Raw genomic sequence first — 144,179 nt, 5'->3', positions numbered from 1 at the left:
ACGACACGTAATTAATACTCAACAAAAGTTTTAAATTGAAATTACTATTAGTGCTATTGATAGAACATCTCAATATAATATAATATAATATAATATACATTTTACTTAGGTTTGAATATATAAAAGAATTATAAATAATATAATATAATATAGTTGGTCCAGGGTTGGACCGACCCAAAACTCTTAGGACCGAAGACCAACCCGCACAGTGTTGGTCCTGGAATTTCAGGACTAAGGACCGACCCAGTCCCCTTGGGAACCGAACCAGGACCGACAGGGTTGGGCCGGTCCAGGGTCGGTCCAGGTCGACCCTAGACCACTGCTCACCCCTAGTTTTAAGAGTCCACATCCCGATCTTCCTTGAGCTAATTTAAGAGTAAGGGTTAGTATGATTCAGATTGAATCGGTTCAACACATAATCTATGATACCAATCAACACAATGTTGATCAATAATTTTGGGATTGTGGACCATACCTTATTGAGTCTAGAATCAAAGATTGGACCAATCCTTTGGGTCCGATTAAATTCCATGGTTAACCTAGAATTAGCCGATTATTTTTTTTGCTGTTTCATTTTTTATATTCCTTAAAAGGACATATATATATATATATCTATCTATCTATCAATAATGTAATAATATTGCCAAACAGTACCAAGTAGTACATAAATAGTGCTAAATAGTGCTAAAAAGTGTTTTGGGTTTACATCAGCTCTAAGGTTGTAGAAGAGTTTGATCATTTCTCAATAATGGTTGTCGAGATGCCTTTTTTTGGAGAGAGCATCATTTTGAAATACTCTCCTTTTGATAAGTGGTAGATTAAAATAATAGCTTGACCAAAATCAGTCAAAAGTAGAAGTTGCATTTGATCTTGTTTTGAGACTAATTGCCACCAATGTTTGAGGCTTCCTGTAAACCTCGTGACAAATAAAAAAACTGACATCATATTTGTTTTGATTTGTGAGAGCTTGAGTGTTTAGCCAATAATGAAATTCTTCAAATCTTTATGGCCATTGGAATAGGTAATATCATTGAGAGTAAAGAGCTGTTTAGAGAGTAGGAATCTGTGATGGATTATTTGGTTGAATAACCTCTTATTCAGAGGGATTTGATTCCATATCTTGATCAAGTGGGTCGGCTATGAATATCGAAAAAGTAGCTAGTACAATAGAAAATGATTTAACAGTAGTAATTGAAAAGGAGGAGGAGAATGATGACAGAGAGACTGACTTTGGTTCTAATCTTGAGTTTGAATAGATGGAACAATCGATCTAGAGGAGGCTGATCATGGTCTTTTAAGACAACATAATCAAGTTGCATGTCCTCTTGATTGCTCAGATCTCTCAGGAATGATTCCAATGGATTAGATAACAGCATCATTTGGTTTGGCTTCTCCTTCGTAGAAGTCAAGGATTCCTTAGGAATATTTTCTTTCCCCTTTTCATTCCTTAGCCGATTTATCTCTTTGAGGCACTTTTGCATTTCTACCACATCAATGCCATTTCGTTCGGAAGAGGTTTCTACAATCGTAGCAAAGATTGAAGTATTTGGGGTGGAAGATAATAGTCAGTTCTTAGCAAAGTAGAAAATGGATCAGAAGGTTTGAATCTTCATTCTTCAAGGAGTTGGATTTGCCTCTTGAGTTTCTCTATTTCAATTTTTGGGCTTTCGAGATGATGATATCTCAAATGTTGTCTAGATTTCAGGGTGTGAAGCCTTTTTGGAAGTTTGAAAGCATTTTCTTGGTGATTTCATCGTATCTCTCGGGATCTTTTTGTACTTTAGTGATTTTGAAGTCAATTATTTTGAAATTTTATTGTGTGTCAATAGAGTTTCTGATTGCCAATTCAAAATAGTTTTAGTAATAGGAGTTTTCTTTTGCCTTTCATGATCGTCCACATCAGTTAGAGCAGGGATTTTTGGGATATGACGATATCTCCCCTGAGGATCAATAAATTCTTTAACAACTTGAAATGAAAGCTTAGAGCTCTCTCGCACAAAAGAAGGAAAATCTGTATCATGAAACATGGAAATTGAAAGGCTAGCCTTTTTCTAAGTTTCTTGGCTTTGTGGTGTTTCACTTGGAAATTCAAATGAGTATGAACTCTTTTTTGCCCACTTAAGGATTGGCTTATAAAATGGGGAAACAACTGGTTTTTTATGAGGAGGTGAAGAAGGAGGTGTGGGTGATGAGGCTAGAGGTAATGATGCATATACAGGTGGTGGAGATGGGGCATAACAAACCACGAACAGGAACTTATTGCATTCACCAAGGGTATCAATAGAGGGATCTACATTCAAATACTTTTAGTACAAGCCATCTTTAGCCTTTTGGGATTTTCTCTTGGGCTTTGTAGCAGGATCTACTTCATCAGGAGGATGTGCACATGAAGAGCATTGGTAAAAAGGATCACAAAAACAATGACCATAAGGGTCTTTGTAGTGATGGACACTATATCCATTACTCTAGAAGTATTTGACAAGCTTTCGGGTTTTGTTCAGGGATCAGATCGTGAATGCAAGGTTGGATCATAAACAGGGTTTGGAAGATTGAAGAACTTTTGTCATTTTCTTTGCCAAACTTGATTGCAACGGTGCCATCTTTTTCTTACAAACTCATAATCCGAAGATTGGAGAGGCTTATTGTTTTGTTGCAACTTTTCATAGTTGGTGATCCAAGTCTTTGGGAGAAGCTTGGCCAACTTTTCCTTAGGCATTTGTTTGGGGACGTGGACGTAGGAGGCCTGATCATTTTGCATGGAGATGAACAAAACATCTTCATTTCCATTCTGTAAATTAAGATCAAAGACACGATTCTGTACTCGATAGACCATTTGATAATGGAGAGTTGCTGCAATGGAATTGGCACTCTAGAGTACTCCAGTAAGCTAAATTTGGACCTTCAAGAAAGAAAGTAATTGAGGATCTGAAATGGTAACATTCAAGTTGGGATATAAGGTTATAAAAACCGTCTCAACATTAAAAGTAGTTTGGATAGTGCCAATGTAAGCGTGCTAGTATTCTAAGAACCGATTCTCCAACAAGGCCATTATGGCCGTAGTAGGTAAGCCTTTTTGGCCATGAAAAGTGAATGCAAAACACATAAATCCGTAATGGATATGAGAATATTCTTGTTGGGTCCACTTTTTAGGAAATTCTAGGGCAATCTGAAAAGTAATAAAGTACTCATTTTCAGTGGCTAGAATAGGATGTTGGTCAAACTCGAAAGACTGCACATACTCTTTTACTTTTTTGGAGTTTGACAAATAAGATGTTGTATTGAATGGATGGGGGAAAATGATGAAGAAAGTTTAGCAAAAATAGAGTAGGGGTTCATGGGTTTCAAAACCTTTATATCATCACTAAGAGACTTCATAAAGATAATCAATGTTGGAGGCATTTGACATACGAAATTACGAAAGGGAAGATGAGGATGGAGATGAAGTTATAGTAACAAGAATATTGAGAGTTTCACGATCATTCATGATGAGGAGAAAATCTTCTTAGTACTGGATTTACCATCTAAGTGCATGGAATAGACTAAATTACAAATGAAACTATAGCTCTAATACCATGACGGGATCTATACTTAAAACTATAGATGACTAGGTCAATTGTAGTAGTATGCTATCCCATAATTAGTGAACCTCTATTCAAGCCATTTAGGGACTACTTTTTAGCTATGAATTACCCAGAGATTTGGTTCAGAGTATAGAAATGCTCAAAGATGCAAGAATAGTACCATTTCTAGCTTAGCTGAGCTGCATTTCTTAGAGGATTCTATAGGCTGGAGAAGAAGAAATGTTTTAGAAAGACATGAAGAGAATTGTCACAAGTACACACTCTACTTCAAGGGACTTTGTTGGAGAAAACTCATTTAATGTTTTGAAGTTGACAAAACTTATCCTTAGTTTATTTTGAAGATTTTCAGACTTCTGTGTCAAAGTCTGAAGACGACCAGACTTTAGTGTCAAAGTCTGAATACTACCAGACTTTAGTGTTAAAGTTTGTTTGACATCAAAAGTCTGCCCACATTGACAAATTCCAGACTGAACGCTACTAAAAAAATAAGACTTATCTAGATGCAAGATTTTGTTTATCTCTTCAAGAGTTCGATTCGTATGGTTTATGGATGGTTTTCTAGTTGGATATATTACATATGGGATTGATTATCTTTATTGGAATCAATTTAGATAAATCAAATATTTTCAGATTACAAGTAAATATGGAAAGAATCTACTTATGGAAACTAATATTCTAATTGTATGAGCGAACATAATTGGCGTGCTTTCATCACAATCTTCAAACGGGTCGAGATCTCCTTGATTGATTCTGTCTAACAGGTAGACTGAAAGAATTCCTTTGGAAAGTGCCAACGGTCAAAAAGGCATGAAGGAGTATTTAAAGTGGACTCTTTAATTGTTCGATAGAGTGTGCGAAAGAGAAATTTCAAAGTCTGAAGCTTTCAATTTCCTTATTACCCCAAATACTAAGCTCAAAGTTGTATACAAAAGAGAAAAACTCATAGTGATACTTCGTGAGAGAGCAGTAGAGACTCTTTATTGTGAAGTCAAGATCCCAAGGTTGTAAATTCTCTTTTGATTCTTAGTGGAATCCAGCCAGTAGGTTGTCAGCGTAGAGAGTGGACGTAGGCTTGATCTAAGCCAAACCATTATAATTATTGTGTTCTTATTCTCTTCATTGAACTTCTTTATTTTGTTCATAGTTCTATTTAACTACTAAATCTGAACTCACTCAAAGTCTGTTATTTTTCAGACTTAGTTTTAGAACCTAGAATATATCTATTGTTCCTTGCAAAAAATTGTCTTCACACTTATTCGCTCCCTCTAGGTGTTCATACTATCATTTTCAGACTTTACCCAAAACATTACATCATCTTTACCTTTTACACGCTCCAAGAAGTTACACAAAACAAAGACCATGCTCATGAGTCTTGAAACAACACAGGCTCTGAGAATCCCAATGATGAATTATTCTAGGCGATATGAATAGTGACTGTGAACAATGATTTTTCTAGCCTATCACTATATTATTTTGCTATAGTAACATGTGCTACGTGTTGATACTTGATTTTTATTTGACGCATCATTAAAAGGTAAAAAATCAAGATTTGGGTTTCGATCGCAACGAAACCCATCTTTCGATCAAAAAGTGTCGTTTTTCATTTCTTTATTTTGCATTGTCATTTTTAAGCAATTTCTAGCTCATTTAAAATCCAAAAGTCAAACGGTTGACTTTCAAATTGACTTTTTGGTCAACCTTTTGATCAAAAGTCAACCCCAACTCAAAAGATTGACTTTTTACCCCAAAAATTCCATTTAACTTTAATTTCACTTTTGTCAAATCAATTTCTTGAAAATTAAAAAAATTTAACAAAAAAATCAACATTTTAGGTAAAGTCAACTAAATGGTTGACTTTTGACCAAAAAATAAAAAAACTAAAAAATGCACAAATATATTTCTTTTAATGTAAATTTGACTTTGCGTAAAATTTTTACAAAATTCGATTAAGAACCTTGATTTATGAATTTTTCAATTTTAGGTTTTAAATCGACCAAAAATAAAATTACTTTTATTCTAGTCATAATTAGGAGTAGTTTCTTCTTTGATATTTGGTTTAGGGACTATCTGAAATCTAGTTGAGTATTCAATTTTGCGATTTATCAAGTCAAAATATGAATTGCCGTTTTGAGCCCTAATTGTGTGACTAAAATCAATCATTTATAGCTTGCAAACGGACGATTGTTTCTCACTAATTTCCCTAAGATAAGTACAAATTCAAAATCAATTTTATGAAATTCACACCAAAACTCATCAATTTGAAGAATTTTATCCTTCTAGGCATTAGAAAATCAAGCAATTAAGCTTCAATCAACAAAATTCGAATTGACCCATTCATGGCTATGGTTTAATTTCATGAATTTAGGTCCAATTTTAATATTAGGCTTAGATCTATTTTTGACCTAAGCTCAAGCGTTTCAATTCAAGGTTAATTTGAATATGATAAGTGATTTTACATATGGGTAGCTCATTAAATAGGGCAATTATGATACTAAGTGAGTTCAATTTTAGTTAATTTGTATTTTTGCCAATTAAATTGCAAAATTTATCATTTTAGCCCTTTATGCCCAATTCAAAGCACCCATAGTTTTGACTTTTTTTTTTTTTTTACAATAATCATTCAATTAGGTCAATAAAAGACCCATAGATCACCTTCATAAGTTTTGATTACCTTAATTGTATCTTAATTGACCAATTTCTTCTTAAAAAGGATAAAATTCATTTTCAATTCAATCATTTAAGGACCAAATTGCATAAATTTTAGACCCACAGGGATCCCAAGTGAACAAAGTAACCAGATCGGATCAAATTGGTTAAGAGCCGATCAAAATTCGGCTGAACCGGACCAAACCGTTCTCACTGGTTTGATCGGCTGTTGGCGGGACTGGCTGGTTTAGGCCCTTGCCGATCAGTTCTTGGCCTCCAACAACCGGTTATGAAATTCTCTCAATGCCAATTTCACTTCTACACCTTACAAATTGATCGTCGAATTTCGTCAAATTGCAAATTAACCTATAATTGGGCATTTTGACGCAATTCCCGATTTTGGCTTGGTTATTTTACAAATCAAACCCACTAGATCAATTACCCGATACCTCAAGATCATCATGGAGCCTTCGAAATTGATTTTTTTACCATTAGATCAAAATTTTGATCGTCGGATGGAACCGACGACCGAAATATCTTAATGTAGGGAGTATATAAATGAAATGTTTATTCATTTTCAAGGGGGTTTCATTTGCATGAAATTCATCTTCTCTCTCTAAATCTCTCTTTCTTTCATCTTTGTTTTTTGGAGCCAAGAAACTTGTTTCTCTCTCTCTTTTTGGTCCGGTCGGTTTCCTCTTCTAGCGATTGGATCATCATTAGTTCAACCCCCACCGACAACAATCCATCTTCATCAATGATCATCTCCCCCTATTATCCAAATCTAGTACTTGCTGGTTCGTGGAGGTTGGATTGAAGTTACGCGAAAATTTTGATCTATTTCGATCAAAATCCACAAAACACACGACAAAGGTAACGATTCAAAACTCGAATTGATGAAGCAAGATCGAGTTAGTCGATCGGGGTTAGGATTCAAAATTATAAATTTTTACATGCTTAAGATCAATGATTATGAATGCTGCAATGATTTGTTGTTGATTTGAGTGATGATTGTCTTTGAGTTTATTCTGGATTTTCCTATGTTTGTACTCGGGTTATTGTTTTGACCAAAACAAGATCCGAAACGATCTTGTTTCAACTTGAGTTCTCTTAGAATTAGATAATAAACATCACAAACTTCGAAATGGTGGGTGGCACACCCTAATCAAGCATCGTTTGACCCTAAAAAAATACGTCCAAAGATGAACGATTTTGCAGTAGTTTAGTTTTTTTTTTTTTCAATTCTGTTTCTCGTTTAGCCTTCGGCTTTGCTATTTTGTGCCAACTTTTGTGATCATTTTTGATAAAATTTTCTTCATGAGTTTGTTCCAAATCATCTCATGCATCTTATGTAATTTTTCATGATTTGGATGTCCCTAACTAGGTCAGATCTACTTAGATTTAAGCCTAGGTCAATCTATTCTGTATTGATCTCTGATTTTTCTATTTTCGTACTGATTTTTATGTTTTGTTTTAAAATAACTTTTATTCATAAAAGTTACTCATATAAGTGTTGTGCATATTTTATATGTTTTTTTTTTTGAAGTTTTTAGACATATTTAGCTAGGTCAAAATTACTTAGATCTGAACATAGGACAGTCTGTTCTACATTGATTCGTAATTTGTTTTGATGAAATTGAGTCCACAAATGCATCTATTTGATCTCAAATCTTCCCTGATAGTTGAAATACATGATACATATGTTCAATTGATACATGTTTTGCAAGGCCTTTATGTTGGCAAAGTGAGTCAATTGCATAAATTAAAGTAAAAGGCATTGCAGCAACATGAGCTGGGCATATAGTTTGTCGGCTTTTGCTATTTTTGCCATGACTCATATGATCTTAATTGAGTTTCAAACTCTTACTGAAAAATCTTCATCATCGTATGCTCTGTATGTGAGATTTTTAGTAGGATTTATGAATGTCTTGAGGATGGCCGAAATCATGCTTGTTCTATAAATTTAATGCTAAAATGAAACCTTGTCATATGTGTACTTTTCCAGTTTGAGTCATTTAGGGATCAAATTTTACGATGATGCCTTCTTGACGATTGAACCGCATGTTGCAAGGTTTGCATATATGTTTAGGTCATGTCATTTGAGTATCATCTTGCACATTAAATTTGTCTCACAAAAGTGGTCATCACACTTAGGATTCCCAAGCATACAATTAGAAATCGTGAATCATTTCATAATGTCATTTAAATTGTATGACATTTTGTATGCCGACTTAGGATTAGATGACTATCCAAACTTTCTTTCGCATCTAATCATAAGTCCCATGTGATTTCTTCATGCCGTTTGTGCATTCTTTGAATGATTTTGAGGTTTTATAATGAATGCTTGTGTTTTGTTTCCTTAATTACTAAGGCGCACACTTTTAGAGATCTCGATTTTAGGACACCGAATTGACCTAGTTTAGACTCAAGCTCTTCTAGGAAGACATAAGGCACACTTAGAAGTTTTCAATGCCACTGATTTCACATAGATCGCTCATCGTTTAGACCACTTTTCCATTTTTTTTCAAAATTAGATCAGAATTTGGACAAGTGATCCAATTTGGACCCCTGTTCTAATCCCTGTTTGGACAGACCTTTTATATTTTTATTCAATTTTTTTTATTTGGAATCTGCACTCGGCCTCTTAATGAAACTTTCGTTTCATCATGCTGGCTATGTTGTGTGTAAATTTGATGATTTTTAGACATGATTTGATAGGACAATTCCTTGTGACATTAGTTGAATGTCCTATTGTTTTGGCAAATTTATGATGTGCTGTTGCTTGTTGTATGATTTTAGTAAATTCATATGTAGCTCGTTTAAGAAAAATTTATCATGAAAGTTGTTCATTTTCATGTTGTACATATTAGGAAATTTTTTCATAATTAGATTGTCAATGGGCATTACCCAAATTTGTTGTCGTTACATGATTGTTCTAAAATTTGCTAATATAAACATGATTGCGATTGTTTAGTTTTTTTTTTAGGCTAGTTTGTATATGAAATTGGGCCATACCATTTTCATGGAAATTGTTCTAAATGCTTTGATCTTTATTGTTAAACAATTGGCCTTTTCAAAACCGCATCTTTCAAAAAATACTTTGGTACATGTGATATTTCTCAAAAACAATTTCTAAAAAAGTTCTTCTTCAAAACTCGATTTGGCTTAAGGAAAAATTATGATTTGGACTATATTCAAAATGCGTACGACGCTTGTAGTGCATTTATGCGAGCCCCGAGCTAGCCTTGGCAATTGAATATGTTCCATAGCTTAGATATTTCTTAATCCTAAATATTTTCAAATCTTTTCAAAATCCTAATTTGACGTCGTGAAAGTCACAGTTTGAATTGTATTTTAAATGTTTGTGATGCTTGTGAGTGCATTTATGTGAGCTCCAGGCTAATTTTGACAATTGAATGCCTTTCATAGCTAAGATATCACTTTGTCTCAAAACTTTTCATGAATGATTTTGAAATATGTTTTTGAAATATCACATGTATCTTTCATACATATAATCCCATATTGCATTAGGAATTCTATGTTTGTGATTGGCACATGCCCTTGGTAATAAGTGACTTGTCGATGATTCACTTTCTTGCTTGATTGGTTGAAAAAGTAGGTTCAAAAGACCTGTATGCATATTTAAATTTTTGCAATGCATGTGACTTTTAGATGAATGGTAAGGTCAACGCATGATATCGAGGGAAAATCCTGGGATCGCATAGATCACTTAGTTAGGAGACTTATAAATGTTATTGGTCATGTGAAAATATAATTGGCCAACAATTGCTATAAGTCATAAAATTGATTCGGTAAGTGTCTAAGTGGGACCCTCGCATGAAAGACAAAGGTTGATCCCAAGACCCTAAAATTTGACTTTCATATTGAACTTTTTTTAAATGATTGATCTTAACATAATGTCTTGTTTTTTTATTGTTTTAATGTGTATGCTCGTTTCTTCTCATTGTATGCACCTAGTTATAGGTTTTTAGACTAGGTTTAGATTAGGACCCCGAAGATGGAGAAAGCACGAAGATGGTGTAGGTCGATGTCCATTCCGACCATTATCATGTATTATTCATTCTCCTGACATATGTATCAAGTTCCATTTGTTGTATAAAACTCTACGAGTTGAGGGTTTTCTCTTTTTCCTCTCATCTTTTTCAATTGTGTTTCTTTTTTATATTTTCTAAGATTGTATGGTAGATTTACTTCTTTCCTTGATTGTTTACTTACTGTCTCGTAATTTCAATTCCATTGATTGCTTTCTTTTCTTGTCTTTCTAGAAATAGAATAGTATGAAAATGACTAACCATGCATGATCGCTTAGGTTATAATTAATGATCCTGAAAATGTAAGAAGAAACGCATGGATATGTTAAGAAAATACAACATACTATTTAGGTACCGAAAGTGTGCAAATAGAAATATTAGCGTAACTCAAGTTCTTGAACCTAAATATTTGGTTGCGTAGGAATTGAGGAAACACTCCTAACCCTCGATTGAGTTTTCTAGCCGACCCTCGAAATGAGGCTAGTGGCGACTCCTATCTTATCTTTTAGGTTGTCATAAACAACTATATCACATAAATATACCCGTCACGCATGGTACGGGTTTCAATAAAACTCACCATGGTTTAGCATACTTGATGTGGCAAAGTACTACCTCAAATGACGAAGTGAGAGTGCTATCGAGAGAGCTACCATGGTAAATGTACCCTTAAATCCAATATTCATATCTGACCTCCTCTTTTGAGGTGTGTCATCTATGTGGGTACGGGTCACAACACTTCGCTGTCACACAAGGTACAAGTTTAGGAGAACTCACGATCTTGTGGAGGGAACTCACGAGAGGCTTGATCCAAAAGGCAAGGTGATGACGTCTTTTAGAACGCAAACCGTGAGGGAACTCTCATGATCAAGTACCATTAACTCCGACCTTTCCCCCTTTTCTCTCCATGTGATGGTGAGAGATTCGAGGGCGGTGAGATCGGGTCGCGACACTACAGTAGCCTTACTATAGGCCTATCTACCATCTCGGGAGTTGTAGTCATAGTCTAAATCATCAAAGCTATGCATTGCGAGCTATTCTTCTATGTGACGTTGCTCAAGATCTCCAAGTTCAATGTCAGAAGGACTATTAGTGTTGTTGATGAATTCCCTTTGTGATATCATGGCATTCCCCATGCTTATTCCACTTGAGGAAGATCTTTGTTCAAGAGTCCTAGAGGGTCCTAGAGTGTCGGCAGACATGACTAGCTGGTGCTAGTTTAATGTTTGAGCATAATGGGAGATGGTGTTGGGGTCCAATCCGAGGGATAAGGACAAAGGTCATTGATCATAGGGGTATTGAGAGAAAAGGTCTCCCCATTGGACATAGGATGCTTGCACATAAGATTCTTGATAGGACTATGTATGATCGTTCGTGTATGCAATTTCTTGCTCTTATGATGGAGTTATCCTTGCTTGGTTCTATGATTGATTGAATTCCTAGAGTGCTTGTCTAGCTAAAGGTGTAAGTCCATAGTGGTCCCACGGGACATGTGTTAAATAGTTCCATATTTCTTCAGGGATACTTTTATTTTCTTGGCATAGAACGAGTTCTTTATAGTTGTATTCAACGGATTTGACGAAATTAGGGAATGATCTGTAAATATGAGTTACCTTAAGATGTGGTTAAGATTTGTAGATTGTTGTTCCTATTCCCTCTGGTGCACTGATAAGGGCACCATTATCCCACACAAAAGTCCACGGTACATATAAAAACACAATGGTGTGTGTCTCTAGTTATGCTTGGGCAATTTTTAGTTCTTGTTGGAAGAGATGCTTCCAATAAATAGGAAGATAAAACCAATTGGGTACGGCTAGAAGTTCCTATCCCTTTCATTTTCAATGTTACAACCAAGCACAAACAGCCTAATTAACTTGGCAATGAACCTTCTGGTGGGAAATTCAATGGCTATTAAATGCTTATTGGTTAAGTACCGTAATGGCAATTGAAGTTTGTCAAGGGAAATCATCTTTCTTCCAGATTAAAAGATGTATGAATGGATGCATGGAGTTTAATCCAAAAGGATCAAGAATTGAGCCTCTATGGAGTCTGAATAAATTTGTGTGGCATTGCCACATTAGATTGTCGAGATATTCAATGAGGTTGTTATTTTAGATTTGTTCAATGATCTCCTAGAGGTATTCCAGACTTGACCAATTTTGCATTCTTTCAATCTCGTATTTTTCTTGTTGGGAAAAAGCATATCTCAAAATGTACATATTAATCTCTACCGGTGCCTTTGGTCTGGAAAGAAAATCAGCAAGCACATTCTTCTTTTTTGCAATATGTTTGGTCTTGAAAGAGTATTTCGAAAACCATTCAACCTATCGAAGTAGCTGAGAATGAGGAATTTGTTTATGCTTAAATTTGGTCATTTGAGGAAAATATGTCATATCTAATTCTACCAGAAAATGATGGTCAATAAGATGGAATTCAATTTTTTTTTTCATTCCATTCTTTACTGTCAATATCTCATTGAAAGTAGAATGATAATACATTTTAGCTTGGAAAAACTTTTCACTTTTGTAAGCGTAAACATGTCGTTTACTATCCATTTCTTCAAATAGTATGACTGTCCAATATTCATCACTCGAATCAATCTAAAAGACTCTCTTCCCATTAGATGGTATTTGCAACAAGGTAAAAGTCTGCACAACTTCTTTTAGCTCTGAAACTATTTTGTTTTGAGCTCTATTCCAAGGTGGAGGGTTCTCCTTTAGCGTTAATTGTAACGAAAGTAGTAATATATTACTCTAAAATTGAATGTAGCACCCCCGAAACGGCCCTCGATCCGTTAGGGTACAGTTTGCTTACCTTTCTCTTGATCTAATAATATATTACTCTAAAATTGAATGTGGCACCCCCGAAACGGCCCTCGATCCGTTAGGGTTGCCACAATTTGCTTACCTTTCTCTTGACCTAATAATATATTACTCCGATACCATAGAATTATAATGGGTCCATAAGTTCTGGGGGTTTATATCATTTAAATCGGTCCTAGCGTAGTTCATATAGTGGAAGCATATTCAAAATCTCCCTATCCCATACTCAAACAAGATAATGCAATGCACACCAACTACACATTATATATATATATATATATATATATATATATATATATATATAGATATAGATATAAGTTAGAGCCGAACACTTTTATTTACATAACTTGATGGACATCATGAGTCGGTACATCAAAAGGCCAAGGCTTTTCTAAGCTTAGTTATAACCAAAAAGTACCCGACTCCACAGCAGTCATGTACATTGGTCCATCATCCAGTGTCGGCGGTCCAAAAAGCTTCATTTTCCATCCATCACACTCAGTCACACCCAACTCGGTCCGTCAGCCGGCGGCAGCGGCAGCATCCCCAGCATAATCCCGATGCGGCGGACATGCACAGACAAAAACTGCGAATGACGGGGCCGGCGGGTGATCCAATGTCGTACAAAACCAGAACCCGCACACAAACAAAACTAACCCCGTATCTCGAGGTGATGATGCTCCGAACACTCGCACTCGACATTGGTCGGTATGCCATAGAAAGTACCGGGGTGACCCGCGGCGACAGACATATCTCCTAGTCTGAAATGTTAATCCCCAAAAGGGGTGAGTACAACCACTCAGCAATAAAAGATCCATCAAACTACACAATGCAACAAGCAATACAACCAAGATTTCATGTGAAATGCACATATCATCTATGCAATCATGCATATATCTCCATAAGATCCATTCAATGCCTTAATGACCACATTTTCAATGCTAAATAGTACCAACTCAAATTCATAGACAATTTATGTACCGTGCCATATGCACACACATGTGCATGTTTCATTTCCCACTTTGATATTCAAAAGGATCTCATTTTCCCCGGGGACCAGTATTTGCATCCCTCCAGGCTCTTGCACCCAACCTGGCATCGTGAGACCTCCAGCACACACCTCCAGGCATCTTGAAACTCCCGAGGACATCCGGCACACACCTCCGGGCATCCCGACACTCCCGGGGCATCGTCGACTTAGCCGTCCAACGGTATCATCAACATCACAATATATACATATATGTCTCACTTTGAAAATAACATTTGATGCAATACAATCATAAGTTTCAATGAGTTTACAAAGCCTCATCAATTTCATTTTTGATGTCATATGATATGCTAAATGTCACCACATCCGTTGTATAAATGACGACCCAAGGCATCACAACTCATAGAGCAATTCAATTGTTCTTGAAATAAAACAGTTTATATTTTATTTTTTATAGATAAATCAGAATGTACTCCTTTAATTGGAATTCGGGAAAAATTAGTAAATGATCTTAATAAATTCTAAAAATTTAACATGTTATCAATGAGATCTAGAGAAAAAGGTTTTATGAAGAGCACCAAGTCAAGAAAACTTCGTATGAATCGCAATGGTCCATGCATCACAGCCATAAAACTTCAAACATCACTATTGTACAGTTTTAATAATAAATTCGGTATAACCCCTAAATGAACTCAGAAAATTATGAAATTTTTATATGTTATAGATAAAACCTAGAGGTAAAAGTTTTATGAAGAACTCAAAGTCGGATTCATGATATATCAAGAGATATAATCACTATAACTCTCCCTAACCCTTGGTAACAGTTTCCAGATTTATCACTTTCAAAGAAAAATCGTTTCACCGACCAATACTTGTCCGTTTCTTCTCAAATTAGTATGTTACTCCTCAAAATGTCATCTACAACTTTCATCAATGACACAAAGTCAAATTGCAACTAGATAATTGCATAAAATTTACGGAGTCGCGAAAGGTCAAGCTGTTTTTCCATGAAACAGTTTACTACTCCTAAGGAACTACTTCTATCCTTTCGAATTTCCAACATCCAGCATCTCCAAAATCTATTACACTTCACACACAACCACAGCAAGCATAGTGTAGATCAATGGACTTCACTTGCCTAAGTCCGGCGCAACCACAGCAAGCAAAACAGCGACTTGAGGACTTCGGGCGCGGCTCAATCGATGGCGAAGCTAGGCTGCGTCGACGGCAGCAGTAGGCGCATGCACGGCGGGGCTGGTCTCCTTCTTCCCCTTGCCAATGCACCCTCACAACTCTCTCTTTCTCTCGGACTTTCTCTCTCTTTCTCTCAGTCACTCTCCCTTTTCTCTCGATCACTCTCTCCCTCGGTTGCTTCCTCGTTCAATCCGCCCCTTTCTTTTTCTTTTATTTTCTTAATTAGCTGGTAACCATGAGGTTTTGCATGGGAAACCTCCGTTGAAGCAAGGGGCGGCGACACCTCATGTAGTCCCTCTTGCCACTTGTTGATTTCCTTGCATGGAGGTGGCCTCATTCGGCCAGGCCTTGGTCGACCAAATGAAGACGAAATGTGGGCCGGTTTGGGTGGTTTTGGGCCTTAAGTATTCAGCCCACATCTACTCCTAATATCTCACTTTAATCTCCACTTATAATTACATAATCACAAATATTCGCATGGCCATAAATATTACAACAATACACAAGGATAGTTCAATTCATAGGGTACATGGCCAAAAATTTCTTATCAATCCATCTTATAGTACAACCTTGGTCTCACATGAGCATATGATACATTTCCAACAAAACAATAGTCCATTCAATGCTCGGCCCTTGTTGAATTCTAATCCATTGGTCTAATGACTATAATATAGTCCGATGGCGCTTCCATCACCTATTCATGGGCCGTAGTGTATGTAGGGATCGTTATGAAATTTTAGGATGCCACATTGAAGAACTGACACTAATTTCTATAAGAACAATGACCGTGATTGGCTTAACAAACTTTGAAGTGAATATTTTAATAGGGAAATGAGGATAACGAACTTGACTGGAATATGTATTCGGGTCTTGTTTTGCAGAGGTGAGGGATATGTCAGAAGATCTTTAGAATCCAAATCAGAGTCAGTTTCACTAGGAGTTTGGTAACAGGGAATAACACAAAATGCATGTTCAAATGGATCTTCATTGATAGAGAATAATGATTCAACATAAAACCCGTTTTAGGTTTGTATAAGCTCCAAGGCACCAAATAGTACCCAATTGCAAACACTGATACAAATCATATAGAAGTCTAAGATAAGGCAATAACAAAATTTTCCACTTATCAAAAGTAACAAACCATAGAAGAAGAACATGTGAAAAAAAAATTAAACAATTAAAAGTTCAAAATGCGTAATATAAATCATGAATTATACAACTTCATTTCTTGTTCATTCTTATAAGATAACTTCAAATTATTTACACTATAACAAACCAAACAACAAATTGAAATTACTATTAGTGAAATTGATAGGACATCTCATTACTTATATAATTTGTGTGAGTTGAATTAAGAATTCACAATGCCACATGATTAGATCCACAAATTTATCATCTTTGTTTCTGGCATGAGAAGGGAGATTATGATATTACAGATTTTGACGGGGACCCTAGTTACAAGCCCCGTTTTGTTTTTTATTTTTTATTTTTTCAAATGGTTAGATGTTTGTTCAAGTTAACGGTATTTATGTTGAAGCATCAAACATTAACAAAAAGAAATTATTACTGTGATTGTCGAAGAAGATGCAAGATGAATGTGGCCATTAAAGTTGAGATTCTTGGCCTCTATTTCTCTTAGAACAGAGCATGAAGGGACTTACTTTTGAGATGTAGATGTTGACTGCAAATGATGATCAATCTAAATTGTTGAGATCCTGGAGTCTTCGCCGCTGATAATTGACATTGATGAAGAATAAATGAGTAGGGAGAGTCATTGCTAAAGCGAGAGAGAGAGAGATCGATCCATGGAGAGTTCAAGAAGAATATGAGAATAAGGGAGAGACCATGAGATTGAGGGAGAGAGTGAGAGTGATATTTTGAGAGAGGGAGAGGTAAAGGACAAAAGAAGAGGATGGGATGCGCACTTTAGTTTCTATACCTAGCATTTTAAAAAAATAAAATTATAGGAGTGATTCAGGTTGATCGACCCTAAAGCCTGAGCATTAAGGACGAACTTGCACAGTACAAGTTTTAAGGACCTTAGAACTAGCCCAGTCCCCTTGGGAATTGACTAGGACTAGTAAGATTGGGTTGTCCAGGGTCAGTCTTGGATCAATCCTGGATCAATGCTCATCCCTATTTGAGAGCATATGAACAATCTCTTAATAAATGTGAATATATGCTTAAAATTCTTAGAATGATGATATTAAATCCTAACTCTCTAATTTTCGATTTCCTTCTCACTCTAATAATCTAATGAGTGTCATACATTTAGCACAAATGAGGTCAAAAGTTGAGAAACTTTATAAAAGGGCTAATTCCCTAAAAACCACAAACTTTAGTCTAATTTCACTTATGCAATGAACCTTTTTTGTCTAAAAAAATCTTATACTTTCCATTTAGTCTCGAATTTGTCCATGCGTCCCAAAATCGCCACTAGTTTCTTCAAGATTATTAATATCAAAAGACTGTTATTGTTTTATACAAATATGAGGGTATTAATGAAGATGCGGGTTTTGATATTACTCCTAGTGTTGGTAATTTTGAAGAAATTAGTGAAGATTTTTGAACTTGTGGATAGATTTGGAATTAGAGTGGAAGTTGAGAGTTTCTTTTTAGTTAAAAAAATTCAAGGTAAAATTTAGATTGGACCTAAAGTTAGGGCTTTTTAGGAAATTAGGCCCTTAATAGAGATCCTTCATAATACAAGGAAGCCCAATTTCCTCGATGGATTTTGGGTTCCATGAATGGTCGAGCTATTCTTATAAACAACGGTCAATCTCATTGCAATTATCTTTCTTCATTTTTTTTTCATAAATTACTCCCAAATATAATTTTAAGTATGTTTGAATTGATCGGTTGCTGAAAGATAACTTGGTGGCTAAAAAGAAATTAAAAAGACAATGCAAGTTCTTTATTTTATTTTGTCACATGAGGTATAACTTGCATGGATTGCTCAAGATCAAAATTAAGCTTTTTAATATATTAAGTAAAAGATAAATATTGATATAGTAACTAGTTTTAACTGTTTTCAAAGAAAAATAATCATAAAAGGAATTAATTCACCAACCGAAAAGTGATTGTTGAAGATGAATGAGTTTCCCACAATGGAAAAAAGTTGAAGACAACTCATGATGCATTTTGATTGAATCTCTATTTTGTCCTATATTTTATATCAATTTATTATACTGATATTCATGGACATATTTTTTTAATAATATGAAATTAGTAACATTCAAGGCAATTGGCTAAATCTATCATTGCTTGCGGTGATTCCATATTATGATGCGTTCACTAACTATTTAAATATCACACACGATAGTTTTTCAATGGGGTTCCTTATGAGTAATATTTCCTTCTATGTACAAAAATAATCAAGTTATTGATGAGTAATGACTACATGAGATTAAAAAAAAAACAAAAACTTTAAGCATGAAACCATTGAAGATTCCCTCTAAGATCTAGTAGTCCTATGAAATTGATCATATGTGCATGATATGATGTGACATCGTCATTCCGACCTGATTTTCAGAATGGAATTATATTGGCAAGCAATCGTCGAACAGGATTATCTTGAGGGTTGATAAACCATGAAGGCATCGGAAATGCCACTTTGAGGCAAAAACTCAATTTTAATCAGTGAGACTTAAAAGTTCATAAAGGAGGAAACGGGCCATGAATGAGGACCCAAGTGGGCTCGAGTCCAAGGGTGTGGCCCAAGGCCTACATGCCCAAGGGGTGGGCAGCCAATGGGAGGCCCATGGGCCCTTTAAGCCCATCAAGCTTTCTTTTGACAAGATCTTGGCATTAAGTGCATGAAACAATGTGAATAGTGTGCAAGATCTCAGTGAAATGACCGAAATGGCCTTCCATTTAACCTAAGGACAAAAGAGCAAAGATAGAAATTGGCTAAGGAGGGTCGACACAAGCATGCATTGGGTGGCAATTTGGAGGGTTGAAGCCACCTAGCCGAGTCACTTGAGTGCAAATTTATCTTCCATTAATGCAAGGATTTTGCTTATTAAGTTACCTTAATTGACATGAGCCCAAGGGATTTGATATGCATTTATGAGCAAGATTTCTTCTTGTCTCTCCTCCCTCTCCCCCTAAAGCTGTCGGCCACCCATCTCCCCTTCACTTTCACCTTTTTCCTTTTCAAGATGTCACTTCCTCAATAAATGGAACCCTAAATTTGAGGGATTTGGAAGACTTGGAATGCAATGCATTAATTGGACAAGACTTCTCTCTCTCTCCTTCCTCTCCTCCTTCACCGTCGGCCTCTTGCCCTCTCTCACTCTCACTTTCATTTTCTCACTTGAATGCTCTCAAACTCACCCTCTCTCTCCCCTTGACATTACTGAAGCCACCACCTCTGTTTTCATTTCCATTTCAAGCTTGTTTCTTCATTTTTTTTCTTCTTGTTCTTCCTTTATCGACGACCATCCTTCGAACCTTGACACCGGACCGCCATTTGCGCTGCCATTCAAAGCCAACCAACTAGCCTCCTCAAGGGTTGTTCGGTATTGTCCAGCCCTCACAGCAGCTCCCTCTTGCTTGTTTTTTCTTCGCTTTAGTCCCTCGCGAAGCTCGGAGGCTGTGCCGATGCTTAACCATCGCCGGACCGCCATCGAGCCACCACTGGAGCCGCGACCAGCCACAGCCTAGCTCACCTGCGCACTGTACACGTGTGACCAGCCACTGTCCCGCTTTGTCTTACCTCCCTTGTCATTTTACAAAGCTCGGATTAGTTTGTGAGTGGCTTTCTAGCCTTTGATTAGGGCTTTCGTTGCATTTATGGAGTAGTTTAGGACTTGTTTATGGTTAAATGATGAGTTATTAATGTGATAAGTGCATGTTGCATGCTAAGCGATCAATGGACTTAGATAGGCAATCGAACGTTTACTGATAGGTTATTGGGTTTTAAAGTGATAAGTTATTGAGCCTAGGATGATTAGTTCTCACATTTAGGTTGATGAGTTATCGGATTGAGTTATATAAAGTGGATATGTTGTTGTATGTGCCATAATAGGATAGTAGGTTATTATATACTATACGTGTTATGGGGGGTATATACTATGAGATTAGATGCTATATATGGATTATGTGTTATGTGCTCAATGCGTGATATGGGTTATGTGATATAGGAATTATTGGTTAGATGTATTATGTGTGTTATGTATTATATGGATTATGTGTTAGATGTTTTATTTGGGGTATGTATTATATGAATTATAAGTTATATGTGTTATATGAGTTACATGTTAGGTGTTCTATGTGTCACGTGTGTTCGAGATGACATGACGTTGTGTTATGGCATATTATTAGGGTACGTTATGGTAGGGTGATATGTTATATAAATAAAAAAAGGATTATATGATGAATTTGATGACACGTAATAATGATGTGAACGTATTGTGGATTATGATGACTTTATCTTATGTTGATAAGTAGTCTATATGCCATGGATTTGTGAACTAAATGATGCATTATATAATGTAATATGATGCAAGTGTGTAACATAGTGGCATTTGATGAGTGATATGGCATATCTCATGAGTATCACATGGGTTAAATGAGAAAGATAAGAAATGGATTATGTAATGGTATGCCTGTGTGATTACCTAAGACCCTGATGCATTTTATGTGGGGTGTGAACCCGTCCTGATGCATTTTACATAGGACGATACTCGATTCAGTTCGAATGCTCCCAAGTCAATGGGATGTCGTTCATGGATTCATTTCAGAATGAAGCTCCTTATAGGTATGACAATCCTGATGCATATTACACAGGATGATGTCATGCTCGATGGGGCGAGATGATGTCCGGTTACGCCGGATGATTGCGAACCTTCGGATTGGCCTTAGGTCCTAAGTGGCTGTAATAATTTGGACATATTGGTATGAAAGTGCATGAGATTCGTATGTGTTCAAGTCTAGATTATTGCATGACTTGAACCATAATATGAATTCGTATGTTTGGCTCGAGAGCATGGAATATATGTTATGGAATTGCCTATGCGTCTATATTGATGGCTTTGTCTAATAGATTTGTTATTATGAGAATAGTAAGAGTAAAGTGAGAAGAGCGTTGCCATGTTTTGCCATCGATAGATAATTGCTTGTTTAGGGCGCTTCCGAGGTTAATGACTTCCCTATGTGAGGTCTATGAAATTCACTCATTGAGTTTATCTCATATTTGTTTGTTGAAATGTTTACAGGCTTTAAGAATGGCTGAGTTGTTCCATCATATACATTTTGGCCTCCTCATTGAGCATAGTAAGGAGGTGATTGAGTACCCTGTAGCGGGAGGGGCTGACGCACACTACATGTGTCACATCATGACCGTCTGAGTTAACGAGGGTCCTAGCCTCGAGCCACACCAATCGTGGCTTGGTACTTTTGGGTGGGCAACGAGAGCCATGGTCCTATCCGTGGCTTTGACGGTTCGTCGGGTGTCGGAGGCTCAAAGGGAGGCATTAGCTGGGATGCCAAGGATGGGGACATTCCCAATGGGGAGGTGTTCAACCTCGAGATCAAACCCCGAGCTGATCGCTGAGTCGGAGGCATGGATCTCGGAGGCCATTAAGGTTTAGGTAATAGTGGGGTTACTAGCACTTTTTAGACCACCCTCATAGTATAAGAGGCGTAAGTGTACCCTGGGCCATTTTGTAGGAGGTCATGGCAATGCGGTTAGGTGTGTCGGATGTGATGAAGCTAGTTGTTTAACTTTTGAACTTGTTGTGTATGAGATGTTGACTCATGATGCTTATATATATGATTATGTTTTTTTATTATCCCTATTGAATGATGGGTGGAGATTTGTTTACGTTTTCGCTTGTGCATTTTATCGTTATCGCAAATTGGGTCGGCAATGCCTTCTGAGACATTGCAATCGAACGACCATAGTATGGAAGCGAGGGTTGCCACGCACTCGAAGCAGGTCAGGGCGTGACATATGATATCACTTACACTATTAGGAACATAGTTGAATTGTCGAATCTTAACAATACATTTGTCAACAAGTTCTAAATCTTATATTAGGATTGCAATCAAGTCTCAAATTTTTGAGTTGGTTCAATCAAGTCTAAAAAGGTACTAAGTCTTAAAATATTCATTTGGTTGAATTAGTTCCTAAAAATATATTAAAAATATAATCAGGTCCTAAAACTTATATTGAAAAGTGAAATTTAAGGATGTCATATAGGTTATTTTGGGATAAATGCACTAGAAATCCTAAAACTTGTCACGGAAGTGTAATTGAGTCTTAAATTTTCAAAAAGTGTAATCATGTCCTAAAACTTATTTTGAAAGTGTGATAAAGTCTTTAAACTTTTAAAAAGTGCAATCAACAGAATAACTTTGATTAGAGCAACTTGATTAGTTTGAGAATTTGATTATATTTTTAAAAATTTTAGGACTCAATTGCACTTTTGACAAGATTTATGATTTAATTGTATTTTTTGAAAATTTTAGAACTCAATTACATTTCTATGACCAATTTTAGGGCTTCCAATATACTTATCCGTCATTTCTTAGTGACATGTAGGCAATTTCATGTGATTATTCATCGAAAGATTTTGATCGTACTTTTTAAAGAAAAAGGTCCAAGACTTAATTGAATAAATTAAAGAGTTAATACTATAAAAAAAAAACCTCCAAATTAGCACACCTATGATAATTTTACTTCAAACTAATTCTTTATATTACAAAAATTCATAAAATGGTATATTTGTGACAAATTTATCTTTTGTCAGTTTCCATTAAGTTTAACCATCAAATTGCTAAATTGGATGGCACGTGACAATTAATGAGTACACCATTTTGGGATTTTATTTTCCGTTTGTCATAATTATACTGGTTTGTGGGTTTTTGTGGTATTAATCCAAATGGAGGATAAATTTATTACAAATGTATCAATTTGAAGTTTTTGGTAGATTTGTAGTAAATTTGTCATAAGTGTATTAGTCTTGGATTTTTTTTTTATGGTAAAAAAATTAGTTTTTGGTGAATTTATCATATGTATACTAGTTTTGGATTTTTCGTGATATTAACCCTAAATTAAAATGTTTTGGATTTAGGACTTTTGGTGCATTATCCCACAACACAATCTAAAGGGTCAAAATCCAACATGCAGCCATGGTGGCAATCCCTAACACGACGCAAGAAAATAATATGAACATAGAACAAATTTAGAAAGTGAAATCGAAACTCGATAAGGCAGACTTAACTTAAAACTCAAACGAATTGATTCGCTCGCCAAAGCAGTTGTACCGAAATATTCTTGTGATGACATTGTAATCAATACGACTGCAATGCAAAAACAAGCATTGTCCGGCCCAAGTCGCTAGCGAGTAGCGGGTTCCTGTTCCTTTTCTCTCCTTCCATGTGCTCTATCAAATCCTTGCCTTCTTCCCAGAACCCTCAAAATCTCGTCGCGATGTGGTGAGTGCCCGTTCCTTTTCTCCTCGGCCCACTTTTGACTTTGGAATAGCAATTCTTCCTTGTTTCTTTCCTTTTTTTTTTCTTTTTTCCTGTTCTCTTCTAAGAAATCACTAACCACAAAACGATCCTCCAAGCAAAGACTAGAACAAAATGGATGGCCGTGGACTTCTTGCATCAGCACTCACGCACCGCCCCTCCCATCCCCCACGGCACGTAATGATGCCTTTGATCAAGCGAAATGGTCGGATGATGATCTTGAAGGACCACACGCCTTCGACAACACGCCTTCGACCCATTCAACCGGCCTCGGAGCAAAATGGAGGATCCAACAAATTTCATTGGTTTCTTGCAAGAGAAGTGGGCTATAGTGCATATTCTGTCTTAACCATATGGTGCATCCTGCTGCGATACTAAAAAGGCATTGAATACTTTATGCTTATGGCATAGCTTTATAGGGTGTGCTAGCCTCATTTAATGCAAGAGGTCCACCACCACGTATGATGAGTGAAAGGTTCAGGCAAGGTCTGGTGCATGCAAGCCCAATTCAAATGCACCGTTAGATGAGGTGAATTGCACATGAGTTTCATATGATCTGACAGTCCTTGTGCTCTAGGTCATATATGCCGAGCTCATGCAATAACAATCCATGATCCTCATCCTTTATCCTCATATGCAGTTTTTTCTCCTTTCTTTTTCTATTTTTCTAAATTATAGACTTGAAAACCACTTGGGTACTTGATTCTTGAGAGATTTCCAATGGGGTGTTGAGAGATTTTCGATGGAGGAATTGGAGGAAACTTAAACTGTGTGTAAACTATTCTAAATCAAGGTACTTGCATAGGTTCAAAGTTTGGAGTCAATAGTTTGATGAGCCCTGTAGGCATGGAGTTCTAGGTAGTAGGGAGTCACACTTGTGTTTTGGATTAAAAAAGAGAAAGAAGATATTCCATGATTTACAAAACATCGGGCTATATATCATCTGACATATTAATCATGCGAGTTCCATCTTGGAGCTCATGTCATCAACGGTCCAAATGATCTAATCTCCATAGTCTTAAGACCAAATGCAATATTCTTTATCTTAGCGTGTAGAGTGAGTTTTTGCATAATAGACATCAATCACGGATCTCCACTCAAATGGGTCAAGTCAACACAAAACCATTATTCTAACCCTGAAGACTTTTAGTCTATAAATGTGTTGGCCCTCCCTCTCGTTTAATGTCACAGCAAAGAAGCGAGCCAGAAATGGCGCCCTGTTATCACCATTCATTCCTGCTCCTTTTTCTCTCTGGGTGTTCTGTCCCTTGATCCTCGCCCAGACCGTGGAGTTCAACTTGCCCCTCAAGGCTGTGAACCTCGAAATTGGCTTGTCACCGAGGGGTGGATGATGCCTTCTCGGTTCGATGGACTCAAAGGACAGCTCTTGGTAAGCTTTTAAAGATAAACAGAGCGTATCGGGTAATGCTCCAAAGATTGTTATTATATTTTCTCTAGCATGCTTTTTTATCATAGTTTCGTGATTAGTATTGTCGGATGATCGCAAAGTTTCTTCTCAGGTCCAATATAACATATGCCTGCGCTAGATACAGTTTAATGTTTAAGATATTTGAGAATGATACAGTTACAAAACGATCTTGTTTGGCATATGTCTATATGTACTAGCACATGATTTTAACACGAGAGGTGTAAACTTTTATCAAATTAAGATGCCAAATGTCAACAGAACTTGTTTCTAACGAAACATTTCTTTCCATCATTTTGCCAGATTTCTGACATACAAATATGAACTTGGTTCGACCTGTATATATGAACTCTGTTCCCCCCACCCAGTGTGTGCATATACACTGTTATTTGTTTGGTCTATACAAATATCACTTCACTCTTTCAATGAGATGAACCAAATCCCATTTTCCTGCTTATGTTTCAATGGTAGGATGGGACTCAAGTGCAGTTCAAGTCGACAAAGCTCGGGAAATTCCTGTGTGCTGAAAACGGCGGCGGAGCCACCCTTGTCGCCAATCGCGATCAGCCCTCTGACTGGGAAACTTTCAGGGTGTGGCTTTCGGTCTCACCAAATTGACAATCGTCATTAGACAAGCTCAAAAGATTCACATGCCATCCAACATAATTTTCGCTCACTTCCTATGGTGCAGCTGTGGAGGATTTCCGACAAAAAATTCAACCTCAGAGTTTTCAACAGGCAATTTGTGGGATTGCAAGGCCAAGGAACAACGGTTGTCGCTGTTTCTGGTAACCCGAGCGCCTCAGAGACTTTCGACATTATCAGGAAACCGGACAATCCCAATCGAGTTCGATTTCAAGCATCTAATGGGATGTTTCTCCAGGTAATTCCCCTGTTCCAGCTTCTATGACTTCTGCAGTTACTATGGTATTATGGTGTACATGACTGATCTTCGGTGTCATAGAGGGTTTCACGACTATTTCGTTCTAACCCATACAGTGGTTGACAGTGAGTGGTTTTCGATTTGACGGTCTGTCGGTGGTGATTTGTCATCAAATCGTTGACAATAATCTCTTCACTCTGACCGTCCAAATTTCGCAGGACTACGTTGTTGTGCAGAATAGCGCAGCACCATAGAAAGTTCTTGTCTGCATTGCCAGTTACACGGCAGAAATTAGACGAAGCTATCTGTTGTTAATTTATTGCACCCATCACGTTAATATAAGATCAAGACCCAAGTAGACTTTGATAAAAATAAGAAACTGTCATGCATTAGTCCAATGGTGTTTGTATGAAACGCGGCATGGCACTCGTGTTGAGATCTACTGTTCTGTGACGTCGCATGGCACTCGCGTTGAGATCTACTGTTCTGTGACGTCTTACATGGGCGCTTTCCGCACTTTCTTGACGCTGAGAGGACGTGATGAGCACCCCTAGTTTGCTTGAAAAACAACAGCGACACTCCACGCAATACGACGAGTAAACTTACGTCCTCTATAAACCATAAACACATTTTTGCAACGGCAAGGCCTCATAAAATGAAAGAAACAGTCATATCCGCAACGACATTACTTTACTCTTAATCGAAAGAAACTGTTTGATTACAAAAGCATTTCCATTCCATCATCCAAAATTCCTGATCAAAGATAATCGATAGAGTCCCCATATTCCCCGGTTATTAATTGGATACAATCACATTGATTTATGTGATTTTCTCTAATATAGTATGGATGATCAGGCAAAGTCGCTGACGGAAGTGACGGCAGATTATACTGGAGGCTCGAGTTGGGATGACAATGACCCATCGATCTTTGAAATGAACATTGTCGGCGGTTTACAAGGTGAATACCAAATAACAAATGGATATGGCCCCAGTGCTGCCCCAAAACACCTACGGGTAATCCTTAATTAATTAGTGGCAAAGTAAGCACGAAATGGTAATACATTGACTAAGTAGATCAGTAATCTCTGAACAAATTTGCTCTGCAGGATCATTGGAACAGTTACATTACTGAGCAGGACTTTGAATTTATGGCGGCCAATAGTCTAACTGCCGTGAGGATTCCAGTAGGATGGTGGATTGCGTATGATCCGGCGCCGCCAGTGCCTTTGTGGGAGGCTCGCTGAATGCACTGGACAACGCATTTACATGGGCAGCGTACGCAACTTTCGCTACTTTTACATCTTAGTTGAATAACTCCAACAGAAAGTGTGCAGTGGAGGATCTTTATAGGAAGCCAGTCTTTGCTTAAGTCGGTCCATCGAAGTTACAAGATTCTTGTGAGTCTAACCTTGAATAATTGAATTTTTCTTTTTTTGCAGGAAGCATGGTATGAAGGTAATAGTTGATCTCCACGCTGCTCCGGGATCTCAAAACGGCCAATTTCATAGCGCATCGAGAGATGGATTTCTGGAATGGGGTGACTCTCACATTGAGGAGACCGTGAAAGTTATAGACTTCCTAGCAGCAAGGTCTGGCAGATGAGTTCTCAATTTAAACAAATCCCTCATGACAAATATCTCTTTAGTATTGCTGATGAATCGCAACCATTGGTATTAATATTTAGTATGCTAGATCTTATAATCAGATGTTTCATAGCATTCTCCTTATGATTGTCAAGTAGATATGGCAACCACCCGGCATTGGTTGCGATCGAGCTGATGAACGAGCCTCTAGCTCCAGGTGTCACGTACGAGGATCTTACTAAATACTACCAGTTAGGTTACGAGGCCGTGAGGAGTCACACTTCGAATGCTTATGTCATCATGTCCAACCGGTTGGGACCAGCCGACTCGCAAGAGCTCCTTCAGTTCGTGAGAGGCTTGAGCCGAGTCGTCATCGACCTGCATTACTACAACCTCTTTGATCCGATGTTTCAACAGTGGAGTCTGCAGCAGAACATTGACTACATCTATAACGAAAGAGCTTCCGATCTGAGCAACGTAACCCCGGCAAACGGCTCCTTGAGCTTTGTTGGTGAGTCCTACCATGTGGTTAGAAAGCAACAGGAGCATGTTTAATATAGAGCATACAGGTACACATGACGCGTGCGCTAGAGTACATACATGTCATGACATTTTGCGAGCTAAATTGGCTTTTTGCAGGGGAATGGACCTCGACATTGGACGGGAAAACAAAGGAGGATTCGGGAAAGTTTGCCAAGGCTCAGCAAGATGTTTACGGGCGTGCCACTTTTGGGTGGGCGTATTGGTCTTATAGGTGCAAGGACGATACCTGGAATCTCAAGCGGATGATTCAAGACGGTCTCATAAAGATCTAGTTTGATTTTCATCCTCATCAAGCGGATTATGTCATCATGAATACCAAGAACAGATCGGTAATCTTTTTACAGAATCATGTATTATCAAAGTTGCCTTTCCAGTGACTTTATTTGAATAAAATAAGATTGAGCTTGAGCATGCTTCCACCACATCCTTCTTTTGGCATTCCAGAAAGATTGAAAGTGACTGATTAGTCCTATTGTGCTTTTCTGGTGAAAAAAAAAGAATATTCACCGACAGAAAGTTCGATTTTCTCTCTCAATGGTGATGTCGGTTTGTCGGAGGAAAGATAAGGCCATGACTTTTTCCTTCTTCTTTTTCACAATTTTGTTAGTGAGGATAATCAAACAGTAGTCCTCTATATTTTTTTCACAGAAAATCGTAATTGCCATTTTTATCTTTTTTTTATGGTCATAATATATTTCAAACTGAATTAAAAGATCATTGCCGGATGTGAATCCATCGATGCGTCATCGAATCCCCAACTTAAGATTTGTAGATTTTCAAACACCAATTTCCTTATCACATACATTTAGATGTCCAATTGACATAATCCAAATCAATTAGTAGTAACTCCAATTTAGTGTTTTAAGTTTATGATCGTGTTTGTATATTGTGGATTACCTAAACCTAGGATTTCAAGGTGCTATATAGCGAATTGTAGTTCATAAAATTTGAGGTGTTATAGAGTAGTTCAAACAACTCTTTTGGTTAAATCTTTGCATCTACATTACCGTCCAACTATTAAGAAATTTTGGATAAATTTGGAATTAGAGTAAAAGTTGGAAATTTCTTTTTAGTAAACAAAAATTTGAGAAATAATTGAGATTGGACCTAAAGTTAGGGCTTTTTTTCAAATTTGGTCCTTTATAGGAATACTCAATAGAGATCCTTCATAATATAGGAAGCCCAATTTCCTCAATGGATTTTGGGCTCCTTGAATGGCCGACAACTTTTATAAACAATGACTAATCCCGTTGCAATTATCTCTCTTCATTATCTTTTTGTAAAATACTCCCAAATATAATTTTAAGTATGTTTGAAGTGACCAGTTGCTAAAAGATAACTTGATGGCTAAAAAGAAAAGACAATGCAACTTCTTTTTTTCTGATAACTTATAGCATGATGTATAATTTGCATGAAGTGCTCAAGATCAAAATTTTTATAAATATTACGTAAAAGATAGATATCGAGAGAGTAACTAGTTTTAGCTGTTTTTGAAGAAAATAATCACAAAAGGAATTAAAATGATTCACTAGCTGAGAAGCGATTGTTGAAGATGGATGAGTTTCCCGCAATGGTGGAAAAAGGTCGAAGACAACTCATGATGCATTTTGATTGAATCTCCATTTTGTCCTATATTTGATATCAATTTATTATACTGATTTTCTTTGCCCTTTTTAAAAAAAAAAATGAAAAGTAGTATCATACAAGTCAATCGGCTAAATCTATCACCGCCTTCAGTGATTCCGTGATATAACATGTTCACTAACTATTTAAATATTGTACATAATAGTTTTTCAAATGGGTTCCTTATGAGTGATATTTCTACCTGTGTATAAAAATAATCAAGTTATAATGAGTAACGATTACACGAGATCAAAGGTAATATTTGGGTGTGAAATTGTAGAAGATTCCCTCTAAGATCTAGTAGTTATATCAAATTGATCATATATGCAAAATATGATATGACTTACACAAATAGGAACATAGTTGAATGGTAAGATCATAACAATACAATAGTCAACAAGTCCCAAATCTTATGTACAAATTACAATCAAGTCTCAGATTTTGAAGTTAGTTCAATCAAGTCCTTATCATTTAATAAAAGTCTATTATGATTGAAGACAATTCATGACGCATTTTGATTGAATCTCTATTTGTCTTATATTAAATATCAAGTTATTATACCGATATTCTACGATGTATTTTTTTTAATAATATAAAAATTAGTAACATTCAAGCTGCCTACGATGACTCCATGATATGACATGTTCACTAACTATTTAAATATCTTACGTAGTAGTTTTTCAAATGAGTTCCTTATGAGTGATATTTCTATCTGTGTATCAAAATAATCAAGTTATTCATGAACAACAACAACACGAGATCAAAAAGTAATAACTTGAGTGTGCAACCGTAGAAGATTCCTGTAAGATCGAGTAGGTCTATCAAATTGATCATATATGCGAAATATGATATGGCTTACAAAAATAAGAACATAGTTGAATGGTAGGATCGTAAAGGTACAGTTGTCAACAAGTCCTAAATCTTATGCAGGATTCCAATCAAGTCTCAAATTTTTTAGTTAGTTCAATCAAGTCCTTATCATTTGATAAAAGTTTATTTGAGTCCTAAAATATTCATTCGGTTCAATTAAAAATGAAATTATGTTTTAAAACTTACGTTGAAAAGTGCAATTTAAGGATCCTATGTAGATTTTTTTTATAAGAGTATTAGATGTCCTAAAATTTGTCACAAAAGTGCAATTGAATTCTAATACTTTCAAAAATTGTAATCAAGTCCTAAAACTTATTTTGAAAATGCAATCAAGCCTAAAAACTTTCAAAAAGTACAATCAACGGAATAACTTAGATTTGACTAATCTAACAAATTTTAGGACTTGATTGTACTTTTTAAAATTTTTAGGGCTCAACTGCATTTCCGTAATAAGTTTTAGGACTTAATTGCACTTTTTGAAAGTTTTATAACTCAATTGTACTTCCATTTTTAAAACTTCCAACATACTTATCCTATTATTTCTTAGTGACACATTGGCAGTTTCATATGAAAATTCATTGAAAGGGTTTTATTGTATTTTTTTTTTTTTTTTTTGGAAAAAAAGGTCCAAGATAAAATTGAATAAATTAAGGGGTTATGACTAACCAAAATTTGTACAACTATGATAAATTAAACCTAAATTAATTATTTTTATTACAATAAATCCTAAACTTATACATTCGTGACAAATTTACCATTTGTTAGTTTTATTAAATTTTATTGTCAAATGTTGAGTTGAATGGCATGTGGCATTTCACAAATATATCAATTTTGGGTTTTATTCTCCATTTATCATAATTGTGAATTACTCTAATTTTTTTTTTTTTAAAAAGGAGGGTAAACTTATTACAAATTTACTAATTTAGGATTTTTGATGTTCAAAAATTAGTTTTGAGTAAATTTATTGCGGAGTGTATTAATTGGTCACAAAATTAGTTTATAGTGTGACAGTCTCCTCTCTTGTCCCACATCGCTTAGGGAGGGAGGTCTTGGTTAACTTATAAGGCTTGGGTCCCTCTAACCTGTGTAACACATTTTAAAGCTGTGAGGGAAAAGACTGTGGCTGGGATGGCGATTCGTCCGCGTCAGGGCGGGTGACCCAAAGCGAACAATATTACACAGTGGGGCCCGGGATGTTACAAGTGGTATCAAAACCGACTCCCGACCGAGTGTGGGACCACAGCTCGAATGATGTTCTGAGTTATTCTGACGCCCGTGGGGCCAGACCGCGCGTGGGACCACAGCTCTCGAATGCTGTTCTGAGCCCGGGATGTTACAAGTGATATCGGAGCCGACTCCCGATTGCGTGTGGGACCACAGCTCGAATGATGTTCTGAGCTATTCTGACGCCCGTGGGGCCAAACCGCGTGTGGGACCACAGCTCTCGAATGCTGTTCTGAGCTGTTCTGACGCCCGTGGGGACGCTGTTCTATTAAGAGGTGGAGAGTGTGACAGCCTCTTCTCTTGTCCCACATTGCTTAGGGAGGGAGGTCTTGGTTAGCTTATAAGGCTTGGGTCCCTCTATCCTGTATAACGTGTTTTAAAGCCGTGAGGAAAAAGACCGTGGCTGGGATGGTGGTTTGTCCGCGCTAGGGCGGGTGACCCAAAGCGGACAATATTACACAATGGGGCCCGGGATGTTACATATAGTAAAGTCACTTTGGGATTTTTTGTGATATTAGACTAAATTAGAATGATTTGGATTTAGGATTTTCGGTGCATTATTCCGCAACAAAATTTAATGTGTTAAAATCTGACGTGCAAGAAAAAAAAAAAGAAGAAAAAAATCCGACGTGCAACCAAGGTGGTAATCCTCGATGCGACGCAAGAACACAATATGACCATGGCATGAATTTATAGAGTAAAATTAAAACTCGATAAAGTAGACCTAATTCGAAACTCAAACGAATTGATACGTTCGCCAAAATAACATCTTGCGGTTGTGCCAAAATATTATTGTAATGACATAGTAATCGACGCGAGCGCAGTGTAAAAACATGAATCGTCGGTCCTGATTGGAATGGGACCTAGTACCCTAGGTATCCCATATGGGCACACGACACTAGCGAGTATGGGGTACCGGTTCCTTTTCTCCCCTTCCAAGTGCTCTGTCAAATCCTCGCCTATTTCCCAAAACCCTTGGAATCTGGTCGCTTGGGGTAGGTGCCTGTTCCTTTTGTCCTCACGCTACTTTTGACTTCGGAAAAGCAATTCTTCCCAGATTTTCTGTTCTCTTTTGAGAAATCACTAACCACAAAACGATCCTCCAAGCAAAGACAAGAACAAAACGGAAGGCTGTTGGCTCCATGCATCGGCACTCACGCACCGACCGTACATCCCCCATCGCACGGAATGATGCCTTTGACCAAGGGGAATGGTCGAATACCATGGATCCATTTCAGCCGGCCTCGGAGCATTAGCGTTTTTAACAAGTTTCGTTGGTTCCTTACAAGAGGAAAGGGCAACAGTGCATATTCTGTCTTAAACATATGATGCATCCAGATGCGATATTAAAAGGACAGTGGACCGTTTAATGTCACAGCAAAGAAGACCAAATGCAATATTTTTTTTATCTTAATGCGCATATTCTATCTTTAACCATATAATGCGTCCTGCTGCAATATTAAAAGGACAGCGGATTGTTTAATCTCCATAGTCTTAAGACCAAATGTAATATTATTTATCTTAGGCTTTGTTCGTTTCGTGAAATATAATTTTCGAAAAAACGTTTTTGGATTTTCTAGCGTTCGTTTCACAGAAAATGAATTTCTTAGGAAAATGTTTTCTATGAAAGGAAAAAGTTTTATAAATTAGGGGAAAATATTTCCCATTTTTGAAAAGTGGAAAATATTTTCCTCACTTAATTTATTTTATTTCACACTTCTACAAATCCTCGCTTCCTTTTCCCCTTTCTTCTTTTCTTTTCTTTTTTATTCGAATTATATTTTAATTTTCTTTTTCTATTTTAATTCAAATTATTTTTAATTTCTTTTTCCTTTTCTATTTCTTTTCATTTTCTTTTCAGTTTTTCATTTTTTTCATTTTCTTTTCTTTGTTTCCCATCTTCTTCTTTTTGGGCTAGTTGCTAGATGAATCTCGAGCTCATCGATCTCAAGCTTGAATACCATCTCCTTTTTTGTGCTCTTTGCGGTGCTCTCTCCATCATCATCTTCATCCTCACTTTTACTATTGTACTCAACAAATATTTTTACCTCTTCACCATGAAGATAATAGTATAGAACATCCCTAAGACCATTATCATCTTTTAAGCATCTCAAACCATCTCTTAAGTCTTTCCCAGAAATACAATACATCAACTTCTAAACTTTACAAGGCAAATAAGTCTTTATATTCCTAAGAAATCCTATATAAGATGCATTCTTTATATCCACAAAGATAGTGCCCTCATTTCCACCCTCATACTCCCACTCATCCTCCCTAATCACAAATTCCCCATCGTAGCAAACTATGACGGCAACATAATCCCTGTCATGAGCCATTCCTGCACCAAGAACAAGAAAAATAATCATTAGTTTTTGGGACCACTAAACAATTGCACATGGGAGTCCCCACTCTCATGGACTTTAGTAAATAGAGGTCCCCACACTAACAATATCTTTTCACGACAGCCAAAAAAGAGTCGGCACTTTAATTATTTAACTTCCCTTCCTTTAAAATATTAACAAAAAACAGAGGTCCCCACAATAAGTGCAGGTCCTCACAACAATCACAGCCCAAGCAATTTTGTCTACTGCACTAAACTTGCAATGTGAGAGAATGTACATCAACTTAAGCAAATCAAAGCATACTCTGACATCAACTTAATCAAATCACAGCCGCTGACTCCTACAAATTCCTTTAGAATTTTAAACTAAAATTAGAACAACTAAACTTGGAAGCATTTTATGTCGCTAAAGTTAAAGAAAAACAAAGAGAAAATGAAGCACGGACAGATCACTCCAAAGTCTTAGACTATCCTAACCCATAACAAATTTGGACAAGCAGGCAATACCTTTCTCAAAGAAGACGACGCAAGCTGCAGAGCCAATTCCAGAAATAGCTTCACAAAAACATGCTTTAATACCCTTTCAAGTTCTTATTCTTCATGCTTGAAACTTTTTCTTAGTTTGTAACTTTACCAATAAAATTCTACCTACGGTTGTTATGTTCTCATTCAGGATTTTGGATTGATAAACATACCTAGACGACTTCACAAGCGGGTGGTTCAAGGACATACCCTATACACCTCACAAGCGGGGGTGGTTCAAGGACTTAATTTTCTTCTCGGAGATGCATTAGTCACCTGCTTTATTAGGATGCTCTTAAAGAGATACATAGCTAGTGACTCAACAATCAAAGCATACTCGACATTGACTTGAAAGAAAAATTCATGAAAATAATGAGAAATCTGGTCTCTATGTGTGATGTCAGCAAGTTTCAGTTGAAGTGTATCAACACAAATTCCATTGAAGCTGTAATAAAATAATCAAGCCCTAATAAAATAATCGAGCGAGCCCTAATTAAATAATCGAGCCTTAATTTCATTACAAGGGAGGGGGAGAAAGGGTCGAACTTGGACAAGTGACGATGGTGAGTGGTGATGATGACCAACAATGGTGAGCGGTGAGCGGCGACGGCGACCAACAATGGCGACTAACGACGGCGACCGATGACCAGCTCTGGGCATGAACGACGACGGAGAGAAGGGCTGAGATCTACTGTGAACGCGAACGGGGAGGAACGGCGTTTAGGTCGGTGCACAATGACCTAACGATGTCGTTCGGTCGCGCACTCAATGTGGATGGACGATGTCGTTTTTGTTGTCCATGTTGGCTTTTTTTTTTTATAAAAAAAAAAAAAAAACATTTGCCACATCAGTAAAAAAGTCGCCAGAAATCGCCGAAAAATGCCACGTAAGCAATTTGGCCGGATTGACACTCAAGTAATCAATTTTGCTCCGATTTTGGCACTTAAGTGTACCTTTCGTAAGTTATGGCACTTAAATGTCCCTTGTGCAAAGTTGTGGCACTCAGGAGTCCACATGTCCTTTTAAAGTGGTTGCTAGAAGCCCCCTCATTACAGTTCATCGCTCTTCAGTTCAATGAATTCCATGGTCAAATCGATCCTTTATTTGCTCCATTTGTTCCCTCCATGCTTTATTATTTTTCCATATCTAATAATAATTTAGGGGGTCAATGGCTTGAAGAATATTTTCTCCATCGATTGAATCTGGTGACGCTTGATCTATCCAACAACAGATTTGAAGGTTCTCTTCCAATTCCACCACCCACCACTCGATTCTATTTTAGTGCAAACAACAAGATTGGTGGAAAGGTTTCCCCTTTGATATGCAATGCCACTAAGCTCAGAGTCCTTGACTTGTCCAATAATAGTTTGATGGGCACCTTGCCAGAGTGCTTGATGAACCTTATAAAAAATCTCTCGATCCTTAACCTCCGCATGAACATGATTCACGGTGTGATCCCTAGAAAATTTGCTGAAGACAGCAACTTAAGGACTATTGACTTTAGTCAGAATTGATTTGAAGGGACATTGCCACGATTCTTGCTACGTTGTGAAAATTTGGAAGTTTTGGATCTTGGCAACAATAGAATCGAGGATACATTCCCAGTGGTTGGGAACCCTTCTCAAGCTACGGGTTCTTGTTTTGAGGTCCAACATGTTCCATGGCTTCATAAGTAGTCCTAGAGAAGCTCGCTTTCTGAATTGCACATCTTCGACCTGTCCAACAACAATCTGAGAGGTGCTTTACCCATTAGATATATTATGAAGCTTACTGCCATGATGAATTAGGATAAAAGACGAGGCAAGCTGCAATATATGGGAGATGATAATTATCAAAATTCAATCATGGTGACCATGAAACGACTGGAGATATGGTTGGTGAAAATTCTAACTGTTTTCACAAGTATCGACTTATCGAGCAACCATTTTGTTGGGGAGCTTCCCATGGATATTGGAAACCTAAAGTCGCTCAAAGGGCTAAACTTTTTCCACAACAATCTCATAGGCTATATCCCTTTGTCTACTGGCAATTTGACGGAACTTGAATGACTAGACCTCTCTTCAAACAAGTTCATTGGAAGGATTCCTCAAGAACTAGCGGATTTGACGTATCTTGCATTCTTGAACCTCTCAGAGAAAAAGCTCATCGGACCTATTCCTCAAGGAAGGCAATTCAACACATTCAAGAGCGGCTCATTTTCCAAGAATCCTAGACTATACAGATTTCCATTGCCAAAGACATGCACAAACAGTCCACGAGAAATTCCACCAGTAACCATTCTTCAAGAAAATGATACAAGGCACGAAGGCTGGTTTGAGTGGACATCCATATTGATGGGTTATGGATGTGGAACCGTAGCTAGAGTCTCTTTAGGATACATTGTTCTCGGATCTAGAAATTTTGAATGGCTCGCAGGGTTGCTTGAAAGAAAATGAGCTAATATGAGAAAGAAGTGGATGAGAAACGCTTGTAGATCTTATAAAAAATGAGAATCTCGACTATTCATTCTTTGCATTGTTATATGATGAGTAAATCTGTTGAGGTGTCATGGGACCGATTACATGTTTATTATTATGGCCTTTTTATCATTTAAGTATAGTCTCATCCAAGTGAACAAAGTAAGATCTAATTTATCCTTGCTTCTTGTTGGAACTTATTTCTTTCCTTTTTTCAAGGGATAATATGGAAACCATAAGAAAAGTGAGACATGATTCGCTTTTGGTTTGTTATATAGGCCAGGTCGAGGTACACACAACAAGTGCTTGTGATCGCCGGTGTCTTTAGGAATTGCGTAGGCTACTTCTTTTTACCTTTGTAGAGAAAAGAATAAGTTTTTCAAGAATTGAGTGATTACTTAATTAAGTTGATATGTGATGAATAGTTATTATAGATGTGTGAATTGAGTGGTCACTTGATGAAAAGAAAGTAGCAGGTAGTTGTCGAAACCTAATTTTGCTAGTTTTTGCCGGTTTGGCGAACCATCTTTACTTGAAAAAAGAAAAGAAAAAATTGAATCAGGCCGGTTTGACCCAGCCCTCTTGGGCCCAGCCGCGACCCTGCACCTGCTCGGCCTGTCTCTCTAGTGTGCGTCCGACCCGGCTTCTCCTCCCTTTCTTCTCTCTTTCTCGCCCCGCTCCGTTGGTCTTCCGCCTCAGGACACAGCCGTCGCCGCTCTTCACTGCTCGTCATCCCACTTCTCCTGCAATCGCACCAAGGCTTCTATTCGCCCCTGTTTTCTTGACCAGAGTACTCTGAAGAGCTCGTCTCCTATCCATCCACCTTCACCAGTTCCGACCTTCGACGTGACATTGAACTTGCTCCCTTCTGCTCGGATTCATGGCCTAAGGTTCTGAAGCGACTAGGTCTCGCTTAAGATATGTTCGTTGGCCGTGACTCTGATCCTTAACGACGATCGGAGCTTCCGTCGTTGATACAGTTGCTAGTCGCAGCTTCATTTCTGTCCATTAACAATGCAACGCTCTTACCCTGTTATACTTTTTTTTTTTCTGATGAAGGAGAATAGCCGAAATGAAATAGCATGTTTTGGATTAAGATCGACTCAACTTTTTCCGAGTTTATGTTAACGATTAGACGTATCCCGGACTGTTTTTGGGTGGATGTGATCCGAGTTCGTTGATGCTCAATTTTATTTTCCCGAAGGAAAACGCGCACACGCGTTTAGGGAAGAGAGGAGAATTCGCTCTTGGGGCTCTTATTCTCTCCTGCTCGTGGCTCTCATCGACTTGCGGCCACCGGCAGCTCTTCCCTCAGCACGGTCGTTCGTAATCGGTCGCTCGATCATCACTCCTCCCCGCTTGTGCCGTCACTTCTCGCTCACAGCGACGGCTGGCGAGAATTCCTTTCTCGGTTCTCAATTCTCCTCCTACAATAGGGTTGTCGGCCACCGCAACTTCTTCCTCTGGTTTGACGTCGCCACTCAGTTCATCACCGGAAGCTTACCTCCAGCTCACAGGCGCTTGCCTCAACTCTAAATCACCTCCATTCTATTCCACCTCTATGTCGCTGGCCGTAGTTTGTCCAATCGCAGATTTCGCCTCGTCGGAAGGGATCAACACGACCTTTCTGAGCTTTTAGTCACGAAACTGTCTCTTCGGTTTCTGGTTTTCTCTCGTTCGGATGAAGTTTGGTCCAAGTCTTCAGAAAATGAAGCCGAGCGGAATCTCTCTCTGCTGTCCTCCCTCCGCTCTCCACGCGAGGCTTAGCTTGAGCCATATCATCTCCTTCGAGATTGTACATGATTTCAAGGTTCAAGTGAGGGTGGTGAGTTCACTGATTCTTTTGGCTTGATGGGAGAGTTGAGATGAAACGGCGATTTTGAGTGACGCACGTTCTGTTTGACATATTGTCCGAGAGAGGTTTCACTTTTACACCCGTGCTCGGACTTGGTGGACTTGTCCTTTCAATTTTTAAGCAAGCCCTATCGTGAACCTTTAGGAGCATGACCGGGAAGCTGAGTCGAGTCAAATTGCGAGTCGGATTTGGCGATCCAGATCATCGCCATGGTTGCAGCTGAATGCGGGAATGAGCAGTTGTTTCGGACGCTGTTGTTGCCGTCGCTGCATCGTCTCGAGAGCTCACGTTCGCGTTGAGGACATTGACCATTAAAGCTAAGTCCAATGCTCTCGATCTCTTGGATTTTCCGTAGCGTCACGTATGAATGTTGCTGGCTTTGTTTAAAGCTCGTCGTTTCCATTTTTTGTTCCCCTTCGAATGGGCTTTGAATAGGTGGGCTTGAGCGTGTTTGGTAATTTTGGGCTTGATTTAGTCTAAGTGAGTTGGGCCTGGTCCTCAATTTTATGAGTCGACTTAATGTATTTGGGTTGGGCTTGCTTTCGTAGGCCCAATCGTATCTTTGGCCCACGCTTTGTGTACTGGAACCATGAGACCAGACCCATTTCTAAATAATTTTATCATGCACGACTTCATTCCAATGGACAGAACCTTGCGAACAATTTCATCCTTGGATGGTTACTGAAACTGATCGAGATTCTCGATCTCTTTCGACCTCTGCAACACTCATGTCCATCATCCTTTCCGATACTCTGAATGAAGTTTATGAGGAATTTTTTTTTTACACAGCATATGAAAGTACGAACAAAGATGCAGGATTGTAAGTAATCGAGGACACCCTTGTAATGGAACCTCAATATCATCACTTGTGTTGTTAGTTTTTATAACTGTAACATACTTGACAAGCATTTTATCAAACTTAAAAGATATTTAATCAGTTTATCTTAATTGAGAATTGTAATTAGAATCTCCATAGCATCCATTTCATGTGAAACTAGAAGACTTGAATAGCTTGTGAGAACTATGAGAAAGATGGAGAAAATGGAAGTCAAATGGATCAAGAAGCCAAAGCAGAAGGCATAAGATTTCATGGACCATGAAATTGTTGAGAAGATGCCCAATTTAATTGTGCGCCATGTAGATCAAGGAATGGAAAAGTCGTCGGCTTGAAATGTCATTAAGAGATTGCATCTTTTACTTGCGGCTGAAGATCTTGGACTTGTACCTATCATCTCACTTGTCTACAATAGTAAATAGGGGTATTGGAGGTTCGAGGCTATTTTACTGGAAAATGTTCATAAATGACTATTTTCTTCATTGCGATTATTCAATTTCGTCTACCGCACGGTAGTAACTAGAGCCACGCATTTCTATGAAATGAGAATTGCCACAATAAACTTGACTATCTTGTCATTCAAAGAAAGTGGGGAAGGCTTCCACATCGTGTACATGTAGAAAATCTGATTTCATGCTAGATATGATATTTCAAGTAAAAACAATTAATAAAGTTCAACATTCTAGCACTAATTTGTCAATGCCCATCTAGAATGGATGTCCTGAAATCTTTTCCACTGTTCCTTTTGCATTTAGCCAGGGAAGAAATTTTATGGCACTAAGAATTTTCAACACCCAATTAAACCCCAACAATTTGATGAAGACTTTGACTTCTTAACGATTCTAATTAAGTGCATTGCTATCTTAGAGGCATTGCGCTCGACCAAAAAACATGGAATTCTACAAGTCTCTATTTTTTATATGATGAAAATTGTCATCATATTCACGCAATGTTATGAATTATTCAAAGTTGTATACCGAAAAGTGATTACCAGTCACACATATCTATGAAATGAAAATTGCCACCATAAACTTGACGAATATGCCTTTCAAGAAAAGCGGAGAAGGCTTTTATATCTTGGATATGTAGAAAATCTTATTTCATGCTTGATATGATATTGCAAATAAAAACAATTAATAAAGTTCAACTTTCTAGCACTAATTTGACAATGCCCATCTAAAATGGATGCTCTGAAATCTCCTCCACCATCCTTTATTCATTCAGCCAAGGAAGAGTTGTATGTACATGTTAATATACACACATTATGAGGGTTTCAAATGTTTCGGATTTAAAAGGAAAAAAAGAAATGTGTAGAAATCGCAATATTCAAGTTAAGTAGAAAACAAATAATGAATAGTAGATCTTGGACTTGTCCCTATCATCTCAATTGTCTACAATAATAAATAAGGGTATTAGAGATTCAAGGTTTTTTTGCCGGAAAATGTTCATAAATGATTATTTTCTTCATTACGGATTATTTAATTTCGTCTACCAAACGGTAGTAACTAGAGCCATGCATTTCTACGAAATGAGAATTGCCGCCATAGACTTGACTTACTTGTCATTCAAAAAAGGTGGAGAAGGCTTCCGCATCGTGTACATGTAGAAGAATCCTATTCCATGCTAGATAAGATATTTCAAGTTAAAACAATTAATAAAGTTCAATATTCTAGCACTAATTTGTCAATGCCCATCTAGAATAGATGCCCTGAAAACTCTTCCACTGTCCTTTTAGCATTTAGCCAAGGAAGAAATTCTATGGCACTAAAAATTGTCCACATCCAAATAAACCCCACCAAAGACTTTGACCCGAATAACGATTCTAATTAAGTGCACTGCTATCTTAGAGGCGTTGTGCTCAACCAAAAAACATGGAATTCCACAAGTCCCTCTATTTTCTATATAATGATAATAGCCACCATAGTCATGCAATATTATGAATTATTCAAAGTTGTATACCGAACGGTGATCACTAGAGTCACGCATATCTATAAAATAAAAATTGCCATCATAAACTTGACCAATATGCCTTTCAAGAAAGCGGAGAAGGCTTACATATCTTGGATATGTAGAAAAATCATATTCCATGCTTGATATGATATTGCAAGTAAAAACAGTTAATAAAGTTCAACTTTTCTAGCACTAATTTGACAATGCTCATCTAGAATGGATGCTCTGAAAACTCCTCCATTGTCCTTTATGCGTTTAGCCAAGGAAGAGTTGTATGTACATATTAATATGCACACATTTTGAGGGTTTCGAATGTTTCAAATTTAAAAGGAAAAAATGAAATGTGCAGAAATCGCAAGATTCAAATTAAGTAAAAAACAAATAATGAATAGTAGATCTTGGACTTGTACCTATCATCTCACCTGTCTATAATAGTAAATGGGGGTATTAGAGATTCAATGTTATTTTACCAGAAAATGTTCATAAATGATTATTTTCTTCATTATAGATTATTCAATTTCATCTACCAGACGGTAGTAACCAAAGCCACGCGTTTCTATGAAATGAGAATTGCCGCCATAGACTTTACTAACTCGTCATTCAAAAAAAGTGGAGAAGGCTTCCGCTTCATGTACAAGTAGAAAAATCCTATTTTATGCTAGATATGATAGTTCAAGTTAAAATAATTAATAAAGTTCAACATTCTAGTATTAATTTGTCAATGCCCAACTATAATGGATGCCTTGAAAACTCTTCCACTTTGTCCTTTTAGCATTTAGCCAAGGAAGAAATTCTATGGCACTAAGTATTTTCCACACCCAAGTAAAGGGAAAATTTCAAATAAGAATCCAAAGTGCCATTATTTTCTCAAAAGAGAACCTAAAGTGAAATTTATCTCAAATAAGGACCCAAAGTACCTTCATTTTCTCAAAATAGGACTTGGAGTGGAGTCCGTCTCAAATAAGGACCTAAAGTGATTATTTAGTCTCAAAGAATGACCTCATTTGCCGGCCGGTGAATAGATACATCCCCGATGCATATTTCGGTAGCCTGATCAAGGGTATTTTTGTCCTTTTTTTAAAAAAAATTTCAGTTGTCTTGTTCTTTATTATTATTTTTTGGGTCAATGGTGGCACTATTTATCATTTTCTTCTCAAGAACATCGGACTTGGGAAGGACCATGAGCACCGGCCGTTGGTGAGGGCTGGCAAGGGTTGGACGCCCATCGTCGGCGGTAGGTGAGGGCCACCAAGCCCTCGCCGGTCGTGGGAAAGGGCTTGCGGTCGACCCTCGTCAGATCTGGCGAGGGTGGCCTTGGCTGCGGTCAGTGAGGGCTGTTGAGCCCTTGCTAGCTGACGAGGGCTTGTAGGCCTCGTCGGCCCTTATCGGTGGCCGGTGAGGTGGGCGAGCCCTTGCCCAAGGCCGGCGAGGGGTGACCTCGGCGATGGCCGTGAGGGGGACCTCCTCACCTTCGCCCGCTACTCCACTAACAACCTCGTCTTTTGCTAGGACTACGGCGGGATGCCCGTATCGCTTTTTTCATCCCTTCATCCCACCACCGCTCCTAGATCAACGATTTCTTCGGCTACCCCTTTTGCCCTTGAGGACCTTCTTGCAGGGCCTCGATTTGGACGGCCCCCTCCCCCATGGCCAGCAAGGGCTCGATGGCCCTCACCCGCTGTCAGCGATGGGTGTCGAGCCCTTGCTCACTGCCGGTGATAGGCGTCGAGCCCTCGCCGGCCCTTACCATTGGCCGGTGCTCGCTAACCTTTCCCCAAGTCTGGTGTTCTTGGTCTGGGCAAGAAGAAGTGAACATCAGATGAAGAAAACAATGAACAGGGCAACCAAAAATGAAAAAAAAAAAATTGGACGAAAATATCATAATTAGGCCACCGGATATACATCGAAGATGCATCTATTCACCGGCCGGTGAGTGAGGTCCTCCTTTGAGACTAAATGACTACTTTAGGTCTTTCTTTGAGACTAAATGACTACTTTAGGTCTTTCTTTGAGACAAACTTCACTTCAGGTCCTCTTTTGAGAAAATGATGGCGCTTTGGGTCCTTATTTGAGACAAACTTCACTTTAAGTCTTCTTTTGAGAAAAAAGATGACACTTTGGGTCCTTATTTGAAAATTTCCCCCCAAGTAAACCCCACCAAGAACTTTGACCCCAACAAGGACATTTGATAAAGACTTTGACTTCTTAATGATTCTAATTAAGTGCACCGCTATCTTAGAGGCGCTGTGCGCTACCAAAAAACATGGAATTCTACAAGTCCCTGTATTTTCTATATAATGAAAATTGTCATCATAGTCACGCAATGTTATGAATTATTCAAGTTGTATGCCGAACAATGATTACCAGAGTCACGCATGTCTATGAAATGAAAGTTGCCACCATAAACTTGACCAATATGCCTTTCGAGAAAAGCGAAGAAGGCTTCCATATCTTGGATATGAAAAAAAATCATATTCCATGCTTGATATGATATTGCTAATAAAATTCAACATTCTAGCACTAATTTGATAATGCTAATCTAGAATGGATGCTTTGAAAACTCATCCACCGTCCTTTATGCGTTTGGCCAAGGAAGAGTTGTATGTGCATGTTAATATGCACACATTATGAGGGTTTCGAATGTTTGGGATTTAAAAGGAAAAAACGAAATGTGTAGAAATCGCAAGATTCAAATTAAGTAGAAAACAAATAATGAATAGTAGATTTTGGACTTGTACCTACAATAGTAAACAGGGGTATTAGAGATTCAAGATTATTTTACTGGAAAATGTTCATAAATGATCGTTTTCTTCATTACGAGTAATTCAATTTCGTCTACCCGTGACGGTAGTAACCAGAGCCACGTGTTTCTATGAAATGAGAATTTCCACCATAGACTTGACTAACTCGTCATTCAAAAAAAGTGGAGAAGGCTTCCGCATCGTGTATATGTAGAAAAATCATATTTCATGCTAGATATGATATTCCAAGTGAAAATAATTAATACATTATAGCACTAATTTGTCAATACCCATCTAAAATGGACGCCCTGAAAACTCTTCCACCATCCTTTTTGCATTTAGCCAAGGAGGAAATTCTATGGCACTAAGAATTTTCCACACCCAAATAAATCTCACCAAAGACTTTGACCCCAACAACGACATTTGATGAAGACTTTGACTTCTTAACAATTCTAATTAAGTGCACCGCTATCTTAGAGGCGTTGTGCTCGACCAAAAAATATGGAATTCTACAAGTCCCTGTATTTTCTATATAGTGAAACTTGCCGTCATAGTCCGACAATGTTATGAATTATTCAAAGTTGTATACCAAATGGTGGTTACAAGAGTTACGCATATCTATGAAATGAAAATTGCCACCATAAACTTTACCAATATGCCTTTCAAGAAAAGCGGAGAAGACTTCCATATCTTAGATATGTAGAAAAGTCCTATTACATCCTTGATATAATATTGAAAGTAAAAACAATTAATAAAGTTCAACTTTCTAGCACTAATTTGACAATTCCCATCTAGAATGGATGCTCTAAAAACTCCTTCATCATCCTTTATGCATTCAACCAAGGAAGAATTATATGTACATGTTAAAATGCACATGCTATGAGGGTTTCGAATGTTTCGGATTTATAAGGAAAAAAGCGAAATGTGCAAAAATCGCAAGATTCAAATTAAGTAGAAAACAAATAATGAATGTCAATCTTACAGGCCTATTTGATCTAATTATGGGAACAAAACCGAGATATGGTGGGTTCTCTTCTTTGTTGCACGAAGCCATGGCAAGGGCATCCTTTGTGAGTTCATAGGTACCCATCGAGTTCTCCAATTTTTTTAGTGAATAGAATTCAATTCTAAAGATATTAACTTCCAATTTAAAATTTTATACTTGTTTCTTGTGGGAACTTATTTCTTTTCTTTGTTCAAGGGATAATATTAAACCATGAAAAAGCAAATCTCGCTTTTGGTTTAATATATAGGCCAATGTTGAGGCACACACGACGTATGTGCGTGATCGTCGGTGCCCTTGGGAATTGAGTGATTATTTAATATAGGCTACTTCTTTTCACCTTCATAGAGAAAAGACCCGGTCGTTTTAGGAATTGAGTGATTATTTAATTGAGCTGATATGTGACAAATAGTTATTATAAGCATATGAATTAAGTGGTCACTTGATGAAGAGAAAGTAGTGGGTAATTGTTGAAACTTAATTTTGCTGGTCCGGCGAACCATATCTCCTTGTTAAAAAAGGAAAAAGAAAAGAAAAGAAAAGAAAAATTGAATCGGGCTGGTTAGGCTGTGCATGGTAACATTTATTGGCCGGGGAACAATTTCTTTTCAGAAATAGTTCTTTTCTATTTCTATTATGGGGAAGAATTTATATGTAAAAAAAAACCCGTTTGGTAACTACACAAAATTTTTACTCTAAAAATAGAAAAAGAATAGAAATGCGTTTGGTAAAAAACAGTTTCTTTTTTATATTTATTTATTTATTTTTTTGCCGGTAGACCGCCGCCACCGCCGGACGCCGCTGCTGCCGCACGTCGCCGATCGGTGGCGACCGGCGACGGCTGGTGGTGGCGGCGGTCGATCGGCCTCTCCGGCGATGGCGGCAAAGAACGGTCGGCCACCGGCCACCGGCGGCGGTGACGGCCGGCCGGGCGGCGGCGATCGGTCGGCCTCCGCAACCGGGCGGCAGCGGGCGGTCGGTCGGCCGGCAGCGGCGGTCGGTCGGCCGGCGGCGACCGGCGGCGACGGTCGGTCGGCCTCGGCGACAGCGGCGGTGCGGTCGGCCGGCGGCGGCGGCGGGCGGCAGTCAACGGCGGTCAATGGCGGTTAGCAAGAGAAGAATAAAAGAAAAAAAAAATTCACTTATTTCTTAAACTTGTTCCCGGGAACAAGAAGCAACTTTTTTACTTCTCATTTCTATTCCAAAACCATTCCGGGCTAACTTTTTGTTCCCGGGAACAAAAACTAAATTGCCGTTATCAAACAAGGTTTCTATTCTTTTTTTGTTCCGGGAAGAGAAGAATAGAAATTTTTGGGCTGAGGAAGGTTACCATGCACAGCCTTAGCAGCCCGCTTGGGCCCAGCCCGCGACCTAGCAACCCGCTCGGCCTGTCTCTTCTCTAGCCCACGTCCAATCCATCCTCTTCTCCCTTTCGTCTCTCTTTCTCGACCCCGCTCACCGTTGGTCTTCTTCCTCACGACGCGCGGCCGTCGCTGCTCTTCACTGCTGGTCACCCCACTCCTCCCGCAATCGCACCAAGGCTTCTGTTCGCCCTTGTTTTCTTGACCGAGTACTCGAAGGGCTCTGCTCCTACCCATCCCTCCTTCACCAGTTCCGACCTTGACGTAACACGAGAACTCGCCCCGTTCTGCTCGGGTTCATGGCTTAAAGTCGTGAAGCGACTAGGTCTCGCTCGAGATCTGTTCCTTGGCCGCGACTTCGATCCTTAATGATGATCGAAGCTTCTGTCATCAATCCACACAACCCTCTTATCCTGTTGTGCTTTTTTCTGGTGAAGGAGAAGAGCCGAGATAGCGTGTTTCAGATTAGGGTCGAATCAACTTTTTCTGAGTCTATGTTAACGATTAGACATATCGCAGGCTGTTTCTGGGTGGATGTAATTGTAGTCCGAATTCATTGATGCTCAGTTTTATCTTTCATACAACGCACGAAACTTGTTCGATAAAATGTGTCTGAGACGTGGCTGTGAAATGCTCTTTACCGTTGTCCAATCTGAAGACATTTTAATATGATTTACATGACATAAGTTCATATGCTAGCTGTTAAGGTTAGCTTTGACCCGTAATGAGAATTGAGAATACCGAGAGTTTTACTGACTTCATATTCTCTTTGATTGATGCATGGTGTCATTGACGATGGCCTTCTCATGGTGATTATTGACGAGAAATTGATCCAAGAAATTAATTCTGTTTGACGTCTCTTCGATCACGACAAGCATCGCATTTTGCAAAAGAGTTAGAGAATCAAAATCTTTTTGTTTGTTTTATTTTGGTGTGTATCCATGGTGTTAAGTAAAGATTCCCATATGAATGGGCGAGGGGTGCAGCGGGCCCCAACCCAAACGGTAAGTATTTTCCCCTTACAAATTGGGTGGGGAGAAAATGGCGGGGCATGGGGCCAGGATTCATGTGGGTTTAGTACGTTAGGTTAATAATTGAAAGAGGTGATCATCAAGTGTCCTATTCACGCGCGCACATGTGTATGTATTTTTTCTTTTGCTAAGATTGTTTGAAGAGTATTCACATTATTTTGCTGGGTTTTTTTTTCTTTTTTTTTTCTAACTAATTATTTCTTCAAATTATAAATGGATATATGCAAACAAGACTTGATCAATAGCTCTTTTGGCAAATTAACCAATGCCATGTATTGCTGCTAAGGACAAATCTACGTTTAGTTTTGGGCGGCACTTTTTACACTCATCTTTTGGTTTAGACACTCTTTCTTTTTGTTGTTTTGACCATATTATCCTTTATGGGATCCGTCACTTTTTGTTAAACCTTATAGTGTTTTTATTTTTATTTCATGCTTTTTATTTTTCTTTTATTTTTCTTTTTTCTCCTTACACTTTTCATTTTGCAAATCATCTCTCGATTATCTTGTGTCATTATTTCCAACATATCAATTAATTAGAAGTAACACAGCAACCCAAAACTAATGATAAATAACTTATGGAAACATAGTAAGAAACTAACCTAGAGGGAGCAACGGTCTATAGGATGCAACTACACTACAAACCATAAAGTAACTGCACAGTTAATTCACAAGCACTATTTTGATGCATGCTACACTCTAATCATAAGATCGAAACCCATGATCAAGCATTTCTACGATCCAAAACTAAAATTCACTTTTTAAGAAAAGATATCAAGAAACACTCAATAGCGATTGGAAAGAGCATGATTTGAGATCAAGAGAACCAAAAAGGAAAAAAAAAAGAAAAAAAGAGGCTTTCGCTAGGACCATACTTTTGGTAGCGAATGACGAGGGCACAAATTGTTGAAATAAGCAGTTCTTTTAAGGATTGCAAATGCTTATTTGTGGGAGAAGAAGAAGTATAAGAAGTGGGAGGTGTAGAAGGAAGATAATGGCTTGCGAGAGAGACGATTTGCAAAAGTGAATAACAAACTGAGATGTCAAAGGTGTGAAAAGAAAGAAGAAGAAATAAAGTGAGACCCATAAGGAAAAACAAGAAACAAATGACTAGATAAAAAAGAAATCACTTTTATAGAGTTGCACGAGAATTGGTGGACTCCACAAGATATAATATGGTCAAAAAAAAAAAAAATTAGTGTCTAAGCCGAAAGAGAAGTGAAACAAATGCAGCTCTTACTTCTACATACATTAAATTACAAAAAAAAAAAATTAATTATCCAAAAAGTCATAAATCTATTTAGGGCGGTCAATTCGGTTATAAATCTTTTAATTGTGCAAATTTAGTTATAAATCTTTTTTTTTTCTTTTTGTGTCCATCTAATCTTAAACATTTTGAAGTTTTGCAAATTTAGCCTGAAAAGTTTCAAATCCATGATTGAATGGGAGGACACGGGTTAGAAAACATTGTCAGCATGAAAACTCGGTATGGCGTTGATGTAACTACATTGCTTCTAAAACTCTGGCAAGATAGATATAGTCACAATTGTTCCCGCTCGCCTCGACTGGCTGAACACTCTGCTAGCAGATAAGAGAGCTTGTGGACAACCCCGACATATTTGCTAGCTACAGAGAAGGCGTGGAACCGCGCAGATCCGCGCGAAGCATGTGGCCGTGCCGAATTTTGCAGCTTGGATGTTTCCTTTCCCCATCTCATTTGAGACCCTCAAACTAGAACGCATTGAAGATAATGTCCACGTGCCTACTGTCATCAAGACTTGCACGTAAATACCTGAGAAATTTGATAGAGCAGCAGAATGCAAGTCCTTCTTGCTGTCAAAAGGGATGGAAAAAAATAGAAGGACCAATGAGGGGGAGGAGAAGTTAAATAAAACAAGTTATATTTTTACTCAGCTTCACAACAAGAATAATTGGTCATCCTAAGCCAATTTTAACATCAATTTGCACAATTTGAAGTCCCATTGAAGACCAAAATGAGACAGCCCCTCTATCTCACGAATTTCTCTCAAATCCGAATTCTATTTCATTTTTCTTGGAATCCGATTTATGAATGAACTTCTCCGATTGATGTCCGATTTGATGTGGAAAAAGCCCATGAAATTTCCTTTCACCAATTCACTCACACCAGATGTCAAAAATCCATTCAAATTGGCTAATTCAAATTTCCGTTCGTTTTCCGAATCGTTTGAATTGATTTCCGTAAAAATCTCTAACTCACTAAAAATTCCTCAAAAGGTGAGTCAACGTTCATAGAATGACTCATGACACGTTAGAACTTTCGATTTCTGAAATCGAATTCAAATTCGCTGTTAATTTCAATCAGACACGGTTTTAGTGTGATCTAGCCTACCGAGTAGCATTTAGAAATTTTTTGTGCAATTGACCCATGATTGATTTTCTTCGAACCATACATACCTCTTCGACACATTGACGAATTTTTGTGGTCGTGAAAATCTCAAAATTTCAAATATGGACATAAGGTACCCAAAATGACAGAAAATCAGTTTAGTGCCGATCGACGAGAATTTTGCAATAAGGTAGAATCACCCACACTTGAATCACACATCTCAGTCGAATTGACCCATCTTCGGTCTTTGATCGATTTTTAATTGTGCCATAATAACCCTTGCAGATTAGCACGGTCGAGCAGTTGATTTCTAGTTGAATTCTCAAGTCTATTACATTAAAATCCTTTAATGACTTCACCTGATAAGTCAGTTATCTCATGAGTGGCAAACTTAGAGAAAAACGTTATAGGCGCGTCGATGAAAGGCCTAACTTATCCAATCGAAATCAGAATTGAATTTTCAGAATGTCACAAAAAACGTCTGGCTATATATCATATGAAATATTAATCATGCGAGTTCCATCTTGGAGCTCATGTCATTAGCGGTCCAAATGATCTAATCTCCATAGCCTTAAGACCAAATGCAATATTCTTCATCTTAGCGTGTAGAGTGAGTTTTTGCAAAATAGGTTGCACATGACAACGTTTTTTGACTGGATAAATTTTTTTTTTTTCAGAAATAGTTTTTTTTTCTATTTCTATTTTGGGGAAATTTTTTTGAGTAAAATGAGGTATTTGGTAAGTACATAAAATTTCTACTTCATATGGGTCAACACAAAACCATTATTCTAACCCTTAAGACTTTTAGGTAAAAGTCTATAAATGTGTTGGCCCTCCCTCTCGTTTAATGTCACAGCAAAGAAGCGAGCCAGAAATGGCGCCCTGTCATCACCATTCATTCCTGCTCCTTTGTTCTCTTTGGGTGTTCTATCCCTCGATCCTCGCCCAGACCGCGGAGTTCAACTTGCCCCTCAAGGCTGTGAACCTCGGAAATTGGCTTGTCACCGAGGGTGGATGATGCCTTCTCGGTTCGATGGACTCAAAGGACAGCTCTTGGTAAGCTTTTTAAAGAGAAAAAGAGCTATCGGGTAATGCTCCATAGATTGTTATTATCCTTTCTCTAGCATGCTTTTTATCATAGTTTCGTGATTAGTATTGTTGGATGATCGCAAAGTTTCTTCTCAGGTCCAATATGACATATGCCTGCACTAGATACAGTTTAATGTTTAAGATATTTGAGAATGATACAGTTACAAAACGATCTTGTTTGGCATATGTCTATATGTACTAGCACATGATTTTAACACGAGAGGTGTAAACTTTGTCAAATTAAGATGCCAAATGTCAACAGAACTTGTTTCTAACGAAACATTTCTTTCCATCATTTTGCCAGATTTCTGACATACAAATATGAACTTGGTTCGACCTGTATATATGAACTCTGTTCCCCCCACCCAGTATGTGCATATACACTGTTATTTGTTTGGTCTATAAAAATATCACTTCACTCTTCCAATGAGATGAACCAAATCCCATTTTCCTGCTTATGTTTCAATGGTAGGATGGGACTCAAGTGCAGTTCAAGTCGACAAAGCTCGGGAAATTCCTGTGTGCTGAAAACGGCGGCGGAGCCACCCTTGTCGCCAATCGCGATCAGCCCTCTGACTGGGAAACTTTCAGGGTGTGGCTTTCGGTCTCACCAAATTGACAATCGTCATTAGACAAGCTCAAAAGATTCACATGCCATCCAACATAATTTTCGCTCACTTCCTATGGTGCAGCTGTGGAGGATTTCCGACAAAAAATTCAACCTCAGAGTTTTCAACAAGCAATTTGTGGGATTGCAAGGCCAAGGAACAACGGTTGTCGCTGTTTCTGGTAACCCGAGCGCCTCAGAGACTTTCGACATTATCAGGAAACCGGACAATCCCAATCGAGTTCGATTTCAAGCATCTAATGGGATGTTTCCAGGTAATTCCCCTGTTCCAGCTTCTATGACTTCTGCAGTTACTATGGTATTATGGTGTACATGACTGATCTTCGGTGTCATAGAGGGTTTCACGACTATTTCATTCTAACCCATACAGTGGTTGACAGTGAGTGGTTTTCGATTTGACGGTCTGTCGGTGGTGATTTGTCATCAAATCGTTGACAATAATCTCTTCACTCTGACCGTCCAAATTTCGCAGGACTACGTTGTTGTGCAGAATAGCGCAGCACCATAGAAAGTTCTTGTCTGCATTGCCAGTTACACGGCAGAAATTAGACGAAGCTATCTGTTGTTAATTTATTGCACCCATCACGTTAATATTAGATCAAGACCCAAGTAGACTTTGATAAAAATAAGAAACTGTCATGCATTAGTCCAATGGTGTTTGTATGAAACGCGGCATGGCACTCGTGTTGAGATCTACTGTTCTGTGACGTCGCATGGCACTCGCGTTGAGATCTACTGTTCTGTGACGTCTTACATGGGCGCTTTCCGCACTTTCTTGACGCTGAGAGGACGTGATGAGCACCCCTAGTTTGCTTGAAAAACAACAGCGACGCTCCACGCAATACGACGAGTAAACTTACGTCCTCTATAAACCATAAACACATTTTTGCAACGGCAAGGCCTCATAAAATGAAAGGAACAGTCATATCCGCAACGACATTACTTTACTCTTAATCGAAAGAAACTGTTTTATTACAAAAGCATTTCCATTCCATCATCCAAAATTCCTGATCAAAGATAATCGATAGAGTCCCCATATTCCCGGTTATTAATTGGATACAATCACATTGATTTATGTGATTTTCTCTAATATAGTATGGATGATCAGGCAAAGTCGCTGACGGAAGTGACGGCAGATTATACTGGAGGCTCGAGTTGGGATGACAATGACCCATCGATCTTTGAAATGAACATTACCTTCGTTTTACAAGGTGAATACCAAATAACAAATGGATATGGCCCCAGTGCTGCCCCAAAACTCCTACGGGTAATCCCCAATTAATTAGTGGCAAAGTAAGCATGAAATAGTAATACAGTGACTAAATGGATCAGTAATCTCTAAACAAATTTGCTCTGCAGGATCATTGGAACAATTACATTACCGAGCAGGACTTTGAATTTATGGCGGCCAATAGTCTAACTGCCGTGAGGATTCCAGTAGGATGGTGGATTTGGTATGATCGGGTGCCGCCAGCGCCTTTTGTGGGAGGCTCGCTGAATGCACTGGACAACGCATTTACATGGGCAGCGTAAGCGACTTTCGATACTTTTACATCTTAGTTGAATAACTCCAACAGAAAGTGTGCAGTGGAGGATCTTTATAGGAAGCCAGTCTTTGCTTAAGTCGGTCCATCGAAGTTACAAGAATCTTGTGAGTCTAACCTTGAACAATTGGATTTTTCTTTTTGCAGGAAGCATGGTATGAAGGTAATAGTTGATCTCCACGCTGCTCCAGGATCTCAAAACGGCGAAGCTCATAGCGCATCGAGAGATGGATATCTGGAATGGGGTGACTCTCACATTGAGGAGACCGTGAAAGTTATAGACTTCCTAGCAGCAAGGTCTGGCAGATGAGTTCTCGATTTAAACAAATCCCTCATGACATATATCTCTTTAGTATTGCTCATGAATCGCAACAATTGGTATTGATATTTAGTATGCTAGATCTTATAATCAGGATGTTTCATAGCATTCTCCCTTATGATTGTCAAGTGGATATGGCAACCACCCGGCATTGGTTGCGATCGAGCTGATGAACGAGCCTCTAACTCCGGGTGTCAAGTTGGAGGATCTTACTAAATACTACCGGTTAGGTTATGATGCCGTGAGAAGTCACACTCTGAATGCTTATGTCATCATGTCCAACCGGTTGGGACCAGCCGACCCTCGAGAGCTCCTTTAGTTCGTGAGAGGCTTGAGCCGAGTCGTCATCGACGTGCATTACTACAACCTCTTTAATCAGATGTTTCAACAGTGGAATCTGCAGCAGAACATTGACTACATCTATAACAAAAGAGCTTCCGATCTGAGCAACGTAACCCCGGAAAACAGCTCCTTGAGCTTTGTTGGTGAGTCCTACCGTGTGGTTAGAAAGCAACGGGAGCATGTTTAATATAGAGCATACAGGTACACATGACGCGTGTGCTAGAGCACATACATGTAATGACATTTGCGAGCTAAATTGGTTTTTGCAGGGGAATGGACCTCGGCATTGGCCTTCGACGGGGCAACAAAGGAGGATTCGGGAAAGTTTGCCAAGGCTCAGCAAGATGTTTACGGGCGTGCCACTTTTGGGTGGGCGTATTGGTCTTATAGGTGCAAGGACGATACCTGGAATCTCAAGCGGATGATTCAAGACGGTCTCATAAAGATCTAGTTTGATTTCTCATCCTCATCAAGCGGATTATATCATCATGAATACCAAGAACAGATCGGTAATCTTTTACAGAATCATGTATTATCAAAGTTGCCTTTCCAGTGACTTTATTTGAATAAAATAAGATTGAGCTTGAGCATGCTTCCACCACATCCTTCTTTTTGGCATTCCAGAAAGATTGAAAGTGACTGAATAGCCCTCTTGTCCTATTCTGCTGAAAAAAAGAATATTCACCGACAGAAAGTTCGATTTTCTCTCTCGATGGTGATGTCGGTTTGTCGGAGGAAAGATAAGGCCATGACTTCTTCTCTTTTTTTTTGGTCAGACACAATTTTGTTAGTTAGGATAATCAAACAATAGTCCTTCTATTTTTTTTTTTCACAGAAAATCATAATTGTCATTTTTATCTTTTATATGGTCCTAATATATTTTAAATTGAATTAAAAAGATCACTGCAGGATGTGAATCCATCCGATGCGTCATCGAGTCCCCAACTTAAGATCTGTAGATTTTCAAACACCAATTTCCTTTTCACATGCATTTAGATGTCCAATTGACCTAATCCAAATTAATTAGAAGTAACTCCAATTTGGTGTTTTAAGATTATGATTGTGTTTGTATATTGTCGATTACCTAAACCTAGAATTTCAAGGTGCTATCAGTTGGCAAATCGTAGTTCATAAAATTTGAGGTGTTATAGAGTAGTGACCATATTGGAGAGGTTAGAAATAATATAAAGGGTTCAAACAACTCTTTTGGTTAAGTCTTTGCATCTACATTACCATCCCACTATTAAGAAATTTTGGACAAATTTGGAATTAGAGTAAAAGTTGGAAATTTCTTTTTAGTAAACAAAAATTCGAGAAATAATTGAGATTGGACCTAAAGTTAGGGCTCTTTTGAAATGTGGTCCTTTATAGAAATACTCAATAGAGATCCTTCATTACAGGGAAGCCCAATTTCCTCAATGGATTTTGGGATCCTTGAATGGCCGAGCAACTTTTATAAACAATGGCTAATCCCGTTGCAATTATCTCTCTTCATTTTCTTTTTGTAAAATATTCCCAAATATAATTTTAAGTATGCTTGAAGTGATCAGTTGCTAAAAGATAACTTGATGGCTGAAAAGAAAAGACAATGTAACTTTTTTTTCTAATAAATTATAGCATGATGTATAATTTGCATGAAATGTTCAAGATCAAAATTAATTTTTATAAATATTAAGTCAAAGATAAATATCGATAGAGTAACTAGTTTTAGCTGTTTTTGAAGAAAACAATCACAAAAGGAATTAAAATTATTCACTAGCTGAGAAGCGATTGTTGAAGATGGATGAGTTTCCCGCAATGGAAAAGGGTCGAAGACAACTCATGATGCATTTTGATTGAATCTCTATTTTGTCCTATATTTAATATCAATTTATTATACTGATTTTCTTTGCCGTATTTTTTTTTTTTTTTTAAATATGAAAACTAGTATCATACAAGTCAATCGGCTAAATCTATCACCGCTTTCGGTGAATCCGTGATATGATATGTTCACTAACTATTTAAATATTGCACATAATAGTTTTTCAAATGGGTTCCCTATGAGTGATAATTCTATCTGTGTATAAAAATAATCAAGTTATAATGAGTAACGACTACATGAGATCAAAAAGTAATATTTGGGTATGAAACTGTAGAAGATTCCCTCTAAGATCTAGTAGTTATATCAAATTGATCATTTATGCAAAAGATGATATGACTTACACAAATAAGAACATAGTTGAATGGTAAGATTGTAACAATACAATTGTCAACAAGTCCTAAAAAGGTATTAAGTCTTAAAATATTCATTCGGTTCAATTAATTCCTAAAAATATATTAAAAATATAATTAGGTCCTAAAACTTATGTTGAAAAGTGAAATTTAAGGATGTCATATAGGTTATTTTGGGATAAATGCACTGGAAATCCTAAAACTTGTCACGGAAGTGTAATTGAGTCTTAAATTTTCAAAAAGTGTAATCATGTCCTAAAACTTATTTTGAAAGTGTGATAAAGTCTTTAAACTTTTAAAAAGTGCAATCAACATAATAACTTTGATTAGACCAACTTGATTAGTTTGAGGATTTGATTATATTTTAAAAAAAATTTAGGACTCAATTGCACTTTTGACAAGATTTATGATTTAATTGTATTTTTGGAAATTTTAGAACTCAATTACATTTCTATGACCAATTTTAGGGCTTCCAATATACTTATTTGTTATTTCTTAGTGACATGTAGGCAATTTCATGTGATTATTCATCGAAAGATTTTGATCGTACTTTTTTAAGAAAAAGGTCCAAGACTTAATTGAATAAATTAAAGAGTTAATACTATAAAAAAAAAAAAAAAAAACCTCCAAATTAGCACATTATGATCATTTTACTTCAAACTAATTCTTTATATTACAAAAATTCATAAATTGGTATATTTGTGACAAATTTATCTTTTGTCAGTTTCCATTAAGTTTAACCATCAAATTGCTAAATTGGATGGCACGTGATAGTTAATGAGTACACCATTTTGGGATTTTATTTTCCGTTTGTCATAATTATACTGGTTTGTGGGTTTTTGTGGTATTACTCCAAATGGATGATAAATTTATTACAAATGTATCAATTTGAAGTTTTTGGTAGATTTGTAGTAAATTTGTCATAAGTGTACTAGTCTTGGATTTTTTTTTTTTTTTTATGGTAAAAAAATTAGTTTTTGGTGAATTTTTTTTTTTGGTCGGTCGTATTCTATTCCTATTCTACACTCACTTTCAGACTTTTACCTTGCCTCTTGTAGGGCGTGGGAGTTGAAACCCACTATTAAAACTTACGTGTTCTCACCCCACCCCCCTCTGAGAATGTGGGGATTTGAACCCCTCACATCCCCCTTCCACGTTGAAAGGGTGGCCACCGGAGCGAATCTCAGTGATTAGTTTTTGGTGAATTTATCATATGTATACTAGTTTTGGATTTTTCGTGATATTAACCCTAAATTAAAATGTTTTGGATTTAGGACTTTTGGTGCATTATCCCACAACACAATCTAAAGCGTCAAAATCCAACATGCAGCCATGGTGGCAATCCCTAACACGACGCAAGAAAATAATATGAACATAGAACAAATTTAGAAAGTGAAATCGAAACTCGATAAGGCAGACTTAACTTAAAACTCAAACGAATTGATTCGCTCGCCAAAGCAGTTGTACCGAAAGATTCTTGTGATGACATTGTAATCAATACGACTGCAATGCAAAAACAAGCATTGTCCGGCCCACGTCGCTAGCGAGTAGCGGGTTCCTGTTCCTTTTCTCTCCTTCCATGTGCTCTATCAAATCCTTGCCTTCTTCCCAGAACCCTCAAAATCTCGTCGCGATGTGGTGAGTGCCTGTTCCTTTTCTCCTCGGCCCACTTTTGACTTTGGAATAGCAATTCTTCCTTGTTTCTTTCCTTTTTTCGTTTTTCCTGTTCTCCTCTAAGAAATTACTAACCACAAAACGATCCTCCACGCAAAGACTAGAACAAAATGGATGGCTGTGGACTTCTTGCATCAGCACTCACGCACCGTCCCTCCCATCCCCCACGGCACGTAATGATGCCTTTGATCAAGCTCAATGGTCGGATGATGCTCTTGAAGGACCGCACGCCTTCGAGCACACGCCTTCGACCCATTCAACCGGCCTCGGAGCAATGGAGGATCCAGCAAGTGTCATTGGTTTCTTGCAAGAGAAGTGGGCTATAGTGCATATTCTGTCTTAACCATATGGTGCATCCTGCTGCGATACTAAAAAGGCATTGAATACTTTATGCTTATGGCATAGCTTTATAGGGTGTGCTAGCCTCATTTAATGCAAGAGGTCCACCACCACGTATGATGAGTGAAAGGTTCAGGCATGGTCTGGTGCATGCAAGCCCAATTCAAATGCACCGTTAGATGAGGTGAATTGCACATGAGTTTCATATGATCTGACAGTCCTTGTGCTCTAGGTCATATATGCCGAGCTCATGCAATAACAATCCATGATCCTCATCCTTTATCCTCATATGCAGTTTTTTCTCCTTTCTTTTTCTATTTTTCTAAATTATAGACTTGAAAACCACTTGGGTACTTGATTCTTGAGAGATTTCCAATGGGGTGTTGAGAGATTTTCGATGGAGGAATTGGAGGAAACTTAAACTGTGTGTAAACTATTCTAAATCAAGGTACTTGCATAGGTTCAAAGTTTGGAGTCAATAGTTTGATGAGCCCTCTAGGCATGGAGTTCTAGGTAGTAGGGAGTCACACTTGTGTTTTGGATTAAAAAAAGAAAGAAGATATTCCATGATTTACAAAACATCGGGCTATATATCATCTGACATATTAATCATGCGAGTTCCATCTTGGAGCTCATGTCATCAACGGTCCAAATGATCTAATCTCCATAGTCTTAAGACCAAATGCAATATTCTTTATCTTAGCGTGTAGAGTGAGTTTTTGCATAATAGACATCAATCACGGATCTCCACTCAAATGGGTCAAGTCAACACAAAACCATTATTCTAACCCTGAAGACTTTTAGTCTATAAATGTGTTGGCCCTCCCTCTCGTTTAATGTCACAGCAAAGAAGCGAGCCAGAAATGGCGCCCTGTTATCACCATTCATTCCTGCTCCTTTTTTCTCTCTGGGTGTTCTGTCCCTTGATCCTCGCCCAGACCGTGGAGTTCAACTTGCCCCTCAAGGCTGTGAACCTCGGAAATTGGCTTGTCACCGAGGGGTGGATGATGCCTTCTCGGTTCGATGGACTCAAAGGACAGCTCTTGGTAAGCTTTTAAAGATAAAAAGAGCGTATCGGGTAATGCTCCAAAGATTGTTATTATATTTTCTCTAGCATGCTTTTTTATGCTTTTTTATCATAGTTTCGTGATTAGTATTATCGGATGATCGCAAAGTTTCTTCTCAGGTCCAATATGACATATGCTTGCGCTAGATACAGTTTAATGTTTAAGATATTTGAGAATGATACAGTTACAAAACGATCTTGTTTGGCATATGTCTATATGTACTAGCACATGATTTTAACACGAGAGGTGTAAACTTTTGTCAAATTAAGATGCCAAATGTCAACAGAACTTGTTTCTAACGAAACATTTCTTTCCATCATTTTGCCAGATTTCTGACATACAAATATGAACTTGGTTCGACCTGTATATATGAACTCTGTTCCCCCCACCCAGTGTGTGCATATACACTGTTATTTGTTTGGTCTATACAAATATCACTTCACTCTTTCAATGAGATGAACCAAATCCCATTTTCCTGCTTATGTTTCAATGGTAGGATGGGACTCAAGTGCAGTTCAAGTCGACAAAACTGGGGAAATTCCTGTGTGCTGAAAACGGCGGCGGAGCCACCCTTGTCGCCAATCGCGATCAGCCCTCTGACTGGGAAACTTTCAGGGTGTGGCTTTCGGTCTCACCAAATTGACAATCGTCATTAGACAAGCTCAAAAGATTCACATGCCATCCAACATAATTTTCGCTCACTTCCTATGGTGCAGCTGTGGAGGATTTCCGACAAAAATTCAACCTCAGAGTTTTCAACAGGCAATTTGTGGGATTGCAAGGCCAAGGAACAACGGTTGTCGCTGTTTCTGGTAACCCGAGCGCCTCAGAGACTTTCGACATTATCAGGAAACCGGACAATCCCAATCGAGTTCGATTTCAAGCATCTAATGGGATGTTTCTCCAGGTAATTCCCCTGTTCCAGCTTCTATGACTTCTGCAGTTACTATGGTATTATGGTGTACATGACTGATCTTCGGTGTCATAGAGGGTTTCACGACTATTTCGTTCTAACCCATACAGTGGTTGACAGTGAGTGGTTTTCGATTTGACGGTCTGTCGGTGGTGATTTGTCATCAAATCGTTGACAATAATCTCTTCACTCTGACCGTCCAAATTTCGCAGGACTACGTTGTTGTGCAGAATAGCGCAGCACCATAGAAAGTTCTTGTCTGCATTGCCAGTTACACGGCAGAAATTAGACGAAGCTATCTGTTGTTAATTTATTGCACCCATCACGTTAATATAAGATCAAGACCCAAGTAGACTTTGATAAAAATAAGAAACTGTCATGCATTAGTCCAATGGTGTTTGTATGAAACGCGGCATGGCACTCGTGTTGAGATCTACTGTTCTGTGACGTCGCATGGCACTCGCGTTGAGATCTACTGTTCTGTGACGTCTTACATGGGCGCTTTCCGCACTTTCTTGACGCTGAGAGGACGTGATGAGCACCCCTAGTTTGCTTGAAAAACAACAGCGACACTCCACGCAATACGACGAGTAAACTTACGTCCTCTATAAACCATAAACACATTTTTGCAACGGCAAGGCCTCATAAAATGAAAGAAACAGTCATATCCGCAACGACATTACTTTACTCTTAATCGAAAGAAACTGTTTGATTACAAAAGCATTTCCATTCCATCATCCAAAATTCCTGATCAAAGATAATCGATAGAGTCCCCATATTCCCCGGTTATTAATTGGATACAATCACATTGATTTATGTGATTTTCTCTAATATAGTATGGATGATCAGGCAAAGTCGCTGACGGAAGTGACGGCAGATTATACTGAGGCTCGAGTTGGGATGACAATGACCCATCGATCTTTGAAATGAACATTGTCGGCGGTTTACAAGGTGAATACCAAATAACAAATGGATATGGCCCCAGTGCTGCCCCAAAACACCTACGGGTAATCCTTAATTAATTAGTGGCAAAGTAAGCACGAAATGGTAATACATTGACTAAGTAGATCAGTAATCTCTGAACAAATTTGCTCTGCAGGATCATTGGAACAGTTACATTACTGAGCAGGACTTTGAATTTATGGCGGCCAATAGTCTAACTGCCGTGAGGATTCCAGTAGGATGGTGGATTGCGTATGATCCGGCGCCGCCAGTGCCTTTTGTGGGAGGCTCGCTGAATGCACTGGACAACGCATTTACATGGGCAGCGTACGCAACTTTCGCTACTTTTACATCTTAGTTGAATAACTCCAACAGAAAGTGTGCAGTGGAGGATCTTTATAGGAAGCCAGTCTTTGCTTAAGTCGGTCCATCGAAGTTACAAGATTCTTGTGAGTCTAACCTTGAATAATTGAATTTTTCTTTTTGCAGGAAGCATGGTATGAAGGTAATAGTTGATCTCCACGCTGCTCCGGGATCTCAAAACGGCCAATTTCATAGCGCATCGAGAGATGGATTTCTGGAATGGGGTGACTCTCACATTGAGGAGACCGTGAAAGTTATAGACTTCCTAGCAGCAAGGTCTGGCAGATGAGTTCTCAATTTAAACAAATCCCTCATGACAAATATCTCTTTAGTATTGCTGATGAATCGCAACCATTGGTATTGATATTTAGTATGCTAGATCTTATAATCAGATGTTTCATAGCATTCTCCCTTAATTGTCAAGTAGATATGGCAACCACCCGGCATTGGTTGCGATTGAGCTGATGAACGAGCCTCAAGCTCCGGGTGTCAAGTTTGAGGATCTTACTAAATACTACCGGTTAGGTTACGAGGCCGTGAGGAGTCACACTCCGAATGCTTATGTCATCATGTCCAACCGGTTGTCAGCCGACTCGCAAGAGCTCCTTCAGTTCGTGAGAGGCTTCAGCCGAGTCGTCATCGACGTGCATTACTACAACCTCTTTGATCCGATGTTTCAACAGTGGAGTCTGCAGCAGAACATTGACTACATCTATAACGAAAGAGCTTCCGATCTGAGCAACGTAACCCCGGCAAACGGCTCCTTGAGCTTTGTTGGTGAGTCCTACCATGTGGTTAGAAAGCAACAGGAGCATGTTTAATATAGAGCATACAGGTACACATGACGCGTGCGCTAGAGTACATACATGTCATGACATTTTGCGAGCTAAATTGGCTTTTTGCAGGGGAATGGACCTCGACATTGGACGGGAAAACAAAGGAGGATTCGGGAAAGTTTGCCAAGGCTCAGCAAGATGTTTACGGGCGTGCCACTTTTGGGTGGGCGTATTGGTCTTATAGGTGCAAGGACGATACCTGGAATCTCAAGCGGATGATTCAAGACGGTCTCATAAAGATCTAGTTTGATTTCTCATCCTCATCAAGCGGATTATGTCATCATGAATACCAAGAACAGATCGGTAATCTTTTTACAGAATCATGTATTATCAAAGTTGCCTTTCCAGTGACTTTATTTGAATAAAATAAGATTGAGCTTGAGCATGCTTCCACCACATCCTTCTTTTGGCATTCCAGAAAGATTGAAAGTGACTGATTAGTCCTATTGTGCTTTTCTGGTGAAAAAAAGAATATTCACCGACAGAAAGTTCGATTTTCTCTCAATGGTGATGTCGGTTTGTCGGAGGAAAGATAAGGCCATGACTTTTTCCTTCTTTTTTTTCACAATTTTGTTAGTGAGGATAATCAAACAGTAGTCCCTCTATATTTTTTTCACAGAAAATCGTAATTGCCATTTTTATCTTTTTTATGGTCATAATATATTTCAAACTGAATTAAAAGATCATTGCCGGATGTGAATCCATCTGATGCGTCATCGAATCCCCAACTTAAGATTTGTAGATTTTCAAACACCAATTTCCTTATCACATACATTTAGATGTCCAATTGACATAATCCAAATCAATTAGTAGTAACTCCAATTTGGTGTTTTAAGTTTATGATCGTGTTTGTATATTGTGGATTACCTAAACCTAGGATTTCAAGGTGCTATATAGCGAATTGTAGTTCATAAAATTTGAGGTGTTATAGAGTAGTTCAAACAACTCTTTTGGTTAAATCTTTGCATCTACATTACCGTCCAACTATTAAGAAATTTTGGATAAATTTGGAATTAGAGTAAAAGTTGGAAATTTCTTTTTAGTAAACAAAAATTTGAGAAATAATTGAGATTGGACCTAAAGTTAGGGCTTTTTCGAAATTTGGTCCTTTATAGGAATACTCAATAGAGATCCTTCATAATATAGGGAAGCCCAATTTCCTCAATGGATTTTGGGCTCCTTGAATGGCCGAGCAACTTTTATAAACAATGACTAATCCCGTTGCAATTATCTCTCTTCATTATCTTTTTGTAAAATACTCCCAAATATAATTTTAAGTATGTTTGAAGTGACCAGTTGCTAAAAGATAACTTGATGGCTAAAAAGAAAAGACAATGCAACTTTTTTTTTTTCTGATAAATTATAGCATGATGTATAATTTGCATGAAGTGCTCAAGATCAAAATTTTTATAAATATTACGTAAAAGATAGATATCGATAGAGTAACTAGTTTTAGCTGTTTTTGAAGAAAATAATCACAAAAGGAATTAAAATGATTCACTAGCTGAGAAGCGATTGTTGAAGATGGATGAGTTTCCCGCAATGGTGGAAAAAGGTCGAAGACAACTCATGATGCATTTTGATTGAATCTCCATTTTGTCCTATATTTGATATCAATTTATTATACTGATTTTCTTTGCCCTTTTTAAAAAAAATATATATATGAAAAGTAGTATCATACAAGTCAATCGGCTAAATCTATCACCGCCTTCGGTGATTCCGTGATATAACATGTTCACTAACTATTTAAATATTGTACATAATAGTTTTTCAAATGGGTTCCTTATGAGTGATATTTCTACCTGTGTATAAAAATAATCAAGTTATAATGAGTAACGATTACACGAGATCAAAAGGTAATATTTGGGTGTGAAATTGTAGAAGATTCCCTCTAAGATCTAGTAGTTATATCAAATTGATCATATATGCAAAATATGATATGACTTACACAAATTGATGACTTACACAAGTGACCAAATTTTTTAAAAAGCAAACATTACCTTTTGTTGGTCGCTCATGAATGCCCATTTTGCCCCATTTGTTATCTCCAAATCAGTCATCAAATTTTTGAGGAACCAAGACTAATTGTCCTTGTTCTCTACCTTCACAATAGCCCAAGCCAGGGGAAACATTTGGTTGTTTGCATCTCTTCCAATTGCGGCCAGCAATTCTTCTTTGCACAAGCCTTTCAAAAAACACCCGTCCAATCCTATAATCCATCTACAACCAGATAAAAATCCTCGTTTGCATGCATCGAAGCAAACATATAATTTATCGAACTTCGTCCCAACATCAGGAAGTGGTCTCTCCACATCCTCTATATACACTCTACTTCCAGGATTTTGCAGCCTACACTCCCAAGCATAGTCCCACAACTGTCCATATTCACCGCTGTACTGACCAATGAGTATCTTCATTAGCTTTTGCTTCGATTTTTTACATTGATTCCTGGATATATTGATGCCTACATGCTCCTTCACTAGCATCCTGAACTGAGTAGTATTCATCTAAGGCATCGGCTTAATCAATTCAAAGAAGTGCTTCGACAACTATGCATTTGTTACCCTTTATTCTCAAAATTAATGGAACAAGTATGTTCCTTTTAGTAAGCTCTAATATGGAAAGATCCACTTCTCCTAACAAATGCGCCATAGATCTTCCATGGACAATTTTGCTATGAACACCTAGCTCTTACAAAAGTTTTAGTGTTTCTAACAAAGTCAATGTTCCTTTATGCAGCAATGGAGTTCTTCAGTATAGCTTCTCTAAATTGTTTCGCATCATGAATTTTCATGCCTACTGACAAAGTAGGAGAGGCAACAGATGGATCATAAGAAGAAAACTTACTTTTCATTTTCCTTCTATGCACAGGTCCTTCATATTCTTCAAGCTCATCCTGGGAAGTAGCATTCTCAACGCTTTCTTCATAATCAGTCTCCTCGCCAGCAGCACCAGCATCTGTAGGGCCTTCGGGTCTGTTTGGAACTTCATCAGCTACTTGCAAAGCTGCAAACTTAGCTGTCAAAAAATTCCTTCGCTGTATTCTTGACTGTACAAGCTCCTCATCGTCATCATCACTTATAAAATTTTCAGCAAGCAACCCTCTATCATCATCATCAATTGATTCAGCTACTTCCCAATCTAATATAGAGATTGTGACATCACCTATGTCATCATCACTTTGGTGAATTGCATCTACGCTTCTCTCATGTCCATCATATCTATCCAGCCCTCCTTCGACCCTAACGTCAGTACTACCTTGAATACCATCTCCTTTTTGTGCTACTTCGGTGCTCTCTCCATCATCATCTTCATCCTCAGTTTCACTATTGTACTCAACAAATATTTTTACCTCTTCACCATGAAGATAATAGTATAGAACATCCCTAAGACCATTATCATCTTTTAAGTATCTCAAACCATCTCTTAAGTCTTTCCCAGAAATACAATACAGCAACTTCTAAACTTTACAAGGCAAATAAGTCTTTATATTCCTAAGAAATCCTATATAAGATGCATTCTTTATATCCTCAAAGATAGTGCCCTCATTTCCACCCTCATACTCCCACTCATCCTCCCTAATCACAAATTCCCCATCGTAGCAAACTATAACGGCAACATAATCCCTGTCATGAGCCATTCCTGCACCAAGAACAAGAAAAATAATCATTAGTTTTTGGGACCACTAGACAATTGCACATGGGAGTCCCCCCACTCTCATGGACTTTAGTAAATAGAGGTTCCCACACTAACAATATGCCCCTACATGACAGCCAAAAAAGAGGTCGGCACTTTAATTATTTAACTTCCCTTCCTTTAAAATATTAACAAAAAACAGAGGTCCCCACAATAAGCACAGGTCCCCACAGCAATCACAGCCCAAGCAATTTTGTCTACTGCACTAAACTTGCGATGTGAGAGAATGTACATCAACTTAAGCAAATCAAAGCATACTCTGACATCAACTTAATCAAATCACAGCCGCTGACTCCTACAAATTCCTTTAGAATTTTAAACTAAAATTAGAACAACTAAACTTGGAAGCATTTTATGTCGCTAAAGTTAAAGAAAAACAAAGAGAAAATGAAGCACAGACAGATCACTCCAAAGTCTTAGACTATCCTAACCCATAACAAATTTGGACAAGCAGGCAATACCTTTCTCAAAGAAGACTGACGCAAGCTGCAGAGCCAATTCCAGGAAATAGCTTCACAAAAACATGCTTTAATACCCTTTCAAGTTCTTATTCTTCATGCTTGAAACTTTTTCTTAGTTTGTAACTTTACCAATAAAATTCTACCTACAGTTGTTATGTTCTCATTCAGGATTTTGGATTGATAAACATACCCTAGACAGCTTCACAAGCAGGGTGGTTCAAGGACATACCCTATACAGCCTCACAAGCAGGGTGGTTCAAGGACTTAATTTTCTTCTCGGAGATGCATTAGTCACCTGCTTTATTAGGATGCTCTTAAAGAGATACATAGCTAGTGACTCAACAATCAAAGCATACTCTGACATTGACTTGAAAGAAAAATTCATGAAAATAATGAGAAATCTAGTCTCTATGTGTGATGTCAGCAAGTTTCAGTTGAAGTGTATCAACACAAATTCCATTGAAGCTGTAATAAAATAATCGAGCCCTAATAAAATAATCGAGCAAGCCCTAATTAAATAATCGAGCCTTAATTTCATCACAGGGGAGGGGGAGAAAGGGTCGAACTTGGACAAGTGACGATGGTGAGTGGTGATGATGACCAACAATGGTGAGCGGTGAGCGGCGACGGCGACCAACAATGGCGACTGACGACGGCGACCGATGACCAGCTCTGGGCATGAACGACGACGAAGAGAAGGGCCTGAGATCTATTGTGAACGCAGACGGGGAGGAACGACGTTTAGGTCAGTGCACAATGACCTAACGATGTCGTTCAGGTCAGCGCACTCAATGTGGATGGACGATGTCGTTTTTGTTGTCCACGTTGGCTTTTTTTTTTTTATAAAAAAAAAACATTTGCCACATCAGTAAAAGAAGTCGCCAGAAATCGCCGAAAAATGCCACGTAAGCAATTTGGCCGGATTGACACTCAAGTGATCAATTTTGCTCCGATTTTGGCACTTAAGTGTACCTTTCGTAAGTTATGGCACTTAAATGTCCCTTTGTGCAAAGTTGTGGCACTCTAGGAGTCCACACGTCCTTTTCCGAAGTGGTTGCTAGAAGCCCCCTCATTACAGTTCATCGCTCTTCAGTTCAATGAATTCCATGGTCAAATCGATCCTTTATTTGCTCCATTTGTTCCCTCCATGCTTTTATTATTTTTCCATATCTAACAATAATTTAGGGGGTCAATGGCTTGAAGAATATTTTCTCCATCGATTGAATCTGGTGACGCTTGATCTATCCAACAATAGATTTGAAGGTTCTCTTCCAATTCCACCACCCACCACTCGATTCTATTTTAGTGCAAACAACAAGATTGGTGGAAAGGTTTCCCCTTTGATATGCAATGCCACTGAGCTCAGAGTCCTTGACTTGTCCTATAATAGTTTGATGGGTACCTTGCCAGAGTGCTTGATGAACTTTATCAAAAATCTCTCGATCCTCAACCTCCGCATGAACATGATTCACGGTGTGATCCCTAGAAAATTTGCTGAAGACAGCAACTTAAGGACTATTGACTTTAGTCAAAATTGATTTGAAGGGACATTGCCACGATTCTTGCTACGTTGTGAAAATTTGGAAGTTTTGGATCTTGGCAACAATAGAATCGAGGATACATTCCCCGAGTGGTTGGGAACCCTTCTCAAGCTACAGGTTCTTGTTTTGAGGTCCAACATGTTCCATGGCTTCATAAGTAGTCCTAGAGAAGCTCGCTTTCTAAATTGCACATCTTCGACCTGTCCAACAACAATCTGAGAGGTGCTTTACCCATTAGATATATTATGAAGCTTACTGCCATGATGAATTAGGATAAAAGACGAGGCAAGCTGCAGTATATGGGAGATGATAATTATCAAAATTCAATCACGGTGACCATGAAATGACTGGAGATACGGTTGGTGAAAATTCTAACTGTTTTCACAAGTATCGACTTATCGAGCAACCATTTTGTTGGGGAGCTTCCCATGGATATTGGAAACCTAAAGTCGCTCAAAGGGCTAAACTTTTTCCACAACAATCTCATAGGCTATATCCCTTTGTCTACTGGCAATTTGACGGAACTTGAATGACTAGACCTCTCTTCAAACAAGTTCATTGGAAGGATTCCTCAAGAACTAGCGGATTTGACGTATCTTGCATTCTTGAACCTCTCAGAGAATAAGCTCATCGGACCTATTCCTCAAGGAAGGCAATTCAACACATTCAAGAGCGACTCATTTGCCATGAATCCTAGACTATACGGATTTCCATTGCCAAAGACATGCACAAACAGTCCACGAGAAATTCCACCAGTAACCATTCTTCAAGAAAATGATACAAGGCACGGAGGCTGGTTTGAGTGGACATCCATATTGATGGGTTATGGATGTGGAACCGTAGCTAGAGTCTCTTTAGGATACATTGTTCTTGGATCTAGAAATTTTGAATGGCTCGCAGGGTTGCTTGAAAGGAAATGAGCTAATATGAGAAAGAAGTGGATGAGAAACGCTCGTAGATCTTATAAAAAATGAGAATCTCGACTATTCATTCTCTGCATTGTTATATGATGAGTAAATCTGTTGAGGTGTCATGGGACCGATTACATGTTTATTATTATGGCCTTTTTATCATTTAAGTATAGTCTCATCCAAGTGAACAAAATAAGATCTAATTTATCCTTGCTTCTTGTGGGAACTTATTTCTTTCCTTTTTTCAAGGGATAATATGGAAACCATAAGAAAAGTGAGACATGATTCGCTTTTGGTTTGTTATATAGGCCAGGTCGAGGTACACACAACGAGTGCTTGTGATCGCCGGTGTCTTTAGGAATTGCGTAGGCTACTTCTTTTTACCTTTGTAGAGAAAAGAATAAGTTTTTTCAAGAATTGAGTGATTACTTAATTAAGTTGATATGTGATGAATAGTTATTATAGATGTGTGAATTGAGTGGTCACTTGATGAAAAGAAAGTAGCAGGTAGTTGTCGAAACCTAATTTTGCTAGTTTTTGCCGGTTTGGCGAACCATCTTTACTTGAAAAAAGAAAAGAAAAAATTGAATCAGGCCGGTTTGACCCAGCCCTCTTGGGCCCAGCCGCGACCCTGCACCTGCTCGGCCTGTCTCTCTCCGACCCGGCTTCTCCTCCCTTTCTTCTCTCTTTCTCGCCCTGCTCCGTTGGTCTTCCGCCTCAGGACACACAGCCGTCGCCGCTCTTCACTGCTCGTCATCCCACTTCTCCTGCAATCGCACCAAGGCTTCTATTCGCCCCTGTTTTCTTGACCAGAGTACTCTGAATAGCTCGTCTCCTATCCATGCACCTTCACCAGTTCCGACCTTCGACGTAACATTGAACTTGCTCCCTTCTGCTCGGATTCATGGCCTAAGGTTCTGAAGCGACTAGGTCTCGCTTAAGATATGTTCGTTGGCCGTGACTCTGATCCTTAACGATGATCGGAGCTTCCGTCGTTGATCCAGTTGCTATTCGCAGCTTCATTTCTGTCCATTAACAATGCAACGCTCTTACCCTGTTATACTTTTTTTTTCTGATGAAGGAGAATAGCCGAAATGAAATAGCATGTTTTGGATTAAGATCGACTCAACTTTTTCCGAGTCTATGTTAACGATTAGACGTATCCCGGACTGTTTTTGGGTGGATGTGATCCGAGTTCGTTGATGCTCAATTTTATTTTCCCGAAGGGAAAACGCGCACACGCGTTTAGGGAAGAGAGGAGAATTCGCTCTTGGGGGCTCTTATTCTCTCCTGCTCGTGGCTCTCATCGACTTGCGGCCACCGGCAGCTCTTCCCTCAGCACGGTCGTTCGTAATCGGTCGCTCGATCATCACTCCTCCCCGCTTGTGCCGTCACTTCTCGCTCACAGCGACGGCTGGCGAGAATTCCTTTCTCGGTTCTCAATTCTCCTCCTACAATAGGGTTGTCGGCCACCGCAACTTCTTCCTCTGGTTTGACGTCGCCACTCAGTTCATCACCGGAAGCTTACCTCCAGCTCACAGGCGCTTGCCTCAACTCTAAATCACCTCCATTCTATTCCACCTCTATGTCGCTGGCCGTAGTTTGTCCAATCGCAGATTTCGCCTCGTCGGAAGGGATCAACACGACCTTTCTGAGCTTTTAGTCACGAAACTGTCTCTTGGGTTTCTGGTTTTCTCTCGTTCGGATGAAGTTTGGTCCAAGTCTTCAGAAAATGAAGCCGAGCGGAATCTCTCTCTGCTGTCCTCCCTCCGCTCTCCACGCGAGGCTTAGCTTGGAGCCATATCATCTCCTTCGAGATTGTACATGATTTCAAGGTTCAAGTGAGGGTGGTGAGTTCACTGATTCTTTTGGCTTGATGGGAGAGTTGAGATGAAACGGCGATTTTGAGTGACGCACGTTCTGTTTGACATATTGTCCGAGAGAGGTTTCACTTTTACACCCGTGCTCGGACTTGGTGGACTTGTCCTTTCAATTTTTAAGCAAGCCCTATCGTGAACCTTTAGGAGCATGACCGGGAAGCTGAGTCGAGTCAAATTGCGAGTCGGATTTGGCGATCCAGATCATCGCCATGGTTGCAGCTGAATGCGGGAATGAGCAGTTGTTTCGGACGCTGTTGTTGCCGTCGCTGCATCATCTCGAGAGCTCACGTTCGCGTTGAGGACATTGACCATTAAAGCTAAGTCCAATGCTCTCGATCTCTTGGATTTTCCGTAGCGTCACGTATGAATGTTGCTGGCTTTGTTTAAAGCTCGTCGTTTCCATTTTTTGTTGCCCTTCGAATGGGCTTTGAATAGGTGGGCTTGAGCGGGTTTGGTAATTTTGGGCTTGATTTAGTCTAAGTGAGTTGGGCCTGGTCCTCAATTTTATGAGTCGACTTAATGTATTTGGGTTGGGCTTGCTTTCGTAGGCCCAATCGTATTTTTGGCCCACGCTGTGTACTGGAACCATGAGACCAGACCCATTTCTAAAATAATTTTATCATACGCAACTTCATTCCAATGGACAGAATCTTGTGAACAACTTCATCCTTTGATGGTTACTGAAACTGATCGAGATTCTCAATCTCTTTCGACCTCTGCAACACTCGTGTCCATCATCCTTTCTGATACTCCGAATGAAGTTTATGAGGAATTTTTTTTTTTTACACGGCATATGAAAGTATGAACAAAAATGCAGGATTGGAAGTAATCGAGGACGCCCTTGTATGGAACCTCAATATCATCACTTGTGTTGTTAGTTTTTGTAATTGTAACATACTTGACAAGCATTTTATCAAACTTAAAAGATATTTCATCAGTTTATCTTAATTGAGAATTGTAATTAGAATCTCCATAGCATCCATTTCATGTGAAACTAGAAGACTCGAATGGCTTGCGAGAACTGTGAGAAAGATGGAGAAAATGGAAGTCAAATGGATGAAGAAGCCAAAGCAGAAGGTATAAGATTTCATGGACCATGAAATTGTTGAGAAGATGTCCAATTTAATTGTGCGCCATGTAGATCAAGGAATGGAAAAGTCATCGGCTTGAAATGTCATTCAGAGATTGCATCTTTTACTTGCAGCTGAATAGTAGATCTTGGACCTGTACCTATCATCTCACTTGTCTACAATAGTAAATAGGGGTATTAGAAGTTCGAGGCTATTTTACTGGAAAATGTTCATAAATGACTATTTTCTTCATGACGGATTATTCAATTTTGTCTACCAGACGGTAGTAACTAGAGCCACGCGTTTCTATGAAATGAGATTTGCCACAATAAACTTGACTATCTTGTCATTCAGAGAAAGGCCCCGTTTGGTTCGGCATTTAGAAGGGGCTTTTGGCCTCTAAAGGGGTTTGGGCAAAAGCGGGTAGTGTTTGGTTCAATATTTTGGGGACTTTGGGGAGATGCAATTGCATCTCCAAAGGGCTTGAAGGGGCTTTAGGGGAATGGAGGGGATAGGTCCATTGGGAAGTTGCATTTTCGAAATGCAACTTCTACTGTTCATCTTCACCGGAGAGAAGTCGATCGGAGGCCGACGACCGCCGGCCAAGGGGTCGCTCGCGCCGGCAACCGCCGGCGGCCGTCGTCGAACCTCAGGGGATGCCGGGTCGCGCGAACCGGGCGCGGCTGTCGCCCGAATCGCGTGACCTGTGGCCGCCGAGGTCGCGCGACCCAGGCGACGGTCGCCCGGCTCGGGGTCGCGCGACCAGGTCGGCCGTCGCCGGGGTCGAGCAACCCGGCGACGGCCGCCCGGGGTCGCGCGACCCGGTCGGCCGTTGCTGGGTCGCGCGACCCCGCGCGACGGCCGTTGGGGTCGCACGACCCCGGGACGGCGCCCGAGGTCGCACGACCCAAGCGACCGATCCGGCCATCCGGCGCCGGATCCGACGGTCCGGTGGCCGGACTTCAAAAAAGAAAATATAATTTTTTTTTTTTTTTAATTTCATAAAAGTCATTTACAAATACAAATTTTACCAAACGGTATTTTGGCCAAAGTTGCATTTTAATGCAAATTTTACCAAACGGTATTTGCATTTCGGAAAACCCCCTTGAGCCAAAGGTATTTGCATTTTGGCAAATGCATTCCCCAAAAGTCGAACCAAACGGGCCCAAAGTGGGGAAGGCTTCCGCATAGTGTACATGTAGAAAAATCTGATTTCATGCTAGATATGATATTTCAAGTAAAAACAATTAATAAAGTTCAACATCCTAGCACTAATTTGTCAATGCCCATCTAGAATGGATGTCTTGAAAACTTTTCCACCGTTCTTTTTGTGTTTAGCCAAGGAAGAAATTTTATGGCAGTAAGAATTTTCAACACCCAATTAAACCCCAACAAAGACTTTGATGAAGACTTTGACTTCTTAACGATTCTAATTAAGTGCATGGCTATCTTAGAGGCATCGTGCTCGACTAAAAAACATGGAATTCTACAAGTCTCTATTTTTTATATGATGAAAATTGTCATCATATTCACGCAATGTTATGAATTATTCAAAGTTGTATACCAAAAAGTGATTACCAGAGTCATGCATATCTATGAAATGAAAATTGCCACCATAAACTTGACCAATATGCCTTTCAAGAAAAGCGGAGAAGGCTTTTATATCTTGGATATGTAGAAAATCCTATTTCGTGCTTGATATGATATTGCAAATAAAAAGAATTAATAAAGTTCAACTTTCTAGCATTAATTTGACAATGCCCATCTAGAATGGATGCTCTGAAATCTCATCCACCATCCTTTATTCATTCAGCCAAGGAAGAGTTGTATGTACATGTTAATATGCACACACTATGAGGGTTTCAAATGTTTCGGATTTAAAAGGAAAAAAAGGAAATGTGCAGAAATTGCAATATTCAAATTAAATAGAAAACAAATAATGAATAGTAGATCTTGGACTTGTCCCTATCATCTCAATTGTCTACAATAATAAATAAGGGTATTAGAGATTCAAGGTTTTTTTTTACCGGAAAATGTTCATAAATGATTATTTTCTTCATTACGGATTATTTAATTTCATCTACCAGACGGTAGTAACCAGAGCCATGCATTTCTATGAAATGAGAATTGCCGCCATAGACTTGACTAACTTGTCATTCAAAAAAGGTGGAGAAGGCTTCCACATCGTGTACATGTAGAACAATCCTATTCCATGCTAGATATGATATTTCAAGTTAAAACAATTAATAAAGTTCAATATTCTAGCACTAATTTGTCAATGCCCATCTAGAATGGATGCCGTGAAAACTCTTCCACTGTCCTTTTAGCATTTAGCCAAGGAAGAAATTCTATGGCACTAAAAATTTTCCACATCCAAATAAACCCCACCAAAGACTTTGACCCCAATAATGATTCTAATTAAGTGCATTGCTATCTTAGAGGCATTGTGCTCGACCAAAAAACATGGAATTCTACAAGTCCCTCTATTTTCTATATAATGATAATTGCCACCATAGTCATGCAATATTATGAATTATTCAAAGTTGTATACCGAACGGTGATTACCAGAGTCACGCATATCTATAAAATGAAAATTGCCATTATAAACTTTACCAATATGCCTTTCAAGAAAAGCGGAGAAGGCTTACATATCTTGGATATGTAGAAAAATCATATTCCATGCTTGATATGATATTGCAGGTAAAAACAGTTAATAAAGTTCAACTTTCTAGCACTAATTTGACAATGCTCATCTAGAATGGATGCTCTGAAAACTCCTCTATTGTCCTTTATGCGTTCAACCAATGAAGAGTTGTATGTACATATTAATATGCACACATCATGAGGGTTTCGAATGTTTCGAATTTAAAAGGAAAAAACGAAATGTGCAGAAATCGCAAGATTCAAATTAAGTAAAAAACAAATAATGAATAGTAGATCTTGGACTTGTACCTATCATCTCACCTGTCCTTTATGCGTTTGGCCAAGGAAGAGTTGTATTTGCATGTTAATATGCACACGTTATGAGGGTTTCGAATGTTTGGGATTTAAAAGGAAAAAACGAAATGTGTAGAAATCGCAAGATTCAAATTAAGTAGAAAACAAATAATGAATAGTAGATTTTGGACTTGTACCTACAATAGTAAACAGGGGTATTAGAGATTCAAGATTATTTTACTGGAAAATGTTCATAAATGATTGTTTTCTTCATTACGAGTAATTCAATTTCGTCTACCAGACGGTAGTAACCAAAGCCACGTGTTTCTATGAAATGAGAATTTCCGCCATAAACTTGACTAACTCGTCATTAAAAAAAAAGTGGAGAATGATTCCGCATCGTGTATATGTAGAAAAATCATATTTCATGCTAGATATGATATTCCAAGTGAAAACAAGTAATACATTATAGCACTAATTTGTCAATACCCATCTAAAATGGATGCCCTGAAAACTCTTCCACCATCCTTTTTGTGTTTAGCCAAGGAAGAAATTCTATGGCACTAAGAATTTTCCACACCCAAATAAATCTCACCAAAGACTTTGACCCCAACAACGACATTTGATGAAGACTTTGACTTCTTAACAATTCTAATTAAGTGCACCGCTATCTTAGAGGCATTGTGCTCGACCAAAAGATATGGAATTCTACAAGTCCCTGTATTTTCTATAAAATGAAACTTGCCGTCATAGTCCGGCAATGTTATGAATTATTCAAAGTTGTATACCAAATGGTGATTACAAGAGTTACGCATATCTATGAAATGAAAATTACCACCATAACCTTTACCAATATGCCTTTCAAGAAAAGCGGAGAAGACTTCCATATCTTAGATATGTAGAAAAGTCCTATTACATCCTTGATATAATATTGAAAGTAAAAACAATTAATAAAGTTCAACTTTCTAGCACTAATTTGACAATGCCCATCTAGAATGGATGCTCTAAAAACTCCTCCATCATCCTTTATGCATTCAACCAAAGGAAGAATTGTATGTACATGTTAAAATGCACATGCTATGAGGGTTTCGAATGTTTCGGATTATAAGGAAAAAGCGAAATGTGCAAAAATCGCAAGATTCAAATTAAGTAGAAAACAAATAATGAATGTCAATCTTACAGGCCTATTTGATCTAATTATGGGAACAAAACCGAGAGATGGTGGGTTCTCTTCTTTGTTGCACGAAGCCATGGCAAGGGCATCCTTTGTGAGTAACTGTTCATTGGTAACCATCGAGTTCTCCAATTTTTTTTAGTGAATAGAATTCAAGTCTAAAGATATTAACTTCCAATTTAAAATTTTATACTTGTTTCTTATGGGAACTTATTTCTTTTCTTTGTTCAAGGGATAATATTAAAACCATGAAAAAGCAAATCTCGCTTTTGGTTTAATATATAGGCCAATGTCGAGGCACACACGACGTATGTGCACGATCGTCGGTGTCTTTGGGAATTGAGTGATTATATAATATAGGCTACTTCTTTTCACCTTCATAGAGAAAAGACCCGGTCGTTTTAGGAATTGAGTGATTATTTAATTGAGCTGATATGCGACAAATAGTTATTATAAGCGTATGAATTAAGTGGTCACTTGATGAAGATAAAGTAGTGGGTAATTGTTGAAACTTAATTTTGCTGGTCCGGCGAACCATATCTCCTTGTTAAAAAAGGAAAAAGAAAAGAAAAGAAAAGAAAAATTGAATCGGGCTGGTTAGCGGCCCGCTTGGGCCCAGCCCGCGACCCAGCAACCCGCTCGGCCTGTCTCTTCTCCAGCCCACGTCCAATCCGTCCTCTCCTCCCTTTCGTCTCTCTTTCTCGACCCCGCTCCGTTGGTCTTCTTCCTCACGACGCGCGGCCGTCGCCGCTCTTCACTGCTGGTCACCCCACTCCTCCCGCAATCGCACCAAGGCTTCTGTTCGCCCTTGTTTTCTTGACCAGAGTACTCTGAAGGGCTCTGCTCCTACCCATCCCTCCTTCACCAGTTCCGACCTTTGACGTAACACAGAACTCGCCCCGTTTTGCTCGGGTTCATGGCTTAAAGTCGTGAAGCGACTAGGTCTCGCTCGAGATCTGTTCCTTGGCCGCGACTTCGATCCTTAATGATGATCGAAGCTTCTGTCATCAATCCACACAACCCTCTTATCCTGTTGTGCTTTTTTCTGGTGAAGGAGAAGAACCGAGATAGCGTGTTTCAGATTAGGGTCGAATCAACTTTTTCTGAGTCTATGTTAACGATTAGACATATCGCAGGCTGTTTCTGGGTGGATGTAACTGTAGTCCGAATTCATTGATGCTCAGTTTTATCTTTCATACAACGCACGAAACTTGTTCGATAAAATGTGTCTGAGATGTGGCTGTGAAATGCTCTTTACCGTTGTCCAATCTGAAGACATTTTAATATGATTTACATGACATAAGTTCATATGCTAGCTGTTAAGGTTGGCTTTTACCCGTAATGAGAATTGAGAATACCGAGAGTTTTACTGACTTCATATTCTCTTTGATTGATGCATGGTGTCATTGACGATGGCCTTCTCATGGTGATTATTGACAAGAAATTGATCCAAGAAATTAATTGTGTTTGACGTATCTTCGATCACGACAAGCGTCGCATTTTGCAAAAGAGTTAGAGAATCAAAATCTTTTTGTTTGTTTTATTTTGGTGTGTATCCATGGTGTTAAGTAAAGATTCCCATATGAATGGGCGAGGGGTGCAGCGGGCCCCAACCCAAACGGTAAGTATTTTCCCCTTACAAATTGGGTGGGGGAGAAAATGGCGGGGCATGGGGCCAGGATTCATGTGGGTTTAGTACGTTAGGTTAATAATTGAAAGAGGTGATCATCAAGTGTCCTATTCACGCGCGCACATGTGTATGTATTTTTCTTTTGCTAAGATTGTTTGAAGAGTAATTCACATTATTTTGCTGGGTTTTTTTTTCCTTTTTTTCTAACTAATTATTTCTTCAAATTATAAATGGATATATGCAAACAAGACTTGATCAATAGCTCTTTTGGCAAATTAACCAACGCCATGTATTGCTGCTAAGGACAAATCTACGTTTAGTTTTGGGCGGCACTTTTTACACTCATCTTTTGGTTTAGACACTCTTTCTTTTGTTGTTTTGACCATATTATCCTTTATGGGATCCATCACTTTTTGTAAAACCTTATAGTGTTTTTATTTTTATTTCATGCTTTTTATTTTTCTTTTATTTTTCTTTTTTTCTCCTTACACTTTTCATTTTGCAAATCATCTCTCGATTATCTTGTGTCATTATTTCCAACATATCAATTAATTAGAAGTAACACAGCAACCCAAAATTAATGATAAATAACTTATGGAAACATAGTAAGAAACTAACCTAGAGGGAGCAACGGTCTATAGGATGCAACTACACTACAAACCATAAAGTAACTGCACAGTTAATTCACAAGCACTATTTTGATGCATGCTACACTCTAATCATAAGATCAAAACCCATGATCAAGCATTTCTACGATCCAAAACTCAAATTCACTTTTTAAGAAAAGATATCAAGAAACACTCAATAGCAATTGGAAAGAGCATGATTTGAGATCAAGAGAACCAAAAAGGAAAAAAAAATTAAAAAAAAAAAGAGGCTTTCGCTAGGACCATACTTTTGGTAGCGAATGACGAGGGCACAAATTGTTGAAAAAAGCAGTTCTTTTAAGGATTGCAAATGCTTATTTGTGGGAGAAGAAGAAGTATAAGAAGTGGGAGGTGTAGAAGGAAGATAATGGCTTGCGAGAGAGACGATTTGCAAAAGTGAATAACAAACTCAGACGTCAAAGGTGTGAAAAGAAAGAAGAAGAAATAAAGTGGGACCCATAAGGAAAAACAAGAAACAAATGACTAGATAAAAAAGAAATCACTTTTATAGAGTTGCACGAGAATTGGTGGACTCCACAAGATATAATGGTCAAAAAAAAAAAATTAGTGTCTAAGCCGAAAGAGAAGTGAAACAAATGCAGCTCTTACTTCTACATACATTAAATTACAAAAAAAAAAATTAATTATCCAAAAGTCATAAATCTATTTAGGGCGGTCAATTCGGTTATAAATCTTTTAATTGTGCAAATTTAGTTATAAATCTTTTTTTTCTTTTTGTGTCCATCTAATCTTAAACATTTTGAAGTTTTGCAAATTTAGCCTGAAAAGTTTCAAATCCATGATTGAATGGGAGGACACGGGTTAGAAAACATTGTCAGCATGAAAACTCGGTATGGCGTTGATGTAACTACATTGCTTCTAAAACTCTGGCAAGATAGATATAGTCACAATTGTTCCCGCTCGCCTCGACTGGCTGAACACTCTGCTAGCAGATAAGAGAGCTTGTGGACAACCCCGACATATTTGCTAGCTACAGAGAAGGCGTGGAACCGCGCAGATCCGCGCGAAGCATGTGGCCGTGCCGAATTTTGCAGCTTGGATGTTTCCTTTCCCCCATCTCATTTGAGACCCTCAAACTAGAACGCATTGAAGATAATGTCCACGTGCCTACTGTCATCAAGACTTGCACGTAAATACCTGAGAAATTTGATAGAGCAGCAGAATGCAAGTCCTTCTTGCTGTCAAAAGGGATGGAGAAAAATAGAAGGACCAATGAGGGGGAGGAGAAGTTAAATAAAACAAGTTATATTTTTACTCAGCTTCACAACAAGAATAATTGGTCATCCTAAGCCAATTTTAACATCAATTTGCACAATTTGAAGTCCCATTGAAGACCAAAATGAGACAACCCCTCTATCTCACGAATTTCTCTCAAATCCGAATTCTATTTCATTTTCTTCTTGAATCCGATTTCTGAATGAACTTCTCCGATTGAGGTCCGATTTGATGTGGAAAAAGCCCATGAAATTTCCTTTCACCAATTCACTCACACCAAATGACAAAAATTCATTCAAATTGGCTAATTCGAATTTCCGTTCGTTTTCCGAATCGTTTGAATTGATTTCCGTAAAAATCTCTAACTCACTAAAAATTCCTCAAAAGGTGAGTCAACGTTCATAGAATGACTCATGACACGTTAGAACTTTCGATTTCTGAAATCGAATTCAAATTCGCTGTTAATTTCAATCAGACACGGTTTTAGTGTGATCTAACCTACCGAGTAGCTTTTAGAAATTTTTGTGCAATTGACCCATGGTTGATTTTCTTCGAACCATACGTACCTCTTCGACACATTGACGACTTTTTGTGGTCGTGAAAATCTCAAAATTTCAAATATGGACATAAGGTACCCAAAATGACAGAAAATCGTTTAGTGCCGATCGACGAGAATTTTGCAATAAGATAGAATCACCCACACTTGAATCACACATCTCGAAATTGACCCATCTTCGGTCTTTGATCGATTTTTAATTGTGCCATAATAACCCTTGCGGACTAGCGGGGTCGAGCGGTTGATTTCTAGTTGAATTCTCAAGTCTATTACATTAAAATCCTTTAATGACTTCACCGATAAGTCGGTTATCTCATGAGTGGCAAACTTAGAGAAAAACGTTATAGGCGCGTCGATGAAAGGGCTAACTTATCCAATCGAAATCAGAATTGAATTTTCAGAATGTCACAAAAACGTACGGCTATATATCATATGAAATATTAATCATGCGAGTTCCATCTTGGAGCTCATGTCATTAGCGGTCCAAATGATCTAATCTCCATAGCCTTAAGACCAAATGCAATATTCTTCATCTTAGCGTGTAGAGTGAGTTTTTGCAAATAGGTTGCACATGACAACGTTTTTTGAATAGATAAAAGTTTTTTTTTTTTTTTCAGAAATAGTTTTTTCTATTTCTATTTTGGGGAAATTTTTTTGAGTAAAATGAGGCATTTGGTAAGTACATAAAATTTCTACTTCATATGGGTCAACACAAAACCATTATTCTAACCCTTAAGACTTTTAGGTAAAAGTCTATAAATGTGTTGGCCCTCCCTCTCGTTTAATGTCACAGCAAAGAAGCGAGCCAGAAATGGCGCCCTGTCATCACCATTCATTCCTGCTCCTTTGTTCTCTTTGGGTGTTCTATCCCTCGATCGTCGCCCAGACCGCGGAGTTCAACTTGCCCCTCAAGGCTGTGAACCTCGGAAATTGGCTTGTCACCGAGGGGTGGATGATGCCTTCTCGGTTCGATGGACTCAAAGGACAGCTCTTGGTAAGCTTTTAAAGATAAAAAGAGCTATCGGGTAATGCTCCATAGATTGTTATTATCCTTTCTCTAGCATGCTTTTTTATCATAGTTTCGTGATTAGTATTGTTGGATGATCGCAAAGTTTCTTCTCAGGTCCAATATGACATATGCCTGCACTAGATACAGTTTAATGTTTACGATATTTGAGAATGATACAGTTACAAAACGATCTTGTTTGGCATATGTCTATATGTACTAGCACATGATTTTAACACGAGAGGTGTAAACTTTTGTCAAATTAAGATGCCAAATGTCAACAGAACTTGTTTCTAACGAAACATTTCTTTCCATCATTTTGCCAGATTTCTGACATACAAATATGAACTTGGTTCGACCTGTATATATGAACTCTGTTCCCCCCACCCAGTATGTGCATATACACTGTTATTTGTTTGGTCTATAAAAATATCACTTCACTCTTCCAATGAGATGAACCAAATCGCATTTTCCTGCTTATGTTTCAATGGTAGGATGGGACTCAAGTGCAGTTCAAGTCGACAAAGCTCGGGAAATTCCTGTGTGCTGAAAACGGCGGCGGAGCCACCCTTGTCGCCAATCGCGATCAGCCCTCTGACTGGGAAACTTTCAGGGTGTGGCTTTCTGTCTCACCAAATTGACAATCGTCATTAGACAAGCTCAAAAGATTCACATGCCATCCAACATAATTTTCGCTCACTTCCTATGGTGCAGCTGTGGAGGATTTCCGACAAAAAATTCAACCTCAGAGTTTTCAACAAGCAATTTGTCGGATTGCAAGGCCAAGGAACGGTTGTCGCTGTTTCTGGTAACCCGAGCGCCTCAGAGACTTTCGACATTATCAGGAAACCGGACAATCCCAATCGAGTTCGATTTCAATCATCTAATGGGATGTTTCTCCAGGTAATTCCCCTGTTCCAGCTTCTATGACTTCTGCAGTTACTATGGTATTATGGTGTACATGACTGATCTTCGGTGTCATAGAGGGTTTCACGAGTATTTCGTTCTAACCCATACAGTGGTTGACAGTGAGTGGTTTTCGATTAGACGGTCTGTCGGTGGTGATTTGTCATCAAATCGTTGACAATAATCTCTTCACTCTGACCGTCCAAATTTCGCCGGACTACGTTGTTGTGCAGAATAGCGCAGCACCATAGAAAGTTCTTGTCTGCATTGCCAGTTACACGGCAGAAATTACACGAAGCTATCTGTTGTTAATTTATTGCACCCATCACGTTAATATAAGATCAAGACCCAAGTAGAGTTTGATAAAAATAAGAAACTGTCATGCATCAGTCCAATGGTGTTTGTTGAAACGCGGCATGGCACTCGTGTTGAGATCTACTGTTCTGTGACGTCTTACATGGGCGCTTTCCGCACTTTCTTGACGCTGAGAGGACGTGATGAGCACCCCTAGTTTGCTTGAAAAACAACAGCGACGCTCCACGCAATACGACGAGTAAACTTACGTCCTCTATAAACCATAAACACATTTTTTGCAACGGCAAGGCCTCATAAAATGAAAGGAACAGTCATATCCGCAACGACATTACTTTACTCTTAATCGAAAGAAACTGTTTTATTACAAAAGCATTTCCATTCCATCATCCAAAATTCCTGATCAAAGATAATCGATAGAGTCCCCATATTCCCGGTTATTAATTGGATACAATCACATTGATTTATGTGATTTTCTCTAATATAGTATGGATGATCAGGCAAAGTCGCTGACGGAAGTGACGGCAGATTATACTGGAGGCTCGAGTTGGGATGACAATGACCCATCGATCTTTGAAATGAACATTACCTTCGTTTTACAAGGTGAATACCAAATAACAAATGCATATGGCCCCAGTGCTGCCCCAAAACACCTACGGGTAATCCCTAATTAATTAGTGGCAAAGTAAGCACGAAATAGAAATACAGTGACTAAGTAGATCAGTAATCTCTGAACAAATTTGCTCTGCAGGATCATTGGAACAATTACATTACCGAGAAGGACTTTGAATTTATGGCGGCCAATAGTCTAACTGCCGTGAGGATTCCAGTAGGATGGTGGATTGCGTATGATCCGGCGCCGCCAGTGCCTTTTGTGGGAGGCTCGCTGAATGCACTGGACAACGCATTTACATGGGCAGCGTAAGCGACTTTCGATACTTTTACATCTTAGTTGAATAACTCCAACAGAAAGTGTGCAATGGAGGATCTTTAAAGGAAGCCGGTCTTTGCTTAAGTCGGTCCATCGAAGTTACAAGAATCTTGTGAGTCTAACCTTGAACAATTGAACTTTTCTTTTTGCAGGAAGCATGGTATGAAGGTAATAGTTGATCTCCACGCTGCTCCGGGATCTCAAAACGGCCAATTTCATAGCGCATCGAGAGATGGATTTCTGGAATGGGGTGACTCTTACATTGAGGAGACCGTGAAAGTTATAGACTTCCTAGCAGCAAGGTCTGGCAGATGAGTTCTCAATTTAAACAAATCCCTCATGACATATATCTCTTTAGTATTGCTGATGAATCGCAACAATTGGTATTGATATTTAGTATGCTAGATCTTATAATCAGATGTTTCATAGCATTCTCCCTTATGATTGTCAAGTAGATATGGCAACCACCCGGCATTGGTTGCGATCGAGCTGATGAACGAGCCTCTAGCTCCAGGTGTCACGTACGAGGATCTTACTAAATACTACCAGTTAGGTTACGAGGCCGTGAGGAGTCACACTTCGAATGCTTATGTCATCATGTCCAACCGGTTGGGACCAGCCGACTCGCAAGAGCTCCTTCAGTTCGTGAGAGGCTTGAGCCGAGTCGTCATCGACCTGCATTACTACAACCTCTTTGATCCGATGTTTCAACAGTGGAGTCTGCAGCAGAACATTGACTACATCTATAACGAAAGAGCTTCCGATCTGAGCAACGTAACCCCGGCAAACGGCTCCTTGAGCTTTGTTGGTGAGTCCTACCATGTGGTTAGAAAGCAACAGGAGCATGTTTAATATAGAGCATACAGGTACACATGACGCGTGCGCTAGAGTACATACATGTCATGACATTTTGCGAGCTAAATTGGCTTTTTGCAGGGGAATGGACCTCGACATTGGACGGGAAAACAAAGGAGGATTCGGGAAAGTTTGCCAAGGCTCAGCAAGATGTTTACGGGCGTGCCACTTTTGGGTGGGCGTATTGGTCTTATAGGTGCAAGGACGATACCTGGAATCTCAAGCGGATGATTCAAGACGGTCTCATAAAGATCTAGTTTGATTTCTCATCCTCATCAAGCGGATTATGTCATCATGAATACCAAGAACAGATCGGTAATCTTTTTACAGAATCATGTATTATCAAAGTTGCCTTTCCAGTGACTTTATTTGAATAAAATAAGATTGAGCTTGAGCATGCTTCCACCACATCCTTCTTTTTGGCATTCCAGAAAGATTGAAAGTGACTGATTAGTCCTATTGTGCTTTTCTGGTGAAAAAAAAAGAATATTCACCGACAGAAAGTTCGATTTTCTCTCTCAATGGTGATGTCGGTTTGTCGGAGGAAAGATAAGGCCATGACTTTTTCCTTCTTCTTTTTTCACAATTTTGTTAGTGAGGATAATCAAACAGTAGTCCCTCTATATTTTTTCACAGAAAATCGTAATTGCCATTTTTATCTTTTTTATGGTCATAATATATTTCAAACTGAATTAAAAGATCATTGCCGGATGTGAATTCATCTGACGCGTGATCGAATCCCCAACTTAAGATTTGTAGATTTTCAAACACCAATTTCCTTTTCACATACATTTAGATGTCCAATTGACATAATCCAAATCAATTAGTAGTCACTCCAGTTTGGTGTTTTAAGTTTATGATCGTGTTTGTATATTGTGGATTACCTAAACCTAGGATTTCAAGGTGCTATAGCAAATCATTGTTCATAAAATTTGAGGTGTTATAGAGTATTGACTATACTGGAGAGGGTAGAAATAATATAAAGCGTTCAAACAACTCTTTTGGTTAAGTCTTTGCATTTATATTACCGTCCGACTATTAAGAAATTTCGGACAAATTTGGAATTAGAGTAAAAGTTGGAAATTTCTTTTTAGTAAACAAAAATTTGAGAAATAATTGAGATTGGACCTAAAGTTAGGGCTTTTTCGAAATTTGGTCTTTTATAGGAAAACTCAATAGAGATCCTTCATAATACAGGGAAGCCCAATTTCCTCAATGGATTTTGGGCTCCTTGAATGGCCCAGCAACTTTTATAAACAATGGCTAATCCCGTTGCAATTATCTCTCTTCATTTTCTTTTTGTAAAATACTCCCAAATATAATTTTAAGTATGTTTGAAGTGATCGATTGTTAAAAGATAACTTGATGGCTAAAAAGAAAAGACAATGCAACTTTTTTTCTGATAAATTATAGCATGATGTATAATTTGCATGAAGTGCTCAAGATCAAAATTAAGTTTTATAAATATTGTGTAAAAGATAGATATCGAGATAGTAACTAGTTTTAGCTGTTTTTGAAGAAAATAATCACAAAAGGAATTAAAATGATTCACTAGCTGAGAAGCGATTGTTGAAGATGGAAGAGTTTCCCACAATGGTGGAAAAAGGTCGAAGACAGCTCATGATGCATTTTGATTGAATATCTATTTTGTCCTATATTTAATATCAATTTATTATACTGACTTTCTTTGACTTTTTTTTTTTAATTATGAAAAGTAGTATCATACAAGTCAATCGGCTAAATCTATCACCGAGTTCGGTGATTCCGTGATATGACATGTTCACTAACTATTTAAATATTGTACATAATAGTTTTCAAATGGGTTCCTTATGAGTGATATTTCTACCTGTGTATAAAAATAATCAAGCTATAATGAGTAACGACTACACGAGATCATAACAATACAATAGTCAACAAGTCCCAAATCTTATGTACAAATTACAATCAAGTCTCAGATTTTGAAGTTAGTTCAATCAAGTCCTTATCATTTAATAAAAAGTCTATTATGATTGAAGACAATTCATGACGCATTTTGATTGAATCTTTATTTGTCCTATATTAAATATCAAGTTATTATACCGATATTCTACGATGTATTTTTTTAATAATATAAAAATTAGTAACAGTCAAGATGCCTACGATGACTCCATGATATGACATGTTCACTAATTATTTAAATATCTTACGTAGTAGTTTTTCAAATGAGTTCCTTATGAGTGATATTTTTATCCGTGTATCAAAATAATCACGAACAACAACAACACGAGATCAAAAAGTAATAACTTGAGTGTGCAACTGCAGAAGATTCCCTTTAAGATCGAGTAGGTCTATCAAATTGATCATATATGCAAAATATGATATGGCTTACAAAAATAAGAGCATAGTTGAATGGTAGGATCGAAATGATACAGTTGTCAACAAGTCCTAAATCTTATGTACGGATTCCAATCAAGTCTCAATTTTTTTAGTTAGTTCAATCAAGTCCTTATCATTTGATAAAAAGTTTATTTGAGTCCTAAAATATTCATTTGGTTCAATTAAAAATGAAATTATGTTTTAAAACTTACGTTGAAAAATGCAATTTAAGGATCCTATATAGATTTTTTTATAAGTGTATTAGCAATCCTAAACCTTGTCACAAAAGTGCAATTGAATTCTAATATTTTCAAAAAGTGTAATCAAGTCCTAAAACTTATTTTGAAAATGCAATCAAACCTAAAAACTTTCAAAAAGTACAATCAATGGAAGAACTTAGATTTGACTAATCTAACAAGTTTTATGACTTGATTGCACTTTTTAAAAATTTTAGGGCTCAACTGCATTTCCGTAATAAGTTTTAGGACTTAATTACACTTTTTGAAAGTTTTATAATTGATTTGTACTTCCATTTTTAAAACTTCCAACACACTTATCCTGTTATTTCTTAGTGACACATAGGCAATTTTATATGAAAATTCATCAAAAGGTTTTTATCGTATTTTTTTTTTTTTGGAAAAAAAGGATCCAAGATAAAATTGAATTAATTAAAAGGTTATGACTAACCAAAATTTGTACAACTATGATAAATTAAACCTAAATTAATTATTTTTATTACAATAAATCATAAACTTATACATTCGTGATAAATTTGCCATTTGTTAGTTTTTATTAAATTTTACTGTCAAATGTTGAGTTGAATGACACATGGCATTTCACAAATATATCAATTTTGGGTTTTATTCTCCATTTATCATAATTGTGAATTACTCTAATTTAAAAAAAATAGAGAGTAAACTTATTACAAATGTACTAATTTAGGATTTTTGATGTTCAAAAAATTAATTTTGAGTAAATTTATTGCAAGTGTATTATTAATTGGTCAAAAAATTAGTTTATAGTAAAGTCACTTTGGGATTTTTGTGATATTAGACCTAAATTAGAATGCTTTGGATTTAGGATTTTCGGTGCATTCTTCCGCAAAAAAATTTAATGTGTTAAAAGCCAACGTGCAACTAAGGCGGTAATCCTCGATGGGACACAAAAACACAATATGAACATGGCATGAATTTATAGAGTAAAATTAAAACTTGATAAGGTAGACCTAATTTGAAACTCAAACGAATTGATACCTTCGCCAAAATAACATCTTGCGGTTGTGCCAATATATTATTGTAATGACATAGTAATCGACGCGAGCGCAGTGTAAAAACATGAATCGTCGGTCCTGATTGGAATGGGACCTAGTACCCTAGGTATCCCATATGGGCACATGTCACTAGCGAGTATGGGGTACCGGTTCCTTTTCTCCCCTTCCAAGTGCTCTGTCAAATCCTCGCCTATTTCCCAAAACCCTTGGAATCTGGTCGCTTGGGGTAGGTGTCTGTTCCTTTTGTCCTCACTCTACTTTTGGCTTCGGAAAAGCAATTCTTCCCAGATTTTCTGTTCTCTTTTGAGAAATCACTAACCACAAAACGATCCTCCAAGCAAAGACTAGAACAAAACGGAAGGCTGTTGGCTCCATGCATCGGCACTCACGCACCGACCGTACATCCCCCATCGCACGGAATGATGCCTTTGACCAAGGGGAATGGTCGAATACCATGGATCCATTCAGCCGGCCTCGGAGCATTAGCGTTTTTAACAAGTTCCGTTGGTTCCTTACAAGAGGGAAGGGCTACCGTGCATATTCTGTCTTAAACATATGATGCATCCTGATGCGTTATTAAAAGGACAGTGGACCGTTTAATGTCGCAGCAAAGAAGACCAAATGCAATATTCTTTGATCTTAATGCGCATATTCTGTCCTGCTGCAATATTAAAAGGACAGCGGACTGTTTAATCTCCGTAGTCTCAAGACCAAATGTAATAGTCTTTATCTTAGGTTTCGTTCGTTTTGCGAAAAATAATTTTTGAGAAAATATTTTTCGGATTTTTCCGTATTCGTTTCACGGAAGATGGATTTCTTGGAGAAAATATTTTCCATGAAATGAAATTTTTTTTTCTAAATTAGGAGAAAATATTTTCCACTTTTGAAAAGTGAAAAACATTTTCCTCACCTAATCTCTCTTATCTCACACTTCTATAAATCCCCACTTCATTCTCCCCTTTCTTCTTCTTCTTTTCTTTTTTTATTCGAATTATTTTTTAATTTTCTTTTTCTATTTTAATTCGAATTATTTTTAATTTCCTTTTTCTTTTCTATTTCTTTTCATTTCCTTTTATTTTTTTTCTTTTCTTATCTTTTTCTTTTCTCTATTTTCCATCTTCTTCTTTATTGGCTAGTCGCCAAGCGAACCTCGAGCTCGTTGATCTCAAGCTCACATTCGTCGATTTGGTAGCCTCAAGCTTGACGCTTGTGCTTGCCAATCTAGTGAGCAGCGAGCCTCGTGCTCGTCGGTGAGCTTGAGGCTCACCGATGGCCAGTCGTGGGCCATTGCCGTGGCCGGCGACCGGCCAAGAAAGAAGGAGATGGAAAACAAAGAAAAAAAGAAAAAGAAAAAAAATTAATAATAGATTTTAAAAATTAAAAATCATTAAAAATCAATTTTAAAAAATCATTAAAAATCAATTTTTTAAAATATGAAAAATCCATTTAAAAAAAATGAAAAAGAGTATATGAAGGAAAACATTCTCCTTACCGAACAGCGAAAAATATTTTATATTTCATTTTTAGGTTCCGAACATCGGAAAATAATTGCATTTTCCTAAAAAATGACTTCTTGGAAAATATTTTTCAGAAATGCTACGTTTTCTGCGAAACGAATGGAGCCTTAATGTGTAGAGTGAGTTCTTGCATAATAGTCATCAATCACAAGATTCCTCTCAAATGGGTCACGTCAACATAAAACCAGTCTTCTTACTCTTTAAGACTTTTAGGTAGAAGTCTATAAATGCGTTGGTTCTCCCACTCGTTTAATGTCACAGCAAAGGAGCGAGCTAGAAATGGCGCACTGTTATAGCCACCCATTCGTGACGCTCTGTTCTCTCTGCATGTTTCTTCCCTTGATCCTCGCCCAGGCAGCCGAGTTCGAGTTGCCCCTCAAGGCTGTGAACCTTGGAAACTGGCTCGTGACTGAGGGGTGGATGCCGCCTTCTCAGTTTGATGGACTCCAGGGACAGCTCTTGGTAAGTTCTTAAAGATAAAAGAGCATATTAGGTGATGCTCAATAAATTGTTATTTCACTTTCCCTTAACTGCTGGGCGATCACAAAATTTCTTCTCAGGTCCAATATGACATATGCCTGCACTAGATATAGCTGAATGTCTAGGATATTTGAGAATGATACAGTGACAAAACGAGGAAGTTTGGCACATGTCTATATGTACTAGTGCATGATTTAACATGACATTAGGTCAGTTTACTCAAATTAAGATGCTGAATGTCACAGAACTTGTTTATAATCAAACATTTCTTTCCATCATATAGCCAGATTTCTGACATACAAATATGAACTAGGTGTTGGTTTGATCTGTATATGTGAACTCTATTACCCGCACTCAGTATGTGCATATACACTGTTATTTATTTGGCTATTCAAATATCACTTCGCTGTTTCAATGAGATGAACCAAATCCCACTTTTTGCGTTTGTTTTCATGGTAGGATGGGACTCAAGTGCAGTTCCAGTCAACAAAGCTGATGAAATTCCTTTCTGCTGAGAATAGCGGCGGAGCCACCATCGTTGCCAATCGTGACCAGGCCTCTGGCTGGGAAACTTTCAGGGTATGACTCTCTGTCTTACAAAAATTACTATTGACTTGTAGACAGGCTCAAAAGATTCACACGTCGTCCGCATGACTTGTGCTCTCTTTCTATGGTGCAGCTGTGGAGGATTTCTGACACAAAATTCAACCTCAGAGTTTTCAACAAGCAATTTGTTGGATTGCAAGGCCAAGGAACAACGGTTGTAGCAGTTTCCAGTACTCCGAGTATCTCAGAGACTTTTAACATCGTAAGGAATCCAAACAATCCCAATCGAGTTCGACTCCAAGCATCTAATGGGATGTTTCTCCAGGTAACTCCCCGTTCCAGTTTCTATATGACTTCAGTAGTTCCTATGGTATTATGGTGTATATGGCCGATTCTTTGGTGTCGTAGAGGGTTTCACAACCATTTGGTCATAACCCATACAATGGTAGACAGTGAGTCGTATTCGAGTTGACAGTCGATGGTGATTTGTCAGCCAATTGTTGACAATAATCTCTTCAACCTGACGGTCGGATTTAAGGACTCACGTTGTTGTGCAGATTGTTGTGCAGGATAGCGCAGCACCATTGAGAGTCCTTGTTTACACTACAAGTTGCACAGTAGAAATTACACGAAGCCGCTGTACTTTCTTGACGCCAAGAGGCTATGAAGCACTAACACTTTCCAAGAGCTTTCATGTCATGTCGAATACTTCGACACGTGTCTGACACTCTTCGTACTCTCCGACGCTTGATCAACACGTATCGAAAAATCCGACACCTGGTCAACTTTCTCGACACTCGAGTGAGATCGCTTGTTTTTTCTCCAAATTTTATGAATTATTGAAATAAAGTTGAATTTGTCAAATTAAAATATTAAATGATATTAATATATAGCGGATTAATATTTTTAATATATATTCATTCAAGGCTTATTTATTTATTTATGAATTTGATTGAAATAATCATAAAAATGATAATTTATTATGCATATATAAAAATATATATATTTAATATACAACGTGTCACAATATATTGGAAATCTCTATTTTTGAGAAACGATATGTCGGCATGTCCTGTCGTGTCGTGTCGTATCGCGTGTCGTGTCGGTAGGCAAGATGACATGATGAGCAACCCTAGTTTGCTTGAAAAGCAACAGCGACACTCCACGCAATATGACGAGTGTACTTACGTCCTCTACAAACAATATACACAATTTTTGCAATGACGAGGCCTCATAAAATGAAAGGAACAGTCAAATTCCCTGATTATTAATTGGATACAGTCATATTGATTACGAGACAATATATTTATTCCTTAATCGTGAATTACGAAAGCATTTCCATTACATCTTCCGAAATCCCCGACCAAAGATAATTGAAAGGGTCCCCATATTCCCCGATTATTACTTGGACACAGTCACATTAATTGATGTGATTTTCTCTAATATCGTATGGATAAGCAGGCAACTTCGTTGACGGAAGTGACGGCAGATTATACTGGAGGCTCGAGTTGGGATGATAATGACCCGTCGGTCTTTGAAATGAACATCGTTGGCGGTTTACAAGGAGAATACCAAATAACAAATGGGTATGGCCCCAGTGCTGCCTCAAAACTCCTACAGGTAATCCTTAATTAATTAGTGGCAAAGGAAGCACGAAATAGTGATACAGTGACTAATTAGATCAGAAATATATGGACAAACGTGCTCTGCAGGATCATTGGAACAGTTACATTACCGAGCAGGACTTTGAATTTATGGCGGCCAATGGTCTAACTGCTGTGAGGATTCCGGTAGGATGGTGGACTGCGTATGATCCAGTGCCGCCGATGCCTTTTGTGGGAGGCTCCCTAAATGCACTGGATAACGCATTTACATGGGCAGCGTAAGCAACTTTCGATCTTTTACATCTTAGTCGAATAATTCCAATAGAAATTTTAATCAGTCATGATCGAAGTTACAAGAATCCTGTAAGTCTAAACTTGAATAATTGAATTTTTCTTTTTTCAGGAAGCATGGTTTGAAGGTAATAGTTAATCTCCATGCTGCTCCAGGATCTCAAAATGGCGAATCTCATATCTGGAATGGGGTGACTCTTACATTGAGGACACTGTGAAAGTTATAGACTTCCTAGCAGCAAGGTCTGGTATATGAGTTCTCGATTTAAACAAATCCCTCATGACATATATCTCTTTAGTATTGCTGATGAATCGCAACCATTGGTAATGATATTTAGTACGCTAGATCTTATAATCAGATGTTTCATAGCATTCTCCCTTATGATTGTCAAGTAGATATGGCAACCACCCGGCATTGGTTGCGATCGAGCTGATGAACGAGCCTCTAGCTCCGGGTGTCAAGTTGGAGGATCTTACTAAATACTACCGGTTAGGTTATGATGCCGTGAGAAGTCACACTCTGAATGCTTATGTCATCATGTCCAACCGGTTGGGACCAGCCGACCCTCGAGAGCTCCTTCAGCTTGCGGAAGGCTTGAGCCGAGTCGTCATCGACGTGCATTACTACAACCTCTATAATCCGATGTTTCAACAGTGGAATCTGCAGCAGAACATTGACTACATCTATAACAATAGAGCTTCCGATCTAAGCAAAGTAACCCCGGCAAACGGCCCCTTGAGCTTTGTTGGTGAGTTGTAACATGTGGTCGGAAAGCGACATTAACATGCTTGTGCAGAATACACAAGTACACACCACGCGCACAGGTGAGCAGATTCATGTCATGACCTTCATGATCTGAATTGGGTTTCGCAGGAGAATGGACCTCGGTTTTGGACTTCAAAGGGGCAACAATGGAGGATTCGGGGAGCTTTGCAAAGGCTCAGCAAGATGTGTATGGCGGGCCACTTTCGGGTGGTCGTATTGGTCTTATAAGTGCCAGTATGATGGGTGGAATCTCCAACAGTTAATTCAAGACGGCCTTATACAGATCTAGCTTGATTCCTCATCCTCATCAAGGCAAGCGGGTCATGTCATCACGAATGTTTAGAACAGATTGGTGATCTGTCTACAGAATTCATGTATTATCCAAAGTTGCCATTATGGTGACACTAATGGAATTAAATAAAGCTTAACGTGACTGATTAACCTATTGTTGTGGTGAAAACGAGCACATTCATCGACAAAAAGTTCAATCATCTCTCTCAATGCGGAAGTCTGTTTCTCGGGGCAAACATAAGGCCATGTCATGTTCACAATCTTGTTAGTTAGGACAATAAAGCAATAGTCCCTCTATTTCTTTTTCTATTTCTTTTTTCACAGAAAATCAAAATCGTCATTTTACCTTTTTTACGGTCCTTATATATTTTAAACCGAATCAAAACATTGTAGCGCGATGCTACCCCATCTGATGCATCATCAACTCCCCGACTTAATATTTATAGATTTTCGTACACCAATTTCCTTTTCATGTCTATTTAGATGTCCAATTGACCTAATCCAAATCGATTAGTGCTAACTCTAATTTGGTGTTTTAAGTTTATGATCATGTTTGTATATTGTAGATTATCCGAACGTAGGATTGGGAAAACCCTAGGATTCAAGGTGCTATCAACCGGCGATCCTAATTTGTAAAATTCGAGGTGTTATAGACTAGCAACTATAGTGGAGAGGTTATAAATAACATGAACGACTCTTTTGGTTAAGTCTTGGCATCTAAATTTACCGTCCTCTTATTAAAATTTATGTCAGAAGATGAGCTGGACACACGACAAGGTGAGTTGACATCGAAGTTTACGTGTTATTTACGGATTTGCTCAACTTTCTCTTACGGCACCAAATCAGCAAAATAAAGAACAAATAAAAAGAAAACAATTAGAGAGTGTTAGCTTTTTTTGTGTTAATATGCAAGTGGCATGGATTAGTTGATTCCGAACAATCATACACCCATGCAGTCTTAGGATTCGATCCCAAATCAGCCCTAGATGCCCTCAGCTCACAAGATCAAGTATGGGAGTGAAGCACGAATATAATCACTTGTGAACTAAAGTTTACACTTGAAGGGGCTTGATCCAAAAGTCGTATTCAAATATGTACAATCATTATGATGCTATATGCAACTCAAGAGGCCCTAGGGTGTGGGGAAGCCCAAGGAATGCTTGCCATGGATTTGCAAGATCAGTCCATGGGGACCCCAAAGGATAGCCTGACCCAAAGAACTGAATGGTCACGGGCTTGTCCCGTATTGCACATGGGCCGACTCTTGCATTGATAACATATCACTCGTGAACCATCTGGATGGTCTTGGATTATGCTCGTCCTTGGGTCCTGTCAATCTTCCCCATCTATTTAGGTGACGCCCTCGTCACGTTCATGGCATGTGTTTCTTAAACTGCCATAGAGCCTCGGATGGTTCCAAGCTTGCTTCACTCTCGGGAAGGTCCTTCCATTGGACCAAGTATTCTTTCCGTGGCGCGCAATACCTCTTCTATATGACTTGGTCCGCCATTATGCATTTGACGTCCTGATCATATGAGATTTTCTCTCCAAGGGGCATGCGTTGTGATTCACCTTGGTTTGGGTCTTTCTTATCTGCACGGAAAGGTTTTGGCATACTTACGTGGAACACAGGATATACCTTGAGTTTGGCCGGCAAGCATAGCTTGTATGCAACCTTCTTAATCCACTACAAGACTTGAAAGAGACTTTCATAACGATAGATCAACCTTTTATGTACATCTCTGTATTGAAGGACCAAGTGTAGCTTGGCTAGCACTAGATCCTTGACTTGAAATTCCACGTGTCATTGCTTCTCATCAACCCACTTCTTCATGCATTTCACAGCCTTGTGTAGGCACGCTCGTGCCAAGTCTACATGTTTGTCCCATTCTTTTTGCGAACTTGTATGCGTATGAGCTACTTCCTCGATAGCCTAAGGCAATCATGCTTGGTGTGAGTGGCTATTGCCCCGTCACGATCTCAAATGGGCTTTGGCTCGTGACTCACTTTGTTGCAAGTTGTATGAGAATTAGGCCACTTTGATCAGCCGTACCTAGTTCACTTGCATGTTGCTCACATAATGCCATAGGTATATTTCTAAGCGTACATTCACCCTCTCTGTTTGACTGTCAGTCTGGGGATGCAAACTCTTGGAGAAGTTGAGGTTCGGCCTTAGCAACTTGAAGAGCTCCGTCCAAAATTGCCCGATGAATTGAGAGTTGCGGTCACTCACAATCATGCATGGTATGCCTCAATACTTGACGACGTGCTTTAGGAATAACTTGGCTACTTCCTCGACTAGACAATCCTTGGTGGCTGGCACGAGAGTCGTATACTTGGAGAAACGATTCACGATGACCATGAGGGTCTGACATCATTCGGACTTTCGCAAGTTCATGATGAAGTCCGTGGGGACACTTTCCTATGGACCTTCCAGGATAGGCAATGGCTCAAGGAGCCCCATTGAGGACCATTGTTCGATCTTGTCTTGTTGGCACACAAAACATATCCACATGTAGCTTCAATATCGTCCCGCATGTGAGGCCAATAATATTGATCCTTGACGAGTGTCGTAGTGTGGTGGATTCTCGGATGACTTGCCCACTTAGAATCATGGCACTTGTGTTCCTTAGTTTCCCATGGAGCGGTGTATAGAGTCGCCATCTTTTGGTGTAGAGGAGGTTGCCCTCACAACAAAATTGTATCATCTTGTTTTTTTGTGCATATCGAAGGAGAGCTTAGGTAGTTTGGTCATGCTTGAGTCCTTCCTTGATGTGATCGATCCACAGGTGATTGGGTCAGCTCATCATGTTGGCCAACTCCAACTTTCGACTCAAGGCATCGGCCATGGAGTTAGACTTCTCGAGCTTACATTCCAGCACATAGTCAAGCTCGGTCAATAAGTCTTGCCATCGAGTTTGCTTTGGGCTGAGGTTTTTTTGAGTTTGGAAGTAGCTTGCGGCCACATTATCTATCCTCATGATGAATTGGGACCCCGAGAGATAGTGCCTCCACGTATGAAGGCAATACACCACCGTGATCATTTCTTTCTCTTGGACTGTGTATCACTACTCGGTATCGTTCAACTTTCGAGATTCAAAGTCAATTGGGTGCCCATCCTGCATAAGGACACCACCAATAATGAAATCAAAGGCAACAGTTTCTACCTTGTATGGCTTGGCATAGTCGGGCACCACAAGTATCGGCTTTTCGATCATTGCTTGTTTCGGCCAATTGAACACCTCTTGACACCAATCCGTCCACTCCCATGGTCTCTCCTTTAACATGTCTATGAGTGATACGGTGAGGCTCAAATATCCCTAGATAAAGTGCCGATAATAATTCGTGAGACAAAGGAACAATCTCAACTCCGTCATCTTGGTCAACGACTCCCATGGCATGGATCTTGGTTGCATCCATCTGCACTTGTCTACCCTCGACGGTTTGCCCAAGGAAAGGACTTTCATTCTATGTGAAAGTGCATTTTTACACTTCGCGTACATATCATTTTCTCACAAGACCTAGAAGACTTGCCTCAAGTGCTTGACATGTTCCTCAAGCGTTCGGTTGTACACAACAATATCATTAAGGTAGACTACCACAAATCTATCAAGGAATAGGTGTAGTACTTTGTTCATCAACATACAAAATTTGGCCGGTCTGTTGGTCAAGTTGAAATGCATGACGAAGAACTTGTACGATCCGTATCGGGTCATGCACATAGTCTTTGGCTTGTCTCCTTTGGCGATTTGGTAATACCGCGATCGAAGATCGAGCTTGGTGAACCACCAAGCTTCCCAACAGAGGTATTGGGTACTTATTTTTTATGGTTTGCTTGTTCAATGCTTAATAATCAATGCACATTTGAAGGGATCCATCATGCTTCTTTTGGAATAAGACCCGGGCACCGAATGGAGCCTTAGAGGGTCAAATGTATCCTACGTCGAGCAACTCCTTGAGTTGTTTCCACAATTGTTTCAACTTGGGCAAGACCATGTGATAGGGAGTCATGGCCGATGGTCGAGTATTGGGCACGAGCTCAATCTAATGATCTACCTCTCATTGAGGGGGAAATTTCTTGGGCAACTTAGGCAGCATCACATCTTGGAATGCATCGAGGACTTGGATTACCTTCTCTGGCAGATCACCTCCCTTCACATCCTCAGTCTTTAAAGTTGCCAAGAAGGTCACCTCGCCCTTCTTTGCTCCCTTCGAGAGTTGCATGGCCGATAACATCTTTCTATCACGTCCCGACTCACGATAGATCGAGACCATGCATTGGCACCGCTTATCCATGATGTATATGCAATCCGCAAACAGCATTACGCCTGCATTAATCTTGTCAAGGAATCCAAATCCCAACACAAAGTCATAATCATTAAGGGGGATAACCTCGATATCTTCCTTGCTAGTCCATGGACTAAGATGGAACTCTACATCTCTAGCCATGCTACTAATCGGGACTTCCTTGGAGTTCACCATTTTAAGCCAACCGGCTCTCCCCTTTTCGACTAGAAGATTCAATTTCTTTGCAGCATCTTAGGATATGAAGAGGTCATATGCCCAGGTATCCATGAGGACACTCATCTTGTTACCTCCAATCTTCACATTCACGAATATCATACCCTTGGGCTCATTTGCCTTCTTGGTTTTGATCGATCCAAGGAAGAGTAGTGAACCCAATTGCGCTTCCTCTTGCAATTTGTCCTCTTTGTGTAGGGTTGCTAGCTTACCCCTTTTGGGACAATCACAAGTCATGTGATGACCATCACAGAAGAAACTCTTATAAGTATGTACCTTTCTTTGTCCCTATGAGCTCGATTTTGTTTGGGACCTAGGGGTTGCCGCTGGTGGTTTGCTTGCATTCGGGCGATTAAATCTTCCTCGATCTCCCCCACCATTAGCCTTGTCCTTTAGATGAGGATTATACTTCACCATGGATGATGACTTGTACTCAATGAGAGACTCAGCCACGGATGTGGCTGTCACAAGGTCCGCCATCTGACACCGCTTGAGTTCTTGCTTGACCCATGACTTGAGTTCGCTCATGAAGTGGTGCTACACCTCCGTCTCACTCATGGATGGGATTTGGAGCAACAGCTTTGAGAATCGCTTCACATAATCATGAACTCCGCCCTTTTGCTCTAGGTGCTTGAGTTCATTGCGAGCTTCCTCTTCCGCGTATGCGGGATAGTAGTTCCATCGAAACTCTTTGACGAACCGAGCCCATGTTGTAATAGGGTCACCACACCTATCATCCGATCAACGATGCCACCACAGCAACACGTTATCAACTAAATACATTGATGCGGTATTTACTTGAGATGCGTTGTCATTGATTCCCATGACTTGGAAGTATCGTTTCATGTACCACAAGAAATTATCCACGTCTTTGGCCACCTGTGAGCCCTTAAACTCCCTTGGCTTAGGGGCTTTGGTACGTGGGTTTGCTTGCATGGAGACCACCTCGTTCACATGTGCCACCTCAACCTTGGTGAGCTTGCCTTTTAGCTTGGCAATCTTTGCGTGCATGGCTACCATCACTGCCTCACAGGTCTCATCTTGCTACTATAGCTAGTGAGTGAGGGACCCCGACACCTTGACACAGAGGTCTCCCATGCCGGCCTTGAGTTCTTGCATTTCAGGCAAGAACTCCTCCATACCAGCTTCTGGTCCTTTGATGATCTGGTTCAGTTCGTCCACCATCGCTTGGATGTCTGTGACTATCTCTCTAGGACCATCTGTTGACACCTAAATTTTGGCAACCCATTTTATCATTGATCACATTAAAAAATTAGGGATCAATTGCGACCCCTAAGCAAAAATATAAGTTAATTGCACGGATGTTAGGAGCATTATCATAACAATGAGTCCACGTAAAGTTGCATTGCATGGGTCTCGTGCGAAATTCGGAAGTAGACATTCAATATTGCGGACAAGGAGCCCACTCACGTATGAACTTTTAAAAATTGGCTTGGGCATCAAAAAAATCTAAAGGGCTGACCAATGTTTCTGCTGAGGAAGATAACGAAGAAAAATGAAATTTGGAGATACTAAATGTATATACTCTTCACACATATCTATAGCAGTATATTTGGTTTGTCTTGAATAGATTTGAAGCAAAGAGGGCAATTGAATAATTCGGCAAAGTGCAAAAGGTGTGGGAATCGTGAAATAAGATAATAACAAATTATGCTTCCCACAATTCAAGATAAATTCGTGCCGGTAGAATGTGAAGGAGAAGCAAGGCGATGACAAAATATCGCCCTGATTGGTATTTCCAATTCGGCAACACAAGGAAAAATAGTGAAGGAAACACAGGATACGCATGCAAGAGGTAATGAAGGAAATGTGAATTTCAACGATTCTTTTTCTTATACAAATTTCCTCTTTCGCAATACAAGGTAGGCAGTATAAAAGGGAAGGCCACATAATTGAACAAATTTTTTTTTTGGGGGGCATTCTTGATACGAGAGAGAGAGACACGTGAGAGAGGAAAGAGCGTGAGTCTTCTTGGTCAATTCTTGGCCAAGACTCACGCCCGACGTTTCTACCACGGTGCTTTCATCGTCCGCGATACATTGTCAATGAGCTGCCATCCTGTTGGAGCTATTACTCGACCGCTTGACGACGCCATCGCAGCCCCTTCATCGATGATGTCACTGCAGTACCGTTCTTTGTAGTTGCTGATCCTCCACTGACGAACGCTGCCTGGAGCTACCCCTTTGCGAGAAGATCGTTGCCTCATCGAGTCGGCAATCTTATTGTGTTTCTGTTTTGCAGCAACTCTCCCTTTCGCTGTTCTAGTCTTGTTGTGGCTGCCCCCTGCTGTGCTGGTCATCCTCGTTGACTTTGCCAAGCCGGATCAGCGAAGCATCAGTCACCACTCGAAATTTGCTGTTGCTTACTGAGCAAGGCACCATCTTTGAGCAGCACGTCATCTTGAACTGCCGCTCGTGAGCATCCTGCCGTCCGTTGTTCGACCGAACTTGACAACGTGGTTCACATGACGCCAAATATTAGGTCAGAATCTCTTTTAATTCGATTTTCATATATCCTTATTGCCTAATTTATGGGATTTTGAATATTTTAATGATACCATCATATCCACAAAATATTGATTAGCCTTTTAAATTGGGATTTTGAATCTCTTCATAATTTCGCAACGTACATATGATTGACGGTCCAATTTCATGCTCGAAATACAACTCGCAATCGTATGAAAAAATCACCAATCCGATCTCATGCTTGAGATACGATTCATGATTTTATTTAAAAATTGGCCAATCCGATCTCATGCGTGAGATGCGATTTGTTAATTTATTTCCCAAAATTAAATGGACGTGGATGATGTCTTGCTTGATTTGGTGCCGTGTTGTTCTTGATGCCTTATTTGTTTGCTTCTGTAAAAGAAAAAATATTTGTGTCGATTAGATGCATGTTAGGATATTACTTGTTTTAGATTATTTTGCATGTCTAGGATAGGAAATATATTTATTTCGAATTTCTTAAATAAAAATACCAAAAAACATAAATTTAGGATGTTAGATTTCCGTTTCACTAGTTTAAATTGCATGTTTAATTATTTGGCAATTATTAATTTCGAAATTAAAAAAAAAAAGGAAAAAAATCATCATGCATATGTCATGTAGAGTTAGGGTATATTTTTCACGTCATTGCATATTAAGATAAAAATTGCACTTAGTTTAATTTTAGATAATTTTTTTCTTAATTTATTATAAGTTTAGGTATTTATTTTAGATGTATTGCATTTTAGAATTATTAAGGTTAAGATAATATTTTAGTTTAAATTAGGATTTGGCTCAACCTAATTCCTAATATAAATTAAGTAGGATCTTAATCTAGTTAGGTAATTTTCACATTTCACCAAATTTCGAATTTCATGAAAAATACAAAAAATATCATAGGTTAAATTAGTTTGATTATTTAGGATAAAATGCATTCTTTTAGGAAAAAGAAAAAATGTCATATGCACGTCATTAGGGTTAGATTCATTGAGATGCATGTCGGTTAGTATTTTTGCTAGGCCCATTTAATTAGAAATTACATGTCATTAGAATTAGGTCATTTAGTTAATATTACATTGCATATTGCATGATTTTCATTAATTAAGTGAAAACAAAAAAAGAAATTGCGTGTTAATTAGAAACCATATCTAAGGTTGTTGATGTGGATTTTAATTTAACATTACAGATGCTTTCGTTACTTTGAGGTAAGTTTTTGCAATCTATTTATTGTTTATCTGGGTGTTAAATTGGTGGATTGCGTACCCGCATGATCACCTCACATGTTAGGGAAATAGATTTAAAATTAATTTAAGCTGCCTACAAAAAACATTTTTGAAAATAAAAGAATGGTATCGAAAGGGCATTAGAGAAATCTAGTCTAACCAAGTCCCCGTATCTATAGTCTCTGGTTCGTTAGAGTAAAGTAAAACTCCCGTTACTTTACTTGGGTTTCTAATCGACCTACCAAAAAAATAAATTAGAGGCGACTCCTAGATAAAATCTATCTGCATGTTAAGAATTTAAACCTAAGTCGCGAATTGGTATGGGCTTGGGAGAGCTCGAGTTAGGTTTAGGCTTAGCAATCCATTAGCCAAACCTTAGGTGGTTCACACTCGAAAATTTGGTCACGACACCATCATTCGATTCTCCAGGTCATCCTTTGGATCCCTTGAGCTTAAGACAACATAGTTTTTCTTTGACCAGGTGGTCTTCTCGAGCGATTGTTCACAATCCTCACAGTTGTCACCATGAGCGATCGCAACATCAAAACGAGCATTAGCTATTGTGCATGAAATAAAGGCTCTGATACCACTTGTCACGGGTCCGTTGATTCCGAACGATTACATAATCGTGCGGCATTAGGACTCAATTCCAAGTCATCTTTACGCACCCTTAGCTCACAAAAACAAGTATGTGAGTGAAGCATGAATATATTCACTTGTGAACTAAAGTGTACATTTGAAAGGGGAGGGTCCCTTATTTATACATGAGAGGGCTTGATCCTAACCATTGATCCCCTTTCGATCCGATGGTCGTATTCAAATATGTACAATCATTATAAAGCTACATGCAGCTCAAGAGATCCTAGGGCACAGGGAAGCCCAATGGATGCTTGCCATGGGTCTGCAAGATTAGTCTATGGAGACCCCAAAGGATCGCCTGACATAAGGAACTGAACGGTCATAGGCTTGTCCTATATTGTGCATGGGCCAACTCTTGCGTTGATCACGGATCACTCGTGGGTCACTCAAGGGCCAGTTCGTGCACTAGCTTGTGTATGGAACATGGCTCTATCATCTGGACTGTCTTGGATCATGCTCATCCTTGGATCATGTCACAAGTGTGTATGCATGTGGACTTTGAGGAACAAGGATGGGACAAGAAAAGGAAAATTGTATTAGATATTTGTGTATCACAAGATTGGGTGAGGTTTTCTTGTGGTTGGCCTGCATCATACGTGGGTTATTATACGTGGGTCACACCTATTATATTCGGCTCAAGGCATGCGGGGGACAACAATACATAATAATCTCCCCTAAATTGACCAAGCCAACCGCATTTGTGTACGTATGCGTACTAAATTCTTGCGCATGATCATTGTAGACTTGCCTTTCTTCTAACATGTACCAATATTCATAATGTGGCGGTACTGAGACATTGATTTAGAACCATAATTGGAAATCTCACATGTTATTTTCATAATGAGCAATCCAATTGTCTCACTTTCAAGTAACGATATGGATTATCGAATATTTATTTCAGGTTCATAAAAAGGAATTCTCGCTCCCAAAAATTTCTTTACATTACATATTAGTGAAAATGCGATGCGATCATCGAGCGGTTAAGTTTCCATTTATAGTTCTTATTGATGTGGATGGACACTTTACTCGTATTAAGCGGATTAAATATTAAGTGTTACTATATCTTGAAGAAAACGAGGAGAATAGTCATTATTCCTCGATGGTTGAGGCGTGATCCTTTCATACACAAGAATAGTCATTTCCCTTAAGTCTGTTTATAGACTTGATTCCACCTACTTTAGCCAAAATTACTGCCGGCTTCGTTCAGCTAGACATTTCTTAAATATGAAAGTAAACTTGATGCACATGCACATCTAGACTACTCTAAATTGGACTAGTATTTAACACTCCTCAATTGATCAATTTTTGTGATGCTCTGACCATACGTCTCAATGTCTTGAACTTGGCTTGTGGCAGCATTTTACTAAATATGTTTTTTTTTTTTTTTTTTTTGTAAGGTTTTTACTAAATATGTTCATGACTTGATTTTCGTACTTCTTGTATGCAGTGATATTTGATAGAGATATGTTTAGTTCTTTTGTGAAAGACTGAATTTTTAGAGTAGCGATCTTGAACTTCCCACATAACATCGAATTTAGTTATGTTTGTGCTTTTTTGACGTCTTCTAGTATTCTTCCAAGCCATAAAGCTTGGTGATTACTTCCACACTAGACTGCGCTACTAAGTATTGCTTTTTGGATGTCTATGTTGACACCTAAATTTTTACATAATAAATGCGTTAGTTTTTACCCAAAAAAACTAAAATAAAATTGCATAACATACAATTTAGGAGCATTTATTTTATTTTATTGAATTGACGGTGAGCGTTGATACGATGCGAGATTTTTCACATATTCAGCTAAGATTTTTTACATATTCAGGTAATGTACATCGGGGGACATATTTTGGGCGGAAAGGAAGGTTTCAGATGAAATATTTGAAAAAAATACAAAAAGAGAATATTGAGATTTTCGTGCCCCGAAATTCGACTCGCAATCGCTTGAAAAATTGCCAATCTGATTTCACGCTTGAGATTATATTCGTGATTTATTAAAAATTGGCCAACCCGATCTCATACACGAGATATGGTTCGTCAAGTTTTTGGATATCAATCTTTTCTTGCTCTGATTTGCCATAATGTCATTTGAGTTGATTTTGCTTTCATAAAAAAATCCAAAAAATGTGAGTTAGATTAGGTTTATTTCTTGTTTTAGGGTTTTTGCATATTTAGGGTAGGAAATTTACTATTTCGAATTTTTAAAAATAAAAAAAATACCAAAAGCATAAATTTAGGATGTTAGATTTTTGTGTCATTAATTTAAATTGCATGTTTAATTATTTGCCAATTTTAATTTCGAATTTTATTTTAAAAAACAAAAGAAAACCTAGAATTAGGGCATTCTTTGCACGTCACTGCATTCTAGATAATAGTTTTTAATTTATTATAAGTTTAGATATCATTTTTAGATAGATTGCCTTTTAGTCGGGGATTTCTATGTTAGGATAAAATTCTAGTTTAAATTGGGATTTGACTTAACCTCATTCCCAATACAAATTAGATATATCTTAAACTAGGTAGATAATTTTCGCATTTTTATAATTTCGAATTTCATGAAAAATACCAAAAAATTGCCTTAGAATAAATCAATTTCATTCTTTAAGATAGACTGCATTTTATTTATGTCATATGGTTAGGTCATATTGCCATTTCATATCATTTCACGTTAGATTAGTGGCATGCATTGCATGACTCTTATTAAATAAGTGAAAACAAAAAGAAATTGCGTGTTAATTAGAAATGATATTTAGGAATGTTGATGTGAATTCGATCTAACAATGCGGGTGCTTTTGTTGCTACGAGGTAAGTCCTGCATTTTTTTTTTTTTTTTTTTTTTTGCGTTCTTGGGTGTTAAATTGGTGGTTTGCGCACTTGCATGATCACTACATGTTAGGAAAGTAAATTAAAATCAACTCAAGCTACCTGCAAAACATGTTTTAAAAAAAAAAAGTACCGAAAGAGCGTTAGAAAAATTTAGCGTAATCAAGTTCCCGTAACCAAAGTCTCTGGTTCGTAGGAGTAAAATAATTCTCCAATTATTTTACTTGGGTTTCTAATCGACCTACCAAAAATAGATTAGTGGTGACTCCTAATTGAAAATCAATTACATGTTAAGAACTTAAACTAAGTCACGAATTGGTATAGATTTGAGAGAGCCCGAGCTAAGTTAGACTTACTAGTCCATTAGCCTGATTTTAGGTGGTGCACCCGAAATTTATGTTGCAATAATCTATGAGAACATCGTAGAGTGGGAATGTGTAAATAGTAGTACTCTTACTATTGTCACCTGAATTTGCCTAGTGAGCATTTGCGCTTGGCCGACATGAAATGCCATAGTCCATTATTCCTCGTAGATAAGTTGAATTATTTTAGCATCTCTAAAATGAATTTGGCTTAGGCACTGCATGAAGTGTGATGGTGGACTTGTTGCGTGCAAGATATCTCATGGTGTAGTAGTGAGATATGATAGACAATATATAAAGGCTTCCCTAGAGGAAGCGTTCGCCTTTTATCCCGTTTTCTTTTCGCAGCTTCTCGTTTGTTGCAAGTTATGTTGCAACCATTTGGAAATAATTCATCTTATTTTTCTTGACGAAGTTCTCTACGTAGTTCTTTTGGGAGACAAAAAACTCCTTTATTTTGGTCGATTTCATAAGCATCGCATCAAAGCCCAAATCCATCATATCGAAGGTTGCCATTATTTCTCATTTGAACTCTTGAATCCATTTTTCATTGTTCACTTTACAATAGGAGTGCCGGACTTACTTCGGGTCTTAATGTACAGTCTAGGCGCGCTCGTGCTCGTTTTGAATCCTTGCTTAGTAAAGTATCTATGAATTCCGCTGTACCACGATCGTCACTCCGTTTATTTGGGCAAAACCCCACAGATAAACAGTGTAAAATTGCAACAAATTTCTTGGTGAAACCTCTCAGATGAAGCTGGTGACTGGCAAGAAGAAAGACCTTTGTGAAGTGAACTTCTCGGGTGAGGTAGCACGTGAATCGGAACTTTTCTGAGCTGTGTTCTCTGATCTCCAGGATGCACGGAAGCCCTGTCTCTGTTCGGGCTCATCTCCCTGCCTCTTCTCGAACGCGCGTCCATCTCCTCCCCTCCTCTCTCTCTTCTCCCCTCTTTGGGGGTTGCAGGAATTTATCATACACACCAGTTCACGACCACATAAGCACGCAAATCGACGCGAGAACCGAAACTGAAAAGGAGATGGTGGTGATTGAGACAAGACCTCTAAGACAGGGCAAAAGGGATGGGGGTCAGATTTGCTTTTAGGGGGTGTTGTTGTTGACTTTAAGTTTGCTCTGATCCTGATTAGAAAGCCAAAAGGGGAAAATGAAGAAAATATCAGTGAAACCTACAGAGACTGGGCAGTATGTGTGTGTGTGACGAGGAAGGTGGTGTCAGAGATTAGATTCTAGGACACGTTGAAGCGTCCATGACGTTAAAAGCCTGCGCCCTGTCGCTGTTGCCTTCGTTAAATCGCGTCGAGATCCCGACATTAGCAAACCAGTCTGCAGCTTCGTTGCCCCCTCTGAGTGTATGCCTTGACATATTTCCTAGTCTCTATGCAACATCTTGACGGTGTCTTGGATTTTTTTTTTTTTTTTGGCCCGAGACAGTGTCTTGGTTTGAAAAGTCAACAGTTAAGACAAATAGGGCTTGTTTGATGGTGATTTGTCCTCCCATGGTTGACCAAAATATCTTCACTCCGACAGTTCAAATTTTGCAGGACTCCGTTGTTGTGCAGAACAGCACAACACTTTGGAAGTCCTCGCTTACATTATAAGGTACATTGCAGAAATTACACGGAGCTATCTGTTATTGATTTAAAGCACCTATAACCTAACATTAGACGAAGACCCATATAAACTGTGACAAACGTAAGAAACAATGTCATATGAACATCAGTACACGGTGTTTCTATGAAACTGTCACGTGGTAGTCGCGCAAACATATACTTCTCTGTGACGTTGCAGAATGTAACATGGACACCTTCTGTACTTTGTAGATTTTGAGAGGACTTGATGAACACCCTTAGTTTGTTTGAGAAACAACAGCGACACTCCATTCAATATGACAACATACTACATCCTCTACAGATAATATATCCACATGTTGCGATAAAAAGGCGTCATAAAAAGAAAGGGACAGTCATTTCCACGACAACATTACTTTAATCTTTAATCAAAATGAACTTTTGGACTACAAAAGCATTTCCGTTCAATCATGCAAACTCCCCAACTAAATATAGTAGAAGAAATCGCAATATTCCACGATTTATTAAATAGATACAATCACATTGATTGATGTAATTTTCTTTAACGGTGCATGGATTATCAGGTAAAGTCACTGACAGAAGTGATGGCAGATTATACTGAAGGCACGAGTTGGGATGATAATGACCCGTCTGTCTTCGAAATGAACACTGTTGGAGGCTTGCAAGTTGAATACCAAATAACAATTGGCTATGGCCCAAGTACTGCCGGAAAACTCTTACAGGTAATCCTCAGTTAGGTGGCAAGGAAAGAACGTAGTAATTATGCAGAGACGAAGCAGATTGGTTATATATTAACAATTGTGCTCGGCAGGATCATTGGAACACTTACATTACAGAGCAGGATTTCCAATTCACGGCAAACAAACATCTAAGTGAGGATTCCAGTAGGATGGTGGATGGCATATGATCCAACACCGCTGAAGCCTTTTCTGGGAGGCTCACTGAATGTACTGGACAAGGCTTTTACATCTTATCCAAATAACTCTGATAGAAAATTGGATCAGTAGTGATCAAAATTGAGAGAATCCTATAAGTCTAACCTAGTGAATGTTCTCTTTGTAGGAAATATGGTCTGAAGGTAATTGTTGATCTCCATGCTGTCCGGGATCTCAAAACAGGGAATCTCATAGCACATCGAGAGATGGATATATGGAGTGGGGTGACTCTTACATTGAGGATACTCTGAAAGGTATAGACTTTCTAGCAGCAAGGTCTAGGAAATTCTCACTTGGGATATGTCACTCATGACATATATCACATTAGTATTTCAATGAATCGGATTCCTTGGTATTGATATAAAATATGCTAGATCTTAATTTGATTTTCTAAAGCATGCTCATTTGTAAATGTCGAGTAGATATGGCAGCCATCTGGCATTGGTCGCGATTGAGTTAAGGAATGAGCCTCGAGCTCTGCATGTCAAGTTGGAGGATCTCATTCAATACTATTGGTTACATTATGAGGCGTTAGGAGGCACACTTCAAGTGCTTATGTGATCTTGTCCAAATCGGTTGGGACCTACCGACTTGCAAGAGCTCCTTCAGTTTGTGGGAGGCTTGAGCCAAGTGGTCATCCATGTGCATTGTCATGCCTCGAATCTCGGGTACGCGCACATCCCTCAGCGATCGATTAAAAATGCAACGTCCTAGGACGCGTTGTCGACCCTTTTTTTTTTTATCTTTCAATTAAGCACATGCAGAAACGAATTAAATACAACACCCAGTCAACAACCAAACTTTAGAGATAGTAAACACAAGGAACAATTTCCCAAACACAACAATTTCCTTACCAACTGTTGACCCTAGGAAGTCTAATAATTACAAGCCCTTTAGCAGCCACTTCCTCTCGACCCTCTCAAAAGACCTCAGGACTCAGGGTCACCCTAAACTTTACTAATGGCAAGGCCACCACAAGGTGTCGCATCTCGCGCCCACCACATATGAACTCAGCAGATCTTCATGCTATGGCCCTAAAAGGTTTAGCCCACAACGGGGTGAGATAAAATTTCAGCGAGTCAAAACCTTAAACCCCGATTAGGACGAGAATTCACTCGAAGCAGCCTAAACAGACATCACACACAAACTTACCTCGGGACTCGGGGTCACCCTAAACTTTACTAATGGCGGGGCCACCACAAGGTGTCGCATCTCGCGCCCACCACATATGAACTCAGCAGATCTTCATGCTATGGCCCTGAAAAAGGTTTAGCCCACAACGGGGTGAGATAAAATTTCAGCGAGTCAAAACCTTAAACCCCGATTAGGACGAGAATTCACTCAGAAGCAGCCTAAACAGACATCACACACAAACTTACCTCGCCTCAAGCATCTCCCTGCCCATTAGCTCATCACATATATTATATGCATACAACAAACATATGTAATAGCTGTAACACCTCAATTTATCTTTCAAACAATCACATGGGTCCCAATTATATAGCTAAACTGTTATGACGTGTCCCATTCCGTGCCACATAATTTTGTCCCATAATCAGGTGTAGTTATCTCAATCACTAAGGCGTATCCCACTTATTACGACCTAACGACCACGACCAACTCAACAGTTAGTGGTCATCCAGCATAATCGGGCATCGTCCCACTCCGTCGGGCATGGCAACATCTACATCTAGACGGCATTCCATAAAGGAGCATCGGCCCAGCCTCCATTGCGACCGTCATTCGTTGACTTGGGGCATCCGAACTTAATCATGCATCGTCTTGCGTGAACGCATCAGGACGGGTTTTGATAGTGACCACACGCACATTCATACTCAGCCAATAATATCGTGCTTTGCACTCAAATGCCTCAATTTCAAATAATAGATTTGGCCAATTTTCTTCATATTAAAAAATCCCGATAAAATAATTGTGCGTGGTCACACATTCAAATAAAACCATAAAACATGATACTCTCCCATTTCAAAATTCCACGATTTTATATAGTACATAAAATATTTTTTGTGTAAAAAATTGTCACTTGGTATTTTTCTATTTAAATACCCATAAAATCGGGTTTTGCAATAATAACCAATAATCACCACCAAGCACTCAATTGCATATCATATTACATAGAAACCATCAAAATCATGCATAATGCCATCATATAGCCAAGAACACCAAAAATCCATTTTTAAAATCAACTTGGCAACTCTTTTTTTCTTTAAAGTTTTCAGAAATAAATTCATACGGGGTCACGTATTTGAAATTAACTCGCCAAACTTTGTATGCATCTAGTATAAAATCTCATCGTTTTATTGAACACATAAAATTCGGCGTCCTAACCCGACACCTCATTTATTTTATATTTTCTTCTCCAAACACTCCTTTGTGAAGACAATTTCTAGTAACCTTTTTTTTTTTTTTTTATGTTCAAAACTTTTAGAAATAAATTCGTAGGTGCTCATGTACTCAAAATTAATCCGTCAAACTTTGCACACACCTAGTTTAAAACCTCATTATTTTGATGAGCAAATAATTTTTGGTGTCTAACCCGACACCTAATTATTTTCTAATTAAAAGCCCATAAAGTCATCTTTTGCATTACCAATAAACATTCACCATAGCACAACCATTCACGTATTATCACCCATAAGTTCTAAGCATGCCAAACATCAACCAAATCATAACATATTCATTTCTTAGCAAGCCAGATACCAATAGCAACTACAAAACCACAACCGGTCTTAACCGACAGAAACCGAGCCACTCGCACGCCTCCAAGTTTAATTTCAGAAAAATAATCAAATGAGCTCATAAAATTCTCAAATTTTAATATGTTCTGAAAGACACTTAAAAAAACATTTTTTGTGAAAACACCTTGACCCAAATCTTTCTATATTAAGAGAAGGAAATCACTCAATCCGTTACAAAAACTGTGTCCGTGTCTAGAAATTTTGTTTTCCAAAATCAGTTTGGTTCGAGATCCAAAAATTGTCCGTTTGATCTAAATTTGACTATGTTAAAATAAAAGATGTGATGAACAACTTTTGTGAAGAAACTCTTTCGAAAATAGAACCCTAAGAGTTGATCAAAATCCTTTGAACACCAAAGGTCATTGTTTGCAGAACAATCCAAGATTTTGTTTGCAAATAACGAAACTTAAATCTCATTCTTTTAAATTCCTAAAATTTTAAGTAAAATATATATCATAGTTGAAGATGTTTAGAATATTTCTCAATAAGGAAGTAATTTCAAAATCGTAGCACATTTTACCCCACAAAAATGGCAAGTGGCGAGCGTCCAGCAAACTGATATGGTAGAAATCCACTAAACCAAGCTAAATCACACTTAAATCACACTCATTACTACTAATCCAACCAATTAGATCAATACTAATCCATCTTAAGGCTAATCTAACCAAACTAGATTAAAAATAATCCATCTTAAGGCTAATATAACCAAACTAGATTAAAAATAATCCATCTTAAGGCTAGTCTAACTTAATACTAATTTAACTAAGTTAATTAGCACTAATCTAACCCCCTAAGCGCAATTAACAATATAATCAAGGATTAGAGAGTTAAATCACCGGATTAGGATGGCAGCGGGCTCATGGTGATGGCAATGCGATGACGACGGGAACCCGAGTCTACCGTGACTCAAACGTAGTTCAACCAGTGGCTGAAAACGACCCCACAAGCTCACGAGTAAGGACATGGTTATGTTTGGAGGCTTCGGTGGCTACTGGTCAGCATAGATGGTGCTGGAGTGAAGTTGGACGGTGCTTGCAGTGGTGGTGTTGGGTCGCTGGCTGTTGGTGTGAGGAGATGGGATGTGGGGCGTGTGGGTGGTGATGGAGATGAAATGGTGGATGCGTGAGGGGAATGGTGGCTGTTCGGTGGGTGGGGTTGCTGGACATTGAAGATTTGTGTGGCGTTGGTGGGCTGTTGGATGATGGCAGTGTGACATCCCAGATTTTTAGTTTTGTTTTCTATTGAATAAATCGGGTATTTCATTGACGCGCCTATAGAGCTATTCTCAGAGCTGATCACTCTCGAGATAATTAGCCTATCTAAGGAAGCTATTAAGGAATTTGAAGGCAATAGACTTGAAAATTTGACCAGGAATCGACTTTTCGATCGTGCTCATCTTTAGAGGCCATTACGGCACACGATATAAAATCGATTTGAAATCAAAAGATAGATCGGTTCGACTGAGATGTGCGGCTAATTATTGGTGACACCACTAAATTGGAAAATTCTCGTTAGCCAGCACTAGACTGATTTATCTATCGTTTTGGTACCCTGTATCCATATTCAAATCCTCGAGATTTTCACGACAACTGAGAGTCGTCAATGTGTCGAATGGGTTCATAGTGGCTCGAAGAAAATCGACCACGGTTTATTTACACTAAATTTTTTTGAAAACTACCCGGTAGCTTAGATCACGCTAAAAACACGCTTGAGTGAAATTTACTGCGAATTGGAATCTAATTTCATAATTTGAAGATTCTATCATGTCACAATAAATTCTAGGAACGTCGACTCGGTCTCGGAAAATTTTTTACAACCCGAGACTTTTTGGGAAAAAGTCGTCTTAGGTCGTTTTGTTCAGAAAAATGCCGGTAATGTTTTTGATTGCAAAATTGAGATACAAGATGGTTCAATTGGTGAGGAAAAATATCGATTGGATCAAGGACTCGACAACGGGATTTGTTGAGGCCAAATGGGATTGAATTGGGAGTGAGATCAAGTCCAATTGAAGCCAAAGCTTGGCAAATTCGTAGCTCCACCCCCCTTGCCTAGCCAAATGGACCAATTCAAGTGTCCTAAGGTGTGCATGGTTGGCTGAAGGACAGCCAAGGAAGACATAGGTGGTGGTGGTGGATGGGTCAAGGGGAGAATTGAATGGAAAAATTGGCCAAGGTGGCCCCCCTTTCTCCCTCATCTTCTCATCTCCCCTTATGACCGTTGACCAGCCCATCCTTCCTCTCTATTACACCTTGGAAGCTTCAACAACCCGCAGAGAAGAATCATGAAACCCTCGCCACCGAAGACGCCACGTCGAGCCGCCGTTCACCGCCTTGCCGCACCATCGCCCGCGAGCGCTGCTCGAGCACGTTCGCCTCCCTCACGCCATCGTTCCAACCTTTCGCCAATCCAAGAGCTGTTTCACAGCCCGGTGGTCGCCCCCATAATAGAGAGCAGGAAAGTGGGTTTTCCAGCGGCTTCAAGGCCCGTTTTGAGGTAATCCCGAACCTTGATTGCTAGGCCCATTGCTAGGCCCACCTTGAGGAAAGTCGAGCCCCACGATGTTCCCGTCATTTTGCATCGAACCGCTCGTTAAACAAATGGGTTTTACTCACTAATCCCTGCTTAGTCGATTAATGATGCTTAGGGATTGTTTATATTTAATTAAGTATGATTAGGTGGATAGATTAGAGTATAGCAATTAAATTAGTGCATTATCAATGCATGTTAAGCAAATGGTTAGTGCTATTAGCTAGTGAATAGTCTCTAGTATTTATTGAACGAACCTTGGAATTTTTCCTAATTCGTTTCGGCTTCCAATTATGCATTACGGGCCTAAATCGAATTTATTTGCATTTATTTAATATTTTCCGAAAAATTAGGCTGGAATAGCCAACGACCGAAATTTTATGCTGATTATTGTGGTGCAGTTTGTTTATTTATTTGAGTGTTAACTTGTGATGAATTAAATTAAAGGTGATTTATGGATTTTATTCCTAAATTATTTAATTTTGGTAATTAATGGGAAAATTACCGGGCGTCAGTTTAGAACGCCAAAAATGTGTAATGAGCTGTTGAAACTGGTGGGATGTTCAAAAGGTAAAATTATTATATTTTGGTTAAGGCCGACTGTGTACCCACACACGGCTACTTTTATCAGGTATGATAAAAATGAGGAATTGATTAAATGGTCGGGATGGTATACTATATCAGCCTATGGGCAATATGTCAACTTAAATTGTGAGCAATATACCGGTATGCTATATCAACCTACGGGCTCTGATATGTCAGCTTAGTGAGAGCAGTATACCTATAGCTTAGCGAGAGCAATGTGATCAACTTAGAGAGAGCATTTTTAGTGTACTATATCAACTCAAGGGTTTGATATGTCAGCTAAATGAGAGCAGTACACTATTTATCGGCTTAGTGTGAGCTATACTATCTATATATTAGCTTAGAGCGAGTAGTCCTATTATGGTGGACTTATAGATAGTATTGAATGGGCCAACCATGAGAAGGTCGTGGTGACATGTAATTGACTAGGTCGATTGATCAATGATTTGATCTAATGCTGTGAATTGATTGGTTGTTGTGATTTGAGGCATTTGTAAATGACATTGATTTGCAGGATGGAACTGAGGCCAAGGTAAGTCCTCTGACTTGTATTGTGCTTAAGCAGCCTCTAGAGTGTATTGGCTTCCTAATCGGGTCTCAGGGGGTAGAACTTGCTGAGACATAGTCTCACCCCGTTGTGGGACAACATTTTAGGTCCCTAGATGGCAGCACCTCCACCTCCTCGTCCTCCCATGCATTTTGGTATACCCGAAGAGATCACCGAGATAGGATACCACTTCCTGATACACCCCCACCGGAAGGACTATAGTATGTTTTGGTGAAATTCACCATCTAGGTTGATGTGGATAAAGACGACTTGGTGCCCCATGAGTATTGGTCGTGGTATCATCACTACCATGATGGGCGAAGAGAGGTCCCATAGCGAGGTGACATGCCTTTGTATGTCTTAGATGTAGCATTCGAAAAGGGGACTGCAAATCCCAAGGACGGAGCAGTGATCGATACCAAAGACCCTAAGCTCGAGGGTGACCTTGATACTCCCGTGTACTCAGCCATGGACTCCAGCTGGAGCGAAGAGGAATGGGACATTGTTGAGTAGGAGGAGGATCTTGAAGAGGAACCAGAGGAGGATTTAGAGGAGGATCCAGAGTATGACCCGGATGAGGATTGAAACCCCCACCTGTTTTGCAAACTCGAGTTGTGATCTGATGTGTGATAGATCCGACTTGTTAATAGTATTGTAATATATACTATGAGGGTTGCCTTGTATAAAAATGTGGTTATGGTTTTCAAGTTTGAAAATATGGCCTTACTTTTCTATCCCATTATTTTATTTTCTGAAGATTATTTTATATGCTTCTGCATGTGTATTAAAATGAAAGGGTTAGCGATGCGTCCTGAGACATCGCTATTAATCGACCAAGGTGAGGAATGGGCACGTGCTCAGATGATTGGGGTGTGACAGGCAACAAAGAAGAAATAAAGCTAGAGGGGAGATGGGTTGCTGATTGTGGGGGTTTAAGCATGCATGAAGGATGGAGAGATGGGCTGGTGGCTGTAGCAAGGAAAGGGGATGAAGAATTTGGGGGAAAAGGGACGTGGGAAGAAGAAGAAGAAGAAGTGGGCGGCTAAAGCGGGGGGTGGGCATGAGAGAGAGAGAGAGAGAGAGGGGGAGAGGGAGAGGGAAGGGTAAGAAAGTCAAGGGAAATATCCTAATTCACTCGTTGCAAAGCCACAAAAGTCTTCATGCCCATCTTCTTTGTCCCCAAATATTTTCTTGAATCTAATTTCCCACAATTAACCATTTTTGGGCAGCAATATCACTCAATTCCCCTCCCATCCGAGTTTCCATTTCTTTTCCGTTTTTGTCCGAAATTGATTTTCCACAAAATTGGACAAAAATTCTCTGAAAGATAAGACGGCGTCCTAAAAATGAATCGTGACACGCTTGAACGTCTGAATTCGAAACCGAATTCAATTTCGTGGTTTAAATCGACCAAACATGATTTTAGTACAACCTAACCTATCGGGTAGCTTTTAGGGATTTTAGCGCATTTGACCTGTGATTGATAAGTTTTTATTTACGTTTGTGCATCCCTGACTCATAAGCGACTCTTGGTTGTTGTAAAAGTCACAAGGTTTCAATTACGTGTCCCGAGTACTAACCTAAACTCTTACCAATTAACAAATGGTTATAGCCCAAGTTCTGACCTAAACTCTTATCAGTAATCCTTAGTTGATTAATGGAAAAGAGAATATGTAATATGATATAGTTACTAGGGGCGCGCATGACAGCCATTCTGTTCCAAAAATAGTTTCTGGAACAGAAATAGATTTTTATATTTGTATTTCTAGAAGAGTTTCTAAGCAAAAATAACCTGTTGATAACGACACAAAATTTCTACTCTAAAAATAGAAATTCGTTTGATAACGACACAAAATTTCTTTCTTTCAGATGGCGGCGGATCGGCAGATAGCGGTGACAAACGGCGATGGCTGCGGTGGCGGCAGCGGCCGGTGACCGGCGACCGGTGGCGGCCGACGACCGACGGAGGCGGGGGCCAGCGGCGGCCGGCTACCAACAGCAGCTAGGGCCGGTGGGCGGCTGGCGATCGACGGACAGTGGTCGACGGCAACGGATGAAGGATCGGTTGACGAACGATGAGAAAATTTTTTATTTCTCATTTCTATTCCAGAAATAGAGAGAAGTATAAAATTTATACTTTTGATTTCTATTCCAAACCTATTTCTGAAATATAAATCTATTCCAGAAATAGAAAAACGGAATAAGTTTATCAAACGGATTTCTATTCTAAAAACAGGTTTGGAATAGAAAAATTATTTCTGGAACAGAAATTCTGGTTTGTCATGGACCCCCTAAGTAGATTGGTATTCTATTAGCAAATATGCTTGGTAGGAACACTGGAACACTTACATTACCGAGTAGGATTTCCAACTCATGGGAAACAAACATCTTGTTGCTGTGAGGATTTTGGTAGGATGGTCGTTTGCATAAGATAAGACACTCAAAGCCTTTTGTGGGAGGGTCGTTGAATGTTTAGGACAAGGCTTTTACATGGGCAACGTAGATTGAAAATTTGATTAGTCACATTGAATTAGAAAGAATCTTGTGAGTCTAACCTTGAATAATTGAATGTTCTTGTTATAGGAAATATGGTATGAAGGTAATAGTTGATCTCCATGCTGCTCCAGGACACTCTGAAATTTATAGACTTCCTAGCAAAAGGCTTAGGAAATGAGTTCTTACTTGGGACATTCACTCATGGCATATATCTCATAGTATTTTGACAAATCAGATTCCTTATTATTGATATAAAACATGCTAGATCTGATCTAATTTAATTTTCTATAACATGCTCACTTATGATTGTCAAGTAGATACAACAACCATCTGGCATTGGTCGTGATCAAGCTGATGAAGGAGCCTCAAGCCCTGGATGTCAAGTTGGATGATCTTATTAAATATTATTAGTTAGGTTGCGAGGCAGTGAGGTACGCTCCGAATGCTTATTTGATCCTGTCCAACCGGTTGGGACCAGCTCAAGAGCTTCTTCAGTTTGTGGGAGGCTTGAGTGGAGTGGTTATCGACATGCATTACTACAACCTTTGTGATCCAAAGTTTAAGCAGTGGAATCTACGGCAGAACATTGACTACATCTATAACAATAGAGCTTCAGCTCTAAGCAAATTAACCACAGCAAGCGGCCCCTTGTGCTTTGTTGGTGAGTTCTAACACGTGGTCAGAAAGCAATATGAACATGCTTATGTAGAATATACAAGTGCACATGATGCGCACACGAGAGCAGATTCATGTCATGACCTTCATGAGCTAAAATGGGTTTCCCAGGGGAATGGACTTTGGCATTGGACTTCAACGGGGCAACAAAGGAGGATTCGGGGAGATTTGCCAAGGCTTAGCAGAATGTGTATGGGCGGGCCACTTTTGGGTGGGCGTATTGGTCTTGTAAGTGCCGGTGCAATGCCCGGAATCTCAAACAGATGATTCAAGACGTTCTCATAAAGATCCATCTTGTTTCCATTCTATAGTTCCTCATGCTCATCAAGCGGGTCATGCCATCATGAGTACTAAGAATTAAATAGAATTGAACGTGAGCATCTTCTTCTTCTTCTTCTTCTAGGTGTCCCACGCATAATTTGGTTTCTAACTTAAGATATCTAAGTTTTGGTACAACAGTTTCCTTCTCACGTTTATTTAGATTTCCAATTGAAATACGTTTTCCGAATGATTGGTGTTAACTCTAATTTGGTGTTTTAATTTTATGACTAAATTTATATGTGGTAAGTTATCTGAACTCATATTTGGAAAAATCCTAAGAATTAGGCGCTAGTAGCTGGTGAATTGCAAAGTTGGAAATGTTATTGACTGGCGACTCCATGGCAGATGTTGGAAATAACACAATAGGTTTGGAGGACTCTTTTGGTTGGGTCTCATTCCATGGCAGCCACGCTGAGGTTAGTCACCACCTCATGGCGGATGGCAGTCATTGCCTCACCGGTGGCAGTCTATGATATGACGCATGTGACCTCCATGTTGGCCCTCTCTGAGATCTGAGAGAGATGGCCATGACTAAGGGGCCAGGGCTGTTATGAGTTTAGATGTGATAGCCATGACTCATGACGCGATAGCCACGACTCACTACCCAACGGCCATGGATCTAGATGTGACTGCGCGACTTGCCGAAGCAACGTCTCGCGAGGTTCCCATTTAAGTCCGAGAAGGGCGAGAGGGAAACTAAAAATTAAACGAGAGAGAAAGATTAGAAGGGTGTACGGGCCTCCATTGTTACGGTCAACGCTGGTTTGGAAGAAAAGAAATTTCCAATTCGGCAAAACGTTTACGTAACTAAGTCTCGTCGAGAATGCTTGTAAAAGATTATAGAAGCTACCTATGATATTACCCTTTTTTAGGTTTTTTTTAGGGTTAATACCTTAAAAAGCCCTAAACTGGTACACTTGTGACAAATTTACCCCAAACTATTTTTTTGACCATGAAAAACCCAAAACTGGTATACCTGTGACAAATTTACCCGACTAATTATAAAAAACCATAAACTGGTACATTTATGACAAATTTACCCCAAATTAATTTATTCGATCACAAAAATCCCAAATTGGTAAATTTGTGACTAATATACCCTCCGAAAAATTAGATTAATACCCCAAAAAAATCACAAAAATTATAAACTATGACAAACAGAGTGTAAAATCTCAAATTGATATACCGGTCAATTGGTACGTGTTATTTAACTTTATAATTTAACAAGAAAATTTAACTAAAACTAACAGAGGGTAAATTTGTCACAAGTGTACCAATTTAGGGTAAATTTGTCAAAAGTATACCAGTTTGGGGTTTTTGGTGGTCAAAAAAATAGTTTGGGGTAAATTTGTCACAGGTGTACCAGTTTGGGGTTTTTCAAGATATTAACCCTTTTTTTGACCATGCATGATGTCCTGTAGCATTTTGAGCAAAGAGACTAAAATTGCCTTTTGTCATAGTATCCGTGATAGTTCCAATGATATTATTCCACGTAGTATGACCATGCAATAACTTTTGGCATTCAGATTTTCTAACATGACCCCAACTTTTGGGCTTTAGCTTTTACGATAATGCAATGAATGAGGATCTTTCCTTAAGAGGAAGGAACACTTGAAAGATCTAAATCTAGATTTGGTGGCAGGAATATATTTGGAGGAAGATCTAAAAGTAGAGATCTATAAAATAAAAAAAAATAAAAAAAAATAACGTGTTAGAAGTGTAAAAAACCTGAACACATGAAGAAGGATTGTAGAAGTAAAAGTGTGGGTCTAGAGTAGCGAGATGAGGCATCATGCTATAGTACAAAGAAGGATGATATCAACAGCATGAGAGACATGAATGTCATCTACAATTCATCTCAGGTTGACTGTAGTGCATGGATAATTGACATTGGAGTGTCTTTCCACATGATGCCTCAAAGAGATTAGTTCAATTGTTATGAGCCACATCAGGGAGGTAGAGTGCGAATGGGAGATGACACGATGTTTTATATTGTTTATCACGAAAAAGTGAAGTTGAGGATGAAAGATGGGAAAATCAAGAATCTTCCAGATGTGATGCATATTCCTATACGGGAACCATGAAAGATGTTGGTATTACTTTTACTAGTGACCAATATTTATGCAAGCTAATATGTGGATCTATGGTAATCGCCAAAGACAAACGGTATCGAAAATTGTGGAATTTATTGGAAAGCACAGTGATCAATGGTGCGAGTTATATCTTAGAGGAGGTGAAAGAAGATATTTCTATATTATGCCATCAAGAGTGGGTCACATTGGTGAGAAAGGACCGATGACTCTTTCCTCAAAGAAGAAGGTAAATGGAATCTCGAGTTCTTCAATAGGTTTTGGATTTTGTGAAAATTGTTTACATGGGAAACAAAATTGAGTATCTTTTAAATCCATAGGAGGAACAAAAGGGATTTTGGATCTTATCCATAGTGATTTCTTTGCTTTTACACCTATTGCATCATTTGGAAATTCAATGTATTATATTTGTTTTATCGATGATTTTTCTAAATATGTGTGGATGTATTTCTTGTAAAGGAAAGATAATGTGTTTGAAAACTTTTGAGAGTTCAAATCTTTGGTGGAAAATTAGTTTGATAGGAAAAATCAAAGTTTTGCTTTGACAATGGATGGGTATTCTATTTAGTGAAATTTGATCAATTCTGTGTGACTAGTGGCATTGCAAGGCAGAAGAGAATGCCCTATTTACCTCAGCACAATGGGGGTGGTAGAGAGGATTAATACATTTCTCATGGAGAAGGCAAGCAGTATGGTAAGTAGTGTAGGCTTATTAGTTGAATATCGGCTGGGACTAATGGCTACAGTGTGCTATCTAAAGAACATGTCTCCCACATTAGCTTTGATGAGTCAGACACCATTCGAGGCATTGTTCATGATGAAGCCATGCATATACCATGTTAGAGTATTTGACTGTGAAGCATATATATGCGTACCAAAGGAAAAGAGTAACAAGTTCAAGAGTAAGTCAAAGAAATGCATATTCATTGGGTACAAGGATGATGCCAAAAGGTATAACTTGTGGAACCCTGATACTGTACATATCATCTACAGTAGGGATGTGGTGTTTAGAGAATTTATGACAAATCAGATTTTTCCACAAGCTTCTAAAAAACTATTGATGGTTAAAGTAGATGTAGGTTTGAAGGAAGAGACAAAGACTATACAAGCCAAAACATAAACTTTAGATTTTGAAGCTAATGAGCCTAACGAGGTGGATGACACCGTAGATTCTAAAATTGAGTTTCAAGTTGAAGCACCATCAAAACCGGTCTTAAAAGGTTTACATGACTGAGAAGACCACTTGAGAAGTATACCCTATTTAGTAGTAATGAGAATTGTGCTTTGACTGTTACGGATGATGATTCAAGTACCGTCAAGGAAGCAAGAAGTGTGAAGGATGCCAAAAAGTGGGAAAATTTCATGAAAGATTAAATGAATTCACTGGATACAAATAGAATGTGGAGTTTGGTTAAACTACTTGCAATCAAAAGACAATTGATTGCAAGTGGATGTTCAAGAAGATGATCTTTGTAGATGGAGAAATAAAACAATACAAGCTCATTTGGTTGCAAAGGAATACTCACAGATAGACAGAGTTGATTATAGTGAGATCTTTTTACGTGCTAGTAAATTGAACTCCACATGTCTTATATGTAGCAGCTACATACAATCTTGAGGTAGAGCAGTTTGATGTGAAAACAACATTCCTCTATGGTGACTTGAAAAGAGGATATTTACCTGAAGCAATCATAAGGGTTTATGGTTAAAGGGAAAAAAAGATTTTGTTTCAAACTGAACAAATTTTTATATAGCCTGAAGCAATCTCCAAGAATGTGGTACTAGAAATTCGAATCCTATGTCTTGAAGTTTGGCTTTGTTCATTGTGATGCTAATCATTGTGCCTACATGATGAGGTTATAGGATGATTTTGTTATCTTAACCTTATATGTTGATGATATGTTGCTAGTTAGGAACGGTTTAAGAATGATCAATATTGTAAAAGGATTATTGGCAAAATAGTTTGAGATGAAAGATCTAGGCTGAACAAACTTCATCTTGGGCATGTAGAAAAAAAAAGAGCATGAGAATAAGAAGTTGTGGCTAAGTTAGGAGAAATAGGGATGTGTTCACTTTGGAAGTTCTAAAACTTATCATGAAAATGCAATTGGGTTCTAAAATTTATAAAAAGTGTAATAAAATTCTAAAACTTGTCAAATTGATGCAATAAGTCATTTCGTTAACACTATCAATTTGAGTAATGGAAGATGCTGATGTGGTATTTTTTTTAATTAATTTCTATTTCCATGTGGCATTTTAAAATTATTTTTATTCAAAATTTTAAAATAGATTAAAAAGCTCAAAGAAAAAAGCTAAAATTTATTTAAAAAACTATATTAAAAAAAAAGAAGGAAAATGGCAGGGCTTGCCAATGGGCACTTTCACTGCAACCCCCATGGCTAGAGGGATCGGTAGTGGTTGATCATTCTCGCCAACCCTAAGCAAGAGCTGGCAACCCTTACCAAGCTTGGGCTTAGGCACCCAAATTTGGGCAACGCCAACATTGATCGAGGCCAACAACCATTGCCCACCCTTGGTAAGGCCTTGCTGGGCCCAAGCAAGGGACCCTTGCTAGGCCTAGGTGAGGGTGACACCAGTGCTTGCTCGGGGCTGGCGAGCTTTTTTGCCCATTTGCCTAGATCTTGACAAGCCTTGCTGACCCTAGGAGAAGGTTGGCATCACCTAGATTGGAGCACCCTTGCTCTGGCCTAGTAGGGTCGCCAACCCTTCTAGGGGAAGGGATCACTAGCTTGTTGTTCTCTATTTTTTTCTTTTAGTTCTATTTTTAAAAATAAAATTTTGGGTTTTCTTTTTTAGTTTTTTAATCTAATTTAAATATAAATTGGATAAAAATAATTAAAAATGCCTCGTAGGAATATAAATTAATTCTAAAAATACCACGTTCGCATCTTCCATTAGTGAAATCAATGGTATTAAGAAAGGACTTAATTGCATAAATTTGATAAGTTTTAGAACTTGATTGTACTTTTGTAAATTTTAGAACTCGGTTACATTTCATGACAAAACTTAAGACTTTTGGTGAATATATCTCGAAGAAATATATTGAAAATGTGTTCAAGAAGTTCAACATGGCATAATGTAAGTTAGTGAGGACCCCACAAGTTCCAAGTTGTTAGCCTCTAGTGTCCTAAGATTGAGGAGGAAGTTGAAGAGATAGCACTAGTTTAGTATGCAAAAGTGGAAGTATTGAGAAAATATATGTCCACTTCATGGAAAAAGCATTGGATGGCAACAAAGTGGGCACTTCATTATTCTCGTGATACATCTAACTTTGAGTTATGTTATGAAAGCATGAAAAACTAAAACAACATGTGGGAGAATTGATATGATTTGCGGATACTAATTGGGGTGATGACATTGATAGCATGAGGTCTATCGGTAGGTTGTTTTCTTATTTGGAAGAGTCATGAGTTGGATGAGTAAGAAGCAAGGCATGGTTGCTTTATCTACTATTTAGGCATAGTACATGACCCCTACTTTTGCTGCTAAGGGGTGATCTGCTACGTAGATTGTGTAAAGAGCTTGATTTTATATAAGAAAGAGCGAATATTGGATTTCTTGTAAGAACAAAGCACATCAACATACAATATCACTTCATCCGAGAAAAAATAGATGGAAGGTTATAAAGCTAGAGAAAATTGACACACATATAAATAGTGCAGATTTTTTTACCAATGCAGCAAGGTCATAAAAGTTTGAATAGTGTACAATTGTGTTGGGTCTAAAGAAGCATGTAAATAATTCACCAAGTGGGAGAAGAAATGTTAGGATGCATATGTGAGTTGAGTTAAAGAAGTCTCACATCAGATTGGTGTGGTGTAGAGCAGTTAATATATCCAAGTTGACCGAAAACTCATTGGCTTAGATTTTGAGTGAATGTGAGTTCAACTATATATGTTAATGGGGGTTTGAACTTGAGCTCTCTCTTGGTGATGGTGAATATATTGAACTTATGCTATGTGCCCCTAATTAAGTAGTATCAAAGTCGATAATTGATTGGTGGGCCCCCAATCTATTGTATTTAGTGAATATTTCAATGAAGGTAGCTAGTCACTAACGTAGTCTGGCATTGTGGTGTAGTAACATGGGCCTAATTGATGGACTTTGAGATGAAGTAGGGTGTTGATGGAGATTCAAATTGTGAGATATCCTGATGTAGAATGATGCTTGGATTATGGGGGTAGACTTAACACTGAGTTCACACATGAAGAGGGGATTGTTAGGATGCACATTGGAGAATTTGTATGATGTAAAACAGTTAATATATCCTAATTGATTCAAAAACTCATTAGTAAGTTTTTGAGTGAAAATGGACGTACTAGATATATGATAAGCTTGGATTTGGGCACCCTCTTTGTCACACCTCGATCCTCAAGAGCGTGTCCATTCCTTAATAGTCGATAAAATTTGCGACGTCCCAGCACGCGTCGCCGACCCATTCATTTTATTACACATGCGGAAGCGAATTAAACACCCCTGACAACAAACAACATGGGATAAGAAAGCAGGACAATCACAACAAACTAAACACCTTTATAAACAAACTGAGTTTATATACAAAAGTCTACCAAAAGACCTATATACAGAAGTCTAGATCGAAAAGGGGCTACGGAGATTCTAAACTCCACGCTCTCTAGTCCTCGGCTCCGGATCCTCCACAGCACCATAAGGATCCAAAGGGTGCCCTATCTCCCATTCTTCCGTCCCGATGGGAGGCCCATCAAAACCACATATAGGACCTTTCCGACTCTCATCTGGCTTATGAAGGTACTATGCTTTGAAACGATGAGGCACCAGGTGGGGTAGACCATTATTGACCTAAGCAGTGGACTCCACAAGCTCACGGGTCAGGTCGGTCCTCAAAACTGGGAAATAGGAATGTTGGAAGTCTACCTCCCTTGAAACCCCATAGCGTACATGACGCTGCTCCATCTAAGGACCTGAAAAAAGATGAGCCCACGACGGGGTGAGACAATATCTCAGCAAGTTCACCTCCTAAACTCCGACTAGCAAGGAAATACGCGTAGGGTGTCCTAACCACGCAAATCACACAATCATAGAGACTTACCTTGTCTCGGATCCTTCTTGCATGTCGATGCAGTTCTTATCACAAACATAAATAGTATTCATGCTCAAATAATTGGAACGCCATCACTTTCATCTCAACAACACAAGGGGTTCCGATTATAGGGTCAAATCGTTATGACACATTCCATTCCATGCCACACAATTTTATCCTATAATCCAGTGCGTCAATTTCACTCAGCATGCGTTCCAATTGTTAATCACGGCCACACACGGGTACGGCCTACTCGAAATTTGGCGGTCTTTTGGCGTAATCAAGCATTGTCTCGCCCATCAAGCATGGCAATATCACTACGTTGATGGTATTCCATAAAGGAGCATCGGTCCAGCCTCTCGTGATCGGCATCCAATGGTGGGGCATCCATAAAAGGGCACATCCAGCTCAACAGCTTGGGACAGGTTCTCTTAAACAACATACGACCATTCAATCTTGGCCTAAGACACTGTGCATTGCACTTAAATGCCCCAATTAAAATAATGATCCCAGCCTATTTTATTCGTATTAAAAATACACGGTAAAATAATCGTGTGTGGGTACATGATCAATTTAAACCAGAAAAACTGATACCCTTTCTTTTCAAATCCCACTATTAGACATAGTATTTAAAACTATTTTCAGTGTCAAAATCCGACACCCGGTAATTTCTAAATAATTACCCAAATTTCCAAATTTTGAATTAAATACTCGAAATTTCAATCGCCACACAATTCGCACAAATTAACACTCAATTAAATAAACCAAGCACACAATTGCAATCAGTACGAAATTCCAGTCACTGACTATCTCGGTATAATTTCTAAAAAATGTTAATTAATTAAATAAATACCAAAATTAATTAAATAATTCAATTTAAATTCAATAAATAGCAACTTATGTCGAAACACTAATTTAACCACCTAAACGGGCCTAGAAAATTTTTGAATCTATCTAGATAAATATCACAACTTATCTAGACCTTAATTTATCTAGTCTAACCACATAATATGCAAAATTGAATAATTAAATCATTAATCTAATCTAACTAACCGCATAATCCCTAATTAACCTAAACTAATCATCTCTTAAGCATCATTAACTCCATAAGCAGAGTTTAGCAAGTAAACTCACCAGTTTAGCGTTTCGATGAGTTCATGGCGACGGCGACATAAAGGCGAGTGATAAACAACCCCACAGCGATACCAACGAAGGCCCGAAAGGGACCTAAAATGGGCCTAGAAGTCTAAGCTCTTGCTGGGACTTCCACTTCTGTTCTTGGCTACAGGGACCAGTTGAAGGGGTTGAAACAGAACAAGATGGACGGCGACAACTACAATGGCCTAGGCGGTCAACGGCGGAACTTCCGGTGGCTTGGATGGCGACATACGGTGGCTAGCGAAGCTTCTAGGCGGCCTCGATGGCTTGCTGGGCGCAAATAGGCGCGAGACGAGCGTGCAGGACGCACGGAGCAACTCGCGAGCAGGGGCGGCAACGACAGGCTCGAGCAATGGGCGGAGGAGCTCCGGCGGCTGTGCGATGGGCAAAGGCTGCTCTGCTCGGTTTCTCTAGTTTTTGGAACTCAAATTCTAACCAATAATGGATATAGGAGGCTGGTTGAGGGAGAAGAAGACTATAGAAGCTTTAGGGGTTTCCTTTGACCACAAATATCCTCTTTCTTGATCATTGCTTGCCTCCACCACTTAGGCTGTTATCCTCTGCCATTTGCAGCTCCTTGGCTTCCCAAACAAGTCTCCCAAATGGTCCAAAATGTTGTCTCCCCGATGGCCTACGAATTTGGACCATTGGACATCAAATTGGATTCAATTTCCTTTCAATCCTCCTCTAATTGAGCTCAATTTGGTCCATATAAATTGAACCAAGATGACATCGTCCCTCTTAGGATTTTTCCTTGTTAATTGAACCAACTTAAATCCTAAAAACGTGACCAACAACGATCCTCTGAATTTCCAGTTCAAAACGGCCCTACTTTGAATTTTCGCCAAAAATCTCAATTTGCAGAAAATTTTTCGAATGGTGAGTCAACGTTTCTAAAATGAATCATGATATGACAAAACTTTCAAATTCGCGGTTAATTTTAATCTAGTGCGATTTTAGTGTGACCTAACCTATTAGATAGCTTTTAGGAATTTTTGGTACAATTGACCCGTGGTCGATTATTTTTTAGCCATATTGTACATTTTCGACACATTGACGACTCTCAATTATTGTGAAAATCTCAATGTTTCAAATACGGGCATAGGGTACAGAAATGACATAAAAATTCGGTCTAGTACCGTTCAACAATAATTTTGCAATTAGGTGGAATTACCCACACAGTAATCACATACCTCTATCAAATCGACCTATCTTCGGTCTTTGATCAATTTTGACGGTGCCGTAATGAACTATAGGCGCATTGTAGATTAACACGGTCAAGTAGTCGATTTCTAGTCGAATTCTTAAGTCTATTACATTTAGATTCCTTAACTGCTTCACCTGATAGACTAGTTATCCCGTGAGTGGCCAACTCAGGGAAAAGAACTATAGGCGCATTGATGAAAGGCCCAACTTATTCAATTGAAAACAAAACTTGAAATTCAGAATGTCACACTCTTGGCAAGGTCTCGAACTTCCATTATACACTCTCAACAATTACAATGGAGGCACGAGCTGGGATGATAGTGATTTGTTTGTCTTCGAAATGATTGCAGTTAGTGGCTTATGAGGTGAATACTGAATAACAAATGGCCATAGCCCAAGTGTTGCCCAAAACTCTTATAGGTAATCCTTAGTTGATAAGTGGCAAAGAAAATATGTAGTATGATACAAAGACTAAATAGATCAATATTTTATTAGCAAATGTGTTTGGTAGGATCACTGGAACACTTTATCGAGTAGGATTTCCAATTGATGGCAAACAAACATCAAACTGCTCTGAGGATCTAGTAAGATGGTGGATTGTGTATGATTCAACACCGTTAAAGCCTTTTGTGGGAGGCTTGCTAAATTTTCTAGACAAGGTGTTTACATGTGCATTGTAAACAACTTTTCAATGCTTTACATGGGCAGTGTAAGCAACTTTTCAATGCTTTACATCTTTCTCTAGACAAAAGCAAAAATACAATAAAATTATTTAAAATATATAATAAAATTGCATAGTAAAATTATTAAAAAATTAAAAAGAAAATTTGAAAAATATAATAAAATTATACTAAAAATATGATAAAATTATATTAAATTTTTTAAAATATATAATGAAATTATTTAAAAAATTAAAATATAATTTAAAAATATAATAAAATTACATAATAAAATTATATAGAAATATGATAAATTTGTATAATAAAATTTTAAAATATATGATAAAATAATTTTAAAAATAAATTTATATAATAAAGTTATTAAAAAATTAAAGGAGAAAAATATATTAAAAGTATTAAAAATTAAAAGAATTCTAAGTCACAAAAAAATTTAAGAGCCGTACTAAACACATTTTATTCTAATAATAGAAATCTTGGGTAGTTACTAAATGCTTTCAAATACTCAGAAACTTGTCCATAAAACATAATAAAAAAGAATCATTTCTAAGTAGAAATTATTTTTTAGAATAGAATGGTTACCAAATGTGCCCTTCAAATAATACGCTAGAAAATTCATTATCGAAATTCACCTAAACTTGGGTTATGTCTCCGTGCAAAGGCACTCTGCAAATTTACTAACTTCGAAAAAAGTTGCAATAGAGCGATGATCTTCTCTTAACATTAGGGCACAAAGAGATTGAGAATATTTAGAAAGAAAAGAAAAACTCACTTTTTTTTTCTTTTCTCTTTTTCTTTCCTCTCTATTTTCTTTGGTTAGCGTCTAAATATTGCTGATATAAAGGTATAGCTTTTAACCTAAAAGCAAAATTAATGGAAAAGACAAAAAAGCCCTAAAAAGATTTGGCTTCATCTATCAACACATGTCATCATGAATACTAAGAACAGATTGGTAATCTATTTACAAAATTCATGTATTATCAAAAGTTGCCATTATGGTGACAATAATAGAATTAAATAGAATTGAACGTGGGAATGCTTCCACTACGTTCCTACTTTATTACCTTCAATAAAGCTTAACGTGATTGATTAGCCTATTGTCGTGGTGAAAATGAGCACATTCATTGATAAAAAGTTCAATTATTTCTGTCAATGCTGAAGTCCGTTTCTCGGGAGAGACATAAGGCCATGTCATGTTCAAAATCATAGATAGTTAGAAAAAAATGAAACATTAGTCCCCCAATTTTTTAAAATCAAAGTCACCGGTATGCTTTTTGTGTGTATGTGTATGTGTGTGTGTTTCTTTTTTTTTTTTTTTTTGTTAAAATGATCCTTATATTTATTGGATTAATACCATGAAAAACTTCAAATTAGTATATTTATAACAAATTTACCAAAAACTAATTTTTGACCACGAAAAATCTAAACCAGTATATTTGTGACAAATTCACCATAAATGACTACAAAAAACTCTAAACTAATACATTTGTGACAAATATACTCTCCATTAAATTGGATTAATATCACAAAAAATCACAAAACTAGTACAACAATGATAAACGGAGAGTAAAATCTCAGATTGGTATACCGGTCAATTGTCATATGTCATTAAATTCAGCAATTTGATAGTAAAATTTAGCAAAAATTAATGGGAGGCAAATTTGTCACAAGACCCACCCCGTGGTGGTCGAGTTGGTGGATTCGAACATTGGCCACACGCAAGGACAGGGTTCGATTCCCCAACTCGTCACAATGTGCGACTTAAGTGGGATGTCATGGGTGGTGGGTCCCCGCGCTAATGCCTCCTAGGTTTATGTCGTCGGTTGCCAGCTATACGGTAGTTCTTAGGTATCAAAAAAAAAAAAAATTATTGCGAGTATATTGATTTGAGATAAATTTATCAAAAATGTACCAGTTTGGAGTTTTTGATTATCAAATAATTAGTTTGAAGTAAATTTGTCATAAGTATACTAGTTTAAAGTTTTTGTGGTTTTAACCCTATATTTTTAAGTGAAGGAATCTTGCAAATTGCTAATCCATCCCATCAGGAGTCAAGGTCCCCAACTTAAGATTTTTAGGTTTTGCAAGATAAATGTCTCGTGCACAATCGAGTCCCCGACATAAAGATAAGTTTTCATACAACAGTTTCCTTCCCACATTTTTTTTCATAGATTTCCAATTGACATAAGTTTTCCAAATCGATTGGTGGTAACTCTAATTTGGTATTTTAATTTCCAATTGACCTAAGAATCAGGCGCTATTAGTTGGGGACCCCTAACTTGCAAACTTCGAGTTGTTACTGACTAGCGACTCCAAGGGAGATGTTGGAAATAAGATAACAGGTTCAAAGGCCTATTTTGATTAAGTCTTCGTATCCATGGCAACCAAGCTGAGGTTGTTCGCCGCCTCATGGCGGTCGCCGCCTCAACGGTGGCAATCTATCGTATTACGCATGTGACCACCCCAGCAGAGTGACTACGACGACTTGCCAAAAGCAATGTCCTGTGAGGTACCCTTTTACATATGAGAAGGGCCAGAGGGAAAGTAAAAATTGAAACGAGAAAGAATGATTAGAAGGGTTTATAGACCTCCATTGTGATGGTCAACGTTGGTTTGGAAGAAAAAATTTCCAAGTCGGCAAAACGTTTATCTAAGTCTCCATCGGAAAAAATGTATATTAACTACCTACGATATTATCCCTTTTTAGTTTTTTTCCACCATGCACGGTGTGCTGTAGCTTTTTGGGCAAAGAGACTAAAATCGCCTTTAGTCATAGTGCCTGTGACAATTCAAATGATATTAATCCACGTCGTATGACCATGCCATAACTTTTGGCCTTCAGCTTCCTAACATGATCCCAACTTTTGGCCTTTAGCTTTCTAATAGCGTCCATGTCCCGTACCAAACGATAATAACCACGTAACATTGTCTAATATACATTTTTCTAGTTTCTAGAATCTATTTCTTTGTTCAATATCCCTCTTACTAACTTGAAACAAAGCATTAATAAATCTGTTCCGCGCAAAATGGGAATGGGCCAGGGTTATGAACTTATTATCTATAATCTAATGATTTGATTCCTCAATGTCCCTGCTGTTCACATAATGTGAAAAGGAGATGAAGAATCACTTGCTTTCAGAATAAATCAACAAATTTATTGGGAATTCTTCAAGATCCTTTCTTTTTTTCTTTTTTTTTTTTTTTTTTGTCCTAATGATTGTAGCTTTCTCTAGACCTCCGAGAAAAGCATGAAAAAGACTTGAGTGGTACGATTTCACTGTCACCCCACAATGAAAGGAGTAATTTCGTAGCTCTGGATCTTTAAAATAGTAGGCTGTGGTACTACAGAATCTTTGAGATTCTTCTCTTTGAGCTTGCTGGCCGCTAGCAAGGGTTGCAGCCCTCTCCTGTGGCCGGTGAGAGCCACCTTGCCCATGGCCGGTGAGGGCCAGCAAGCCCCTGCAAAATGCAATTTTCCGAAAGTATCAAAATTTTAATCGCATGTCACAAATCCATTTCTCACCTAATCCTAGCCAAAGAGCGGGCATGATGCCTCAGCTAGGATCGATGCACTCCACCACGTTCGGTGCACTTAGCCACGATCCTCGGCTAGCATTGACATGCCAAGAGCTCTTGATGCCTCTTCATATGTCTTTAGAATGTGTCTGTCATCTCTCCTTTGAATAACTCTACCAGTTACTCATTTTTAAAAGACAAATAATAACCTATCATTTCTCAATCTCAAGTGCCATACAACAAAATTTTCAATATACTTTGTATGCACTGCACACTGCGCGGCCACTGATTTCAATGAAGGGAATTGATGCACGCACCTATCCGTGTAATGACTCAATAGATAAAGTCCGTAGAGGCCATAGGGTGGGATTTCAAGCGAGCAATAACTACTTTTGTTAACACATACATAGATTGATATAGATGTACGTAGATAACAAAAGCTTCCGATCTGAGCAAAGTAACCCCAGCAAACGGCCCCTTGAGCTTTGTTGGTGAGTTCCAACATGTGGTCGGAAAGCAGCATGAACATCCTTACGTAGAATACATGAGTACACACAATGGGCACACGAGAGCAGATCCATGTCATGACCGTCATGAGCAAAAATGGGTTTCGCAGGGATCGGACCTCGGCACTGGACTTCAATGGGGGCAACAAAGGAGGATTCGTGGAGATTTTCCATGGCTCAGAAAGATGTGTATGGGCGGGCCACTTTTGGATGGGCGTATTGGTCCTATAAGTGCCAGCACGATACCTGAAATCTCAAACAGATGATTCAAGGCGGTCTTATACAAACTTAGCTTCACTCCACTCTATAGGCCCTCACTCTCATCAAGCGGGTCATGTCATCATGAATACTAAGACAAAGGGTTTCTAGTGGGCTTACGGAATGTGTGTATCATCAAAAGTTGAAATTATGGTGACAATAATAGAATCAAATAAAATTGAACTTGAGCATACTTCCACTACATTCCTACTTTATTACCTTCCAGAAAAGATTAACGTGATTGATTAGCCTATTTTGTGGTGAAAACGAGCACATTAACCTATTAACAGTTCAATTTTCTCTCTCAATGCTGACGTCCCTTTCTTGGGGAAAAGATAAGGTCATGTCATGTTCAAAATCATATTTAGTTAGAAAATTAGAAACATTAGTCCCCATCTAAAAAAAAAAAAAAAAATCAAAGTCACGAGTTTACTTTTTTTTTTTTTTTTTATCCTTATATTTTAAAGCAAAAGAACCTGGCGGAATGCTAATCCATCCATGGGTAGTTTTAGTCCCCACTTAAGATTTTTAGGTTTTGCATTCTAATCTATCCCACACAAAACTGAGTCCCTGACTTAAGACTTCTAAGTTTTCGTACACCAGTTTCCTTCCCGCGTTTATTTAGATTTCCAACTGACATAAATTTTCCGAATCGATTGGTGGTAACACTAATTTGGTGTATTAATTTTTATTTATTATCCGAACCTAAGATTTGGAAAAACCATAAAAACCGGGCGCTACTTGCTAGTGACCCCTAACTTGCAAAGTTTGAGGTATTGCTGACCAGCGACTCCACAAGAGATGTTGGAAATAACATAAGAGGTTACTCTTTTGGTTAAGTCTTCGTATCCATGGCAACCAAGTTGAGGCTGGTCACCACCTCATGGTTGTCGCTGCCTCAACGGTGGCAATCTATAGTCTGATGCATGTGACCAGCCCACCAGAGTGGTTGGATGCGCAGCCGAATTTGAATTTTTTTACCATATACAGTGTACTGTAGCTTTTTGAGCAAAGAGACTAAAGTCACCTTTTGTCATAGTGTTTGCGACAATTCAAATGATATTAATCCACGTAGTATGATTATGCAATAACTTTTGGGCTTTAGCTTTTTAAAAGTGTCCATGTCCCATACTAAACAACAATAACCACACAGCAATTGCTCAGGCTCTTTTTTAGCTTCTAGAATCTTTTCTTTTTTTTTTGTTCAAGATCCTTCTGACTAACTAGAATCAAAGAATTAATAAATCTGTTCAAGATCCCTCTTACTATCAAATTAGACTTGAAGTGTTGGATGACTTCCAGCTAGAAGAACTAAAGATCATTTATTTGAATCTCATCAACTCTATGCAAACTACTTCAAATCTAGGCCATTTGCTTAGATAGAAGGTTTTTATTTTACTGATTGATGGATCTAGTAAGGTGTTTCATGATGGTAGCCGGGTCTTATGCTCGTGTCGCTAGATAATATGACAAGAAAAAGAGAAGTTATTACATGATTTATAAATCATACGAACATACGTCATGAGAATTATTAATCATATGAGTCTCATCTTGGAGCCTATGTGATTGACGTTCCATATGATTTGGTCTACACAGTCTATAGGCCCGAATATTCTTTATCCAACTTGGTGTTTCGAGTGCGTTTGGCATAAAGGCTATCCCCAACTGCACTACTCTCAAATGCATCATGTCAACACAACACTAAAGCCTGGACTCCTCTCAAATGCGTCAAGTCAACATCCCACCGAAGCCTTCTTAGTCTTAAGACTTTTCTCTGCTGGTCTATAAATGTGTTGGCTCTTCCTCTATCTCTCTGTGTCTCATTTAATCTGACAGCAACGAAGAGAGCCAGAAATGGCACACTGTCGTCACCATCCACTCGTGCTGCTTTGTTCACTCTTTGTGTTCCTTCCCTCGATCCTCGCCCAGACCGCCGAGTTCAACTTGCCTCTCAGGGCTGTGAACCTCGGAAATTGGCTCGTCACTGAGGGGTGGATGAAGCCTTCTCGGTTCGATGGGCTCATTGGACAGCTCTCGGTAGGTACTTAAAAATAAAAAGATAAAGTATCCGCAATCCTCTGAATTGTTATTATGTCATGTACATAAAAGTGTACATTTCACTTTCTCTAACACTCTTTTATTACAGTTTCACAATTAGTATTATTGGGTGACCGCAAAGTTTCTTCTCGGGTCCTATATGACATATCAATGCACTGTGATTGTTGCTTAAATGTGTAGGATGTTTCAAAACCATAAGAATACAAAACAACGGTGCAATTATACATGCAGATTCTATTTGGCATGTCAATGTGTGTTAGTAGATGATTCCAACATGAGACTAGTACAATTTAGTACATGATTCTAACACGAGACTAGTAGTACAATTTGCTTAAATTAAGATACCCAAATGTCCCAGAACTTAGTTTCTAATCGAACATTGCTTTTCATCATATCGCTAGATCTCTGACATACATAAATATGGATTTGATGTTGGTTTGACCTGTAAATATGAACTCTATTAACCCCCTCAAGTTGAGGACATATACCGTTTTTAGTTTGGTCTATCAAAATACTACTTCACTCTTTCACTGAGATTAACCAGTCCAATGGTAGGATGGGGCTCAAGTGCAGTTCAAGTCGACGCAGCTGAAAAAATTCCTGTGCGCTGAAGGCGCCAACATAGTCATCAATCGCGACCGGGCCGCTGGCTGGGAAACTTTCAGGGTATGGCTTTCTATCTTCAATAATCAACTATCAACTTACAAACTATTAGGGTGCATAAATACAATGAAATAGAGAGTAAAAGCAAGAAAGAGAAATCGAGATATAATATTTATTATGATTTACCCTGTTAAAAAATTGAGTTTGTGCTCATTAATAGCTATTGTTTATATATAATATATTTCTTTTATAATTGAGAGTTGTAACAAAAAGGTAAAAGGTCATGATGTAGCCCTAATATAATCCAAACTATAAAAGTCTTTTAAAGTTGCTGGGCTGCTGCCCCATGTCCCCCATTGGGACAGCCCTCGGACCTCCGCCCACTCACCAGGGAGTGGAACTCCTTGCCTTCTCGTCGATGAGAAATATGAATCACACCCCCACATAGACAAGCTGAAAAGATTCACATGCCATCCTTAATTTTTGCCCTTTCAATGGTGCAGCTGTGGAGGATTTCCGAGACTAAATTCAACATCAGAGCTTTCAACAAGAATTTCGTTGGATTGAAAGACAAAAAAATAGTGATTGCAGAAGTTTATGGTACTCCGAGTGCCTCGGAAACTTTTGAAATTATAAGGAACCCGAACCGTCCCAATCGAGTGCGACTCCAAGCATCTAATGGGTTGTTTCTCCAGGTAATCCCCGCTATTCCAGCTTCTATATGACTTCTACAGTCCCCATTGTATTATGGCGTACATGGCTCATTCTTTGTTGCCGAGGGTTGCACAACCATTGCGTCATGGCCCATACAATGATTAACAATGAGTGATTTTTAAGGGTAAGTTCACTAGATATGTCATAAATATTGTATGTTGCTTATTTGATTGACATAATTTTTTTTTTCGCTTACTTAAGTATGACTAATTTGAAAAATCAATTACTTGAGTGTCATGAGCAATTTGCTTCACCAAAAAAGTCAACCTTACATTAATTTATAATATATCATTCAACATGATGTGTGGGAAAGCTAAAGTCAGAGTGCCATAAATTTTTGAAGTGAACATTTAGATTCATTAATTTTTAAAAAGTGATTAACTGAGAAGAAGAGGAAGTTTGAAAGAAAAATTAAGAAAGGATGACTCTTATGATACTCTTGCCATACTAGATAAAAATTTCCATGTTGAACTTCAATTTATTTTAAAATTCCACGTTTGAATGGCAAATTGAAAAAAAAATATACCTAGGACAATTTGTCGGAAATGATGCTCAAATGATTGTTTTTACATTGATGTAGCACTAAAGTGAGTAAAAAAAAATTATGAGATTTAAGTAAGTGCTATATGTAAATTATACTATTTTGTAGTATTGTACTCATTCCGTGGTTTTCGATTTGACGATTGAGGGTGATTTCTCATCCCGTGGTTGACAATATCTTCACTCCGACAGTAAAAATTTTGCAGGACTACGTTGTTGTGCCGAACAGCACAAGACGTAGAAGTCCTTGCGTACATCATAAGGCGCATAAATTACATGAAGCTATCTGTTGCTGATTTATTGCACCTATTACTCTAATGTTAGACAAAGACCCGAATAAACTTTGACAAACATGACCAACATAAGAAACAATGTCATATGAACAGCAGTACATGGTGTTTCTACCAAACTATCACATGGCACTCGTGTTGGCATATACTATTCTAAGACTTTCCAGCATGTTACATGGGCACATTCTGTATTTTGTTGACGCTACGAGTACGTGATGGACACCCCTGGTTTGTTTGATAAACGTCAGCAGCACTTCATGCAAGAGGACGAATATACTATCTTCTGCAGATAATATATCCAACTTTTGCAATGAAAAGCCGTCATAGAAAAGCGAAGGAACAGTCATTTCAGCGACAACATTACTTTACTCTTTAATCAAAAAGAACTTTTGGACTACAAAAGCATTTCCATTCGGTCATCCAAAATCCCCAACTAAATATAATAGAAGAAATCGCCATACTCCTCGATTGTTAAACGGATACAGTCACATCGATTGATGTAAAAAAATTTCTAACGTTGTTTGGATGATCAGGCAAAAACACTGACATCAGTGACAGCAGATTATAACGGAGATACGAATTGGAATGATAATGACCCGTCCGTCTTCGATATAAACACTGTTGGTGTCTTACAAGGCGAATACCAGATAACAAATGGCTATGGCCCCAATACTGCCCCACAACTCTTACGGGTAATTGTTAATTGATTAGTGGCACAGAAAGCATGTAATAAGGATACAGAGACAAAGTAGACCAGTAATCTATTTTCAAATGTGCTCTGCAGGATCATTGGAAAAATTACATTACCGAGCAGGACTTCCAATTTATGGCGACCAATAATGTAACTGCCGTGAGGATTCCGGTAGGATGGTGGATTGCATATGATCCAACACCGCCGAAGCCTTTTGTGGGAGGCTCGCTGTATGCACTGGATAGGGCCTTTACATGGGCAGAGTAAGCAACTTTTCAATCCTTTACATCTTATACAAATAACTCTGATAGAAAATTGGATCAGTAGTGATCGAAACTGAGAGAATCTTATGAGTCTAACCTTGAATAATTGAATATTCCTTTCGCAGGAATTATCGTATGAAGGTAATAGTTGATCTCCATGCTGCCCCAGGGTCTCAAAACGGCGAAGCTCATAGTGCGACAAGGGATGGATTTGTGGAATGGGGTGACTCTTACATTCAGGAGACTGTGAAAGTTATAGAATTCCTAGCAGCAAGGTCTGGGAAATGAATTATCACTTTGGACATATCACTCATGACATATATCTCATTAGTATTTCGATGAGTTGGATTCAGTGCTGTTGATGTAAACATGCTAGATCTTATCTAATTTGGTTTTCTAAAGCATGCTCACTTGTGAATGTCAAGTAGATATTGCAACCATTCAGCATTGGTCGCAATTGAGCTGATGAACGAGCCTCAAGCCCCAGATGTCAAGTTGAACGATCTTACTGATTACTACCGGTTAGGTTTTGAAGCTGTGAGGAGGTACACTCCAGATGCTTATGTGATCCTGTCCAACCGGTTGGGAGCACCCAACCCCCTAGAGCTCTTTCCATCTGTGAGAGGCTGGAGCCGAGTGGTTATCGATGTACATTACTACAACCTCTACGATCCGAAGTTTAAGCATTGGAATCTGCAGCAGAACATTGGCTACATCTATGTCGATAGAGAGAAAAATCTTAGCCAAATAACCCAAAAAGGGGGGCCCTTGAGCTTTGTTGGTGAGTCCTAGCCTGTATTCGGAAAGCAACAAGAGCATGTTTATATAGAACGCACAGATAAACACGACGCGTGCACGGTAGAGCACGTACATGTTATGATCTTTGTGAGCTAAAATGGGTTTTGCAGGGGAATGGACCTCCACATTGGACTTCGATGGGGCAACAAAGGAGGATTCGGGGAGATTCGCCAAGGCCCAGCAAGACGTGTACAGGCAGGCCACTTTCGGGTGGGCGTATTGGTCTTATAAGTGCCACTCCGATACCTGGAGTCTCGAACAGATGATTGAAGACGGTCTCATAAAGATCGGACCTTGATTCTGTTCTGTAGTACGTCATGCTCATCAAGCGAGTCGTGTCATCCTGAGTACTAAGAATAAAAGGTTTCGCAGCTCGCCTGCGGAATGTATGTGTCATCAAAAGTTGCCATTATGGTGACAATAATAAAATTAAATAAAATTGCACTTGAGCATGCTTCCACTGCATTCCTTTTTTTCACCTTCCAATAAAGATTGAAAGTGACTCACTAGCCCACTACTGTGTGAAAAACGTGACACATTCACCGATAAAAAAGTTCGGTTCTTTTCTCGATGCTGAAGTCGGTTTCTAGGGAAAGATCACATCATGTTCAAATGCCTCTTTACTTCTTCCTTCTTCTCTTTTTTTTTTTTTTTTGAGTTAAAATTTTCCTTATATTTTTTTTTTAGTGGTGATCGAAAGAACGCCAGCACAAGCCCATAATTAGAGGCGGCAAATAGGTGAATTGGATGGGTTATAAATGGGTTCACCTCAAATTTTATCAATTTAACTCGTATTAACTCATTTATTTTTTATATAATTGAGATGATACATACTTAACTCAACTCAGATCTAACACAAACCCAATTCATCCACCTAACTCAGTTTTTTTAGCTATACGAATTATGCATTTAGCACATTTAAAATATATTAAAAATAAAGAAAAAAGCATCTCAAGAGATTTCCATCGCACATTCCGCCCCTCCACCGTTGGCACCACCCTAAACTACCGCTACACCTCGGCCATTGCCTAGAACACTGAGTACACGAAAGCGTCCCTCCCAACGAGCCCCAACTTCTCACCTCTGTCCTCTGCAGCCCCCAGCCAACGCTCCAACTTGAACGACCAACACTCCGTCCTCCACAAACCTCGCCCCCTTTGCTTCAATTTCAAACCACAAAGGGACCCTCCATTGCAAATCGTGAGCAGCCTCAGCAACACACACACATTGCTCAATCGAAGACTTTGAAACCTTCAAGCATGAGGCGCTAGGTAACACATAGCACCTTCATAGCACTCATCCCCACTGTCTATTAGAATTAGCACAGGCTCTCAAATGCTTGATCCTGTGGTATTTAGATATCTAATCTAATTATAGCTGTGTTTATTCATATGTTATCAGTATTTGAAAAAGTTTAAAGCACAAGTTGAGGGCCATAACTTCATTCAAAAGAAGAACTTCTTATTCTAAGAAATATTGGCTCCATTTCGGTCAAATACTTCATTTTGTGGTGTTTTTAGTTTACAAACTGTCTAATTTGCTTATAATTGTGTTTATTTCAATGCTATTCGTACTTGAGAAAGTTTAGAGCACAAGTTGAGGGCCATAACTTCATTTAAAACAGAGAAATTTTTATTCTAAGAAGGCGTGGCTCCTTTAGGGTCAAATGCTTGATCTTGTGGTTTTTGGAACTTCCAAATCATCTAATTTTCCTATAATTGAGTTCATTTAGACACTATTAGTACTTAGGAAAGTTTAAAACACAATATCAACTCCATAAATTCATTCTAGCTGTACCACTTTCCAGCTTAAGAGAACCAAAGATGAGGAACTTTCTAAAGATGATTAAAACAAAAAAAGCAACGGTGAGGGAGAGAGAGTAATGGAAATCACAAGCAAACAATAAAAAGTAACTGATGACAAACGTAGGGATGAGTATGGTTTCAAGATAGAACCTAGAATTTGAGAACTGGACTGATGTGAATTTGTCCAATACTAGGTTCTAAGGTATGCATGGTAGGTTCTAGGATCCAAAAATTGGAAAACCTATTTCAATGGATAGGTTCTAAGTTCTAGATTGATGGAACTTGAAACTTGGAACCTAAAACATGCAATAAGTTTTTTTTTTCTTGGTTTATGTCTATACACGATCATATGGTATTCTATGATGTTCGATGATAAGTATATAGTCTAGAACTATTAGTTTCAGCTTACATTTAATGACTAAGTTTTTTACTTTATTAATATTTCATTTTTTTTTGTAGCAACAAGTGGTGATTATTAGATATGATAATTCATTACAATCATTCAATTAATAATAAAGGTGGAACTTAGGTAGTCTTTAGAATCGACACTGGAACATATAACGGGATAGATTTCAAGTTCTTGGGTGTGCATGGTAGAATGTAGCTTCTAGAAAATGAGGAACGTGTTTCAATAGGTGTGTTCTATGTTTCAGGTTTCAATTGGAACTTATACGGAATCTGGAAGGGTTTACTCTTGGTCAAATGCATGCTCGAGGGAGAAGATGGCCGCAGATGACAATAAAATTTGATCCCCATTGAGCCGTCAAAGCCATCATTGCCGTCGTTAAGCTTGGACAAGAGCTCCTCCCAGAAGGCGGCATTCGGCTGCTCCTTCGATGCCTGCTACCTACGGTCCTTCGTGCAGGTCTAGGAGCGCGCGCCAGACATCTTCAGGCTCCTTCGCTTTTTCGAGGACTTCCGTGAGCATGAGTAGCTCCTCGAGCACAAGCTCGTATGAGAGATGGTGTCCCTATCCTATTACTGGAGGGTGTGATTTGCTCCAAGTACACCGAGATTGCCAAGTCGGTGAAGCGGATCGAAGAATTCGAAGCGTCAACCAAGAGGTTGAAGTGCAAGCTAGAGGCATCTCAAGCTAGGTTGGAGGAAGAGAGAATGGTAAGGAGAGCAAAGAGCAAAGAGGTAGGGCACAAGTCTGCAAGTGAGTGTAGAGTAGGAATAGAGTAGGACTGACCAAAAAAAAAAAAAAAAAAGGAGAGAACAAAGAGTTTGAGGCCTAGTGGGTTGGAAATGGGCACTAAATTGAATCAATTTATTTTAGGCTCTAAATTTTAAAATCCATTATGAGCGAGCTCTTCAAATTTGAAGTGGCTCATATGTAGCCCATGCCCCCCAAAAAAAAATGAGTTATACATGGGTTAAGACCCACAAGATTTAAAGATTTTTAGGTTTTCATACACCTGTTTCGTTGACATATGCATTTGGATTTCCAGTCAACCTAAGTTTTCCATATCTATTTGTGGTGACTCTAATTCGGTGTTTTAAGTTTATGATCAAATTTATATATCCTATATTACCCAAACTTAAGATTTCGAAAAAGCCGACCAACCGGGCTCAACTAGTTGGTGACAACTAACTTGCAAAATTCGAGCTGTATCGGACCGGTGACCCCGCAGAGATATTGGAAATAACATAAAGGATTGGAAGGACTCCTTTTGTTATGGGCGCGTTTGGTAACGTTTACGTTTCAAAAAATTATTCCAGGAAACAGAAATAGAAAAAAATGTTTCTTCCGGGGAACAATTTTTGAATTAAAAACGCATTTGGTAAACTTGTTCCGAGAATAAAAAATGAATAGGAACACGTTTGGTAAATTTTATTCTTTTTTTGTTTCTTTTAATTTTTTAATATTTTTATTTTATTTTTCATTTTTCCTTTATTTTTTATTTTTCTTCTTTCGGCCGGTCGCCGGAGGCCGGCGACCGGCCGACGGGGCCGGCAGCCTCGCCCAGCCATGGCGAGGCTCGTCGGGGGCCGGCGGCGCTCCGGGAGGTCGCCGACCCTCGACGGCGTCGCTGGCCCTCGACGGCCGATCGCCGGCCATGGTCGAGGCCGGCGACCGGCCAAAGAAAAAAAGAAGAATAAAGGAGAAGAGAGAGAAGAAGAAGCGTTTCTTCAAAATCATTTCTGGAACAAGAAACAACTTTTTTTTGTTTCTCATTTTTGTTCTTTTTGTGTTCCGGGAACAAAAAAACAAAAAAAGAACATAAACGCAACCAAACGCGTTTCTGTTCTTTTTTTGTTCCCAGGAACAAAAAAACAAAAAAAATGTTTAGAAACATAAATGAGGAATAAAAACATGCAGGCCCTAAGTCTTTGTATCCCCTGCTAAAATACCTCGTCAGAAAGATGAGCTGGACACCTGGCATGCTAAGTTGGACGTCGGAGTCTACATGTAATTTTAGGATTTGTTCAATTATATCTGGTGGCACCAAGTCAGTAAAATAAAGAAACAAATAAAAGGAAAATAATTAGAGAGAGGTGGTGAGCTATCACCTAAGTAGTATCGATATCGACACGTAACACACAATATGACACGACATAATACATCGATACATTGTTTCTCAAAAATAAAGAATTCCGATACGTTGGGACACATTGTATATTAAATGTATATTTTTATATATAAATGATAAATTATCATTTTTACAATTATTTTAATCAAATTAATTTGATTCAAATTCATAAATAAATAAATAATAAAAAGAGTCTAAAATAAATTTACATTAAAAACATCAATTCACCATTTGTTAATATCATTATTATTTCAATTTGAAAAATTCAACTCCACTACAATAATCCATAAAACCTGGAGTAAAGAAAAAATAAACAATTCATATCTTGGACTCATGTGTTAAATAATATATATTTTGGAGGTGAATTATGTGTTATGGGAAGCGAGAGTCAGAAGAGAAGAGAATGTTAGGTTTTTCCTTCTTTTCCTAATTATTATTTTAATTTATATTTATTTACATATTTAAATTTTGACTTTTCATTTATCGAAATTTTTAAAATTGATCTCATACGTGTGGAAATCATGTCAAAATTCTCGACTCGCATGTCAAAGAATGTCGGGAGAGTTAACTAGATATAAGATTTTTAAACATATATTAACCAAGTGTCAAAGAGTGTCAAACATATCGAAGTGTTTGATACGACACGACATGAAAGCTCTCGATATCAATGTTTCTTAAGCTATCACCATAATGTGGTTGGTCATCACTACACGGCTGTCGCGGCTCAATGGTGGTAATCCATTGTCTGACGCATATGACCACCCCACCGGGGTGTTTGGATGTGCAAACGATCATCGCGTTAGCCCTATGGATCTTTGAGATTTGAGATTTAGAGAGGGAAAGGTGGCCATGAGTGAGGGGACGGGACCTCTGTGAGTTGACATGCTACCGCTATGACTCACGATGCTGCGATAGCCATAACTCGCTATGCAACGACTGCAGCTCAAGATGCGACTGGGTTGACTTGCTAGAAGCAACGTCTCGCGAGTTGCCCTTCTTACATGTGAGAAGGGTAAGAGGGAAAGTGAAAAGTGAACGAGAGAGAGAAGGAGTTACACACTAAAGAATAATAACCACGTATTTTTAGACAATGGTAAAATGATAATTCTGCACTAAACAAAACATATAAATGCCTAAATCACTCATAAAATCAAAATTAAATCATATCTTTCCCATTATCAAAAATTTATTTATTTTCTAAATATATCAAAAATCACACCCTGTCTTCCTTTATTAATACAATTATATTTCCTAAATTATTCCTGTAGATATGGTAAGCACAACAAAAAAAGATTGAATAAAACAACTCATCAGATAATGATGCCATGGTGGCATATGATCACATTAAGATTTCATATGATCATG

At 38.5% G+C, this 144,179-nt stretch overlaps 4 protein-coding genes and 2 pseudogenes across 4 annotated transcripts; all 6 read left to right on the top strand.

The window, feature by feature from the left end:
* The first annotated feature begins 25,086 nt into the window (after positions 1 to 25,086).
* LOC104420240 (probable glucan 1,3-beta-glucosidase A) lies at positions 25,087 to 54,798 on the top strand. Its single transcript, XM_039302150.1, is given in 9 exon segments — positions 25,087 to 25,148; positions 25,656 to 25,775; positions 25,876 to 26,067; positions 26,923 to 27,081; positions 27,174 to 27,291; positions 27,294 to 27,342; positions 27,507 to 27,656; positions 27,809 to 28,161; positions 54,564 to 54,798. Coding segments are annotated over 9 exon segments (1,365 nt in total). The 5' UTR covers positions 25,087 to 25,106; the 3' UTR covers positions 54,746 to 54,798.
* Positions 54,799 to 59,355: 4,557 nt separating this feature from the next.
* On the top strand, positions 59,356 to 63,032 carry LOC120288300 (annotated as a pseudogene).
* Positions 63,033 to 81,274: 18,242 nt separating this feature from the next.
* Positions 81,275 to 84,600, top strand: LOC104420239 (glucan 1,3-beta-glucosidase-like). Its single transcript, XM_039302151.1, has 8 exons — positions 81,275 to 81,372; positions 81,879 to 81,998; positions 82,099 to 82,287; positions 83,103 to 83,261; positions 83,354 to 83,523; positions 83,686 to 83,835; positions 83,989 to 84,399; positions 84,470 to 84,600. The coding sequence occupies exons 1-7, from the start codon at positions 81,331 to 81,333 to the stop codon at positions 84,383 to 84,385; spliced, it is 1,227 nt and encodes a 408-aa protein (XP_039158085.1). The 5' UTR covers positions 81,275 to 81,330; the 3' UTR covers positions 84,386 to 84,399; positions 84,470 to 84,600.
* A 5,350-nt stretch (positions 84,601 to 89,950) lies between these two features.
* LOC104420238 lies at positions 89,951 to 93,480 on the top strand (annotated as a pseudogene).
* Positions 93,481 to 106,844: 13,364 nt separating this feature from the next.
* LOC104429282 lies at positions 106,845 to 117,888 on the top strand. The gene is made up of 9 exons (XM_039302331.1): positions 106,845 to 106,946; positions 107,750 to 107,908; positions 108,249 to 108,264; positions 113,150 to 113,370; positions 114,503 to 114,520; positions 116,405 to 116,466; positions 117,119 to 117,134; positions 117,443 to 117,692; positions 117,818 to 117,888. Exons 1-9 carry the CDS (start codon positions 106,845 to 106,847, stop codon positions 117,886 to 117,888), a joined length of 915 nt encoding a protein of 304 aa, XP_039158265.1.
* Positions 117,889 to 134,372: 16,484 nt separating this feature from the next.
* LOC104420237 (probable glucan 1,3-beta-glucosidase A) lies at positions 134,373 to 138,773 on the top strand. The gene is made up of 8 exons (XM_010032114.2): positions 134,373 to 134,555; positions 135,132 to 135,242; positions 135,683 to 135,874; positions 137,257 to 137,415; positions 137,508 to 137,677; positions 137,803 to 137,952; positions 138,106 to 138,458; positions 138,586 to 138,773. Exons 1-8 carry the CDS (start codon positions 134,373 to 134,375, stop codon positions 138,771 to 138,773), a joined length of 1,506 nt encoding a protein of 501 aa, XP_010030416.2.
* The last annotated feature ends 5,406 nt before the right edge of the window (positions 138,774 to 144,179 follow it).

Source organism: Eucalyptus grandis, chromosome 9 (genome assembly GCF_016545825.1).
Source record: "Eucalyptus grandis isolate ANBG69807.140 chromosome 9, ASM1654582v1, whole genome shotgun sequence".
NCBI lineage: Eukaryota > Viridiplantae > Streptophyta > Magnoliopsida > Myrtales > Myrtaceae > Eucalyptus > Eucalyptus grandis.
This window is presented reverse-complemented; position numbering and strand designations above follow the sequence as displayed.

Coding starts and splice junctions, on each gene's coding strand:
- LOC104420237 (XM_010032114.2), top strand. CDS start 134,373: ATGGCACACTGTCGTCACCATCCACTCGTGCTGCTTTGTTCACTCTTT. Junction 135,875..137,256: donor CTAATGGGTTGTTTCTCCAG/GTAATCCCCGCT, acceptor TTGGATGATCAG/GCAAAAACACTGACATCAGT. Junction 138,459..138,585: donor GGGGCCCTTGAGCTTTGTTG/GTGAGTCCTAGC, acceptor TGGGTTTTGCAG/GGGAATGGACCTCCACATTG.
- LOC104420239 (XM_039302151.1), top strand. CDS start 81,331: ATGATGCCTTCTCGGTTCGATGGACTCAAAGGACAGCTCTTG. Junction 83,262..83,353: donor CTGCCCCAAAACACCTACGG/GTAATCCCTAAT, acceptor TTTGCTCTGCAG/GATCATTGGAACAATTACAT. Junction 83,524..83,685: donor AACGCATTTACATGGGCAGC/GTAAGCGACTTT, acceptor TTCTTTTTGCAG/GAAGCATGGTATGAAGGTAA.
- LOC104429282 (XM_039302331.1), top strand. CDS start 106,845: ATGACGTTAAAAGCCTGCGCCCTGTCGCTGTTGCCTTCGTTAAATCGC. Junction 106,947..107,749: donor CTTCGTTGCCCCCTCTGAGT/GTATGCCTTGAC, acceptor ATGGATTATCAG/GTAAAGTCACTGACAGAAGT. Junction 117,693..117,817: donor CGGCCCCTTGTGCTTTGTTG/GTGAGTTCTAAC, acceptor TGGGTTTCCCAG/GGGAATGGACTTTGGCATTG.